The 114,171-nt window shown below is 50.4% G+C and overlaps 2 protein-coding genes across 5 annotated transcripts; both read right to left on the bottom strand.

The window, feature by feature from the left end:
- Positions 1 to 9,093: 9,093 nt before the first annotated feature.
- On the bottom strand, positions 9,094 to 90,977 carry GRAMD2A (GRAM domain containing 2A). Of its 4 annotated transcripts, XM_073363163.1 has the most exons (11): positions 90,898 to 90,977; positions 51,726 to 51,839; positions 50,455 to 50,512; positions 40,156 to 40,228; positions 39,457 to 39,560; positions 37,671 to 37,769; positions 33,201 to 33,272; positions 29,611 to 29,673; positions 22,845 to 23,001; positions 21,310 to 21,412; positions 19,116 to 19,227 (listed from the first exon to the last, which is right to left on the bottom strand). In XM_073363163.1, the coding sequence occupies exons 2-11, from the start codon at positions 51,788 to 51,790 to the stop codon at positions 19,116 to 19,118; spliced, it is 906 nt and encodes a 301-aa protein (XP_073219264.1). In that variant the 5' UTR covers positions 51,791 to 51,839; positions 90,898 to 90,977. The 4 variants fall into 4 exon arrangements, 1 of the variants encoding a protein (XP_073219264.1); XR_012161218.1 differs by lacking the exons at positions 50,455 to 50,512; positions 51,726 to 51,839; positions 90,898 to 90,977 and adding exons at positions 9,094 to 15,716; positions 15,825 to 16,572 and having other exon boundaries at positions 19,120 to 19,227; positions 39,457 to 40,223; XR_012161220.1 differs by lacking the exons at positions 19,116 to 19,227; positions 50,455 to 50,512; positions 51,726 to 51,839; positions 90,898 to 90,977 and adding exons at positions 9,094 to 15,716; positions 15,825 to 16,572 and having other exon boundaries at positions 39,457 to 40,223.
- LOC140918012 (uncharacterized) lies at positions 78,551 to 112,972 on the bottom strand. Its single transcript, XM_073361538.1, has 3 exons — positions 112,108 to 112,972; positions 111,090 to 111,520; positions 78,551 to 78,652 (listed from the first exon to the last, which is right to left on the bottom strand). Exons 1-3 carry the CDS (start codon positions 112,688 to 112,690, stop codon positions 78,551 to 78,553), a joined length of 1,116 nt encoding a protein of 371 aa, XP_073217639.1. The 5' UTR covers positions 112,691 to 112,972.
- Between the last annotated feature and the right edge of the window lie 1,199 nt (positions 112,973 to 114,171).

The following is a 114,171-nucleotide window of genomic DNA, read 5'->3' as shown; positions in this document are numbered from 1 at the left end:
GAGGTAGATTTAAACAGTAGGCTACATACCACAGTAGTGTCCACATGGCAGCTGAGTCCCTTACTGGCAGTCTCAGCAGACACCAATAACTGAATGGGCTACAAAGATAAAATCACTCCCACACCATAACAGGTGTCCAGTCATGAAATAGCTGAGGCACGATGGCAGGATGCAGTGTGTGAGGAAGTTTGCTTTACCTCTGCCCCTGCTGCACATTTCCTAAATAACTGGTTAATTGTCCTTTGTATGACAATCATAGTTAGGGCTCTACTAAATTCAGGGACCATTTTGGTCAATTTCACAGCTGCAGGATTTAAAAAATCGTAAATTTCATTATTTCAGATATTTAAATCTGAAATTTCATGATGGTGTAACTGTAGGGGTCCTGATCCAAAAAGGGGCTGGGTGGGGGTTGCAAGGTTATTTTAGGGGGGGTCACAGTATTGCTACCCTTACTTGTGTGCTGCCACCTTCAGAGCTGGGCCTCCGCTCTCTGGCCGCCCAGCTGTGAAGGCAGAGGTCCAGAAGTAAGGGTGGCATGGTAGGGTGCTGCCACCTTTACTTCTGTGCTGCTGCTGGTGGGGCACTGCCTTCAGAGCTGGGTGCCTGGCCAGCGGCTGCTGCTCTCCGGCCACCCAGCCCTGAAGGCAGCACAAACATAAGGGTGGCAATACTATGACCCCCTACAATAACCTTGCAATCCCCCCGACAGCCCCCTTTTAGGTCAGGACCCCCAGTTTGAGAAACGCTGGTCTCCCCCGTGAAATCTGGTCATTTGTGTACTTTTACCCTATACTATACAGATTTCACGGGGGAGACCAGATTTCACAGTCCTTGACATGTTTTTCATGGCTGTGAATTTGATAGGGCCCTAATCATAGTGTATGAGCACTTTGCAAATAATGAATTGACTCTTGCATCCAGAGAAATATTATCCCAGTTTTGTAGAATGAGAAACTGAGGCAAAGAGAAGCACAGCTCATAGAGTCGGTCAGGAACAGACCCCAGTTCTCTTGGGTCCCAAGCCAATGTTTTAACCACACACCCATCCCAGTACTGTTATTCTTTGCATCTCTGCACTAAATTAACACAAGAAAACCAATTAAAAAACAGTTTAGATAGATAAAAGAATCACCAGCAGGTCCATTTAGGGCAACTTGTTTTCTTTGAAGTCAACCTGTGGATTTTGTGTTCTTTACTGCCATCTAGTGTGTAAATCTCCTGTTTACATGACACTAAAGCCTCCTTACTTTTCAGGCTTTTGTCACTAGTGAACAAATAATCCAAGACACTGCAGAGAAACCTATAGTTTTATCAAGAACATTTCTCTTTTAAATCCATCCATTCATCTAGAAACTTATATGGCTCTTGTCACACTGGTAGCTGAGCACCTCCAAGCACATTCTTCTCTTCTCCCAAGTAGCAGGCCTGTGGGGGGAGGGTTGGTTGGTTGCTTTTAAATGACTGATGCTGCTATTGTGGGGAAGCCAGGGCTCTGACTCAGTGAGGTTAGCGGTTGTTAGCAATAACCAATCACTTGGAAGAACAGTTAACATGGGACCGTTGTACAAATCAGATTCAGACACGCTGGCCTGCCACAATGTATGCTGCCAGCTGTGCTAACGCTTTAATGTTAAAGGGCTGGACTTAGGGAACCGCCTGTGCCACCGCTCTCCATTTAATTTGGTGGTGAATGAGGCGTTAGTTCTTGCTGTTAGAAGAGGCTGAAGGCCTCGCAGCAGGAGCTGGATGTCCCAGCCTAGGAGGAGAGCCACACTCACTCAAACACTAACGCTGGGACCAGAGATGGGTCCAGGGTGCAAGCTCCAGGCCCTGACTGAAAGTTCCCCAAAGGGTGAATTGGACCTGAGGGTGCTTGGACCTGAGGGGTTTGATTCAGGCCCATCTCCACTCTGAACCACTAATAAAAGAAAGCACTGAAAGTGGTGGGCTTTTTATACATGGTCTCCTCTTTCAAGCAAGACCCAATGCAAACATCTCAGGGCTGTGGGGGGACCCAGTGAGTGTAGAGGGCAGGATCGTGAAAACACCCAAGGCCCAGCTATACCAGAGTCCACACAATTGCTACTGCCAGGGAACTAGGGAGAAATGACAGGGTCCTCTTTTTGCCAGTGTGGACAGAGCCTCTGTCCAGTGTCCCCCTTGCAATGAATGGCCCATTGGCTCAGCAAAGGTTGGGGCTGCTCAGCCCGGCTGCTGCAAAGCAGGCCAGGAGCATACCACATGGTGACCGCCAAGCAGGCATTTGACTTGCTGGAGCTGTTCTTCCCAGGCCTTCCAAAATCATGACTCAGGTGCAGTTACTTTCCCGAGTGGTTTGCTTTGCTAGGGACTGACCCTTTTTCCTTCTCCACAAAGGGTGGTGGGAGGATGTGATCTATGTTCCCCTGTGCACACCGCTCTGCAGCCAGGACACAGTGCCAGTGTCCTTGGTTTGTGCAGAGGGAAGAGGGGGAAGAGATGCTATGCTATGCCACTAAAATGTTCAGCAGCACATTAAAGAGACTTTTGAGTTGCGGGACTTAAGAACCTGAGGGGAAAAGGACACTGCCCAACTTACTTGCGGGGGGGGGGGTGTCTTTTGCTCATGGTTTATGTTTATGAACCCTAGTTGCGGTGTTTTCCCAAATTAATGCTGAGTTACTTCCCTCCTTTTATTAAAAGTTTTTGCTACACTCAGATGCTGTGCTTGCAAGAGGGGAAGTATTGCCTCTTAGAGGCTCCTAGAAGGTGGTGTGTAATTGTCTAGGTCACTGGGTGGGGGCTTGAGCCAGTTTTGTGTTGTGTTAGTGAAAAGGAACCCCTAGACACTGAACCTGGCCCTTGTTGCTGCTGGCTCCACCTGGCAGAAGGGTTATAGTTACACTCCGCAGAGTAAGGGCCCCATTGAGAGGAATGGGAGGGTGTTATCTGAGGTGGGGTAGGGCGATGGAAGCTCACAGTGAATGGGCAGGGCAGCGGGATAGGCGAGGAAGTGAGGGGAGCTACTGAGACTCGAGGGGAGCCAGCTCAAGGGGCATTCCTGGCTAGGCCTATTGCCACTCCTATGGCACATCATTGGTGGCTGGCGCCCTGTGAGCTGGCGCCCCTGCCTCACGTTGGTGGCTGGCACAAGTGCTCCTGCCCCTCCTGCAGGTGGGGGTCTCCTGGTGGCTGGAAGGCAGACCCAGCTCCCAATGAGTCACACGAACAGTATCCTGCCCTTGAATGTGCTACCCCTGTACCAGCCCTGCACACCAGCCCAGATGGCTGCAGCCAGCCATATGGCAGCTGCTCCAGCCCCTCCTCCAGGGCTAGGGTTACCACCTTTGACATTCAAAAAATAGGCAAAGCCCTAGAAGGCAAGCCTACCGCAACCCCAAAGCCCAACCACAAGGCAACCCTCCCCCCCCAATAGCCACTTATAGGATCTAGAGAGAGAACACCTATAGATAAGACTGATAAACCGCTGTTTGTCTTATCAGCACATTTTGCCAGCCAGTCTTCGGAGTTGGTTTCATGTAGCCAGTGGTTATTGAATGTGCAGTTTCTGATTGAGCTTTATTTTCGGAGGGTGTTGTAGGATCACTCGAACCATCGCCCTGATCGCCCATTAGTCACTGTGCCTCGCGCTGTACTCTCATGTGACTCACAACAGGTTTGATCGGTTATCACTTAAACTGTGAAAGTGGGAACACTGCAGCAGCCTCACCTCTGCTCCAGGGGCTCTTCCCTCCCCCCCCCCCCGGGTGCTGCAAGGGAGGAAGAAGAGGGGGCAGCTACTGGGCTCTTTAGCTCCCCCACCCGTCCTGGGAGAACGGCTTTGGATTGTTGAGGGAGGACGAGAAAGAGTGCAAGCTCTGGCTGGAGCAGCCCTGGTTAGTTGCACAGCCCCAGGAGGCAGGCAAGCGAGGTGGGCTGCCAAACAGAGGGAATCAAATTCGCTGTCACTGCCAGCCACGCTCCAGCCAAAACAGCACTGCCAGTTGCAGAGAAGAATCGCAAGACTTTGCCCTGGTCTACACTACGAGTTTAGGTCGAATTTAGCAGCATTAGATCAATTTAACCCTGCACCCATCCACATGACAAAGCCATTTCTGTCGACTCAAAGGGCTCTTAAAATCAATTTCTGTACTCCTCCCCGACGAGGAGGAGTCGGGGAATCGCTTGGTCGAATCTGGGGTAGTGTGGACGCAATTCGACAGTATTGGCCTCCGGGAGCTCCATTGTGACCGCTCTGGACAGCACTTTGAACTCCGATGCACTAGCCAGGTACACAGGAAAAGCCCCGGGAACTTTTGAATTTAATTTTCTGTTTGGCCAGCGTGGCAAACTCAGCAGCACAGGTGACCATGCAGTCCCCCCAGAATGTTTCTACGCTCCCCCTATCATCTCCATCCCTGAGGTTATCGCAGATTAGAAGGCGGAAAAAACGCACTCACGCTGACGTGTTTTCTGAGGTCATGCAGTCCTCCCGCACAGCTTAATGGATGGAGGCATTCAGTGGCAGAGGCCAGGAAAGAATTGCTGCGTTTGCTTAACAGCAAAAGTATCATGCCTTGCTAGCGATCCTGCCCGAGCCAGGTCGCTGTGTCATATGCACTCCGTGCTGTGTCAGCCTTGGGCGGGGGCATGACTGCTTTGTGAGCAGGAAGGCCATAGATATAGACATTGCATTAGGTAGCTTCTGTAGCTAGAGAAAACATTCCTGTGCATTCGGCAAAGTCGTGGCAAAAAAAGAGAAGCCCTGTGACACACCAAACTATTAATAATACATAACCACACATTACATAAAGTAGAATAGGGACCATGTGAGGGCTACATTCAAGCTGGGTTTCCATAGGGTAGTGATTATCACGTTCACCTAACACACAAAAAGTCCCCGGTTTGAAACTGGGCAGAAACAGGTCACTGTTCCCTTTTCTGACTCCCCTCCTGCATTTTTAGTCTTAGAACAGACCGCGTTGTGAAATTTTACTTTGAATTATATCAATTATGAGTTAAATAATATGGAAGCTCTCTCTAAGTTATAGGCCTGGGTTCCTTACCCTTTCAGCTGCTCTGATAAATTAACATTTTTGTTGGAGTGGGACCTGACGACATGTACCCAAAACCACCCGCGACAAAGTTTTTGCCCCATCAGGATTTGGGAGCTTAATTCCCAGAATTCCAATGGGCAGCGGAGACTGTGGGAACTGTAGGATAGTAACCCACAGTGCACCGCTCTGTAAGTCGATGCTAACCACAGTAGTGAGGACGCACTCCACCGACTTAATGCGCTTAATGTGGACATACGCAATTGACTGTATAAAATCAAATTCTAAAAATTGACTTCTATAAAATCGACCTAATTTCGTAGTGTAGACATGGGACCTGCACTCATGCCCTGAGCAGCGGCTCAGCCGAGCCAGCGGTCACACGGGGAAAGAGGTGCAGGGATCTGTCTCTGTAAAATTTCCTCTGGAGCCAAGGCTATGCCATGTTGTGTGCAGCCCTGCAGCTCCCCCGATTCCTTCAGTGCTCTCACACGGCCCTGAGTCAACCTGGGATTTTAAACTAGTCTTTTAATAAGCATGTCGGAGACAAATGTTTCGTTTTACTCTGCCTCCCCAGGCACTTGGCAGGGATGGGCATGGACTGTCTCTGCAGAGCAGTGAGTGAGAATCCAAGCAATAAACCAGCAAAAGTGACATTTTACTATAGCTACCCGTGCTTTGGCACTAATAAGATGGTCTTTAATGCAATCAAGACATGGAACAGACCTCCAGCCAGTTTATTTGTCTGGCTTATTAAGTGAGGGAAATGAAGCACCTTCAGGGCTCTGATGAGGACAAAAACACAATCCTGCAGCATCCAGCGTGCAAGGTCTGTCAGCAAGCAAAGAGGAGCAAATTTAGAGTTGTGCAGGGGCAGACATTTTAAAAAATTAAATGAAAAAGCACCTAAGAAATGCCTAATTTCCTGCCACTCCCCATGCAGGGCCTATCCTGAAAAAGACTGATGGGTAGGTTAGAAGGGATAAGTATCTAAGTAGGGTTGAAACGCAAGGCCTGCAGGCTGAGGCGTGTAAGATTTTAGCTTAGCCATACTAGGCCTTAGAGTTAAGAAATGCTTGACATAAGTAAGTGACCAAAGAATGACCCAAGATTACCATTCATTGGTACATCTTTTCCTGTATTGTGAAAAGTTAGCCCGTAAGATTAATTTTAGATCGCAAAATGCCCTAAAAGTACATTTTTTTCTAACACGGGCCTTAACTGCAGGACACAGGCTGTGCATCAGTGCTAATGAGAATATAAGGAACTAGGCACAAGTCAAAGAAAACGGAGTACCCCGATCTTCTTTGGGAGCACAATACAAATAAGAAAAAAGAGGGCTGACACTTTCACACACAGGCACAGGGTATGAGGTAGAGTCAGAATCACATTATAAAAGTGGTTTCAGAGTAACAGCCGTGTTAGTCTGTATTCGCAAAAAGAAAAGGAGTACTTGTGGCACCTTAGAGACTAACCAATTTATTTGAGCATGAGCACGAAAGCTCATGCTCAAATAAATTGGTTAGTCTCTAAGGTGCCACAAGTACTCCTTTTCTTATTATAAAAGTGGGTGCCCAGATTTGGAAAACTGAGTTCCCTATGGGAAAACCTCCACCAGGAACCATCCCTCTACTGATGATCATGCCAGAAGAGCCGCATCAGACTCTAAGACTATCTAGGAGCAGGGTGGGCAAACTATGGCTCACGGGCCGCATCTGGCCCACCAGCTGTTTTAATCCAGCCCTTGAGCTCCCACTGGGGAGCAGGGTCTGGAGCTTGCCCTGCCTGGTGCTCCAGCCGGGGAGCATGGTCGGGGGGGGAGGGAGGGGGAATGGCTGTTCCACACGGCTTCTGGAAGCAGAGGCATGTCCCCCTGGCTCCTACACATAGAAGCAGCCAGGGGGCTCCAGCCCACACGCTGCCCCAAGTGCCACCCCTGCAACTCTGATTGGCCAGGAACCATGGCCAATGGGAGCTGCAGGGATGGCACCTGCAGACAGGGCAGTGCGCAGCAGAGCCTCCTGGCCGCACCTCTGCGTAGGAGCCAGAGGGGGAACATGCTTCCGGGAGCTGCTTGAGGTAAGTGCTGCCCAGAACCTGCACCCCTGAGACACCACTCCATGCCCCTGATCCCCCTCCCACCCTCTGAACCCCTTGGTCTCAGCCTGGAGCACCCTCCTGCACCCCAAACCCCTCATCCTCAGCCACACCCAAAAGCCTGCACCCCCAGCCAGAGCCCTCACCCCCTCCTGCATCCCAACCCCAATTTCATGAGCATTCATGGCCCGCCATACAATTCTATACCCAGATGTGGCCCTCGGGCCAAAAAGTTTGTCCACCCCTGATCTAGGAGGATGAGAGTATTATGATTGCTATAATTATGTGTAGGATTTATCTATGCGTGGATAATCATAACTTTGTTGGTAACTTTAATAAACTTGATAAAGGATATTAGACATTGTTCTTGTGACTGTCTGGTCTTCATGTGATCATTGAGGCTCTAGATCTGGAACAAGTAGCAGAGGTGACTTTCACTCCACTGAGCTTGAGCCAGTAGCCACCAGAGCCGAACCCACTGTGGTGTAACACACCATTACGAAATACACTTGAACTAAAATAAAAGACTACACCCCACACTGTGGGAGTTCCCATCCTCACTGCCTGCAAACCTGCCTCTGCTCTCATCCCAGCTATTATTCAGCTACTGGTTTCAGAGTGATAGCCGTGTTAGTCTGTATCAGCAAAAACAATGAGAAGTCCTTGTGGCACCTTAGAGACTAAGAAATTTATTTGGGCATAAGCTTTCATGGGCTATTCAGTATCATGGCAACAGGGGAGAAGCCAATGGCTAACCAGCAAATCTCCCAGGCATTCGACAAACACTTCCTTTCTTGTCTGCATTACAAGAAATAAGCTAGTTTCCTTTCCTTATCAATGGGAGGGTGGTTCTGCGCTCAGAGCCTGGACGCTGCATTCCTTCCAATGAATGTTCCCTCACGCCTGTACCTCCTCCCATTAAGGGCGAGGATTTATAGAGCCAAAGCACCATAGCCATACCACCTCTCCGGCCCCGGCCTGGGGCTGTCTGGCCAACCGTGCTAAGAAGAAAACGTGCAGTTGATTATGACTATGTGTCCCTGAGCTGTGACCTGTTGTTGTTAACCAGAAGAATCAGGCCTGGCAGCCAGGAAGGGGATGCTGCCACCTCCACTGCAGCCCCAGGACGTGAGCCAGGAGCACTCCCAGCAGCTGCTTCTCTTCCCCGCTGCTGCTCAGCAGCTCCCCCGCAGCCACCAGCTGTAGTACAGGAGCTCTGCTCCTTTGCCTTCTTCCCTACTGGATGGTGGGAGCCCCGGTGATCTTCTGGCTCTGCCTGAGCCTGGGGAAGTCTCTGGCAAGGTTGGCTACCCTAGCTCACGTCCAGGCAGCCCAAAAGAGAGGGTAGCCTAGGGGGTAGAAGAAGCCAAGAATCAACCACCAGTTGCAGTTCCCAGGTGCTCCAGCCAAGCTCAGGATCGCAGTGGCAGCCACCCCCTCCTCCATCAGCCCAGGGGTGCAGTGAGGGAGATACAGTGGCCAGCTACACTGCCGGCTCTACGCCTACTGGACACACAGCACAGCACTGACTGAGCCAGGACTGGAACTCGTGTGTTCCGGGCCCCTGGCCCCAGCCGTGCTGCCTGCTACGCTGGGAGCTAATTGTTATTATCGGCATCACCGTAGCAGCTAGGATCCCAGGCACGACCCATGAGACATGAGCACTGCAGGGCTTCCAGTAATGAATGGCCAGGGCCTCCTGCAGCAGCCCAGCCGTGGTTCAGTACAGACCCAGAGCAAGAAGGGCCCTACTCACTGAGCCACCATCACCACTCCCTGCCATGTCGGCGTCTTCCTTGAGACTTCCCATCCATGCTTTGCCCATGCCCTGCTTGGTTTGTAACCTACAGGATGACAGTATGAGACAATAGGGCAGCGAAACTCAGATTTGCTTCTACGTATTTTCCCCTGCTTGGGTTCTCCATGTGCAGAAAGACAGTAACCACTTCTCAGACACTGGCACATTAGAAAATGTTGGTTTTTATTTAAAATATGTTCACAGGCTACAGCAAGACAGCATCTATGCCCCAGATGTCACCCGCTGGCCAACAGGTGTAGTTATACAACTGAGAGTGGGGGCAGAAAGGACATGAACCATTCATGGATCTATATAAAGACTTCTGGATTACAAAAGAGATAAAGATAGAAGCAGCAAGGCTGGGCTGTGCATGCACCGACTTCAGCTGCCTTCCCCAGTCATTGATGCATCAGTACTTAGAGTTCCCAGCTGTGGTGCTGCGTCAGCACACACTCCTCGGGCAGGCTGGAGTGAAGAGTAAGGGTAAAAATCGCACCGAGATTGCACGTGACTCACAAAAATACTGTACAAGTGACTGGCGCAGCAAGATGTGGCTCCAGACCAGGGACAGATCCCAGCTCCTCAAAAGGAGCTTCATGACTGCATCATTAGCTCCGCCCTGGCTCCTCCCCTTCCTTTGGCCACAAGGACCAAGAGTGGGTCCAGCCTTTGTCCCCAGCCTCCTAGGAGGGAGAATGGTGTGTCTGAATGGAATCCTCCCCCATGCTACAAGATTGTGACATCTACTGGGCCATTCCTACCCCAGGTCTTGTCACTTTCACTTCAGCCTGACCACGCTGGCAGTGCTAAAGGGCATTTCCTCCTTGGCTGAGGTTACAGCCCGTCTGACTGCCTGCTGCTGCACTCATTGACATTAATACTTCAGTGGGAGAGGGCCAGTCTCAGGTGGTGGAGGCAGGTAAAATGCCTGTTTGAGTGATTTCACTGTGATCTATCTGGGAGCTTACAGAAACCAGGCTGCTCTTATGTCTGCAATGCCTTGCAGCTGCTGGTTAGAGGACGCAACTCAGGGTAAGAAGTGCATCATGGCAGATCAGGGACACTCATTTCACTAGTGTGAAACATTTGCAAACATTCTCCTCCTCCCCAAAACAAAACACCCAAGACACAGAGGGCAACAGCAGGACCAAGAGCTTCCTTAGGGACACAGGATTAGATCAGAGTCCAGTATCCTGTCTCCACGAGCAGCCAAGATTCCTTGTGCGTCAGAGGATGGCAAACCCACCTACTATTGCACCTGGCCAATTTGCACGGGTCCTTCACTAACCAGAGTGTTTAACATCGGCAATGGGTAGACATCAAAACAGGATCAGGTTCAGCAAGTCTGAAAAGGGGCGAAGAACGGCTGCTTGGTGCAAAGCTAAAGCAAGTGGCAGAATCGGTTAGCCAGCGCACACACTGTGAACACCTCAGTGCCCACACCCTATTTATCCACTACAAAGCTATTGCTGCCCCACACAATGGCTGATCCGCCTGCTGAGCCTTTCAGGGTGTGTCCACACTGCCATTCGACACCTGCAGCTGACCTGTGCCTGCCAACTTGGGCTCCTGAGGCTCAGCTGCAGGCCTGTTTAATTGCCATGTAGACCTTCAGGCTCAGGGTGCAGCCCAGGCTCTTGGACCCTCAGGCTGCAGCATGAGCCTGGACATCTACACCACAATTAAACAGCCCCAAAGCCTGAGTCACAGGGCAGCTGTGGATTAATTGCAGTGTAGAGACACCCTCAGAGACTAGCTACTTGAGTGTGCAAGCCAGTCACTAGGAGATAGGGCGTGAACATGCAGCTATGAGGACTGTTCAAAGGGCCCCAGCAGAGCTCTCTCGTCTCCCAATCACATAGCTCATGGGATGGTCCCTATTCTCCTCCTTGCATCCCAGCTCAGGAAGATGAGGTCTTGGGAAGTTACTGGCTCATCACTGAGAGCTTTAATATTTGCTCATCTCTGGGTTATTGCCTTGGGATACATTTCCCGGCTCTTTAAAGATAATAAATACCGTTATAAAATTCTAAAGGATTGTGTGCTCACATCCCATCTCCCAGAGGATCTGAGCAAACTTGTGACTGGCAGCTAGCATGTGGCATTCAGAGGTATACTGGAGCGGGTTGCAGAAAGGGATGTAAAAAGAGGAAATAAAGTCCTGTTCTCCTGCTGGAATAGCTCTGGCATCCCAGCTTAGAGTTCTCCATTTTAGTGACAACAAGACTGGAGGGGAGAAGGACAAAAAATTGCACCTAGAAAAGTAAAATAAATGAATGCCAAAAGTAAAAAATGGAATGATTGGATGACAACTGAAGGCTAAATTGCAGCTAGAAAAGTCTCCAGTCTGAATTTAGTTCAGTCCCAGCCCAGTGTCAAACCTCCTGTTCCTGAGCTCGCAGAGAAGCTAGCAAAAGGCCAAATTACAAGATCGTCTAACTGAAGTTAACATTCTAGACCTTGCACAATGTGGATTCAGGCCAGGACACGGAAATGAAACTGGCCTAGTGGCACTGATGGGTGATCTCCTGCTGTCAGTGGGCAGAAAGCCATTCTCCTCCTCCTGGGCCTCTCTACAGTGTTCAACACAGATGACCATGAGATATGCTGTCTGGCCTGAAAGAGAGGACAGTAGTCCAGGGTAATGAGGTAAAATGGCCTGAGTCCTTCCTGTACAAACACACCCAAAAGAGCAGAAATGGGCAACTGCACCTCTATCACTAGACTCCTCACTTTGGGTTTTCACAAGGATCAATTCCCTCACTGGTCCCTTTTGGCATCTATATCCTACTGCTTGGATGACATGGACTCAAGTGCCAACAATATGCCAATGGCACACAGCTCTACCTATTGTTCAGTACATACGACCACACGCCTACCACCAAGATGACCCAATGCTTTGATGAAATCAGCTCATGGATGAAGAACAGCTGGTTGATGCTAAACCCAAGAAAAAGAGAGGTGATGCTGGAGGGTGGGGGAATGTATTTTGAAGAGTTTTCAGCCATGGTGGAGTCTCCTTTGGCTGAAGTTCACACCCACAATTGGTCAATTTCAGTCCATCGACTTAGGAGTACTCCTGGATTCCTCACTGGACAACAAGCTCGCATGTCACAATGGTTGTAACGCTTTCCACCACCTCCGGCTGGCTAGGACACACCATCCCATCAGTCCTGGCCTCAGTTATTCACCCCTTCGTCACCGCTCAGCTGGCCTGCAGCAATGCAATACACCTGGGCATGAAACCTGCAGTGCTTAGGGAACTCCGACAAGTACAGAACACTGCAGCACATCTCAGCACCACAGCTGCTGCGAGCACCTTTCCTCTCCTCTCTACCCTGGCTCCCCTAGCATTTCCACTCAAGTTCAAGGCTGAGTCCTTATCTTCAAAACATTCCACGGACTGTGCCAGGGTATCTAAAAGACCATTTAAGCTCTGGGATGAAGACCTTGGTTGACAACTTTGCTCCTCTGTCACAATGGAACCATAACAAGAGTAAAGGTCATCTTTGCAGTCTGAGCCTGTGCAATGAACTCCCCCAGCCAGGGACAAAGGGCTACCACAAACCTCGCCACTCTCTGCTCCAAGTGCAAGGTGCGTTTCTTTGATGTCCATTCTGCAATGGTGACTTTATTTAATAAAAATAAGATTAAAAACACCCCTACCAAAACAAGACACTCCCCTGCACGTGCCGCTCCCTCTGGGACGAGGATAGGAGAACAAACACGGGACAGATGCATAGTCACATTGCTTAATGCCCAACTGGAAGGTGCCCACAGACTATGGTGAGGAGTGGGGTATAAAAACCTATATCGGATACTACATTATCGGTGCTTTCAGTGGAAAACAGCTGCAATGGGAGGGGGATCAGGAGAGATCCCAAATCCTCAGTTACCTCCAAATGCTAGTGCTTGGAAACCTCTCTCTGCGCAGTGACGAGTGGAGTCCCAGCCCCACCCATCACGCTAGCCCCCAGCTAGCCGTGACAGGAACACATGATGGCACCCCTAGTTCTGCACTGCACTGCCCACCCCTAACAAAGGCCTTGGGACGAGCATGCTACTCAAACAGATCCCAAGTCTTCAATAAGCTCGTCATATGGTCCTACCCCTCCAGAGGGGAGTGTTCGAATCCTGCTGCGGGAGCCCTGCTTAGCCCTGGAGCTGATGGCAATGGAGCAGAAGCAGCTGCTGACCCTGCAGCAGTTGTGAGGTTAATGGCAGTTGAATGAGCTCAGCCCAGACACACAGAGGTTAGGCCATGGAGCATGTCGTTCTTTTTCTGCAAGTCCTGCCGCCGCCTGCAAAGCCCCCTTCACCGCTCTGCAAGCGCTGTGCTTTGAAGCAGGAGTCCGCATCACAGTTCTCCTCCCTCATGGCACCATGCAACACAGCAGACACGGCTACATCCACTGCAGCCCTGTCTCTCCCCCAGGCATCCTGCTGCTGTCAGGAAGCTGCCAGTACTATCGCCGCATTTCAAGAGCTGTGGCTAACATGGTCAATGTGCACCTCCGCCAGCTGCAGGGGTCCCGATGTCAGTGTTTATAGGGGATGGGGTGAAAGCCGGGAGCAGTCCTGAGCCAGGCAAATGTGCAAGAACAACTGTGATGGCCAATCCGCAGGCAAAAAGTTCCAGCGATGGAGGAGCAGAGTGCTATCTGCAAAGCGAGCCCACTCCCCACCGCTCGCTGGGACCTCATCCCCAGGAGCGTGGGTTAACGTCACTGGAGGTTTCTTTGTTAAACACTGAAAGAGATTCGTACTCCGAAAAGCTGAGTTGTCATTTGTGCAAGAGAGTGAGTCAGACCATACCCCCCAGAAATGATCCCGGGCATAAAGCAGCATTTCCTGGCACTTTGTTGCGCTCCGGCCAGTCCTCACGCCCTCCTTGCTAGCTGTGTTCCTCTCCTCTGTAAGATTGGCTGCCGGGGCAGGATGGGAAGTGGGGGGAGAGGGGAGGAGAGCGAAGGCAGGACACAGCTCCCTGCACAGCTCACAGGTGACGTGGCACTTTGTTTTAGCAGCGCTTTCAAACACAATCAACCCAAAGACCGGATGCCTGATGCACACACACACACCGGAGAAGAGGGGATTGGTGAGTATTGCCGGCAGCACGGCCACTCTCCAGCAGCCTACGCACAACTGCTGGGCACATCCCTTCTGGAACGACTCACTGAGGGAGTCCCGGGCACCCTGACGCCAGAGTTACACGAGCTGCTTGCTGGTGTGAGGGGAGTGCCGCATCCTGGTGCTGCTTGCACCGTATTGTGTCTGTCTCCCACCTTTCGCTCCATGTGATCCCAAAGCGCTTCACACACAGAGACAGCTTTATTTAGTGTGAGGGGAATGAGGGGCTGATCCAAAGCCTGCTGGACCCAATGCGAATCTTTCCACTGACTTTGGATCAGGGTCCTAAAGTGCACGGTTACAGTGGCTGTGTGAGAGGTGCTTCTAGAACGCTAAGCAGGCTGGACTCTTAATATGCATCAGCCCAGGCAGGCTTTTGAATATTCATGAGCTCAGCCTCTTCCAGCATTGCACTCATGACTCCCATCCCATCCCCCTCAGCTCCATTGTCCCCCATGCGCAGCAGGGTTTCTGCTCAGTCCCCACACTCCCCAGGGACGGCGCTGCGTCAGGCCAAAGAGCACTGGAAGTTTCATTTAGATATTGACGACACAGAGCTTCCAGGGGAACACAGACACAGCTATTCCTCCTGCTCCATCTAAGGTGTTCGCTGGCTCCTGATCGCAGCAGGGCTACATCCTACTACAGACCAGGCCCAGCTCTCAACTCTCCTTTGGGGGTGCTCCCATACAGCCTTCTCCTGTGGTTAGAAACTTGGGGTGCTGAGGAGCCCCGTGTGGAGAGCATAGTGTGCCTGGCACCGCCATCAGACAACTGTCACTCCAAGTTCGGATTCAGCACTGCTGGTTGCTGGCCAAATTCCGTATTGCCTGTAAAGTGCAGATGCCTTTCAAACAGCCCTCCTGAATCTTGCTCAAAACTTTTCCTCTGGCCTCCTCAAGGAGCCAAATGAGGGGGTCTTATTCTAGCCTGTTCATCTCCCCACTGCCGAACCCTACCCAGTGCAGGTCGGCCTTGCTTTGCATCCGCTTGCGGACAGGCGGGCTGCCCTTTCTCTGGATTGCCCAGCGCGGCAGAGTGCATTATTACAGCATGGCATGTACTCTGCACAGCGCTGGGTGGGGCTGGGCTTTGGGGTTAGGGAGCCACCTCATCCCTTTATTTTCACCTCTCTTCTGCCCTGAAGGAACGCTGGCACAGGGACCGGGGTACGTTTTGGAAGGGACATGGGGCAGTTAAACATGATCTATGCTGCGCACGCTAGCCTCACAGGGGATGAGAGTTGCACAAGAATCCCCGTGACTAACAGTCTGCTATTGCCACCTAAAGAACCTGACTTCAGCAGGTATCGGGCCAGGAGCACTAACTCCTGTCTGGCATTTCGCTGGAGCTGTAACTTTTACACTGAAAGTTGTTATGACAACTACTGTAACTGAACTATTGCCCGCGTATGAACACTGGCACCTAAGCAGAGATGCATTTCAGGACCCGGCTAGGCCAAGGCCCAGTGTGGAAGGGTAATGTGGAAACCCCAAAGGGCAAGAGGAAATCCGTCCTGAGGAGAACTAGCTGAGTGTGGGAGGTGTGTTCTGGGAGAACAGAACATGCCTCAGCTGTGTCCCCAATCCTGAGCTCCGTAGGGAGGGTCAGTCTCTGCTTCCGGGGCTTCTCACTTACTGAGATCCACGGTTGTCCTTGAAAAAGAAAACAAAGCAGAATTAGGAATAAAAATGATGGTAACTTGAACACTGAGTCATCATAGGAGTTGGCCCAGCGGTGTCCCACCAGAACAGCCCAGTCACCTGTAGTCTGGTGTGCCACCGTTCGATGGATGCGACGATGGCCCAATGCTGGTGTCATAGCGCTAGAGTCTCCTGCTACCGTGGGGACGCGGCTCTGGGGACCGTGCGTCTAGGCCAAAGCCAAGGCCCCTGGAAGAACATGTAGCTTCACTAGCACCGGGCTCTCGCCAAATGAAAAGAAGGGGAGTCCTGCTGGCAGCAGCTAGGGTTATACGGACAGTCTGTCCCTGCTTGAGCAGGAGTCTCTGCTGGTAGGAAAACAACAGTATTTGGTCCTAATTGTGCTGATCAAGGGCGCAGCACCTTCTATGCTCAACAGAGGCGATTCCTGGACCATCAAGCTACTAACTGTTCTTACTTGCTCAGAATCCGACTGCAGATGCAGCTCGAGCCGCTGTCCAATGAAGCTGCACCCAAGGCTCTGATAAACAGTCAAGGCTTGGGAGCGGGTTTGGTACAAACGGGTGGCTGTCGTTTGGAAGAAGTGACTGCATGGATGGCCTGCTGGGCTCCAGTCCAATCCCACAGCGCAACAGGCCAAGGGAGGGAGGGACATGGGGGTTTGCCATTGCAAAGGGAGGCGTTGCGAGCCAGAAATAACGCAGAATAAAAGACTGAGCAATCCTTGGCTCAGACTCTCTCGATATTGCAGCCACGCTCACCAGCAGGACTCCCTGGAGATCTGTACACAAAGTGCTATTTTCCTGTCAAGGTCCATTGTGAGCCACAGCTCCAGGGCGACAGTCACCTGCAAACAGACACACAGAGGAAGATGAAGGCAAGCAACCCCATACGGGGCCCTGCCTTCACTCCAGACCGCCCAAGGAACTTATTCCTGGCATTGTGCGAGGAAGGGGTGATGTGGGGCTGATCCTCTCTCTTAAAAGACCTATCACATCCTGTAGGGGGCAATCCACAGGTGCCATTTCCCTGCACTGCAGCAGGTCCCCGTCCAGCACTCCGCCACTGACTCTATGCTGCCAGGACGCTGATCTGGAGTCATGGAAACTACAGGTCAGGTCCTGCTCCCGCTGGAGTCACTGCAGGAAGATCAGACCGTAAGGTAGTCCTGACGGGTCCGCTGGAGCAAACAGCAGGGACGTGTTGTAACTGCACTAGAAATGTTCTCCCATAGCCAGGGAGATGCTGATCCACTAGTGTTGTGCTGGGGGACAAGAGAGGGCAGGCATGACACAGGCACTTGGAGCGATGCTATATCTGACCACAATCATGAGCGCTACAGGGGGAATGACCCATCTACTTCTCACCCATCCAGCATCTCCTGCCAGTGCAAGTCTGACTGCTCTTCAGTGCTTGGTCTCATGCTACCAGGGGAAGCAGCACCAGATACTACTCCTGGGGGAATTTTGCACCACTGCACTTGTGCAGAATTCATGTCCCCCACAGATTTCTTTGCTTCCCAGCAGAAAAATGACTTTCTGATGGAGAAGCAAAGGGAAGCTGCAAGAGCAGTCAAGTGCCACTCCCTAGCTGCACAGGTACATTGTTTCAGGCACCTGAAGCAGCCGCCAGAGAGGTACATCATTGCAGGGCTGGGGACACCGCAGCCAGTGGCTCCTACCCTAAGCTGGGATCAGCTGCTAATCCCAGCTGGGCTGGAGGCAGGAGAGGATGGGATTTCCTCTTCCCCTACAGGGAATGGCTAGGGCTATGTCAGACCCCACCCCCAGAAACCGCCCCCAGCTGCAGGAAACTCAGCATCCTCCCCTGTGTCCTGCCCCCATTGCGCCTCAGCTGCAGGGGGAGGGGTCACTGTACTGGGAGCTGCTCCTGCATCCAACCAACCCCCATGCATCCGGATCTCCCATACTTAGACACCACTGCCAAGCCTCACCCAGAAACCCCCTAGCCCTCCATACCTGAACCCCACCCCATTAAACCTCAACCCCTGCATCTGGAGCACCCTGCACCCAGACCCCCTGCCTCAGGACCTCCACCCAGACCATCCCCCACTGAGCTCCCTGGACTCAACCCCACACCCTGATAAGCCCCCACCCTCCTGCACCAACCTGAGCTACCACATCCAGATCCCCATGCCACTGACCCCCAACTAGCTGCACCCAGACCCTCACCCCACCAAGCCCCAAACCCCCAGCACCCAGACCTCCTTGCTGAGACCCCCACACTCAGACCCCTCCACTGAGCCCCAACCACTTTCACCCTGCAGTCTCATTGCCCCTGCACCTGGAACCCCCCCCCCCCAAATGAGTCTGTGTGCATCCAGATCCCCCCACATCTGGGACCCCCCCCCCCCACTGAGCTGCCTGCACACAGACTCACCCCACACCTGGATCCCACCCATACTGAGCCCCTTCACACTTGGATCCTGCCTGGATGAGCCTGCCTGCCTTACACCTGGTGTGCCTGGCGCAGAGGGGCAGGGCCCAAGAGTGTTTCTGGGGCAGGCCCAGGCCTTGTGCTGTGTCAGGGTTGGGTGCAGCCTCACCACTGACTCTGTGTCCCAGGGGTGGGGAGGCTGCAGGGTGATCTCCCACCTCTGTGCAGCCAGTGGCCTGTGCTCCCCACTGCCATGCTGGAGCTCTGCATTTGTTTATTGACAAATAAAACTTGCAGAATTTTAAAATATTGTGTGCAGAATTTATAACTTTTTGGCACAGAATGCCCTGAGGAGTAATTAGATATGCTGGATCTGGGTGAGAAGGTTGCTCACGTTTGTTTCCCTGCCAATGCTGGGAACAGCACCCAGCCCAGAGGTTGGTGCTAGCCTCAGGCCAATGGCAAGAATGCCTCTCACTGGCTCCCTTGGCTGGGAAGCAGCAGCCGCTGCTCCTCAGAACTGTCCCACTGCCAAAGAACCAGTCCCAGCGACAGCAATGGGACCTTCCCTGGGTCCCTTGAAATAAAATCCATTCTGCGGAGCTGAAGTCAGATGCCTCGCTGCACAAACCACAGGTGCACTTCCACATGGACGTGCAATGAATAAAGTGACCTCTGCACGGTGGGAAGGAGCCCAAGTGCATTACAGATGGTCCACAGAGAGCACTGCGGAAATGCCACCAGCTTCAGGTGGAAGGCAACTGTCACGCTGACGACGCACCAGAGAGGGAGGTTGTGGGCAGGGGGATATATGGGATGTGGGCAGGACACTGCATCTATTCTGTAATGCACAATAGGATCTTTACTGTCCACAGCCCATAAGCAGGGCCCTTGATTTTATTGTTTAGGCACTGCCCAAAAACAAAGTCTGTACAAAAATGGCCCTGTGGACCCCCTATTTGTAACCCAAGGGTCCCAGAGCTGAGCACTCCCCTACCTCCGGTGCCCGCGTGAGAGGTAGTCCCGATTCAGAGAGCAGAGTTGCTGCTCCAGACGGAAGATCCGGAATGCCAGATATGACGAAGACACAACCAGGAGGCAGATCCTGGGAGCAAAGACAGACAGGAGCTGCGGGTTAGGACTGAAAGCCTTGGAGGCTAAAGCTTTGCCTATAGCAGAGGCTGTGTTTTCCTGGCCAGAGGATGTGGCCCGAGAGAGGAGGAAGGGACTAAAACCAAGGGGGAGGTTTCTCTATTGGAGACACATTTCTTTATTTAGTTTGTGTCTTTACAGAGCGTCATTCCTTGAGACAGCATGAGATATACGGCACCTCTCTCTCTCTCCACGGGGCCGCCATATGCAGCACGTTACCCACCAGAGCTGGGAGTCTAAACTCCTGGGCTGCATGCTGGATATACAGTCAGTGCTCAGAAAGCCAGCACCTGGGGCTAGACAGGTGTTAGCAATTCCAGTGGGCACAAGGGACCGATTCTCAGTTGTACCAAGATCTCAAGGCCCCTTTCTGGCAGCAGCAATAGGCCTTAAAGTGGTCACAAAATCACTTCTACCAACCATAAGGCCCGTTTTACAGTGCCAAAGTGGTGTAAAGGAGCTTCAGTGTAAATGGGAATCAGGCCCATAAAGCAGCAGCTACGTAACGCAGCACCCAGCCGTTCAGACTCAGAATACAGCCAGGGATGTGATGGAGATTTCCCTTAAACGGCATCAGTGCAGGTGAAAAGGGGCTGGAAGCGGAGCCCCAAAGAACAGAAGTTCTCTAAAGCCACAGAACAGGCAGTAGCAGTGCAGGCTCTGCCCCCTTGCCGCTCTGCAGCAAGAGGCTGGAGGAGACTGGACTAATGGAAGCTAACAGAGCAATCCCCATGAAGTGCACAAATGGCTAACGGTCCAGTACCCCTGGGTGGGCACCTTCCAGCTGGGGAAGCATTAAGATCGGAGTTCCCAGGCCTGGGGCATGGGACAAGCTAGTAAGAGAGCTTCGTACAGATGGCTCAGCACTCGCGAGGGGAGCACAAACACCCTCCACAGTCCAAGTCGTTCCAGGGCAGAGCGTGGCTAACGCAAGCTGAGCAGCCCATGGATAAGAGGAGCGTTTTGGGGGCCTCTCACCTTCTACGGATCTAAATCATTTTCACAATGCAGCCACCTTGCCAACCCTGCTCTCGTAAGTTTCAGCCCAGTGTGATTGCAGAGTGGCTTAGATAATAAATCCTGAAACAGGCCATGCTAGCTCAGCTGTGAGGTATTCAACATCCCTGCTAGGCTCTGCAGCCACAGGGCTACTTCCAACCTTCTGCTGAATTCCTCTGACCACGTGCTTTCTCCTCTCCCCCGCCCCGCCTTTACTCCTCTCCTCTTTGCAATCAGCGGAGCTGGCTAACGCTGCCACTCCCATCCCGCACTGATGCTAGCCTGACCCTCCAGCGCAACACACTGGAGCTGTGCTGGGGGCAGCAGAGCTCCGCGGATGCAGCAAAGGCAGCAGCTTTGAGAATTCCTGCGAGGATCTGCATCCGAACCCAACCTGAGCTACAGAGCTTTTCAGTAGGGCATGATAGAGAGCAGCAAAGAACATGGATATGGTCGTGTGCAGTGTGGAACAGAATGCCTGCAATCAGAGGCAAACTAGGATTTTATGGGGCCCTGGGCCAGAGCAAGTGGGGGCCTCTCCCCACCCCTTCCACCTGCAGTCCCCCCTGCCCCTCCTGGCACTCCTGCCAGGGAGTGGGGTTGGGGCATGGGGACTTCCCTTGCTCCCTTGCAGGAGCGCCGGGCAGATGGGGGAAGTGGGTGTGCCCATTTTTCTGGGCCCCATTGGCTAATCCACCACTGCCTGCAATCCCTTTTTAACAGTGGAGGAAGCTTCCTCGCTGGTTTTCTCTCCCCCTCCACTGCCAACGTGGCTGTGTTGCCGAGAAGGTGGCTCAATCCCAGGCCTTCTCCGCTGCTGATGCCAACTGTGAGGTGGATCTTTGTCTAGGTACTCGACTGAGCCCACATGATCTCTCACAGACCACTACAGGACTGTCAGATGGTAACGACTTTCAGTTGCTATTAACTTGGGTGTGACTGGACCAGTGAGCCCTAGGGAAAAAGATTGCAGCCAGTGCACTTGGTTCCCCACTCTGGTCCCACGTAGCTATCTGTATGCTGACTGCATGCTTACAGTACAATGAAGATTTTCAAGAGCTGATAATCAGACGGTCTCAGCTCTGCTACATAGTTTGGTTCCTCCTCCAATTCCTCCTCTTCTGTGTTTATTGCACTTTCTGAAACAAAAGCAAAGACACGCCTAAACGAAACTGACAGATTGATGGTTAATCCAGCTTAAGGACCCTATTCAATTCTCTGAACCAGCCTTGAACAGCTACAAAACCCTGATATACCCTGCACTCCTGATCATTCACTACAGCTCTGTCCCTAGGGAAATGCATTTCTAATCCCCCACCCTTTAAATGAGTTTCTCTGCTTCAATTCCATTATACTAAGAACCTGTTCGATACTCACCACATCACCTGAGGGAGCTCAGTTGTGCTGGGCATATCTCCTTCGAGAGGAAAATGATACTTACAAAGTAAATGCCTTTAATCCTTTGCTACCCGGTTCAGGCACGAAGGTACCTTCCCAAAGGGCAAATCCTGCTAAGACTCATGGCAGCCATGCACATCAAGGAGAGAAACATCCCTTTCAAAAGCAAGGCTGTCTGGGCACCTTCTGTAGATTTCCTGACCCACATTTCAGGACGGACTGGCCAAACCCCTCTCACAGTCAAGGGGAACACGGCTTCCACAGCAAGGTCTTCAACAGGGCAATCCAACCAGAGCTAAGCTCTTAGACATGCTAATTACGCCCCAGGCTCAGCATTTCTCTTCTCTCATCAGAGCTGGATCTGAGGAGTCTGCAAAGAAATCTGCTGGCAGCTTTCTGTGCTCTTTCTGCCTCAGACACGTACAGGGCAAGAGTTGTATTCAAACAGGGATCTCCTCTCCCAAGGAGGCGGCTCTGTTGGACAGTCCACTTCAGCTGTGGTCTTGGCTAGGCCTCCTGATCTAGGGAGAGGTCATGGGGTCCTCTCCCTGAGTGCTCCACAGGGGATACAGCTGCAGAGTAATGCACAGCAGCCCCACATGCACCTTCGCCGTTGGTGAATGAGAGTTACGTTCCACAGAGCCCACGAAACCACTCTGACCTGAGCACACCCTTTGTATACACTCTCTCCAGAGCTCCAGTGGGAATATTCCTCCATCACATGGCCAGGATTCCCAAAGGGACATTTCTTCACACAAGAGGCAGCAGATACTACTTTCTCCTTCCTTGGAGGTCAGTGCTCCCATCTCCTGGACACTGTTTTCGTGTCCTCCACCCACAGACGGGCACCAGGGCTACACAGGAGCCAGAGGAATGCATTCTCAGTTATGCAGCACCTGGCAGAGGTTTGCTCTATTGGGCTGTGAGATCTAGGAATGCTGAGTTTTAATCCCAGCGCTGATCTGTATTCGTTGTGTCCTTAACCAAATGACGTCGCTCTTGTGCCTCTATTTCCCCATCTGTAAAATGTTTTCAGTGCAATAAGCCAAGCAAACAGTCAAAAGGAGCACAATGGCCAGAGAAACGTCCCCAAAGGCCAATCACAGCAGTGAACGTAAATACACTGCCGGAGGTGGTTACTAGCTCTAACCCTCTGTCCCCAGCATCCCTCACCTGATACCAGGGGCTCCTCGGAATTAAAAGAGCTCTCCTTGGTGCTGAGGCTGCTGATGGACGCTCGGTGGATGCACTGGTAGTCTGCATCTGGGAGAGATAGGGAGAGAGATGCTGGGGAAACCTTCCTCCACTTCACTTCTGGGACGATCACCTCCTGTGGAAGACACTGAACATTAGCACCACACACCGCCACCCCCACTGCCGGCAGGCATCCGAGAGAGCCTGGGCCTCCAGCACAGACCATCCAACACAGGAAGCAGTTTCTAGGAGAGGATCTAAGCCCAGGGTTCTCACTCTGTGAGGCTCGTATCTGCTGGGCAGCTGTCTCCAGCCTGTTCTGCACAGCTGCGAGGCCCCCTCAAGGGCCTGCCTGGGCTGCCACTACCAGTCACATTCTCATTGCTTGGATTAGCAGCCTCAGAGACACTAGAAGCACAATACAGATTCTTTATCAAGTGTTGGAGCTGGATTCGTGCCAGGATAGAAAAGCACCATGGTGGGGGGCAGGAGGGCGTCCTTCCCAGAGCAGGCAGGGCTCGGAGAGCAGGTCCATGGTGGAAATACTCGGTGAGATTTTCAGAGCAACCTCAGGGTTTAGACAGATCTCCATTAATCTTAATGGAAGGAAGGGACCATTCTGATCAGCGGGTCTGACCTGCTGCACAACACAGGCCAGAGAACCTGACCCAGGATACCTTGTTGCACTCTCCATCCTGGCTAGCAGCACTTCTGACCCCCCTCGACTCTCTCCCAGGACACCCCTGCAGTCTCAAGCCTTGTGCCTGCACCTCCCTGGGGTGGACTCCCACTCGTTTCCCGCTCTCAGCCTGGGTCTTGGACTGCAGCGCCCTGTTCCCCAGCCTTGAGTGCTCAGCAGGTCTGACTGGGCGTGGCACCTGCATGTCGCCCTGTGACGGGGTGAATGCAGGGACCAGAGAGTTCTCTTCGAGCATTGTTCCATCTTAACAGCAGGGACACAGCAATGCATAAGAGAAACAGGGTTTTAAAACAACAGTGCGAAGAAGAGCTCTGCGTAGCTCAAAGCCGCTCTGTCTCTCTCACCAAGAGACGCTGGTCCAGTAAAAGATCTTGCCCCACCCGCCCTGTCTCTCGACTATTCGGGGACGAGGTGGCTAGGCCACTACCGGGACCATTCCAATAGCCCAGGTAGCGCTGCAGTTCCTAGCGCAATAACCAGGTCAGATACAAGAGGCACAAACCCTCACAGCTCAGCCCCACGGCCGCCACGCTCTAGCTCGGCTGCAAGTTACTGGGCTTATCTTTCAGGCACACGGCCAATCTTGCTTTAAAAGACTCCCAAGTGACGGAGAATCTGCCATATCCCTGGTAAAGTTGCCCAACAGTTAATTACCCTCAGCATTAAAAATCTCCCCTACAGCCTCCACGAAGCATAAACAAAAGAGTGAATTTAAAAATCTTTCAGCATGTACAATTTGTAGCACTGCTACCACCCCCTCCTATGCGATTTCAAACCTAGCTACGCTACAGCAGCCCTGGGCAGATGCAGTTGTTTTATAAATATTTTGACAGATAAATTATATATTGCACAACTTATTTCTGGAGCTCACTATAAAACTCTTCCTAGTCAAACAATGCTAGAGCCTGAGCCAGATTTCTTGCTGGGGTTTAAACGCTTTGTCCCTTTCAGATGTTACCCCAGCCTTGCACTACCAAGGTGCAAGCAATCAAATCAGCGCACACCCCCTTTTTCACAACTGCAAACTCTACACTCTGCATCTTGCCTGCCAGTCGCCTGCAGTGAGTGTGCGCCTTTGAATCCTTCCTTGGCAGATGCACGGCCTTATGCTGGAGCCTATGGAGGCCTCTCTGGGGAGCTGAGGTACCGAGACGTCAGGCTGAGTGTACAGCGTTGAATGGTGAGCAAGAACCAGAAGTACTGCAGAGGGTCAGCGATCAAACCAATGTGTCGTGTTTTTCTTTGGCTAAGTGGCTGCGCTGCTGATCTGTACCTTCTGCTTGGTTTGCTTACATTAATTCTACAGCTGCAGTAGCCTATCAGCATCTGGAGAGGTGGGCCTCCCTTCACCCCACGCAGATTTCTGCTATTTGGGGGCTATGGAGGGGACCTGACTAAAACACTTCCCAGTTCTCATGCTCACTAGCCAACTTAAAAATACTGCTTTTACTTCCTTAATTCTGGAAGTAGAAATTTAAAAGGAGATTCAAATCTCACACTGCTGGAAAACAAGAGAAACTATGCTGGTCTTGCGTTGTTTCCAGTTGGTAGCTCTCAGATGTGGAGGGCAGCCCTTCCTCCTTGGGAAGTCTGCTCTCCACCCCCTTTGGGTTTGAGGAGCCCCATGCAGTGGCTGGGAGAGGCAAAGAGCCATCTCTGTGCTGAACCACGTAGGGGCCCCAGTGGGTGGGTGGTGGGTGAAGCACTGGCAGGATTGGGCCCTTGCAGTGCCTGGTGTGTGCTGGCTGGGAGATGGGGAGTTCACACAGCCGCTCCTTGCTAGGAATAAACTGGCCCCTGTCCAGTCCTGACGTGGAGCGGTTGACAGCCACTCCGAGGTGCCACACAATGGGGTTTGGACACGAGGCTGTTCTGCTCCGCTCTCCCCATCCTGGTCATCAGCTCCCGCGAGTGTTTGTGGGGAGGGGCGAGTGTCTAGGCCTCACTGCGGATGTGTGCTGAGCCACAGCAAGCTGCGCTGAGCATAAATCCGACTGCCCTGGGCACCTGGAGGGTAGAGGCAGGGTCCTGGTGTGTGCCCTGTGTCAGCCCAGCTACCCCCGTGCCTCACCCCAGCAGCCAACTGGAAACACCACAAGCCCTGCTCCCTTGTTTTCCAGCCCCTCTCGGCTCCCCTTTCTGTGCCGAGACTGGAGAATACAGAGCTCACGCAGCTGTGTGGGTGAAGTCAGCCCAGGCTAGGGTTTTACAAATGCTTCTTCCATGTGCCAGAGATCCAGAGGTGAGAGGGACGCTCAGAGCCCTGCCAACAGCTCCTCAGACAAGAGGTCTGCTGCATTCCCCTTGACACAGTAGTGAGGAGGGGGAGTAGCAACTGCACCAAGCAGTTAGAGCTATAGACTGATCCGCAGGGAGAGGGACTCATGGGATAGCTTGTCCTTTCCTCCACCTCCTCCTGAACTGGTCAGGTCACTGGTCAGCTTCCAATAAGCCAACCAACCCCTGCACTGGTGTGTGTTCTAGGAGGATGAATCAAATCATTGTCTTCAAACGAGGGGTCTTCTCTGGAGACTCCTCTTCCTACCCCACCGATTCATCGTCCTCTGCCTCCGGGCTTCTCTCTGCCCTGGAGATTGGATGTGCTCCCTGCAGAGTCCAGCACGGCTCCTGTTAGTCCTTCCTTCCTGCCCCATGGCAGGAGGCGGCTGTTCCGTTAGGCCAGGGAGCAAAAGCCCCACTCGAAGGATCTACACGAGAGGCATCTTGGTGCAAAGCACTCACACATGAGCACTGAGTGATTCCCAGAAACCATGTCCACAATGGGTTGCGGAGAAAGCTGTCAGGATGGATTCCTCACGCTCAGCAGCACTACACGACCTGAACTTCCGGCCAGCTGCCAACAATACATATGCTGTCCCTAAATATGCTGTCCCTAAAGCATAACATAGAATATGGTCTCAGGTAAGATGCTGCCAGCTTCTTCAAGTTGGCGCCTTAACCCCCAGCCTCCCTGGAAGCTCTGCTGGATGTGCTGCTCTACTTCAAATCCCAGGCTAGAAAACAAGGTGGGATTTGTGCTCTGGGAATTCCAGCCTGGGGAGCAAAGCATCTCTGTGGCACACAAGAAGGTGCATTGCAAATACTAAGCGTGCAATTGGTCTTACAGATCCTTGTTGGAGGCAGGTAGCTTCACTCGGGCTGTTAAGGGCTTCAGCTACAATAGGACCTTTTAACCAGCAGTTCCTATGTTATTACCCATAATCTTGCCTTGTTCACACTCACCATTAACGTTATCTATAGGCCAGAGCAGCTGTCCCTCATGGGAGGCCTGACTCCTGGAAACTCTGAGCACTTTATGGTGCATTAGGGAAATGGTTAACAGATAATAACCAGTTACTTGGCAAAGTAGAAAATAACTGGCCGTGATAAAAGATGATTATCAACACAGTTGTAAAACCAATACAAGAGCTGCAAAAGGATTATTAATCACTGAAAGGGCCTCTGCAGCGTGGCATGAGACCACATGACAGGCCATGTAACATAAGGAGAGGTGAGCAGAAACAGGGCAATGTCTGCTCACATGAACAGAGACACTGGCTAGATCACCTCAGTGAGCTGCCTCCCTGAGATCCAGGTGAGAAAACCTACCCCAATGCTGGAACAGCTTTCAGAATGGATTTTGAGCCACTGACAACCGCGCCAGGGCTTCCCTGACACTGTCACAGCCAGCAACGAGAGTGCACGTCCCCTTTGCTACATCTACAGGGGCAGGCATGGAAAGGAAACGTACGTGGATCCTGCTCTGAGTGGATGAAGCAGACACAGCTGAGCCAGCTTGGGCCCACGAATCACAGTAGCCAAGGCTCTAGGTTTTCTCATTCAGGGCACAGAGCCCTCACTGTGGGACAAGGCTTTTTAAAAAAAGGCCCCAGGAGAGAAAAGTCATCCCATTGTTACAACAGGATCCCATTAAGGTGGGGACCCCAGGGGCTAGAGCACTCAGCTGGCCATAGACAGACATTTACTCTCCCGGTCACTAGAGAGACTTTGCAGCAGGATGGGGAGCTGAAGGGCTTTGGAAGGCGCCAGCCTGGGCTGAGCAGATGGGATACTTTCCCCTTTAGCAGTCTGCAGAGATTATCTGACTGCTCCCTTCCACGGGGCAGCCATTCCCCCGCAGTGCACACAGAGAGACAGGTCTCCATTTCATGAAGGCTGTGAGAGCTTTACTTCGGAAGCTGCTGTTTCTGAAAGTGACGCAGCCTTGTGTGACAGCAGCTGCAGAAAACGAGGATTTCTGAGAGACCGGTGCATCTCAGTGCTCCTTGCACAACACAGAGAAGCAGAAACACAGCTTCTCTGGGGCACACAGCTACCGTGCGGTCACGAGCTTCAGAATCAGGCCATTACAAGAGAAGTCCAGTGGTCAAAAAAATCCAACACTTAAAAGCTGTTGTCCTAGCCCCAGTTAACCCCTGCTGGAGACTCATTTCCTCTGCAGTGACTTGCATACCAACAGCATTGTTCGTGTATGTCAGTCTCTCTCTGATTAAAACAAACACCTGTACAACCACCAAGTGGTACACACACCTTATCGGAGTAACTTGTGCTTGTACTGCTGTAGCCCTCAGCTCGCTGAGCCCCAGGTCCTTCCAGCAGTTAATCAACATCACGCGAATGTAACACAGATCGGAAGCCCTTTGGTCTTCCTAGAACACTACTGGGTGTTCTACCACCATTCTCCGACTTTCCTCACCACGGCTCAGGAGGTGTCTGTATCGAAAACTTGATACATCTCAGTGAAAACGTGTCTTGACCAGACTGATTTATTTCAAAACTCGGGACACATCTTTGACAATTTCCTACAAGACACTTGCTGTTCAACCAGCAACAACTGGGACGTTCCAACAGTGCTTGTAAGGTCTCAAGCCGTGCAGCTGCCATAGGGATTTCACTCTGGGAGCAGCACAGTTACCTGCCCTAAAGGCAGAGCTGGTCGGGAATTTTTTAACACCATGTTTTTTCCATTGGAAAATTCCAATTAGTGGAAAGGAAATGTCACAGAAAAAGATCAGTTGCAACTAAACTTTCTTTGGGAAGGTTTTTCAGGTCCAGGTGAAAGAGAGAGACCCACCACCCCAGAATAGTCAATAGCATCCTGGGCAGAGCACTGACATCCCAGGGGAGTGCCCTTGCCACTAGGCTATGGGGTATTATGGGGTGGCTCTCATTTGCTCGCTCTCTCTCTCGCTCATTATTTCCATGAAAAATCTGAAAAGCTCCAGTTTTTGTTCCAATGCAGAATGAAGTCAAATTTTGAAGCCACAAAATTTGTCACAAAATGGAATTCTTATTTTCCAGCCAGCCCTACTGCTGCCAACATCTTTGTGCTTTCTGGTGTGCTGGGATTTTCATGTAGAGTTATTTTCCCTGCAAATACAAATAATAAAAATAAAAGCTGATCTTTGAGTCTGATCCGTTGGTGAAATGGTTGAACAGAAAGTTTAAGAAGAGAAGAAGTTTTTAATCTATTGGGATTTTTGCTCATTTAATCATGTTCCCCGCACGTTATGAGTATTTAGGACTCAGGCCGCTTTATTCAATTTGAAGATCTCCACTCTAACCAGCAACGAAGAAGCTGTTTGAATGTCAAGCAGATTTTATGTCTATTAACCTGGACTAGACACTTGAACATGAGCCTTCAATTCAGGCATCAACACAAGGTTTTCCAAATGATCCCCTTCACACCATTAATATCCATTTCTGTCAAGTCACGCTGGATTCTGTCAAAAGATCCTGCAGGCCATGCTAAAAAATGGAGCATAACCATGACCTTCCCTAACAACCAACGTTAAACATGATTTTGGCTGTGGGAGGAAGCAGGCAGAGGAGCTGGTGTTCACCACACTCCAGTGCTGCTTTTGGCAGGTTCAAAGTGCATGGGGATTTTATTAAACTTCAAACAGATGCTTCACAGCCTGCAGCATTAGTGCCCGTATGGTCACTGCAGAGGCATTTTACCAGGGGCATTCTGTGATATTCTATTGTTGTTATTGATTCCTTGTTTGCAAATATGGCTCTTACCAGGGATACAGAATCAGGTTCGTCTGTGAATTCTTTCAAACTCAAACTCTTCTTACTTGAAACCTGGAAGAGAGGGAGGAGCAGATGTTACCGACTCATCACCAGGGGATCTCCACTTCTCTGCTGGAAGGCACTGAATGGAGCATCCTGACTAGGACACTCCGCTGCCCCTCTCTCCCCCAGCAGAAAGTTATAGTAACTCTGGGTTCCAAAGCTGCTGGCGAGCCTGTTAAGAACACTGCCTGCAGACAAACTTGCCATGTGCAAACCCTTAGGGGTTGCCGCTCCTGTACATGTGACTTCTGGAGAAGGGTTTCTGGCAATGGGTTATTCCAATGGAGACAGAGTGCTCAGGCTAGACTGGGCTGGAGAAGAGATGAATGAGGAGTCAGCAGCATGCAAGTGTTTGTTCTCATTTCCAAGACTGAACAAAACCAACATAATGTAAAGACACTTTGGCAACAGTCTGGGCTTGGAGAGGATGTCAGGAGCTCCCAGCTTTGAGTCCCAGCGAGCCAGACCCATGACCAGGCTTTGGGTAAGTCATTTCCCCTCTCTGTGCCTCAGTTTCTCCTCCCTGTAAAACAGGTAACACTGTCTGGGGGGGGAAGCAAAAACTCCTGAGGCAGAGTTATTGGGTTCCATCGAATTTGGCCGTCAGGATGAATCAGCAGAAGAACTCTGCAAGTCCATGGACGATCCTAGCTCCTTACAGCCTGTTACATGCCAGAGGCACTTTTCTGGATTAAGTGTATGTCTGAATTAGACTACACACCCAGATGGCTCAGAATAAAGACATCAAAAATAAGGTGGTTCTTTGGAGGCTGTTTATCCTCACCACCAGCTTAAGGACTGATGGATTTCTTCCCCTCAGACTTTTTTTTTTAAATTTCCCCTAGGATCTAATTTGTACCAGGGTTTTTATTCCAATATTTAAAAGCCCTGTAAAGAGAGTGTAAGAACACAAATCCTGGCAGAGCCAGTGTTCTTATGCTGAGGTTATAAATAATGCACATGCACACCATTAGAGCAAAGAAATTCCCTTGGATTCAGCCTAATTTATCAGTGACCCAGAAACTGCTGTAACTGGCGGCAGCAGAAATTCAGGCTCTCTTGTGATGCGACATGTGAATTATGTATCACGGGCCAGATTCTGCTCCCGGAGAAGACAATGGAAATAGGATCAATCCCAATGTTATGACATTAGCCGCCAAGTGGATTTTCCACAATGTGAGCTGCCACTTGACAAAGACCATCTTCACCTCCAGGTGTAAACTGAATTAGGGACGGTGAAGGCAAGGTTAGAGGATGGCTCGGACAGCTCAAGCAAATGCAGCATCCATAATGTTCATCCAGGTGGGGTTTGAACCTATCCCCCCCACCCCTGCAAAAGAAGAATAAAAAAAAATTAAAACCCAACCCCAGAAGTGAGTATGTTTTAAAGTTAAGAAAGGCAAATGGGTGCTTTATAAAATGCAGTGTATGACATGAGAGAGACACAAGGTGGGTGTACTGGACCAACTGCTGTTGGTGAGAGAGACAAGCTTTCGAGCTCTTCCTCCGGTCTACTCCAAAGGCTGCGTCTCTCAGCATGATAGCAATAAAAGGTATCACCTTGTCTGTCTAATATGCTGGGACCAACATGGCTACACCACCACTGTATAGAACCATGGGCAGTTTAACAGCACAAGTTAGGATATGTGATTTAACTCCCACTGAGAAGTCCAGTAGCAACACTGCACTACTGTGTGTGTGTGCAGGTAGGAGGCAAATTACCCGGACACATGTATTTCCTTATATTAAGCATACAAAACTTTCCATCTTCAAAGCACTTTAACAAATTCTCACTCCCGCCCCATGCATGATCCCTATTTTACAGACGGTGAACCGGGCACAGAGAAGTGCAAGCTCATGTCAGTGTTAGATCCAAGGAGGGTGGTCTTGTTGCTGAAGTGCAGGACTGACTGCCTGATGCTTTTATTCCCAGCTGCCACAGATTCCCATATGACCCCAAGTCTCTTAGGCTTGCCACACCTCAGCTTCCTCCTCCGTACGATATTGCTGACCGACCCCACAGACGTGCCGAGGCCGAGTTAAGTCACGTTTCCTGTATTCGTTTATTTGAGGGCGACAGATGGAAAAGCCTTATTGGAACATCCTGCCCACGGCTATGATCTGGCTCAGACATCATCCCACTCTCCAGCGGAATCACTTCAGTGACTGCCCAAGAATGAAACATTTGGTGAGCTCTGCACTGCGGCAGAACGCACAGCACTCAGACAGAGGTTTACGCAGCAGCCATCTATGTAGGCACTGGCTTAATAGGAGAGGGGATTTGTCTGTGTTAAGGGCAAGAACAGCTCAGCCGTTCTGCTCCCCGAACTGTGAACGAGAATCTGAACAGCAGGTTTATCCCCAATGGCCTGGACTCATTTATTATGAATGGAAACATTGAGGTACTAGCATTCCCTGCATGGGGCCTATCTAAATTAAGGTAGCTGGGGAGGGCTGGTTGATCTAACGGAAGATTCCACCTAGAGGAAACTAACCTCAGCAGCCAGGAACATGCTCTCTCACCCTAGGCCGTATCTAGGCATAGTCGGAGCCACACGAGCATTCTGGAGAACTTTGGGGAGGTTCGAGGAGCTGACTGATAGCTAGGGCATAGACCCAGCTTGATACGATCATTTGCTCCAAGGCACGGTTGCAGAAAAGGGGTGCTGCCAGCTCCCCCCCCTATTCAGGGAGGGCAGTGCCTGCCTGGCACTGGGGCCTGTGCCGTGGGACCGATGTCCTGGAAGCCTTTCCAGGTGGAGATAATCTCATGGATTTATTATGGCCCTGATTTCTGAATGCCTGTCTTTGGCAGTACTGCCATTTGCCAGCAGAGGGCAGTAGATCAGCCTCCCGCATGTCCCTCCCTTAGGGCCTGTCCCTGGGGAGTCTCTCAGCCACAGATGCTGGCCCATGATGCTCCCCAATGGGGACCATGGCATCCCCTCTGCTCCCGCTGTCCAGCATTTGAGACAGCTCCTCCAGCACTATCAACGCATCTAAGCCCTACGGCTCTGTTGGGGGCATCCGTTGGTTCCTATCATGCAGGGACAGCCCAATGCTCCTCTCTCATCGCTAATCCAGGAACCATTAGTAACAGGCATTTGAAGCTGGGTCGCACAAAGTCACAGGGGAAGATGCTCTTGCTCCCGTGCCCGTTCGAGCTGCTCCTCCATCACCGGCGGTGGTTGTCCAGATCACCCTGCCTGCATCTGCGCCACTGGGCGGGGGAGTCGCAGACCGGTGAACAAACAAAGCCATGCAACTTTGAGACATGAGGCTGCAATGTTTGATCCGTCAGGCAAACCCTCCAGAGTCCGCTCTGCAGCAGCGTCCAGGACAGCGGTTCCCAGGGGACACACAGGGAAAATGCAGAACCTTCCACCATCCCAGAGAGGGGACACGTCACACAATGCATGTGAGCAACGGAAACAGTGCTGCCACCGTCCAAGCACAGTGCTCTCAGGGCACACACCTCAGCCTCCCTCCAACCAGCTGGCAGGAGCTACTGGGTTTGTGATGAACTAGAAGGGTACCTGTAGGTGCGTGCAGACTCTCCTCAGCACATCGTACACGCTGTCTCGGGAGATCAAGGACACAAAGATGTACTGAAAACAAACAGAGAGAGAGGCAGCAGTGAGAGGCGATCCCCGTTCAACACACGACATCGGCCCGGAGACACAGGCTCCTCTCCCCGCTGGGATGCTCAGTTAGAGCCAAGAGCACACTGGAGTTCTGGTTCCGGTTTCACAGTGTGAGCATTTAAATGCTCACCACCACGCTAAGCGCTCTGTTGAGATGCACAGGGGCAGGTTACAAGGAGCTGGTGCTGCAGCCTGTCGTGTGGCACACTCAGTTTAGCGTCATGCTGATGGACATGGCAACAGCTCGTTTTGCGAACAGAAAAGCCACCCGCAATGGCATTATGGTTCCGTGCAGAACACCAGGACCAGCGACATTCCACTCCCAGAGGGGAGACAAAACTCTCCTCCCACTCCCACCAGAGGCAGTTTTGTCACCGACTTCAGTGGGAGCAATTAGGCCAACAGTGGGTACCTTGAAAAACCCACCTTTCAGGTCACTAACAAAGCAAATGTAAGGTTTAAGACCCATAGGACTTTGCTTCTATGTACTGTAGAGTGGCTTTCAGCAAGTGCTCAACTCTAATGGGTTCTAGAGAGCGTGTCTTCAACCAGCACTAAAATGCAGCCACCTCTGGGGTGGTATATTGGATTATCAGTACTAGTACTCACTAATCATAGAATTTGAACTGGAAGGGACCTCGAGAGGTCTTTTAATCCAGTCCCCTGCACTCATGGCAGGACTACGTATTATCTAGACCATCCATGACAGGTGTTTGTCTAACCTGCTCTTAAAAATCGTCAATGATGGAGATTCCACAACTTCCCTAAGCAATTTATTCCAGGGCTTAACCACCCTGACAGGGAGTTTTTCCTTGCTGTGATTTAAGCCCATTGCTTCTTGTCCTATCCTCAGAGGTTAAGAAGAACAATTTTTCTCCGTCATCTTGTAACAACCTTTTATGTGCTTGAAAACTGTTAGTGTGTCCCCCTCAGTCTTCTCTTTTCCAGACTAAACAAACCCAATTTTTTCAATCTTCTCTCATAGGTCATGTTTTCTAGACCTTTAATCATTTTTGTTTCTCTTCTCTGGACTGTCTCCAATTTATCCACATCTTTCCTGAAATGTGGTGCCCAGAACTGGACACAATAGTCCAGTTGAGGCCTGATCAGTGCAAAGTAGAAGAATTACTTCTTGTGTCTTGTTTACAACACTCCTAACACATCCCAGAGTGATGTTTGCTTTTTTTGCACCAGTGTTACACTGTTGACTCATATTTAGCTTGTGAGCCGCTATTTCTTCCAGATTCCTTTCTGCAGTACTCCTTCCTAGGCAGTCATTTCCCATTTTGTATGTGTGCAAATGATTGTTCCTTCCTAAGTGAAGTACTTTGCATTTGTCTTTATTGCACTGAATATAATGTAGGAAAGGAAATGAAGAATGACTATTTCACTTGCAACTAGGGAGGACATTAGACAGGTAAGAGCTGGGACTCCAGCCAGGACGCTGGGGCTGGTCTCTAACTCAAGGAGAAAAGTGAGATAATTAATTAGTTGGAACCACAAGTGCGGGCTTCTAATTTTCCCTGTAGGTGCTCAACCCCCACTCAGCCCCAGACCCCACCCCCCACCCCACCCCACCCCTTCTCCCAAACTCCCACTCTTGCCTCGCTTCTTCCCGTCCCTGCTCTACCCCCATCCCCGACCCCATCCACCTCTTTCCCAGGCCCTTCCTCTGCTCCGCCTCTTCCCACCCTCACTCCACCCTCGCCCTGTTCTGCCCTTTTCATTGAGCGCGCCTCATCCCCACTCCTCCCCCTCCTTCCCAGCGCCTCCTGCATGCCGCTGAACAGCTGTTCTGTGGTGTACAGGAGGCATCGGGAGGGAGGGGGAGGAGTTGATCAGCGGGGGCTGCAGGTGGGTGGGAATGGGGAGTAAGGGGGGGAGCTGGCTGCCGGTGGGTGCTATGCACCTGCTAATTTTTTTCCGTGGGTGCTCCAGCCCTGGAGCACCCACAGAGTTGGCGCCTATGGTCAGAACAGTCAGAGTTTTGGTGTTAAATTTTTCCCCAAAGGCAGAGGCTCCAGCATCGCAAGGCCCCAGCGTTGTGTGGGCCATTAGCAGTACTGCAGCCTGCATAGGAAGAGTTCCATCTACTTCACTATTTCCTACCATCAACAGCAGGACACATCGCTGGCCACCCGCTTGTATTCTGCATGGTTACCCTCCAAGTGAGGAGCCCTGTTCCTGTGAGAGAGCAGCGCACGGAAATTTACACGACCCTTTTAGAAAGCAGGGTTCTTGCGAAGTTTGCTCGACTGCACAGCAGAACAGAGCATGGATGGGGAAAAGTGTCTGGTGCGTGCACATAATCAGTGGGAAAATAAGTAAGTGACAATACCATTTTCCCCCAGAGAGCCCAGCTTAAAGTCTTTTATCTCCCACTGTTAAAGATGTCACTGCCAAGCTGGGATTTCCCAACAAGGGGCTGTTTTCCATGCTGCTTAGCTTTGCTCTCACATTTTAGTGTTAGGAGGAGGGGTGTACAGAAGGCTGGCTGTCTCCAGAAGTTCCTTCAAGCTGATGAGTTTTGCTACAGATGAAGCTAACACTCACTTCAAAGTGTCTGTTCTATTATAGATGTGTCCTCCTCTGCACTCCGCATCCCTTGCACAAACAGCGACTTGTTTGCTGATTAAGTGGGGATTTCATTTTTTGAAGCACATTAACATTCCAAACCAGGTTTTTAAGTCTCAGCCTCCCATTCTCTTCCAGCTGCCATTCCCTATGGGATACCGTGTCCAGGACAAGAGCATCTGCAGGCTATATCTGATCGGTCATTCAGAAGAGAAGTGGCTGGATTTAAGCAGAAGCATTAGAGAATTCTGCTCACAAGTTCAGATGAACTGGCTGAGCATGCGGGCAGGTCACATGCCTCTTGATGTTATTATTTCAGGATGCCGAGTTCAGAGGACTAATACACAGAGACTTGACAGTGTGAAAGGACTCACAACCAGAGGGGCTGGCACACAGCGTTCTTTTTAAATGTTCAGATTCAACCGTTCTGCAGAAGAATCCCCCTGGTTCAATGGCTCTCCACCATCCTTTCCAGACCCCCACCCCAAAATCAAATTTAAAAACATCGTAAGGTTTCAATTTTTCAATTCAAAACAATTGCTTGGTTTGAATTTTACTTCAGTTTGATTTTGAAAAGGATAAACTTGAAAGCAAAATGTTCTGTTCAACCCCCAGCATTGTTAACTGTTTCGATTCAGCCACCGGACTGAAAGGTCAATCATTTGCACAACTCTGCTCTCAAGTTGTGCTGGTTTGGGCCTTTGGAAGCCGTGGGGAAGAGCTGGCTAAAGCAGTGCTGGGGCATAGGACATGGTGCTTGTCCCTTCAGTTCAGCAGTGTTTCAAAATCCCAGCATGGGGCCACGGCTGCCAAGGGGCCAGCTGAGAGGAGACATCGTACCAAGGGCCTCATCATCTGCGCTCTTTAATATTCCATGGGATCCTTTGCAGAAGGAGCATTAGCTAGATCTGAACAAAACTCACATAACACAAGACGCTGGGGACAAACCTGGATAAGTCTCCCCGTTTCTCTTGGGTGTTGGGCTAATGGGGTTGCCTGGAAGCCAAGAGGAAGGTAACCAGGTTCAGCTGGGTTTCACTTTGTGTTCGTCACAACAACAAAACATAGTTCACGGGCAGGGGAGAGGGGGTGAACTGAAAGCAAAGATTCTCCCAGCTGTAGTGTCTGCCCTCAGGCCCTAGCCAAATTCCACTATGCGAATGACATTCTGCCTCCGCACACATCCCCTGTGGTTCCAGTCGGGGATGCGAATCTTCTCTTCATTTCCTGGCCTAAATTGTGCAGTGTTACTGTAAGCAGTTATGGTGCCAAGTATCAGAGAGGTAACTCCGTTAGTCTGTATCCACAAAAACAACAAGGAGTCCGATGGCACCTTAAAGGCTAACAGATTTATTCGGGCATAAACCTCCTCGTTGTTTTTGTAAGCAGTTAAACATCTGCCATGCTCCACCACAGAAGTGGCTGCACCAATTAAGGCCCATCCTTCATACCTTACTCACACCAATGCTCATTGCCTTTAATGGGTGTTTTCCCTTAAGTATGAAGTGCACGATTGGGCCCATGTTTGCTAAGCATTTGGGGATGGACTGGAATGAGAGAGGCTATGTACACTTGGGGTTAGAATACTAGACGAGTTGCCAGTCATCTCAGCAACGTGACACAGAGCAGCTACCCCGAGGCTGAGTGGGGCAGAGCATGCATGCTCCGTCACATCACAATGGTAGCTGTGAGATGCAGGGGAGCACCTAGGGGCCTCCTGTTGGATTAGACTCACACATGAGACCACAGCACAGCAGCTGAGTAGAAATAAGACCTCCAATCAGTTACCTTTCTGCTGGCATTGGTGGTGATAGCCAGCCCATTGGGCAGCAGCCGGGCCGTTTTGTGCTTTTTTATCAATTGAACTGAGACCACCGGGATAACCACCTGAAATGTAAAACAAACACCAGGTAAACGCACACGTACTATAGATGGGGATCCAACAGGGAGGAGCGAGCGCCACAGAAAAGCCCACGAGGGAGCTGGCAGTTCTGTGTTCCATGCAGGAACTGGAGACTATGCAGTCAGTAAGGCATGGGGTCATGCAGGGTATATTTATGCTGCAATAAAAGATCTGCAAGGGGAGCAGGGTGTCAGAGCTGAGGCTCCAGCCTGAACATCTACACTACAATTTTACGGCCCTGCAGCCCACAAGCCCGAGTCAGCTGAAACAGGCTCTGAAACTCAGTGCTGTGGGTATTTCTCCACCCCCTCAGTGTAGACTGCCAATACCCACACTGGCCAATGAGAATTAAACATAATACGAAACAGCTGCCTGTTAACGGAGCTCTGTGCACCCAGTGCACTGAATGATATGGGTGCTGTGGGAAAACAACAGTGTGTGATGGAAAACCTTAGTTCTCGCATTTCCTAACTTCTGAATGCTTGACTTTGCAACCTTAGTGATGGGTTTTTAACATAGTTCTGTGTGGAATTTCTTTAGAAATACGGTGATCCAATCTCCATTACACAGATGTCTAATTGCATCCTGTACATGATAGTAACCTGGGTAGCAATCATTGGCTGGGGACATCTTTATATTTACCGAGCAGGATCACCATACTCTGTGTATTAACCTTGGTTTGAAAAGGTTTTTAGTTTATACATTTTCAATATAATGAACACAAAAAGAGGCCAATGTCCAATACCTACAGAGCAGATCTTTGTCTAGGGACCTAGATAAGAGTCCTTGCACTCAAGGGCACAGTTAAAAATAAACCAGGATGTGGTTTCATAGCAGAATAACTTCACTGAAACATGCTCAACTTTGGGAGCTGACTAGCATTCTTTCTATCAGAGATCTGTTTAAATAGGACTATCCGCTGGTATAAATAATTCAGCGGTTCAGCACTGGTTTTAAAGGAAGTCAGTTCTTAAAAAAACAGAACATAAACCCTACACACGAAAAAGCTACCCGTCAGCTACAGCATTAATAGGAAAATGTCAAATTACAACTCAAGCAGAGAGTTGAAAGGAAGATTCAGATCTGTTTCAGAATCCTCTAGGAGCCTTTGATCTTGAGGCACTGACAGTTTGAGCCTCTACAAATAATTGCAGTGTGGAATTAAAAAAGCAACACAAATAAACAATATTTCTATTAAGACGACTCGGAGGTTACCAGATACGTAGATGGCTCCCCCAGCAGTGCATGAAAATCCCCCCCCCGCTTATGGAGGGCTGATTTTGGCCCTACAGCATTATTTAACGGCTTAGGGCTGAAGGGAAAATGCATCACTTAGGAGAACATCCGTCAAAGTAACCCTTCACTGGGCGCTAGGAGTCGCATTGCATCCTGCTAAGATAGAACCTGGGCCAGGGGGAAAGGAATGGTGCAGGGGCTCCTGTCTAAGAGCAATAAATCCTAAGAACAATAAAATCTCTCTCTGAGTCAGCGCTGCTGGCGTATGTGACAGAATGAGATAAGGGTTCATTAGGCCCACATGGGACAGAGGTCAGTGCTAGGCAGTGACGGGGAAGGGAGATCACCGCTGTATGCTGGCGCTGGTGTTTTGGGATCAGACGTCAGGCCTCTTCCCAAAGCGAAGTGTGGTGGAGAGCAACTGTGCTGTGTTACCTTGATGTCCTTCCCGAAGAGTTTTGCATAGAAGCAGAGCCAGTTGGGGGAGATGTAGAGCCGCCCCTGGATGAGGATGTCTCTCTGGAGCGCACAGGAGCAGACTGTAAAACACACACACACACACACACACACACACAGAGGTAGCATGGGGAGGGGAGAGGAACCCACAGACCTCGGATCCAGCCCCACAGCAAAACCCACAGAGCCCTGTGCTGATGCCGTGCCTGGGGACTCCAGCACGTTGCCAGTCACCTGCCCTGAGATGCTGCTAGTTACAGTGGCCTGGGCATCCAGACAGAGATTTTCTCTTTCCAGGGACATCTGATGTTCATAAAAGTAAGGAACCAATCCCACTGTGCTAAGCACTGTCCCTCACAATTAAAGTGCGTGGCACGAGGTTGACAAACTCCCAACAGAGCCTAGGTTACGACGATCAAACTCCTTGGCTCCTGACCTCCAGCCGGGACTCAAAGACTGTGGTCTCCAGCATGCAAAAGCTTGTGTGTTAATCCACTATAGTATATGGGAACCCCGTTGGGTTCTGCATTTGTCGCCTTCCTCAGCCTCTGGTCTCAGCCGCTGTCTGGTCATTGGTGGAACGGGGAGGGCCGCTGGTCTGACACCAGTGCAGCACCGAGGTTCTGTACAGAGGCCTGGGTGTCTCTTTACTCCCTCAAGACTGTCTCCACCACTCACCTTTCAAGACACTCTCCTCTGTGGGGATGTCCTTGAACAGCTTGTGGTACTGCGAGTTGTATTTATTTGGTGTCTAGAAATTAAAAAGACAGTCAGGTGGTCAGAAAAGCTACCTGGTGACCTGACAGATACACAGACATCAAGAAACATCCTGTAAACAGAGATTCAGCTTCCCTGTCTACCCCTGAATGGGACCCACCCAGATCCTCCTGCTCCAGAAGCCTGGGGCCCTGCCACTAGAGCTAAAGAAGAATTGCGGTGAGAGGTACAGGGTCTATGACACAGTGGGGCAGTTCCAATTTCAGCCAGTAGAGAGCAATGGTGCACACTTACACTAGCAAGTTCCCCATAATATTTAGTTCATCTAGAAGAGGACTGTCTGAACATTCGTGTGTTGAAACAATTTAGACACCAAGCCAACCAGGAAGCAAATGTTTGGCCCAACACTTTATCTTCCTCCATTATTAATGAATAGTATTTATTATTTATATTTCCATAGTGCGTAGGAGACACAGACCAGAACCCCATCGTGCTGGGCGCTGTGCAAACACAGAACAAAAAGACGGGCCCTGCCTTAAAGAACTGACAGTTGTAAGCTTGGTCTACACTGCAAGCTTATGTTGTTATAGCTACATTGTAAATTCCTCAGGGCAGAGCAATCTAAGCAGTGTCTTCACTAAGCGCTACAGTGGCTATGTGTAGACAAGCCCATACTAGAGATGAGAGCTGGCTACAGAGACACGGGGAAGTACAAGGATGCAGTGAGACAATATTGGTCAACGTGATGGGCAATTAATCAAGAAAATTAAACTCTTCAGGACATACACTGAGCAATATATTTTTGGTGGCTTTTTAAGCACTATGTGACAATTGAAGCAGAATTGAAGAGCAGCAGCAAAGGTGGAAAGGTGCTGGCCATGTCTCTGGATCACACAGCTGGGCCCATTAGCACCCTGGCACCATATTTATGCAATTCCAAAGTTTAAAATGGAACTATGTGCAAGTAGCTCACTGCTCTCTTAGTGAATCTGGTGCAGAGAAAACCTCCTGAGGCTGTACAACAAAAAAGATTTTACTCCTTAGATTAAATCCCTTGAAGACCTGAGAAGCAGGCTCTCAGTTTTGTCTGGGCTGCATCTTACCCATGTGCCAATGTCTGTCAACCGAGCAGATTGCTCCCCTGCACTGACAGGGTCAAACCTGACAGAAATACAGAGCTGGGTGCAGCAAGATACCGGGACACAATAACCCACACACAAGAGGAGTGACATCAGGACACTACTTAGACAGTCAATTCCGCAGGGCAGGGGCTGTCTTTTGTGTTGGGTTTGTACTGAGCCAAGCACAACAGGGCCATAGTCTATGACTGGGATCCCTAGGCACCACCACAACATACAGAAACTGGGAAACCACGTGGTAACCCATGGGAACTCCCTCAAAGCAGATGAGCCATTTGCACAATGCCACCCTCTAGGATTTATTAAGAAGAAATAAACTGAGCCACTCACAAGCAACTCCACCTGCCTGGCTAGGGTCTATAGTTGGCCAATGCCACTTCCTGGTCAATGGGCTCAAAGGCAGCAGAGAGAACCAAGAATCTGCAGAAATACCTGCCCTTCATCCACTGCTAGGAGAACACACCCACCACCACCATCCCATACCGGGCCCTGGCCTACAGCCACACGGACTGGCAGCAGTAGTGGAAGGAATCCAGCTTTTGTAGGAGCCGCTGCAACCTGCCAGAATGATCTACCCCTGAACATTAGACATGAGACGTGGCAAGACCCAGACGCACTGTTTGCATCAAGATATGGTGTCTTCAGCAAGGGTCCAAGCAAGGGTTAAAGTGACAGGATGAGGGGAGCTCCCCCTTCTTTCCCTGGATTGGTGAACAGAATTGCTCCCCCATGGGCTCTTTGGCAATGTAATGAAACAGCTCCCCCTCACTTCCTGTTTCATTCCACACTGGGACTGATATTCGCTTGTCAAGGCGCAGGGAGAGTGCTGAAGGAATTGGCGGCTGTGATTGCAGAGCCACTGGCCATTATCTTTGAAAACTCGTGGCGAACCGGGGAAGTCCCGGATGACTGGAAAAAGGCTAATGTAGTGCCAATCTTTAAAAAAGGGAAGAAGGAAGATCCTGGGAACTACAGGCCAGTCAGCCTCACCTCAGTCCCTGGAAAAATCATGGAGCAGGTCCTCAAAGAATCAATCCTGAAGCACTTGCATGAGAGGAAAGTGATCAGGAACAGCCAGCATGGATTCACCAAGGGAAGGTCATGCCTGACTAATCTAATCGCCTTTTATGATGAGATTACTGGTTCTGTGGATGAAGGGAAAGCAGTGGATGTATTGTTTCTTGACTTTAGCAAAGCTTTTGACACGGTCTCCCATAGTATTCTTGTCAGCAAGTTAAAGAAGTATGGGCTGGATGAATGCACTATAAGGTGGGTAGAAAGCTGGCTAGATTGTCGGGCTCAACGGGTAGTGATCAATGGCTCCATGTCTAGTTGGCAGCCGGTATCAAGTGGAGTGCCCCAAGGGTCGGTCCTGGGGCTGGTTTTATTCAATATCTTCATAAATGATCTGGAGGATGGTGTGGATTGCACTCTCAGCAAATTTGCGGATGATACTAAACTGGGAGGAGTGGTAGATACGCTGGAGGGGAGGGATAGGATACAGAAGGACCTAGACCAATTGGAAGATTGGGCCAAAAGGAATCTGATGAGGTTCAATAAGGATAAGTGCAGGGTCCTGCACTTAGGACGGAAGAACCCAATGCACAGCTACAGACTAGGGACCGAATGGCTAGGCAGCAGTTCTGCGGAAAAGGACCTAGGGGTGACAGTGGACGAGAAGCTGGATATGAGTCAGCAGTGTGCCCTTGTTGCCAAGAAGGCCAATGGCATTTTGGGATGTATAAGTAGGGGCATAGCGAGCAGATCGAGGGACGTGATCGTCCCCCTCTACTCGACATTGGTGAGGCCTCATCTGGAGTACTGTGTCCAGTTTTGGGCCCCACACTTCAAGAAGGATGTGGATAAATTGGAGAGAGTCCAGCGAAGGGCAACAAAAATGATTAGGGGACTGGAACACATGAGTTATGAGGAGAGGCTGAGGGAGCTGGGATTGTTTAGCCTGCAGAAGAGAAGAATGAGGGGGGATTTGATAGCTGCTTTCAACTACCTGAAAGGGGGTTCCAAAGAGGATGGCTCTAGACTGTTCTCAATGGTAGCAGATGACAGAACGAGGAGTAATGGTCTCAAGTTGCAGTGGGGGAGGTTTAGATTGGATATTAGGAAAAACTTTTTCACTAAGAGGGTGGTGAAACACTGGAATGCGTTACCTAGGGAGGTGGTAGAATCTCCTTCCTTAGAGGTTTTTAAGGTCAGGCTTGACAAAGCCCTGGCTGGGATGATTTAACTGGGAATTGGTCCTGCTTCGAGCAGGGGGTTGGACTAGATGACCTTCTGGGGTCCCTTCCAACCCCGATATTCTATGATTCTATGATTCTATGATATTCACTTGTCAAGGCGCAGGGGGAACCCTGCCCTCCCTCAGGCAGCCATGGGCCATCTCCTCCACCAACAGCCCTTGCTAATCTGCACTCAGCCAACGAATGCCTGGATCGAAGCGGCAGGCTGTAGCACCAGCTGGAATTCCAGCAGAGAAGACGCCCTCTGACAGAGCCTGCCACCACGGAGACAGGTAGAGGAGTCTGAACCAGAGCCACCCGACCTGGGAACCACTCACAAGGAGCCCTTGCAAGGAGCTCTACATGCCCTGGGTTTGGCATACGACCACAGCAACCTTAACCCCAGGCACCAGACACAAGGTAAGCTGGCCCTTTCAGAGAGCTGGGGCTCAGCATCGCCTGTGCCAAGGTTAGCTCACCTCTCCAGGTGAAGGAAATGACACCAGGACAGGAGCATGTGACTAGACATCAGGCCTGCTGGAGAATATGAGGTCAGCCTGAGTTCACTCAGAGAGGTGCTGCTGGGACAAGGGCTGGCGACAACTCTCCACAGCTTCCAGACAGGCAGCCTGTGAGAGACACCTGTTAGGAGCAGGAAGCTCCAGCTAGAGGGCAGAGAACCTGGAGAGGGGGCTATCAGCAACTGGAAAGACTTTTGAGCTAGAGGGAGGACTACATGGCTGCTGAAGGGCTTGCTGGGCCTGGGGAAGGGGGTTCTGCCTGGTATTCTTTAGTAATTAACCACATCCAGAAGGGGAGCAGTATTTTGATGTGGTGGCTGGTTTAAAGTGTGATTGGAAGGTAAACTGAGGCAGCACCAGGGCCCTAAGTCAGACTAAGCAAGTCCTGGCTACACATCCCCAGTGTAGAACTACTTGTAATTAAGGATAGATTCTGTCTGTTTTTTCCCCCACAAAAGGCATGGTAGGTCCATCACAGAAACAGGAAAACCACAGTCCCTGCCCCAGAGAGCTACCATGCCAAGCAAACTGCTTGCTTATTACTGTCATCTTATTATTTTCCTGTATGGTTCCACCTCAACGGGTGGGAGGTTCCAACGGCATGCCTTCCCTGCCCCTTGCCTGTAACCCTTCTAGACACCGATGCATACTCTGAATGCTCTTCAGCTTATTTTTATAAATATTTCTGTCTCCACAAGCCAGCCCAGCTGCATCAGGTCTGCAGAGGTCACATTGCTCAGGGGTCTAGGATCATGTAATGAAAACCTCCCGCAATCAAGGCCCTTCTTCTGCTGTTTGTATTTTGTTTAAAATTTCCAAGGAATGTATCTGTGTTTATTGCAAACATTTGAAAAAATGGTGAAAATTGGTGCCAAAAATTAAGTTCCTAGATTTCTGGGCAAATATCAGGGTTAATACTTGGGATGAGAGGACAAAATAAAAAGCAACCGCGCGTGAGAAGTGGGCCCAGAAATGAGAGAGGTGGAAGGAGCAAAGGCACCAGCTCCTTGTGCTGCCTCCTCCATCTCTTCCGCTCCCGGGCCTACTCTAGAGGGAGAGATGGCAGCTAGGTTCCCTGTCCCGGCCAGGTCAATGAGCGCAAGCTCTCCTTCCAGAGCCGGGAGCCACGTCCAGGCAGTTCTGGCACTTTTCTGTAAGGACGCAAGCACAGATGTACAGGTCCGTGCGGGTGTATCTTTCATTACATTTTGACAGGTTTCAGAGTAACAGCCGTGTTAGTCTGTATTCGCAAAAAGAAAAGGAGTACTAGTGGCACCTTAGAGACTAACCAATTTATTTGAGCATAAGCTTTCGTGAGCTACAGCTCACTTCAGCTCACGAAAGCTCATGCTCAAATAAACTGGTTAGTCTCTAAGGTGCCACAAGTACTCCTTTTCTTTTTTCATTACATTGCCTTACTCTAGCAGACAGCCTCGCATTTACACTCAGTCTAATTTATTGTTTACATAAAACACCTCTACCTTAAGTAACACACTGGATTTTATTAATATAATCAGTATTTCCATGGACTTGAGTGGTCCAGAGAACAAAAAAACCGGGAAAAAGTCAAACAGTAGCTAGAATTTCAATAAAAAAGAAAACCGAGCGCAGATGCACATGGGAACAGAGGCAAAGCTCTCTCAGCAAACTGCTGAATTCCATTCACTCGTTCTCAGCTGCTGTTGAGATAGTTGTTGGGACTGTTCTATAGTTACTGGAAAGCAGAAGCAGCAAGAAAACCTGTGTGCTTACCAAGGGCTGAGCAAACCCAGGTACGCCGTCACGCTCAGCCAAACACAGAGCGGCATTTGAGTGGGAAAGCCCATTCAAACCAGGACACGTCCTGAGGGAGGCCAAAGGAGTTAATTTTTAACAAGACCAGATTTATTTCAGAATGAGGAATCACCCGTAATTCCTCTTTCTAAAGAGGGATTAAAGTGCAGTGGCACCAGGGAGGGTCACTCTTCAGGCAGGCTCCACCCCGGCAGACAGGTGGGTCCCCATAGAGTCAGCTGGTGCAATGCCGCCGACTTCAACCACCTGAGACCTGCCCACACCAGCGCTGAACTTAGCCTGGAGGAGAGGCCCCTCCTTCCATCAGATGAGGGGCTTCCTTTCTCTTCTCTCTTCCTTGTCATGTCCTGGGACATGCCTTCCACCACAGGACTCCTTCCCTCTGCCTGCCCTGTCCAGCATTCATCTGCCTTTACAAAAGCGAACAAGAAAAGCCACAGCAGTAACTCATGGCCAAGCCTGAAGTGCCATTGAGCACCCAATGTGGACACGACACACACAAACACTCCCATCTTCCTGAAGAAAGCTCCTTTTCACATACAGTCCCAGAGGTCAATCACTGCGGCATGTAAGACAACCTGCCGGAAGGAGGCATCACCTGTCCCTCACGTGGTCTTGTGAGCATTCAGCTGCGCACTACCTCTGACAAATAAGGATGCCCAGATCACAGACCATGCTGTACCTGATCTAGATGAGAAAGTGGAGAGCAATTATTTGATTCATACTGTGTTAAAATGGCAATACAGGCTCACCTCAACCAGAAAAGCTTTTGGCCAGAGAATTCAGAGAATAAACACCACCGGTGGTTATGAAGCTTGAACAATATGGAAAAAAGTCCTAAAATGACACTTCAGTATAAGACTGAACGAAAAGGGGAGAGAAAATGGTGCGATTAAGGGCTGTGCGTGCCATGCTCCCTGCTCTGTTGGCACAAGGCTGAGATGTGCAGTTTATTAACAAACACATTTGGAATCAGTCAGCCAACGTTGGTAACACATTTACTGAGCAATGTGGCACTCCAAGGACCTCACTTGTCATGTATTATTTAGCAGCACTAAGGAATAGCTGTCAACAAACACTATTCCAACACCAGCAGTTACAAGGCATGTTCCCACATCAATGGAAAGACAGCAGCATTAACCTGCACACGTATGGCCCAACATTCATCTGCCTTCTCCATAAGAAAGGTAGCTGCCCTGCAGCAGACAAAAGGCAGCTCTCAGCCAGAGGATCACTACTGTCAGGCCACACTGCCAGATATCCAGGGTGATGAGGAAAGCGCCATCAAGGAGTTAACATACTACAACATTCCAATGCTACTTTAAGGCACAGTTACATCAGCACTGTCTGCATTTCAGCAGCCTCACTAATGAACGCTAACCATTCTTCACAACGCCCAAGTCTGCTATTAGATAGAGCCTATATAGTGCTGAGCGTGTGTGCCAGGAGAGTTCCCAGCTCAGCCTCTGGCTGCCTCTAAATGTAGTTATCACAAGGTTCCTTCTGCCATGTGGTCTGGCAACATCTCATGCCATGAAGATTCTGACTTGCAGTACGCTTGCCATGAGCTTCCTTCGACTGGGACTGAGGCAAACTGCTAACTAGGGGATCTCTATTTTGGACTAGAGAGGCCACAATGCATCGCTGGAGGGGACCTGACCCATTTCTGGCTACAACTCCTGTTCAAAAGCTCTGCTTATATAAAGAATCCTTTACCTTTAGAGATGCTGGAGAAAGCTTACATCCCATAGAACCTTGGCTTCACGAATCTCCTACCACATTACACTCTTAAGAACGACTCAGTACTATTAACTGCTGACACCTTTCCCTCCACCTTCCTTCTTATCCCTTTACTTCTCCTCTCCAATCTACAGGAGAGGCGAACTGCAGAGATCACCCTCACATGCTTTCGTTACCTGCAGTGACTTAACACCCCTGCTTGTTCTCTCACAACTCCACATGCAAGCCTGTTAGCTAACTCAGCTATTCGTATCACAGCATTGTATCAGCTGGTATCTCTCCTCTATCAAGCAACATCTTGGTGTCAGTTACATTCACTATACATTGTGGGTTCAGACTAATGAGCAGCTTTTTTAAACTATTCCCTTTAGTATTGAGGAGGATAAGTTCAGCAATGAGGTCAGCAAGTTATGAGGGATAGGTGGGGAGCCACGAGGCCCATGGTGTTTGACCCCACAGTGCTGTGGGGTGAGCTAGAGCAGGAACCTAGGTTAGCTTGATCCAACAACTCTGCCTTGGAAGACGTGGCTCAAAGTTTATCCACACACTGTGCCAGCGACACACCATCATGTATGTTTTCTAATGGGACAGACTAGACTGTTCACAGAGGCGGGATATAACCTACCAAGCAGCCGTCTGAGATGGACTCTCGCCAGGTCTCATTGCCCTTTGAGCCAATACAATTATCTCAGATTTAGTGCAATTTTATCACCACTTTATTTAATCAACGGATACTATACCGGCTTAAAACGGAGCACTGGGGAGAGAGGAGTTAACACTTACAATGTGTCTACGTTGCAGTAAAAGACCAGCGGCATGGCTGGCTCGGGTCAACTGACTGTGGCTTGTGTGGCTCCAGCCATTGGGCTAAAAATCACAGTGGAGACGTTCAGCCTTGGGCTGGAGTCTGGGCTCTAAAGCCCCTCAAGCGGGGGAGGGTCTCAGAGCCCAGGCTCCAGCCCACGCTCAAACGTTTACACTGCTCTTTTTAGCAGCTGACCTGGGCTCAGAGTTGGTGCAGTGGGTTTTTTATTGCAGTGTAGACATACACCCAGCCATTTACCCACCACAGACCGGGCCTGGAAGAAGATTAAAAGACATAAGGAGGAGCTGTGACCGACACACTGCCTTAAAACACTTCCTGCTCCCACTGGGATTTCCCTACATATGAGTGTATTGCTTCCTCTTCTTGAGTATGCAGAAATAACCTGCTTTGAGTGGCTAAAATGTGGCTGAGGAGAGGCCAAAGGTGAACCACCTGTGGTCTCCGAGGCAATATATACAATGCCTCAATGATATCAAAGCATCATGGTCTCTTACGAACGTCCACCTTGCTCAACAGGAGTTCCAAGTGCTGTCCAAATGCTGTGGATGTAAATAACTCACGTTCTGGAGCTATGCTTTATGGAGCGGATTCCCCACCTTGAGCCACGGTTCAGGTATAGGGCCATTTGTGCGCATGGAGATGAAGTGCTACTGCAGGTCTTTAGACTCATTAAGCTACAGCAGAGTAGCTCAGGGCATTGGTAGGGATTTGTTTCCCCGTCCTACACAGGCAACAGAATTTCTCAAATGGCTCTGTATGTACACGTACACCCCCCCCCATACAGGGTAAACTTATAAATCACAAACTAAATATACTGTGACTCCATGCTAACAAGTGAGCATCATGTCAAAAAGCAGACATCACTGAGAAAGGCAGACAGCTGTATGCGAGCAGGAGACCCGCTAATTACAGGGCAGGGGCTACACACAGACCCTCTGTCCAGAGGCTTTTCCCCTCAGGAGCCAGTCACACTGCTGTTTTGATAGGGGTTAGACCCCTGTGTTACAGTGTGACACATATTCCATAGCTAAGAGATGGACAGCCAAGTGATGATGCTTTCCATAGTATATTCTCATTCAGGCAGAAATGCGTCTCTGACTTTCCAGCTCTCGTGCTCTGTAACACTGCCAATGTTAGACTGTGCTGCAATGAAACTGAACTGGGTGTCCAGCCGACTGGAGGCAGCTCCCGCACTCTTGGAGAGAGGTCACGTTACTGACAGGGGCTGCAGAGGAAGGTCCACCAGCTCCAGGCCCAGAGATGGCTGTGGTCTCTCGGAAGTGGGCTATGGTGCACTGGGCTATCACGGGCACAACGAGGGCTCTGTGATAGACAAGGCTGCCAGTGCACACAGACTAGCTCACAGTCTTATCGTCAGACAGTATTCTGCATGCCCTAGCGGAGCAGCCACTTGAATGACTTTTAGGCCTCTAATCCTCATTCTCTCTTCTCCCCATGTGCAGAAATTGGTAGTGGCAGGAAAAGGGACTGGCAGTGTAAATACATAGCCTCCTGGATTTGTAAAGGCGGAAGATACAAGCAGGCATGGGGGAGAAGAAGAGCACATACACCTGATCCTGCTCATGCCAAGGGAAAGGACGCGGCAGGTGCAGCAAAAGAAGTTGTGGAAGGATGAGAGTCCCAACTGGGGCTGAGACCATGGAATCCAGGAAGTGCAGCAGATGGCAGGGTTGGGCCTCAGGGGAGCAGCAAAACCTCTAAAGACAGCATCCCCATGCGTAGCAGGATTGGCCCTAGACCCTGCTCCCTGTATGGCACTCACAGGGCAGGAGTTCCTGTTCAGCGGTCAACACCCAGCTATAGGCACTGCAGAGCCTCTTGGTCAGTCACACAAAGGTGCCTTTGCCCAACACTGACCCAGACTGGCAACAAGACAGTAAACACTTATCTTCACATGGCCACCCATCGCATGGCAGCCATCACCTGGGAGGCTGAAGTAATGGTTCAAATGCACCACGGGCAGTGTTTCGCCCCCGACTCACCGCTTCTCTGAGACATTTCTTTATTTCTTCATCCTTCAGAGCTTCATTCAGATGCAAACTGCAAGAGAGAGAGAGAGAGAGAGAGAGAGAGATCCTAGTTAAGTGAAAAGCCATCCATTGGACACCCCCACTCCTCTCCCCAGAGCAGATACAACAGAGGTATACAACATAATGAATGGTGCTGAGAACTCAGCCTGGGGCAGTTAATAAGAGAGCCCTTGAAATTAAAAGTGAGGAAATACCCGTGCGATAGGAGCTTCCTACCCCCCCCCCGCCCCAGGCCCCTGGTCCCTTGTGCACACAGTATAATTAACCTGTGAAACTAGCTGCTGCAGGAGACAAACAAGTAGCTCAGGGGAATAGAATTGGACATATATATGAGTCATCTGCAGTGACGCTAGCCAGGGTAAAAGATATAATGGGTGTAAATTCTTGCATTTCAGGATATAAGCTGAACGCTAGCTGGAGTCAGGTAGGAATCTTCCTCTCATGGTTAAGTAGTGGACAATTTAAGGTGTTATGCCAGGTAGCAGGTATGAACCATCCAGCACTGGCCACCGCCAGACAGGACACTGGAGTAGATGGACCCTCTGTGCGATGGGATACAAATCTTTATATTCACCCCACTTCGGGGACTGAAAACTACGAGTGGCCTTGGGACCCTACTCTAGATCACAGCAAGGGACCCAGCAACAGGTCAAGCGAATTACTTGGTATGTTTAGCATCCAACCCTTAACTGCTAATGTGGGATTCTCCTGTGAAAGGCTGGCAAGAGCTTCCTACCTGCTGGGTTTCATTTCACATGCCAGGGCCAGCTACGGTTGTTGATAGAACTTGGCACACAAGGAGAAGGGCAAATGTTTGGCAGGAAACGCCAGGCCCGGCCTAGTTTAATAGGATTTCTCAGCCCTTCACTGATCTCCCACAGAGCACACTGGAGTCATGCAAAAAGTGTATTTAGAAGGCCCTACTCCAGTTATGAATGTCAGGAGAAAGCTCCTTCACTGACCCTGCTGCTGCTGTAACATGCAGGAACGTGGCTGCATCCCTGGGAGAGGAAGAGATCAGAAGAGGTTATGTGGTCACACCCTGGGAGGTATGCTGCACTGAGAGGGCCAGCACATCTCAGGGGAAGCTGTTCACAACCAGTACTTAAAATAAAACCCCACCCTGTGCGTGTCAGAGAACTAATTAGCTGATCACAACCAACATGGTTTCAGACTTTAATCTGTCATCAGACCCTACAAATCCAAACCATTTCAGAGCTCACCTGCCATCCAGGGCATCCAAGCTCTTCTCCTTATGAGGCGCCTCCAGTTTCTCCTGGCTGTGCATGAGCTCAGAGCTCTTCAGGGAAGCTGCTTTTTCATGCACCGGCTTTGTGCTGCAGACATACAATAAAACAGGAAGTCTGTTAGTTCACCAGCGAGGGGGGTTGGGGGGGCAGCGGCATTAGCTATGGCAGACAGGCCTCTAATTCCATGGCTTTGAAATCCTCAGCATTTCGAACCACTTCCATTGGCAGCCGAAGTATTTTGCTCTGCTGCATGCAGCTGCTGATGGAATTATAGGCAGAAGAATTAAGGCTGCTGACAGACCCAAGCCATGGACTTTCTATACATTTTCAGCAGGCCTGTGAAATCTCTTACCCTGAGCTGTAGCTCACGAAAGCTTATGCTCAAATAAATTTGTTAGTCTCTAAGGTGCCACAAGTACTCCTTTTCTTCCTGCTGGCTTGCTAAAACAAATAGCAGGAGAGGGAAAAGGGCTGGAGGAAGCGAGCTGGCTGTTAGGAGAGTGTTTGAACTTGTAGAAAAGCTTATGTAGAGATGGTCTTTAAAACTACAATATGAAACAACAGCTCAGGGCGACAGAGACCGCACCAGGCACCTTGCTTTGGAGCTCAGTGGAGACTTAACATTTGGCTCTTATTGGAGGGAAATGACATTTGAGAGAAATGCTATGGGCCAGCTCCCCAGGTGTCAATAAGCAAGCATTGTTCAACAGGAGTCACTGAAGCTACGCTGGCTCACGCCAGCTGAGGATCTAGCCTGTTTCACAGATAGCTGGGTCACTTTTACAGCTCTTTCCAGTCAGCCCAACTGCTATCCAAGCGGTCAATTCACTTGGTAGCAGAGGAAAGGCTGAGATTTACCCCTCCTCCCACTGCCTATTTTTAAGGTTTTTTGCATTTTATTGACACGACAGAGGTGGAGGAAGCACGTCTGTTTGACCAGAGAACTGAGGGACACTCTGATGCAATAAGGAGTGGCTGTGATGCACACATTTCTGCTTGAATGCAAGGTTTCCTTTGGGGATGAGTTTGTCATCCAGGTGTGAGCTCCTATAAATCACCCAAACCACTAGCGATATCAGCCCCACCTACTGTTCCATGACTCCGGCCTCAGGCCGAACATAAAGTAAAACAGACACCATTTCCCAGACACCCTTTCCAACACCACCCACCCTCTGCCGGAAGCAGCAGCTGCCTCCCATTCAAGTTTCTTATCTGCTACAACCAGGCTTATCAGGCAGAAGTGCCGCAGCATGAAGCAGTTACCAAACCAAAAGCAAACACGATCCCAGGGCTGCCCGCAGAGGGTTATCACCTGAGGCCATAGAAATGACACTTCCTCTTTGTACGGCTGGATACTACAGTGGAGTCTGGGTTCCTAGCTGCGACAAGGAAATCAACCAGACAGAGGCTAAAAGGGACCACACACACAACAGGGGAACAGAAGGAAGCAGCACGGAAGTGAATGACTAATTAAAGACACCGAGATTGGGACGAGGACTAACAAAGTGGAGCTGGGGAGACAGCGGTTCGGTTCGGGGCAATGCTGAGGAAGGACGCTGTCAGGCAATTTAGGTGTGTGTCTGCACCACAAAATCCAGTTGTGATCATAGGCAGTGGGTAGAATAGGCCAGGGAAGACTTAGCACTGCTGCCCACCCGCCACAAGACACCTGGGCTGCAGTAGCCCCACCCCTTCACCGAGGCCTCCACTGCCTGCACCTCCTCCACTCCACCCCCACCTCCGGAGGTCCCCACTGCTCTTGTCATGTCCCTCCTCCTCCTCAGGGCGGGGGGAGTGAGGAGGGACGCGGAGAGCCAGTGGTTTGGCCGGGGGCCCAGTGGCTTGGGGTGGGGGCTGGCGGCTTGGGCCGGCGCTGGGTGGGGGGGGCTGGCCTGGCACTTGGGGGGTTGGTGGCTCAGGCCAGTGCTGGTGGGGGGGGCCGGTGGCTCAGCTGTGTGGGTCGTCAGGGGTATGGGGGCTGGTGGCTCGGTGTGGTGCTGAGGCCGGCCTGGCACTTGGGGGGGCTGGCAGATCAGCCCGGCGGCCTGGTAGTAGTATGTTGGGGGGGCCGGTGGCTTGGACCCATGTGGCTGGGCCAGGGCTCCTCTGGTTGTGGGGGGGCCCCTCAGGGCTTCTCCTGTTAGGGAGGTAGGATTTCAGGGCTCTGGCATGTGGGGCGGGGGCCCTTGGGGAAAGGGGCGGGGCCGGCAGGCTAGCCTCCACAAAACAGGGGTTCACCACTGCCCACGGTTGTGATCATTAGGTCCCCACAGAGTTTAACGATGACTGGCTGACTTGACGGCAGACTAAACTTGCCCTCATTTTCACTGATGTGGTTGGCATCGCAGCAGCTAAGCCAGCCAATAATTAGGGCCCTACCAAATTCATGGCCAGGAAAAACACGTCACGGACTGTAAAATCTGGTCTCCCTCTGTGAAATCTGGTTATGTGTGTGCTTTTCCCCTACACTACACAAATTTCACAGGGGACACAAGCGTTTCTCAAATTGGGGGTCCTGACCACAGTTGTCAACTTTCATGCAGTAAATAAGCACCCGGACTTTCACAATAAGCCAAAATTCAAGCTAATCCCATTTCAAAACAAGGCCAAAACAAGCCAATCCCTAAGAACCTCAACACTCTATGGGACTAGATCCCCCCAGTGTGCAGTTGGACTGTGGTGGGCCTGCTGTGCACCCGACTCTCTCCCCTGCTTGCCCCTTGCTCCTGCTTGCCCCCCTTGTCCCCCCTTGCCGGGAGCTGATCAAAATAAAAGCAGCAACAAGCTACAACAAGCCAAAAACTAGCCAACAAGCAACTCACAAGCCAATTAAGCCAAAAACAAGCCCAATTTCTGTGTTTTTTCCGCGGGGTTGGCATGTCTGGTCCTGACCGAAAAGGGGATTGCAGGGGAGTCACAAGGTTATTTGAGGGGGAGGTTGCGGTATTGCCACCCTTACTTCTGCTCTGCCTCCAGAGCTGGGCAGCTGCTGACTGAGGGCCCAGCTCTGCAGGCAGCAGGGCAGAAGGAAGGGTGGCAATACCACACCATGCCATCCTTCCTTCTGTGCTGCCTTCAAAGCTGGGCTCCTGGCCAGCAGCCACCGTTCTCCAGCTGCCAGGCTCGGAGGCAGTGCCGCCAGCAGCAACAGCGCAGACCCCCCACCCCACACAATAACCTTGTGACCCCTTGTGAGCCTGGAGGGAGTGCCAGGATGGCCCTTGCCTTGCTCCCTGTCCCCACTTCCGCACCCTGCCCTGCCCTGCGGTTCCTGGCTACTGATTCTAGCCCAACCCTGGGCTCTGGACTGCGGCTACCAATTCCGGCTTAATTCCTCAGGCCTGACTGCCTCTAGCTCTAACCACTGAACCCAACTGCCTACACCCTGCCCCACAGAGCTTGCACTCTCCAGTCAAGAGGCAGAGAGAGGCAGGCACGTGGGGAGGAGTTCTAAGGAAAAGGCAATTCGCAGCAGGGTGCAGATGAAGCTTGTGAGTGGCCAATATCCACGTTAAGTCTGAATCGGAGACCAGACTGGGCAGAAGCAGCGAGCACTGGAGAAGAAAGGTGGGGTGTGGCAGAGAAGCACTCCATTGTGTAGTCTGCAGAAGGCTGGAATACTGTGGTCTCATTCGGATTACTTGGCTTGGTGTGTGGGTGCAGGTTGGTGTTGGTGCCTGTGATATACAGGAGATCAGGTGGTCCCTTGTGCCCTTGAACTCTAGGACTACAAGGAGGGGACGTCAGTCACCCAGGCTCCCAGGGAGCAGGAGGCAAAGGCAGAAGCATGAGAGAGATGAGCCAATGGGAACAGCCCTGTGGGGAGGACTGGTAAAGCAGGCAGAAACCAGGGGCAAGGCAGTGCAGTCCTGCGGGAAGGACGGCAAGGAGTTTGCAGATAAAGCCAGCGAAGGGATTACAGGAGGGGGACGGGACATGGCCAGAGCAGCAGGAGGGAGGAGATCATTTTAGCAGCTGACAGTGGGATAAGATGAAAAGCTGAGCGTCAGAGAGGCTGGATAGGAGGTGGTTAGAGTGGCTCTAAAGCCCCCCCCCCCCCCCCCACACACACACAAAGCTAGTGGAGTGGTTTCTTTGGAAAGAAGAGAACTCACCCCAAAGGGCTAAGGATCTTAGCAGCAGAGAACTGGGAAACTCAGTAACATGTAAGCAGTGAGCAAAAGGAAACACTGCTTGCAGGTTGCCGAGGGAAGCTCTGAACAATTCAGCTTACAGCTCTGAGAACACGGCAGCAGATTAAAGCCTGGGACTGGAAGCTGATCCAGACCTTGGTCTGCTGCGAGAGTGCTGGGCAGGAGAGAGAGGGGGAAGATGGATGCATTAAACATCAGCTTCTGGGTGGGGCAGCAGCCCTTATTAGGGGCCATTACCATGACTGATTCCCAGTCTTTCCCCTCTGATGCAACACAGCACTGAACACGCTGCAGGATTATACACTGCAGAGCCTGGATTCTTCCTTGTTTTTTGTCAAGTGGACCCTGGCCATTAGGTCATTAGGTCATTAGGCCATTAGGTCCCTAAGCTGGTCTCAGAGGATAAATAACCTTCTCATTCACCACCTCGCTCTTCCAAACCCTGAGTTAGTGGGAGCCAGGGCAAGGTTACAATTGTCTGCATGATGCAGTTACCTGAGTTCCTGCACTGTCACAAAGAGTCCTGAGTGAGGTCTCCTCTCCGAGCAGGGATAGCCCTGTTCTGGAGAGACTGGCTGCGCCTCAGACAGTGCTGAGACCCCACCTACCCACTGGTCACCCAGCTGGGCAGCATTGAACTCGCTCAGCAGACCTTCTCACACTAGGGCACAAGAGTGGCTTGTTCATTCAATAACATCTGTTCCTAATCTTTTCTGGGAATGTATGTGACAGGCAACCCAGCTATCACACACAGATGACAGAGGGATTTTTCCCCTTTCTGGATAATGAGGAATTAGTCTCTTTACAGTTCAACATTTCGAAAATGGCCGATTTTTATTCCACATTGCTCAATTTCTCCTTTTTGTTCGTTTGTTTTTGTTTTGTTGCTTTAACTGCATCGAGAAGTGGGAAAAAACCCACCCGCTTCAGGTCACATGTCAGCAGGACCCTGCCCGGAAAGGCCAGATGAGTTCCGGAGGGGGCGGTCAGGGGACAAGGAGCAGGGGGGGTTGGATGGGTCGGGAATTCTGAGGGGGGCAGTCAGGGGGCGGGGAGCCAGCCTTACCCAGCTCCACTGTGAGAACCCCCACTCCTGGGCTGTTCACGCACAGCCTCTAGCACACGGGTGAGCAAACTTTTTGGCCTGAGGGCCACATCAGGGTTGCAAAACTATATGGAGGGCCGGGTAGGGAAGGCTGTGCCTCCCCAAACAGCCTGGCCCCTGCTCCCTATCTGCCCCCTGCCACTTTCCACCCCCTGACTGCCCCCCCTCAGAATCCTTGACCCATCCAACCCCCCCCACTCCTTGTCCCCTAACCGCCCTCTGGGACCCCACCCCCTATCCAATGCCCCCTTCTCCCTGTCCCCTGACTGCCCCAACCCCTATCCACACCCCTGACAGGCCCCCTGGGGCTCCCACGTTCTATCCAACCCCCCGTTACCCATCCCCTGACCGCCCCCTGTCTCCTGACTGTCGCCCTGGGACACCCCTGCTCCCAACCCCCTTACCATGCTGGAGCTAGTTATGCTGCTGCACGGCACGCTCAGGCTGCAGGGGAGGGGGGATAGTGGGGGAGGGGCCAGGGGCGAGCCTCCCCGGATGGAGCTCAAGGGCTGGGCAGGACAGTCCTGTGGGTGGGGTGGGAGGGGGCGGATAGGGGGAAGGGGCTAGGCTGTTTGGGGAGGCACAGCCTTCCCTACCGGGCCCTCCATACAGTTTCACAACCCCGATGTGGCCCTTGGGCCAAAAAGTTTGCCCACCCCAGTTATAGGTTGTAATTTAATTTATATAGTTATGAGGCTGAAAATGTGTCCTCATGGCTTAAACAAGCCCAGGCAAAACTCTCCAGGAACAGAGGGGCAGTTCACACCTCATCAGGGCATGTATGGGACAAACCCAGCCCAGCCCCACAGGAACAAAGGACGCTGGCCTAGGCAGCAACAAAGGATCTGTTGGACTCTCAAGTAAGTCACCCCCCTTCTCTTGGTCATTTTGGGACTGCGATGAGGTAATGCTCACCTGACCCTGAAGGGGGGGGCAAAGCCAAGAGGGAAGAAAGAACATGATAAAAGGGAGAGACATTTGCCATGCTCTTCCTCTCCTCTCCTCCACCTCCATCTACAGACACCACCACCAAGCGACTGAAGCTCTGATCAAAGGGGAGAGCCTGGCTGAAGGGCAACCAGCCAGCCTGTGGTGAAAAACAACTAAGTCTGTAAGGGCATTGAAAGTGTTAAGATCAGTTTAGAATGCATTTTGCTTTTATTTCATTTGACCAAATCTGACTTCTTGTGCTTTGACTTATAATCACTTAAAATCTATCTTTTGTAGTTAATAAACGTGTTTGTTTATTCTACCTGAAGATGTGCATTTGGTTTGAAGCCTGTCAGAGACTGCCCTTGGGGTGACAAGCCTGGTACATATCAATTTGTTAAACTGACAAACTCATAGAATCATAGAATATCAAGGTTGGAAGGGACCTCAGGAGGTCATCTAGTCCAACCCCCTCCTCAAAGCAAGACCAATCCCCAATTTTTGGCCCAGATCCCTAAACGGCCCCCTCAAGGATTGAACTCACAACCCTGGGTTTAGCAGGCCAATGCTCAAACCACTGAGCTATCCCTTCCCACAAGGTTGTCCAGCAGGCATAAGTGGACACTGCAAGATGGAGGTTCCTAGGGTTGTGTCTGGGACCAGAGATGTTAGCTAGTGTCATTCGGTTACACAGTCAAAGCAGCAGCTGGCCAAAAGTTCTCACTCATGTTCTGTGAGCAGCTTACATGCTAGAGCAGATGTGGGCAAACTACAGCCCACAGGACCGTCCTGCCCAGCCCTTGAGCTCCATCCGGGGAGGCTCGCCCCTGACCCCTCCCCCACTATCCCCCCTCCCCTGCAGCCTGAGCGTGCCGTGCAGCAGCATAACTAGCTCCAGCATGGTAAGGGGGTTGGGAGCAGGGGTGTCCCAGGGCGACAGTCAGGAGACAGGGGGCGGTCAGGGGATGGGTAACGGGGGGGTTGGATAGAACGTGGGAGCCCCAGGGGGCCTGTCAGGGGTGTGGATAGGGGTTGGGGCAGTCAGGGGACAGGGAGAAGGGGGCATTGGATAGGGGGTGGGGTCCCAGAGGGCGGTTAGGGGATAAGGAGTGGGGGGGGTTGGATGGGTCAAGGATTCTGAGGGGGGGCAGTCAGGGGGTGGAAAGTGGCAGGGGGCAGATAGGGAGCAGGGGCCAGGCTGTTTGGGGAGGCACAGCCTTCCCTACCCGGCCCTCCATATAGTTTTGCAACCCTGATGTGGCCCTCAGGCCAAAAAGTTTGCTCACCCGTGTGCTAGAGGCTGTGCGTGAACAGCCCAGGAGTGGGGGTTCTCACAGTGGAGCTGGGTAAGGCTGGCTCCCAGAGTCAAGGACTGGAGTGACTTAGCAGATCACCTGTCCACATAACACCAGGGGAATGTCATACTTACTCTCACAGCAAAGGAAAACAACCAGAGAACCTCAGAGGAGCCACTGCCACAGACTGGAAACTTTTACTGCCCGGGGAGTCATAGAATCATAGAATATCAGGGTTGGAAGGGACCTCAGGAGGTCATCTAGTCCAACCCCCCCGCTCAAAGCAGGACCAATCCCCAGTTTTTGCCCCGATCCCTAAATGGATCCCTCAAGGACTGAGCTCACAACCCTGGGTTTAGCAGGCCAATGCTCAAACCACTGAGCTATCCCTCCCCCCTTCATGCCACTTCTCTTTGACATGGAGACAACGGGTAACCCCACACAGATCCTTAATGTATAACTGCAAATGACAAGGCATTAGCCAGCTGGATGGCATGCAGGCACTCTGAGTTAACAAGGTATACAATAGCCTGAGCAGTTCTGCTGGAGGCTCTATAGAAGGCGGCCAGCTGAGATCACATAGCTCTGCTAGCAAACAAAGGATGGAAACAGAATAAAAGGTCTACAGAAAACAAACAGTTCAAGCCTGTAATGAATGCAAACAGCTTTCGCCACATACAGTCAACAGCACTTTGGGATGCCTCCTACCAAACAGCTGCCCACATTGCAACTGGCACTAATTGGCTGCTAGGACTGCCACAAGACTGAATTTCTCGGTCCCTCCTCCACGTGGTCCCTCTAGAGCAGGGGTGTGTCGTGTCGCTGGAGGAACATGGCTGTGACACGCCGCTCTGGGCACATGCGGCCACCTCCAATCTGCAGGGCCCTTAATCAGCACTATATTCACCCACACATTGTAACTGAAAGGAAGTAACTGGCGTGGGTCGAGCGCATAAGGAAATGGCTGAGCTCGGGCTCCATACCACGGTCAGCCTCAAAATAACTACATCCTGCCAACTCGGGGAAGGGAAAGAGTTTCCAGAGAGTTGGCTGAAAGAATCCAGCCCCTAGGGATTTTAAATAAGGAAAGTCACAGGAGCTGAGTTCAGAAGAAAACGGATTCAGAGTGATTACTCACAGTCACAAGAGCCTGAGATCAGTAGGGTCTTAGGGTAGGTCTTACCCCGCAGAGTTAGCCAGGGTCTTATACCCAACCACCCTCCTGTCCACCCATGAAACGCTCTCACCTGAGGTTAGTGATGCTTTTGTAATGCCGACAGACCCCGATCGTTGGCAGGTGGGATCGAACCTGGGGCCTCTGGAGCTCAGTGCATGAGCCTCTACCCCATGAGCTAAAAGCCAACTGGTTGTTAAAATGAGTCTGCTCTACAGCCTTAGCTCTCTCTCTCTCTAAGTGGTCTCGGTGCCACTAGATGGCACAGAACACCACACCCACTTTCACCCTGGGCTATCTGGCCTGGCTGGTGGTGGGTTAGAGAGCAGGTGCTGCTTTAACTTGGGCTGGTAACCCACCCACTTTGCTGTGAGGATGCAGGCTAAACTACCCAAGTGCTGACAGTCCTCCAATGCCTCCAAAAATCCCCCCTCCTGCACATGTCCATCCTTCTGGGTAAGTTCTCCCACAATTCATTGGGAAAGAACCACAGAGCCGTTCAGTTCGCTGCAGCACAAAGAACCATGGGCTATGCCCCCAGAAGTCCACAGGCAAGCACAGCACGGCGAGGACACAGTCACTTGGGCAAGGCTCTGCAGAGGCTGGGCTAGGTTAACCTGAGTGCCGATCAGCCAAGCTGTCCCTGCTCTGAAGACTGACCCTAAGATTATTGCCTCCTCTGGCTCGCAGCACAAACTCCCTCCCCCGACACCCATCCGGAGCTTTACGGGAAGCCTTCAGCCTCCCAGGAGAGGGTAACTCAGAGCAGTGCACAGACGCAGACAGCAGTGCCAAAGCTCTCTCATTCCATGCAAGTCTAGTAGCTGCTATCCAGGGAAACCGAGCTGTCACGCAGCTTGGCGAAATCTGCCCCGAGTGGGATCGAAACCAAAGGGACTTTATGCAGCACGGAGCAGTGCTTGGGCATGCAGGCCTCCAAGCCTTTTCAAGGTTTAGCAAGTCCTGTCCACCTAGCACAGTTCAAGGGGTCACACGAGAATAGGGACTAGTGCTAGAAAGGAGAGTCTTTGGCTGGGCCCACGGGCAGGTGGGGCACATGTACCCAGGAGGAGGGAGCTGGGGAGTAGGATGAATTGATTTAAGGCGATGGGCTAGGCCCGGAGAACCCCACATTTTCAGCCTTTCCAGGCCTGTGGCTGCAGCAGTAGGGAACTGCATGTTCTGCAGCACCACAGCGACCCTGGCCATGTTTTTTTAAAAACGCTTAAACATTAAAGATGGCTGCACCTCACAGGGGAAGGGCCAACCATGTTTGCAGGGCAGAGGGGTCCACACAGCTCCTGCAAGGCAGGCAGAGATAGGCTGGGGGCCATTTGGCACACTCTACCCGCAATCTCTGTGTTCCCATGCAAATATCCCATTTATCATCTGAGCTGATCAGGCCTGTGTTCTCCTTCGGCTGCCAAGCCTACACTTAGCTGCAGGTCAAGGGAGCACAGCTGGATTTTCCAGCAGTTCCAGCCATCTGTATGGCAGATTCGCATTCCCCAGGTGAGGTCTCAGGGTGACTTTAATGTGTGTGGCAGAGGAGTCTGATCAATGTGTGTGATAGATGAGGGAGGGGATGGGTACATACACACACACTTTTACTCTCCCATTCAATACATAAAAGGAACCAGCAACCATGTCTAGCACAAATCAGATGGCTCCCGTTCTTAGAACAAGCTCCTTGAACCCCTGGGTAACGAGCATCTAAGATTCTCTCTCTAGGGAACAGAGTTCTCACACAGTAAGAATCAGAACTTCCCTGTTTTTGCTTTCTGGATGCTCGGATAAAAACAAATCCCAAGAATGTTTCTCATTTCCATGCAGAGGTTTTCAAATTGCTAACATTACCTTTAAAAGAAGGCCACTTACCTCTAAGGTCAGTATTATTTGCTGGCAGGAAAAGAAAAGGAATTAATCTTCAAAAAGAATTAAATCAATACACTCGTTTAAGGACTTTACACAAGGCTACAAAAACTGGACAGCACAAGCTCCACAGCAGGAATTCAGACAGAGAAGAGTTGCATGAAAGCTTCTTCTGCTTCACTTAGAAGCCTCTCACTTTGCCTGCAAACTCCTACAAAACGTTTTGCTGCAGACCCTCAGGAGACCTCAGCCTCTTGCCACAAAGCAAAGCAGCGCAGCTCTGTGCTAGGTGAGAAATCAAGGCAGCCAGCTGACTGGCGTTTCAGGAAGCAAACTGGAACAGAAAAAATAAACCACTTGCTAATCCTAGACAACAGAAAAACAAACACTTTTAACTACATTCCACCAACACGTGGTTTGGGATGGGTTAGAAGTCCGCACACCTCCTCAGAAAATGCCTCCTGCCCTGCAAAAACTCAGTAGCAAGAACGGCCAGTGAAGCCAGTAAATGCAATGGCCTGTCATTGCAGCAAACGTGCCCCATGAGACTGGCAAGCAGAGGCTGACTGAAACCCAGAATCGAACAGCTCAGCGAGATGTGCAGTATGAAAGGAGTTACAAAGCCCCTCAGGGTTACAGTTAACTTCTGAGCTTGCAATCAATGTAGAGTGATTTAACAATGTGCTCGGCTAAACTCAGCTCAAGATGGAAGGAGGTTTTCGGACCTAGGTCTCTCCAGCTGGCCTGGTCCACAGTCTGGGGGACACGGAAGACGGTGATTCAAAGGGGGTGGGTGTGTGGCTGAGCAGCTCTATCTACACTTCCATGGTTTGCAGCTTGTACGAAATCCCATTGCCGGGGAACCCCCAATTTGGCCAAAGTAATAACATTGGTGTCACCGGTTGGCAAGATTCTCTCAGTCCCTGTGCATAGGATCAGGACTAAGACAGGCACTCACCAGACCCGGGGCAATAACCCAGTGACTGGCTGGGTAAGAGGAGGTAAGAGGTAAGAGGAGCTCAAGACAACAAGCCTACAAGCTGCAGAATCCTTGAGCAGCATGGATTCCTGGTGGTTAGAACAGTCAGACGTCTCAGCGAGAAACAGGCCTTCCAACCCCAAGAGAAGCTGAAGCAGAGACAAGCTAATGGCTTGTACCACCACTGGCCCTGAATGGTTAAGGTGCCATGGATGCGCCTGACTTCCTCCCACCATCACATGACCCTTTAAGCGCTGAAGCCACTGTGCTGCTTCCTCTGGCAGGGCGGATTTTGCAGAGATACAGGGTTGCTCCCAAGAGGCGATTCGTAGAAGTAGTCTGGGGTTAGTTTCTGATCAGATGTACCAGGAAAGCTGGTGTACGGGTTTGTTCCCGATGCTGCTACAGAGAGACATGCACACAAGCAGTAACAGGGACGAGCCGCCTACAGTAGGATCTCCAGCTAGACCTGCTCAGAGTGGGGGAAACTTACACCACTGACTCAGGGACACTGCCAAGTCTGAGGCACCCAGAAGTTACCTGAAATGAACAGATTGCTCCCGCCGCCATCTCTCTTTTCTTGAGCAGGGAGAGGGAAGCTGATTCTTCAGAAATCCAGGGAGCAATCTCTGCCCCTTCTCTGGATAACCCCTTACCTAGACCAGTCTCCTCCAGTCCCTCAGCTCTGATCACATGAACAGCCCCAGAGTCTGCAAGAATCCTGCTTGGGCACAGGGCCCTGTCTGCCCCAGAACAGAGCAGAAGAGGACAAGGGAAAGTGCTACATGCCTGGTTTCAGAGTAACAGCCGTGTTAGTCTGTATTCGCAAAAAGAAAAAGGAGTACTTGTGGCACCTTAGAGACTAACAAATTTATTTGAGCATGAGCTTTCGTGAGCTACAGCTCACTTCATCGGATGCACCATTGACCAAGCCACCGGCAGCTGCTGCCCAGAAGATTTAATGTTAAGCCAATCGCCCACGCACAGTCCCCAGAGCTCATCCTCCAGCCCCTCTGGCATTCACTCAGGAACAGGCTCATTCTTGCTTCCTCCCCTCCTCCACTCCCCTCCAACTCGAAGCCCTAATCCTTTCTGCAATGTCATCACAATACAGTGAAATTGCGTCTTTTCTTTGTTCTGCCCAGTTATTTCAGATCGCTCGGTGGCTTTTTCTCTTCTGATGTATTATCTACACTCGTCCGAGCCATCTCGCGTGTCCAGACAGGCACCTCTTCCTCAATGAGCCTGATTCATTACAAATCAGGGGAGACACAAGGATCTCACGGACTGCCACCAGGATGCTGCTAAAGGTGGGAAGCAGCAGAAGCAGGCCAAAGATCCAGGAACTAGGAGAGACACCCTTACTAAGGCATAAGCAGCCTGGGTTCATCTTTCTTCCACAAAATCTATTAGCTTCTTTTTGAGTCTCTGTGGTGTTGGCTGCCCCTTACTTCAAGGCCCTGCAAACCGACTCCCTGCTACGTCTCTTCACGTTCCGATCCCACAAGCCACAGCACTCGATGGCCTGGTGCACCCTGCTCTCGCTCTGCTGCTGGCTGCCTTCCACAGAGCTGTGCAGAGTTTTGGGGGGCCTGGGGCAAAATCTGAAACGGAGGCCCCCCCATGCTTCCAAGAATTTTACCCCGAGGGGAGGCTAGCAAGGGGAGTGGGGGAGGACTGGAGAGTGACCCTGCATCGCACTCACCCCGCAGTGGCGGCTCCTGTCCCATGGGGCTGGGCCCAGCTCCCCACTCCAGACATGACTACCTGGTGCATGGGGTAACAGTGCTACTCAGGTTTGGTCCAGCCGCCCGCAGTCATGACAGAGCAGCAGTTAGGCCAAATCTGCATGGCACTGTGTACTCATGCACCAGGTTGCAACGCCATTCAGTTTGGGAGCCCTCTGAAACAAGGGGCCTTGAGCAAAATTGTCCCTTCCTGCCCTTCCCCAGCAGCCTTGGCCTTCCACACAGCCCCCATGCCTGGAATCCTCTTGCAGACTTCTTCCAGAAACCCTATTAGCTGCAACCACCTGCTCAGAGAAGCGTTAACATGTTCTAGTTTGTTCTTGTGGTTCTCAGGCTCCCTGAGGAAAGACATCCCCAACGGGGGAGCAGAGAGAACAATGCAGATCATTAAAGGATCTGCAAACCCACACATATCTGGGCCTGACTTGGCCAGAAGAGGGGCACTATCAGAAAACAGAACACTCTGAAATGAGTCCAAAAAAGTCAAGACCCTTTTAAACTACACCCTGCATGCACACCCAAAGCCGGCATCCTGGATCAAGCCTTTTACAGGTGCATGAGCGACAATCTCCCATGCGCTGGGCATCTGCATTTTCCCCAACAGCGTCAGAAGTCTCGCTAACTAAAGTTGATCTCCCCGATCCAGTTGTAATAGTGCTTTGAGCCATACTGATGAAAAGCACTAGAGAAAAGCTAGGAACGATTATGACAGCATAGACAGGACCGAAATAAAGCTAGGATACATTTTTCAAATTTTCAAGATTGACAAAAAGTGTCATGAAAGAAGTCATCGGTTTTCGACCAGCGATAGATCAAACCATGTTTTAGTGGTGTCCCTAAACGTTGGTCCTGTCTTAGACATGCCCAAGGCTTTGCCTGGTCACAGAATATCAGTAAGGTCTCATCTACACTACAAAATGCAACTGTGTTGTAGCCAGGCCAGAGACAGCCACATTGTAACAGAGCCCCTTGGCACAGCTGTAATCCTAAGGCAGATGAGGCTTTTAGTATCCAAGTACCTCACCTATTGGAGCTGCTGCACTAAAAAGTTGTCTGACCCCCACCCCAGTTTTGCTAGTCTTAATGCACATTCATTTGACACTTGACATGTACAAAACTGAACAGCAAAGAAGTAGCTGGAGTTTGGTGGCCCTGCCATGGAAGTTGGTCTTTCAGGAGAACTAAAAAAGAGGCACATTTGAGCCTGCTTGCACCAACCCTCCTGGAAAGGGGCAACACTGGAAAGTCCAGAGTCAAGTAATCGTAGAAATGTGGGGCGGGAAGGCACCTTGGGAGGTCATCTAGTCCAGCCCCCTGGACTGAGGCAGGACCAAGTAAAGCTAGACCAGCCCTGACAGGTGTTTGCCCAACCTGGTCTTAAAAAGTTACTGTGAAGCCAGCTCCTAGCCACCTATAGCTCTAGTTTAACCAACAAGAGGTTTGCTTTATTGTTTAAACACTAACCACTCAAGTTCTTCTTGGAGATCTCCAAGCCAACACTGCAACAGAACAGAAGCCGGCTTACAATCCTACAGCAGCTGGGTGGACAACCTCACCCCCTCTTAGCTCTATGGAGGCTCCTTATGAATTGATCATTTCAATTACATGCCCTATCAGGACAGCTCAGTGAGAAAATCTCCCTGTACAGGATACTGCTGCGAGGGCACCCGGGGGGGACGGGTAAGGGGGGCAGCTTCTTGGTCAGACAGAGAACATTTCAGGTCGACTGGTTGCCATATTAAACCACTACAATTATTCTCCAAATTCTCAGCCAGGACTGCTAGTTAAAACCGCTTTTCTCTGCATCAGAAATATACAGCATTTTAAAAGTATCTTGATTCCTTGTGAGGCAAGACTGGTAATGACACAAAAGCCATAAAGCTACTGAAACAAAGACCACAATGGGAATCAACAGGCGAGGTTAAGAGGTTCAATGGCTCACTGTTTAAGGGAGAACAGCTGATGGGAGTAAGCTTCAGCACTTGTGCTTAAGAGGGAAGTTAGCTGAATTCTAAAAGGACTCCCTTTGTGATGGGGAGCAGCTGGACGGAGGTTGGCAGCCCACATGCCCAGCACTAGATGACATTCAGGATGGGATTCTTCCTGGCCTTGCACCCTGTATAGTCACTTACGTCACCATTCTACTCCGTTATTCGTGCAAATGACGGCACAAGTTGCAGGGCTGCGGAGAATCAGGCCCACCAAGTGGAGTGACATGCACCACCGGCTTGGAGTTCGACCAACAGTCCAGACACACATTGTTACAGAAGGGATGTGTGTGCGCACACACACACACACACACACACACACACACACTTTATTACAGCTGAGATCTTGGACACAGAGCGAGTGTTTGTAGATCTGACCGTGGTAGCTGTGTAGTTACTTTTAGGGACCTCACTCGAAGCAACAGCAGGATTTAGAAAGGATATGCTGAATCCATGGCACCTCATTTCTCCATCACCGAGGAAATCACTCGTTTCTAGAGTCCAAAACCTTTGTGAGACCGGAGATTATTTAAGCCAAGCTCCAGAGCGCACACAGCCTATCTAGAAAGGATTTAGTAAAACTCACACAAGTTCTCTGTGAGCCACACAATGGCATCCCTCTGGGCTGGGTACAGCCTACACACAGAAAGCAGATCATGCCCTCTCATAGCACAAGAACAAGGGGACACTGAACGAAATGGAAAGAGGCCAAATTCAAAACTGAACAGGAAAGGCTTTTTACATTATGCATGATTAGCATGTGGAACTCAATGCCACAAGATGATGCTGAAGCCAAGCGTTTAGTAGGCTTCAGAAAGGGATTAGATATTTATATGCGTAACAAGAATGTCCAGAGTTATTCTAGTTTATCTACCCAGCTTTGGAAGGGACAAACCTTCCTGCTTCAGGGCTTAAGCCAGCTTCTATCTATAGGGGTCAGGAGGAAATTTCCCTGGTGCAGGTTATCCCATAAATGTCTCCCTGTGGGGTTTCTTGCATCTTCTTCCTTTGGTCACTGTAGGTGGCAAAGCACCTGTCTGAGCCAGCGTGGCAATTCCTAGGTTCCATGAAGGGGAGCATGTGGCTAAGTTTGCAAGTGACTGCTCAGCAGAACAAAAAGAGTACTTAGTTCTCACACTTCAGGGCAAACAGCAGCGAAGGCTGGCCAGACTCAACACCTATTCCATGGGATGAAGAGCACTGCTGTATCCCCCAAGCAGAACCAGAACCACCATGGACCCGAACCCCAAGAGCCGCAGCTATTACTCATTTCAGAGTAGCAGCCGTGTTAGTCTGTATTCGCAAAAAGAAAAGGAGGACTTGTGGCACCTTAGAGACTAACCAATTTATTTGAGCATGAGCTTTCGTGAGCTACAGCTCACTTCATCGGATGCATACCGTGGAAACTGCAGCAGACGTTCTATACACACAGAGAATATGAAACAATACCTCCTCCCACCCCACTGTCCTGCTGGTAATAGCTTATCTAAAGTGATCATCAGGTTGGGCCATTTCCAGCACAAATCCAGGTTCTCTCACCCTCCACCCCCACACACACACACAAATTCACTCTCCTGCTGGTGATAGCCCATCCAAAGTGACAACTCTTTACACAATTACTCAGATCCCCTTCCCCATCTGTCCACTCTGGCAGTGCCTTCTGGCCTTAAGCTCTCTGACTCCTGTGATCTATTCCCAGCACCTCTCCCTGCCCCAAGTTCCCCATCTGTAAAAGCAGGGTGAGCATTAACCTCCACCTTGGAAGGGGAATGAGAGGGTTCATGTTTGCAAAACACTCTGATGTCCTGGGATGGAGGAAGGGTCCTTTTATTACCATTATTTTCTGCTTGCAAAGTCTTTTCAACTTTGTATTTATTGTTGGAAAATAATTAGGCATTTTTAGAGCACAGCAAGAGGCAAGGACTGTTTAAGGAAACGATTACACTCTGGGCGTCATCGCTGGGACAGGAACATGTACCAAAAAAAGGGTTTAAAAACGCAGACGGTTTCACACACGCATGAAGCAGAAGGAAAATGCGTCTCCAGCTCAGAACCCCCTTAATGATCTGGAGGATGGGATGGATTGCACCCTCAGCAAATTTGCAGATGACACTAAGCTGGGGGCAGAGGTAGATACTCTGGAGAGTAGGGATAGGGTCCAGAGTGACCTAGACAAATTGGAGGATTGGGCCAAAAGAAATCTGATGAGGATAAAAAAGGACAAGTGCAGAGTTCTGCACTTAGGATGGAAGAATCCCATGCACCGCTACAGGCTGGGGACCGACTGGCTAAGCAGCAGTTCTGCAGAAAAGGACCTGGGGATTACAGTGGATGAGAAGCTGGATATGAGTCAGCAGTGTGCCCTCGTTGCCAAGAAGGCCAATGGCATGTTGGGCTGCATTAGGGGGAGCGTTGCCAACAGATCGAGGGAAGTGATTATTCCCTCTATTCAGCACTGGTGAGGCCACACCTGGAGTATTGCATCCAGGGGTTTTGGTCTCCCTACTACAGAAGGGATGTGGACAAATGGGAGAGAGTCCAGCAGAGGGCAACAAAAATTATCAGGGGGCTGGGGCACATGATGTACGAAGGAAGGCTGAGGGAACTGAGCTTGTTTAGTCCCCAGAAGAGAAGAGTGAGGGGGGATTTGATAGCAGCCTTTAACTACCTGAAGGAGGGTTCCAAAGAGGATGGAGCTCAGCTGTTCTCAGTGGTGACAGAGGACAGAACAAGAAGCAATGGTCTCAAGTTGCAATGGGGGAGGTCTAGGTTGGATATTAGGAAATACTGTTTCACTAGGAGGGTGGCGAAGCACTGAAATGGGTTACCTAGGGAGGAATCTCCATCCTTAGAGGTTTTTAAGGCCCAGCTTGACAAAGCCCTGGCTGGGAGGGATGATTTAGTTGGGGTTGGTCCTGCTTTGAGCAGGGGGTTGGACTAGATGACCTCCTGAGGTCTCTTCCAACCCTAATATTCTATGATTCTATGAACACACGGGACCCTATTGCAATAGATTTAGGTAGGACACAAAGAAGCTTGCCCTACAAGAGAAATCAATAGCCATTACAAAGGATGCACCATTTTGTGTGTCTGGAATTATTGGTTGTGTTACAGTAGGATCCAAGGTTCCCATTAGGATCGGGCCCCATTGCGCAGCTGGGCATCATATGCAAAAGCCTCCACCGCGACACTGCAGCAGCTGCACTTAGACACCCTGCCCTGAACTCCCGGTGAGGGAAGAGTGGGAGAAGACTGAGCAGCCATCTGTCCTAACATACCCCTCAATGGCAGGCAGGCAGGGTCGCTGGAAGGGAAGGACGAAGCCTGGGATCTAAATGCCAAGCACTGGCACGGAGAAGAGTCTGACGTCTGCTCTATGCTATGGGCAATCCTTCCCTGGAACAGCAGCTCCCTGATACGATTGTTTCACAGCCGCCTTCATGATCTCCCAGGGCCAGTGGCTCCAGCCTGCCTTTCTGGCACTCTCCAACTGCACCAGCGATGCAGGGTGTTTGCTCCGTGCAACTCCCCCTCCAACCACTGACTGTCTGCATGGTTACCAGGCAGACACTGGCCTACAGATGGCATGGACCATAAACCCAGTCCAGCCGTAATTCCCCACAGCTCAACACACCACCGCAGCCGACTGAGCCAAATCCAGCCTCGCCTCCTCACAGCCTGACGTATTCGACCCCCGCAGCACTGGGCTTATTCCTCCAGGCAGCCTGACCCAGCCCCAAGTCCCGTGGCTCTGGCGAGCCGGACATAGGAGCTCAGTGTGATCCTGCATGGCACTGACTCTGCAGGGCCCAACACAAAGGCAAAGGGGGCACGAGGGGCCCAGAGTAGTGAAATCTGGTCAGGTCCTGCCCCTTACAGCATTTTGGCTATATTTTTGTGTTAAAGAAATCCAGGAACGGGTGGCCTGACTTACACCTGCAGCTGCTCTGCTTTCAGTGGGAGTCGGGGTTGTTCAGCACCTCTGAAAAACAATCAAGCCCTTAGTCTGGAAGCTAGTTATTAGTGCTGGTTGGATGCTACCAAACAATCCCCATGCCTGGTGAGCAGCAGCAGGAGATGGGATCTTTTAAGAGGATTTCTCCCTCCCTCAGACAAGGCAAACTTGGGTTTAGCACATTTTAAGCTGGGATGTCTCAAAAGGGGATAAAAAAGGAAGATTTTCTTATCCAGCCAGACGATGCATTTCACAGCAGTCATTTGTGGGACTCCTGCAGGGAATAGGTTTGCAACTGAACGCGAGGTGCAGTAACAGCTCAGTGCTACACCCAGTGGGTGCTCCCCACTCCCTCATTCAGGGTACACAACTTGCACTTGTGTCATTTCTATCACTCCAGCATCTAACAAACACGACCTTCTACACGCATGCAGGAGAAGACACGACAGTGTGAGCACCCTGGGGTGGACTTTGCATCTGTACCTGCTTTTAGAGCAGGGGTGGGCAAACTATGGGCCGGGGGCCGCATCTGGCCCTTCAGATGTTTTAATCCAGCCCTCAAGCTCCTGCCGGGGAGTGGGGTCTGAGGCTTGCACTGTTCCAGCGCTCCAGCCAGGGAGGGGGATGGGGGCTTGCCCTGCTTTGCATGTGCCATAGCTCTGCGTGGCTCCCAAAAGCAGCAGCATGTCCCCCCTCTGGCTCCTACGCGCAGAGACAGCCAAGGGCAGGGATTTCCCTAGACCCCACCCTGAATTTCCCCAACACTCTCCCCAGTTTTGTGAACTAGTTACATGCAGTGTTGCCAATTTAGTGATTGGAAATTTGAATTGAAATTGAAACATTAATACACACTTTAAAAGCATATACATGAAATAAAATACATGTATCTGAAAAAGTATAATAGATTTGAAAAGTATGAACATAGACTAGCTTCCTTGTACAGCTGTTGTTTTTTAAGAAAATGTCAGTGCCTTCATTTCAGTGATGTTGGCCAACCTAATAATTTCAAATTATGATTCATAAGCAAACTCTAAATGAGCTCTCCCTGACAGCCAATGATGAGCTGGGGGGAAAGGCTTCAGGACCAGATTGTATTTACACTCACACCTAATATACATAGGTATCCAGCAAACAGAGTTGCGTTGCCCAAGTGATAGATTTTGCCTGGGGCTGGGTTACAAATCACTTGAATGAGGGGGGTAATGAAATGTTGCTTTTCTTATTGTATGAGTAAAGGGCAGTAGAACCATACTTAGTCTGTGCTGATTGAGGGCATCAAGAGAGAGGGTGGGGACAGGTGTTTTGCTTAATGGTCTGCACTGCCCCTCTCCACTGTTTAAAGACAGAGCTGATTAGGCTCCACAGTCTTTTGTTTTGTTAAGTGACCACTAGAGCTGAAATCATGGATAATCAGGTCTAAGTGCTTAGACCTGCTGTGGGACAGTGTTTCTGTGGAAAAGACAGCCCAGCCTACACTAGCAGCAAGGTTCCCCCACTGAAATCTCAGCTGAAAATCACTGAGAGCTGGGTGGAACCTCAAGAGAGCAACTCACAGAGGTCACAGTGGCAGCAGCAGGTGATGGTGCAGGGTCATTGGCAACAGAGCGATGGAGTGAATGGTGGCACAACGAACAACAGTGGCCAGAGCGAACAGTGAGCAGCTGGAGGAACGAGCAAGGTGCCTTCTTGTCCCCCACCTGGGAGGTGAACTCATGTGAAGGCACCTCTGAACTCTAAGACTGCACTGACCAAGGACAACACCAGTGAAGTGGGGTGCGGTGGAGGGAAAAGTGATGGGCATGTTAAATAAACATTTGTTTGTTGGACTATATTTTAGTGACTTTGCTCCAGAATGCTAGATTTGTGACTGGGAATGGAAACCGATGAAGTGAGCTGTAGCTCACGAAAGCTTATGCTCAAATAAATTGGTTAGTCTCTAAGGTGCCACAAGTACTCCTTTTCTTTTTGCGAATACAGACTAACACGGCTGTTACTCTGAAACCTTATATAAATATGTTTCCTAGTAGTCCAAGAGTTTTAAAACGCATTATTTGCCAAGGTTGTTATCTCACATCATTGTTATCTTGAGAGGTCATTATGTTGGGGGAGTTTCTGTACTAAACATTTTTATTATAATTAATTTTTTTGTAAGAGTGGCCATACTGGGTCAGACCAATGGTCCATATAGCCCAGTATCCTGTCTTTCGACAGTGGTCAAGGCAAGGTGCTTCAGAGGGAATGAACACAACAGGTGATCCATCCCCTGTTGCCCATTCCCGGCTTCTGGCAAACAGGCTAGGGACACTCAGAGCATGGTGTTGCATCCCTCCCCATCCTGGCTAATAGCCACTGATGGACCTATTCTCCAGGAATGTATTTAGTTCTTTTATTCCTGTTATAGTTTTGGTCTTCACAGCATCCCCTGGCAAAGAGTTCCATGTTGTGTGAAGAAGTACTTCCTTTTGGTTTTTTTTTTAAACCTGCTGTCTATTAATTTCATTGGGTGACTGCTAGTTCTTGTGTTATGTGAAGGATTAAATAATCTTTCCTTATTCACTTTCTTCACACCAGTCAAGATTTTATAGACCTCTATCATATCCCCTTAGTCGCCTCTTTCCTAAGCTGAAAATTCCCAGTCATTTTAATCTCTCCTCCTGTTTCATACCCCTAAGCATTTTAGTTGCCCATCTCTGTACCTTTTCCAAGTCCAATATACCTTTTTTGAGATGGGGCGACCACATCTGCACGCGGTATTCAAGATGTGAGCGTACCATGGATTTATATAGAAGCAATATGATATTTTCTGTCTTATCTATCCCTTTCTTAATGATTCCCAACATTCTGTTTGCTTTTTTGGCTGCCGCTGCACATTGTGGATGGTTCCCTGAAAATATCCACTCAATGACTCCAACTTCTCTTTCTTGAGTGTTAACAGCTAAATTTAGACCCCATCATTTTATATGAATAGTTGAGATTGTTTTCCAATGTACACTACTTTGCATTTATCAACATTGAATTTCATCTGCCATTTTGTTGCCCAGTCACCCAGTTTTGTGAGATCCCTTTGCAACTCTTCACAGTCTGCATTGGACTTAACTATCTTGAATAGTTTTGTATCATCTGCAAATCTTGCCACCTCACTGTTTACCCATTTTTCCAGATCATTCATGAATATGCTGAACATTAATGGTCCCAGTACCGACCCCTCAGGGATACCACTATTTATCTCTCTCCAATCTGAAGACTGATAATTTATTCCTACCCTTTGTTTCCCATCTTTTAACCAGTCACTAATCCAGGAGAGAACCTTTCCTCTTATCCCATGATGGCTTACTTTTCAAAAGTAAATTTAAATTAAATAAAAAATTTTTAAAAAATTATATTTCTTTTAGAAATCTAGAACGCGTTATGTGTTTTGGTGTAATTTGCATTATCCTTATGTTAAATTTGCATTATCCTAACAAAACATTTAATTTATTCATATCCCTTTTATACGTTGCAGGTCAAAGTGAAAATGAAAAGACAAAAAACAATGCAACAATTTTTCCACTCAAAGGCCTCAAAAACCAACCAAGTTGAAGAACACGTCAAAATCCAAGAATATATCAACATGTCATCTGAAGGTTCAAGTGGTGCATCTACATCCAACCAGCCCGAAGCACAAATATAGCTACTTACTGAAGAAACAGTGTCTCCAAAACCTAAAGGCAGTTCCCAATATTTGTTGGTCAAAGTGTTCCCATTTATTGAAGTTATAAAAGATGGCTACTGGTGTACCTCTTGAAAAAAAGCTTTCCAATGCTATAACTGGTAAAAGCGGAGGAGCTTGGTTTGTCAGACCAATCAGCAAAGCCAATACTGACAAACTATGGGAAAGGCTGCAAAACACCACACCTCTGGACTGCGTCAGCATGCAGAAAGCCTTATAAGCCCACTTTCAAAGCCAATTTTAGAAGTACTTAATGAGGCTGTTAAGAATGCTGGAGACACAACACAGTTCATGCAAACAAACATGGCTGTGGCATCGTACTTTCTATTTAAGCAAGAGATACCACACACTACAGACTGGAGGTCAATGTTAAGTGCATTGTCACTTGTTCATGCTGAAGTTGAACACTGGTTCTGAACAAGACCAGCAAATGCTCACTACCTTTCTGACTGGCTAGATGTATGTGGTGCAACAAAAAGACTCACCAGCTGAAAAAGTGAAGAACTCTCACCACATTCAAAAAAATTTGCATACACGGCTGATGAATGCATCAATGCAAATGGGCATCAAGTATTAAGTCATTGTGTACATTATCTTGATGTCAGTGGTAGGCCAGTAGATGCATTTCTAGATGTTCAAATTATAGAAGACACATTGGCTGCATTTCTGACAACCCACATCTTAGAAGAGTTAAATGCTTTTCAGTTGGACCCCAGACAGACGGCTGCTTGTGCATTTGATGAAGCTGCAAACTTCTCTGGAAGACATGGTGGAGTACAAGCTTTGTTCAGAGAAAAGTATAACCCTAATATCTCTCCTATACACACTGCAGAGGCCATCTACTCCAACTAGCACTAGTACAAGTTGAAGACGCTTTAAAAAACATTTTAAAAAGCTGTAAATTTAATGTCTTCATTATATTTTTTCAGCAAGAGTCCAAAAAGACTGAATATCTTGGAAAATACAGAAGACACACTGGAACTGAAGTTCAAATTAGTCCAACCTGGGAAAACCTGCTCACACTCTCATGAGCAATCCTTGGCTGTTGTCTTAAAATTACTCCAGCCATTATTACTGGCTTTTGAAAGTATCTACTAAGATGGGATGGATCTAAGTAGTGAGGCTGGTAGATTACTTTTGCTACTACTTCAGAGAAAATTATTGCTATTCTCTCTCTCGTAAGTCTACCATTGAAACCACTTGGGTTATTAAACAATGTCATCCAGGCATCCGCTACAACAGTAGTAGATCTTTGTCTAGCAATAGAAGCTACATTTGGATCAGTCAGAGAGCTATCCATTGAAAAAGTACTGGAAGAAGCAAAAACTTCAGTCCAGAAGTTGACTAATGAAGGATTCAATATAAATGCCTTAAGTGAAGAGGACAAGAAGTGTTTGTTAAGGCAACTGAAAAAATACACAGACTTGATTCTTAAAAATCTACAACAGTGACTTCTAGATTCTACTCAGCCTCTGTGTAGCTTTTACAGATCCCTGTCCTATAAAACACCAACAGCTGAGCGGAGTGAGACACTACCAGCAATGGGGCTGCCATGGGATCAGGACAGAATAGAAAATTCGAACACAGAGCGGAATATCCTACGACGAATGAATGAAGATTTCACTACTACTTTTTTTTATTGTCACTAGTGGCTCGACCTGATCTTTGTGCTATGTTTCCTGGACTGAAAGAAGTAGGAATTCATCTCTTGCTACTCCCAGTCACAACAGCTACAGTTGAGCGTTCTTTTTCCTCATTGAACAGAATTTTGTGTTCTGAAAGAAGTCGCCTTCTGCCTGATCATGTGAATGAACTAATGAGCATATCAATTGAAGGAATGGAAGCACTGGACACATGAGAAGCCATCAAAGATGAATTCATTGCATTCAAGAAGTTCATTAACAGAGTTGTGCAAAATTATAACAAGAAACCAAGAAGGATGTAGATGCAGTGCTTCATAGAAGGCTTGAGTAGCCAACTTTAATTTAAAAAGAAGAGGAGAACTTGTGGCACCTTAGAGACTAACAAATTTATTTGAGCATAAGCTTTTGTGAGCTACAGCTCACTTCATCGGATGCATGCAGTGGAAAATACAGTGGGGAGATTTTATATACACAGAGAACATGAAACAATGGGTGTTTCCATACACACTGTACCGAGAGTGATCAGGGAAGGTGAACTATTACGAGCAGGAGAGAAAAAAACCTTTTGTAGTGATAATCAAGGTGGGCCGTTTCCAGCAGTTGACAAGAACGTGTGAGGAACAGTGGGGGGGGGGGAGAGGGAAGGGGGAATAAACATGGGGAAATAGTTTTACTTTGTGTAATGACACATCCACTCCCAGACTTTATTCAAGCCTAAGTTAGTTTTACTTTGTGTAAAGTTAGGCTTGAATAAAAAGACTGTGTATATAAAATCTTCCCACTGTATTTTCAACTGAATGCATCTGATGAAGTGAGCTGTAGCTCATGAAAGCTTATGCTCAAATAAATGTGTTAGTCTCTAAGGTGCCACAAGTACTCCTTTTCTTTTTACAAATACAGACTAACACGGCTGCTACTCTGAAACCAAATTTAATTTGTGTGATGATTTTAAAACATGAATTCAATCTAACAGAATGGTCATGAAACATTTTTCAGTTTTTACTATGGTGCCAAACAGCCCACTCTCACCCCTCATCGGTCCTGACCCCCCTTCCCCCCCATTTCAACTCCTGAGGAAAACACTGGCCAAGGAGCTCCGCATGATGCCCCCACCCAAGTGCCACCCCCGCATCTCCTATTAGCCAGGAACCATGGCCAATGGGAGCTGCAGGGGCAGTGCCTGCAGACGGGGCAGTGCACAGAGCCGCCTGGCCGCACCTCTGCGTAGGAGCCAGAGGTGGGGACATGCTGCTGCTTCCAGGAGCTCCTTGAGGTAAGCACCGCCCAGAGCCTGCACCCCTGATCCCTTTCCGCACCCCAACCCCCTGTCCCAGCCCTGATCCCCCTCCCACCCTCCAAACCTCTTGGTCCCAGTCCTCCTGCACCTCCAACCCCTTATCCTCAGCCCCACCCCAAAGCCCTCACCCCCAGCTGGAGCCCTCACACACACACCCCTGTACTCTAACCCCCAATTCCATGAGCATTCATGGCCCACTATACAATTTCCATATCCAGATGTGGCCCTCAGGCCAAAAACTTTGCCCACCCATTTTAGAGGCTACCTAGAATCTTGATCCTATGTCCCGTCTCTCACCAACTCCAATAAAAATATAACCGGAGAAGCACCTTGCAGCCAGTGCTGCATTTTCAGCAACACACTGGGCTTGTTTTTAAATAATTTTTGTTACTACGGACACTTAACACCCTCTTACTACCATCTCTGCAGCAGCCACTCTAGTTGCTGAGCCCCTCAGCATCTCACACACTACAGACAAGCTTACAAGTGCCACAGATTGATGGTTCTTGTCTAGTTGCCCCATACAGCCATGTTCTTTTGGAGTATCTCTTACAGGGGGGTAAGATGAGTCGCATGCCACTGCCAATGACGTGCCCTGGTTCTCCAGAGTTTAAACTCACTGGTTTTTCTCTAGCCCAAAAGTTTCAGATGGCAGCAGAGCCAGTTACAAAAGAACCATTCTTGGAATCAGGATGCTGGGGATTGGAAGCGGAGTGTTCCTTGTAGACCAGTGTCTACTGCCTAGTAACCTTGGCCGGCTCTCTCTAAACGGCTCACATTCTCTTGCACTCTCGCAAGAAAGGAAGTTGATTTTTTTTAATCTTACTTGTCTCTCCCACGGGCTAGAGCGCTCCATGTACTTCCCTCTCCTGGCTTTAAGGAGCTCGGCTGCTACCTCCACAGACCACAACCAGCCTTCCATGGACTGGCTGCAGCTGGAGCAGACACGCTAGAATTGAAACGTTTTCTTTAAGCCAGCCTGATAGACCGAATTCTGTAGGTGGGTGCTGCTGCTGAATGCCTCCTCCCGGGACCGGAGCACAATCAGCTGCTGAGATGAAGCGCAAGGCGAAAACGTCTTAAATAGACAGAGCCTTAAAGGCTTTCCAGCTCAAAGCCAACACCTGGAATTGCAGCCTGGGCAGAGTCTATGGCACAGACCACATGACCGCCACGAGCAGAGTAAGTTCCAATAGCCTGGAGCCCGGTGGTGAGCAGAGCCCTCCAGACAGCAAGAGGGGAAGGAAGCATCTATGGCTACTGCCGAGAACCAAGGAGCAGCTGGATAGTCACAGTGTCCCCATCTCAACCTGCAGACGTCGCTAACAATCAATGGATGTGCCCTCGACAGAGGGAGCAGGTCTCACTATCGCCAGCAGGGGGCAGCCATCGGCCTGCTTGATACAGCTCAGTACTACATCGGTCCCTTCTGCAGACCGAGGAAGCCCAAGTCTTAACTCTCTCCCATGTGGCAGCCCCCACCCTTCCCCTAGGTGCCTCATTGTCACTTCCCTTCTCCAGCCAGGAAACACCCCTTCCCCTGCCACGGATGCAGCTCACGGACACAGTCAGCGGCCAGTAAGTGCCACGAGAGATGGGGATGGAGGGCCGGGTCGGGGGGGGGGGGGGGGGAAACGGACGGACACAGAGCCCCGATTCCTGAATGCCAGGAAGCACATCTCTGAAGGCAGCGAGAGGAAGGAAGCCGCACACTGCAAAGGACGAAATGCTGAGAGAGGACTGATTGCAAACTCCTTGGAGCAGGGCCCTTTCCCAGCACAGTGGGGTCCCAATCCTGACCAGGGCTCTGGGCCCTGCTCTAATACAGGCCATCCTCAACTAGTAACGTGTCCTGCAAGCCCCTAATCTCCGTCTGGTGGGAGAGCGCAGCCTGAGTTAACCTTTGCACACCTCAGCCCAGTCACTCAAAGCAAGGCCGGGCCAGGCGGTTTCAGGAAGTTATCCCAGTCCAGGGGAACTGGGGCTACAGAGTGGGCATATCCACAGGTAGAGCCTTCAATCTGGAGGAGCTCTGCCATCGGGCATGGCGGGTTTCATACAAGGCAGGTAACCGATTCCCAGGCAGTCAGTGATGTGCGGGGGGAGCAGGCAGAGAAGCAGTTGCTCTCGCTGCCAGACTGGGTCTTGCATGCCAGCAACAGGATCCCATGCTCGACTCTTTCACTGATGAGGCCCTTTTAGCTCCTGGACAAGTTCAAGAGTCATTTGAGAGTCCCAGGGGCCAGTAACTAGGGTGCTGACCCCCAGGAGATCAGCAGCCCCCTCCAGCAGCAACTTGTGCTGCCTTTGCCTAGAGCGATCACCACTGGGCTCGTGAACAAAGCTCGGTTAGAAGCATGAGGTGGCCCTCGCCAAGAGGCAATGACCGGGATTCAGCCAGGAAGGAGTGACCAAGCATGTTACATGCAACTTGTCCCCCACCCCAGGAGCCCACCCAGCAATAGGGCACTACCATCTCTCTCCATTCGGACAATGGGGCCATCATTGGGCACCTCCCAGAAGAATCAGCCATGAACCCGCAAGAGGACAGGGGTCAGAATTTCACTTCCCACTTTCCTCAGGGCCATTAAGGCTTTAAACAAAAAGTTCCCTGCTCCTCAGCTTTCCTGTTGTGGCTGTGGAGCGCCAGGCCGAAGAGGTGATGGAGTTCAGAAGAGGGGCCAGGTTTGCGGTCCCTTAGCTTCTTGGGTGCTAAACGCCAAGTTCCAAGGCCTTGGCCCTGGAGCCAGGAATGCCCATCTCTGGCTCTCACTAGCTTCTGGCTTTGAAATTTGAAAAAAGGAATGTCAGGGGAGGGTCGCCCCGCTCCCTCTGAGGAACCTCGGCCCAATTCTACAGGGGGTTTTGGAGACCATCCTCCACAACATACCAGTAAGGAAATCAAGACACACAATCAGGAGGGGACGTCTCCAAGGCCACACAGCCAGTCCGTGATGGAGCAAAGGAAGAGAGTGAGACTCCCAGTTCCTGCTCTAACTGCTCAGCCACACCTTGCAATAAGGTGGGAGAATCCTACATGGGGGTGGGGGAGCAGGGGAGGGATGGACACCCCAAGCACTGCACAGGGGCAGCAACTGAGTTAACCAGCTTCCCAGAATTTCCACGGTCTGCCAGGAGGCAAAGAGCTGATGAATTGCCGAGTCACTTATGCCTTCGGGGGCAGGGTTGCAAATTTCCAAAGATCTGTTTCAGCACTTCTGCAGCAGCTAAGAATTCATTATGGCCCCAGGCCACCTCTGTAACTAATTGTCATTTCCAGGTGATTACTGCATCCATCCTGCCAGGACAGTAACATGCCTGGAGATACAGCACTAAAGCTATGGGGCCTCTGGGCCAGGAATCGATCAACGCGCCCCCTAGCTTATGCTCCACATGTCTTTGCCACGGCAGTAAAGTAAGGCAATGAGAGGGGCAGCCAACACTTTACTGGGGCAGGAGGACTTCTCCGTTCACATGAGTTCAGAGACCACAACCCCACCCAGCCTCCATAGTCCTTCAGGAAGAGGAATGGAAGCAAGAGGGGGGGGGGTCCCTTGCCACCTGTCTGACAGCCAAGGGGGCAGTATCAAAGGGAGAACCTGCATCCTGGTGTTAAAAGCACAGCGAGCCTCCAGAGCTGCTCTCAGGCACCCCTACGCTCTGCCTCCCTCTGTGCACTGGTCCCTCTCCGGCTGCCGCTGAGCGCAGCCTGGCGTGTTTGTCTCGTTAGGAGACCAGACTGGCTCTGGGTTTACTATTTGTAATTCTGCAAACAAGAGTCTAACAAAGCAGCTGCCACGTTCACAGCAAGCAGCAGCTGAGCCAACTATTCCCCTGACATTTTGCCAGCAACGGAGCTTTCCTCTTAGATCTTAGTGCGTATGTTCAAGGGGCATCACGATCCAGAGAGAGGGCACTGCTCAGCAGCCATGTCCTCTAGTCCCAGCTCTGCTTCTGACCTGCTGCGTGGCACTGGGCAAGTCCCCGCCCCATACTGTGCTTCAGTTTCCCCTCCCACCCTTTGCCTGCCTTGGCTTTTTCGATTGCAAGCTCTCCGGGGCAGAGACAGTCTCTTGCAATGTGACCACAGTGGAGCCCTGTTCTCACTTAGGCCCTCTGGGTGCTACTGTAACACATGACTGGCCCAGCCCTCAGCTTTGAGCCCCCTCCTCCCTGTCACACGTGACAGTCGATTTGGCAGGAAGATCTGGCCAACGGGGGTAACAAGCACCAAACACATGGGTAGAGAGGCGCAGACTGCCTTCAGCCGAGCGCCACGTGCCTGGGTAGCAGGAGCACCCAGAGGGCCCGGTGGCAGCTGTCCTCACCCACGGCTCTCTCCTCCCTCAGCACAACCAGTGGCAGCAGCCAGGAATTTGCTTTAATCCTGAATACACCCAGCCACATGCCCACGTGGTGTAAGGCCTTGCTGGCCCCACTGGAGTTACACCACTAACTCAGCTGGCCCATCCTCTGCAGCATTCCCCCCTCTTCAGGATCCAGGGTACCACAGCCACCGGAAACACAGTGTCAGGGAAACCTACAAGGGACCCTTTGCTCCCAAACACTCACGTCCAGGGCGGCAGGAAAAAACCCTTACAGCTGGGGTTCCACTCGAATATGACAACATGTAAAAGGCAGGACCTCAGATCCCTTCTCCTCCCACCTCCCTTTATACAGGCACCGTTTCCAATAAGGCTGGGCCTGAGTTGGCTGTTTGCAGGGGAAAACTCAGCCAGGGACTCCAGGCATTGCTGGAAAGAGGCGCTCCACTTCTGTATACAACACCTGCCAAGCCACTCTAGATCCCACGTGGTAGCTGACATGGAGCAAGACGAGGCCATGCCACAGAAGGGTCACGGTCCCTCCTCAGCTGGGCAGGATTCGTGCCTGGGCTTGGAGATGCCTCCAAGGCAGGACAAGTGGAATACATTGGAGTAGGACAGTTGCATTAAGGCTCTGTCTTCTCCCTGTCCCCATTCAGAAGCACATTACCCCCAAGAGAGGAGGCACAGATCTCCAAACCAATTGCATGTAGCTATTCACTGCTTGGACAAGCCAGGTCACTGCGGGGGGCACTCCACTCGGAGGATATACTTACAATATGAAGAAAGACAAGGGGGGTGAGGGAATATCTTGAGCTCTGCATGGCTCAAAAGCTTGTCTCTCTACCGCAACAGATGTTGCTCCAACAAAAGATATTCTCTTACCCCCCTTGTCTTCCTCCATATCCTGGACTGACATGGCTACATCAACACTGCATACAAAGATATGCAGGAAGGCTTTCCCAACCTGAGAATTAAGCATACCACCATCTGATGTCATCAGTCCCCAAGTCCAGTCAGAACTGAGTGCCATGTATTCCTAGAACACTGAAGAGGGAAGGATGAGGCTTAAACTAAGCCCCACATTTCCCAAGAACTGAAATATCATCCAGATTAGTAGGGCAACAGCTGTTCGCCTCGTACTTCGGAACCCATCAGCATGTCGCTCTCACGGTCAACAGAGCCCAGCAGCCCGCGAAGCAGAGCACCATCACTGCCCCAAGTCTGCTCAGCCAATTCTACCCCGAGGCTCTTGACTGACCAAGACCAGGCAAGTAGCCAGGGAATTTATGTCAGTCGGCTCTCACTCAAATTCCAGTTCTGCTGTCAAGTTCCTGCTTGCATAGGGGGCTCCTACCATCCCAGGGCAGGGATGTGGCCACCTCAGCAGAAGTAGTATCTTACACAAAGATACTTCTCCTCTCTTCCGCACCCACGCCCATGTTCAGTCCAGGGCTAGTCACACTGTTAACTAGGCTTGGAAGGATTCGATTTTTTAATCGGTAAGTGTCAATTTCACCATACACACACAAACCAATAGGAAAATATTTGCATCAATAATCAAAATGTACAGCTAGGAAAAGAAAGAAAAACGCTGTTTGAGAAGCTGTTAATGTTTGACTGAAGGCTCTTTACTTTGTGTATTTTGACATGGGATGTTGACAATTTGTGTGTTAACCAGGAGAACACTTCAAATGTCATTACATCGTTATCGCCTCACCGCCCCTTCGTTTCCTGCAACTGTGAAAATTTAAAATTAATAAAAATAGGAAAAATGCCTAAAGCCCAGAATTTTGTGCAACTGTGTAAATTTAAAATCGATAAACAAACAGTCTCTGGATATCGAAGTATGAAAAGATCAAAATCCTATTCTGCCACGCATAGTATTAACAGTGAATATAATGAATACCTGAGATCTACCTCTGTATTAGTCATACTCCAGATTAGTGATCGTGACAGAATTTCGCTCATCCCCTCTAGGTACAATTGAGAACTATACTTTGAGTATAGTCTTTCAACCAGTTGTGCATCCACCTTATAGAAATTTTATTTAGACTACATACATTTCCCTAGTTTGCTTAGGAGAATGTCGTGCAGAACTGAGTCAAAAGCCTTACCAAAAATCAAGGTATATCACATCTACTTCTTCCCCGCTACCCAGCAGGTCAGCAATCCTATCAAAGGAGGAAATTCAGTTACTTTGGCATGATTTGTTCTTGACAAATCCATGCTGACTATTCCTTATAACCCTATTATCCTCCAGGTGCTCACAAACTGATTGTTTGATAAGTTGCTCTAGTATCTTTCCAGGAACTGAAGTTAGTACCTATCTTTAAAAAGTCAGCATATGTTTTCTCTTCTCCAGGCTTCTGGGAGCTCTCCCATCCTCCAGTAGTTCTCAAAGATAATTGCTAAGGACTGCAAGGTTGCTTCAGCTAGTTCCTCATGACTAGAGAGAAACATGCCATAAAAACACGCTGCAGCCAGGGCAGAACACACACAGCGTGAGGAGTAACCCAAGGGCGGGCCTATCACAACGCACAACCTGCTGGCTGCAGGGACCCCAGTGCCGCTGACAGCACGCAACAGGAAGCCCTTATCAGGCTCATTAGCATGAGGTGGGAATGCATGGGGAGGATGGAAAACTCACAGCTACGTGAACTCTTGCACCACTGGCCACACACTCTGCCCTGAGAGCCAACCCACATTAAGCCAGAGGCCAGGCAGGAGTTGCCTGCCATGCTCACCCAGCCCAGGCAACAGTAACACAAACGCTCATGAAAGTAGGGCTCAGCAAAGGCGGTTTAGGGGGGTATTTATCCCCACTGCTGTTCAGGAGGCTCAACTCCTAGCTCTCCTGGGGCACATCCTGATCAAAGACCCATCCTGCCACTAAACACCCCACACTGATGGAGACAAGGCATCACAGTGGCGATTGCACCATGCATCCTTCAACAGACATGTCGTGCTCTAGACCTGCAGGGGGACTGGCAATCCTGAGGCTCACACACGATGGGAGCATCAGGGCAGCCAGACAGGTACAGAGGATGCCAGGAGCCAGTGCAGGTAGAAAGCCAGATTCCTGCCATTTGGAGGAAGTGGCCATCCCAGGTGGGAAGCCCACGGACTGAGCAGAAGAAAATCAAGAGTGAGCACTGGGAAAGAGCATGGCCCATTGTGAAGCTGGGACATTTGTCTCAGGCTGTTTGCAGCCACCACAGATACTAGATCTCTGGACCCCATGAAAGCCCTAGCACCAGGAGACGGGTCAAAAGCGGGGCTCCCTTCTCCCACTGCCCAAATGGAGATTTTATTATGTGTGTTAAACACACTGGCATGCGGCTCTGAGGCAGAAGCATCCTGGGGACAGTTTGGGAGGCAGTTTCCTCATGGCTTGTCCCACAAAAACAGCAGAGCCAGTGTCCCCGGGTCATCCATGTACCACTGGAGGTCAGAAAGCTCCTAGCTCTCCTGAAGCACTGGGACAGTGCATCAGCCTTTGCTCCAGCCAGTCTCACAGTCACTGCACTGTGGCGCCTGCCAGGAGCCAGCGTTCCTGTGGAAAGCCACGCACACACTGCCCACTCCTCACACCAGTACACCTGGTCACATAGCCTCCCCAGCCCAAGGACAGGCTGATTCTGGGTGATCACCATGCAGAAGATAAGGTGTATTCCAGTACAGAGGGTTTGCACAAAGTAAAGGCTGCCCATTTATCCTCTGGGGAGAGGGGAAGGCTATGGGTGAGGACGCTGGAGAGGAATTGCCACAGCTTCTGCACTGCCCCCAAGTGGGCCACTGAAGGGTGGTACTACAAGGTTTGGGATTGGGCTGAGCTGCTGACCCTCAAACTCTGTGTAAGCACCCCACAGGCAGCAGCTGTGGCTGGATTCCCAGTGAAGGCCAGGTGAACTCAGGCTCATGAAAGCAGAGCAAGTTTCACCCAGCGCGATTTCCATGCTCAGTTTGTCATTTGCCACCAGCTCTTCCCACACCTCATGTCGTGTCCTGCGCAGGCGCTGTTCTAAATTCTCCACCTCGTTGCTCTGCTCAAATGGACCCCCCCCCAATCCGATTTCCACACCATAAAAACCCAGCCAAAGGGGGCTACAGCATCCAAAACACAGCTCCCCCACACACACACACACACCAGGGCAAGAGTAAATCAATCAAATGCAGTTCCCCACTGTAACCTCTGCCCTGATTGCCTGAAACAGCACTAGGTGCTCAGAAAACTAGGTTACAGGACCAGGTTGCATGGTGCTCAGATGCGCCAGGCCTTCAGTCTAACCAGCTGACAAAGGCGCAGTGCCAAAGAGGAGCATAATTAGGAGTGCAGTGTCCGTGTTTCTCTTCCAAGAAACAACAGCGGAGCATGCTGACCTGGAGTCAGGAAAGCAAAACCTCAATTCTGAAATCAGGTCCTTTCCCTTTGGCAAAGGGTCTCAAGTCCCCTGTCTGGTCCCCATGCAGTGTCCTCACTCACCAGCCAAACAAAACGCCAACCCTACTTTCTCCCCCTTTACTTAACAAGTGTCCCCAGGCATCCATATAACAGCCTAGAAATAGGAAACAAAACGTAAATGTCTAAGCTCCGTCACATGCTCATTGCGCCACGTCTAGCCAGATTGCTGCTACAATCACCAGGGAGTGGGGACGTGAGAATCACCAACAGTAAGGGTTAGACATTTCTATGACAATCACCAAGATGTGAACACTCAGCTTGGGGCTGGGTTAAGGAAGTTACATTTCAGGAAGGGAGATCCCAAAAACAAGAGAATGCTCAGGAGTTGTTCAGCCCAGTGTTTCAGAGATAGCTCTCTGGTTATGGGCTGAGCCCACTGCCCTGTTTCTTTAAATCACAAGAATCCAGCAGACGCCCTGGATTAGGGACTGGTTGAGTCAGGCAGCTCTAGCTGGTTGGCCACAGTCTCAAGAAGGTCAGTAACAATCACAAGTAATTATCATCTGCTGGCTGTTTGGTAGCCTGCATGCTGTGGGTCCGGTTCCTAGTGGCCACGTGTCCATACTGGCAATCTAAGCAGCAAGACCAAGGACACACAAACAATACAGAATGAAGCCGTCTCTTCCCTGTGTTCCCTGTGAACAGGGTGAGGCACAGTGGGCTCTCATCTTCCCTGCTAGCCATGTTCTAAGTGTCAGGCAGTAGGATTAAAGGCACTGAAAAAGGTGAAGTCTAGATAGCTAGGAAAGATGCCACGTGTTTGGAAGAAGTGAAGCCAGGCAGTCAGAGCGCATCTCAGAAATCCAAGCCCAATGCAGCAGCACCAGCATCCCTATACATACATACATATATACACATATATATATATATATATATATATATATATATATATATATATATATATATATATATATATATATATATATACACGTACATATATATATACGTACATATATATATACACGTACATATATATATACGTACATATATATATACACATATATATCTACCAACGCAAATAAACATTCCCAATCCAAGAGACTGCTCAGCCTGCTGAAAGAATTAACATGCACCAGGGCGGGGGGAGGGCGTTATTCAGATGCTCATACTAAAAAACAAAGAATGAAATGTAATAAAGCAAAACAAACAGTGCAGATCCTGTTAGTGCTGAGATTCAAAGGCAGGCCTGGCCTTGCTTTACTGGAAACACCAACTCCGTTTCCCAACAAGAAACAGTACGGAGCTTCATTAGTTCATTAGCATATGGAGAAAGCGCCAGCAGCCTGGCGAACGATGCAGTAGCATGGCTGATGAGAGGCAATAAAATGGAGAAAAGAGAAAGTGTGGGGAAAACTTTTTGCCCCAGCTAAATAAAAGCCTGCTTTTCCCTCTGCTTTCCCAGCGTATAACCCTATGCTCCGCAACCCAGTTTACAAAGGGACCTACGAAGCTCATCAAAAACAGAGTTTCTAACACCTGCCTGGAAACATTCGCACACAAAAAGCCTGAACGTGTCAGCAGCAGAATACTGCCTGCTAATCTGCCAACGTGTCCAGCCCTGTTTAGAGTTGCAGAGCTGCGAACATGGCAGAGACAGGCTTCCGCAGTCCTGCTCTCCAGGACTAAGGCTCAACTGCTGCTCACAAAGCAAGAACTGTGTAGGGAGAAGTTAGAAGAAACCACAAGTTCTCACTGACTGCCCTCCTCCTCCTTCCCAGTAATTCATTTCTGTCTGATGCAAGCTTTGGTGCTGGCACCAAGACCTGTGTGGAATTGCTCGTGGCCATCTGCACTGGCAAGGGAAAACTCCTCATTCCCTCTCTTGCTCTCTGGATTTACAGAACCAGCTGCACCAAAACCCAGTGCTATGCAGCCCTTTCTAAGACCTGCCTGGGTTTTGTGCCCACTCTGTTATTCAAGGGGGCACCTGCATTAAAGCGGCTGGAAATCTTGAAAATAAAAGCAACAGATGGTGGACTCTCTCCACCCTATCAAGGAGTCGCAGCCATTGCCCCCACTTCAAACCTACCTATACCCACACTAATCTCCCCCGTTTGAAAAACTGGCAAAAAAGACCAGTCTTGCAGCATACCCAGAGTGTGCCACTGAACCAAGAGGGAAGTGAATTCCAAAGTCAAAGGGCCCAACCTTACTGTAAATATTCTACTCACAATTAAACTACAGGAAACCAAGCCTGAAGTAGCCCTTAGGGCATAGGAGCAATTGCCCAGTAATCTCTGGGGTCCCTCAGTAAGAAAGGAGCAGAATCACTCAGTGACTTCATCTGCCCCCTATTAGAGTCACCATACATAGGGAAGGTAGCTAATCACTCTAAAGGAAGGGATCACCAGGAGGGGAATCACTCCTAAATACCAATCACTGCCATCTCCGAACCCCAGACTGACTGGAGTCCAGGAGACCTGAGGATCCAGGTCCTGACAGAGCTGCCTTGCCACCACTTAATTAATAACAGGGAACTCAGGACACAGCAATAGTTAGAGAGCTGGGCACCATCAAAAGGGTTCAGTGAGGAAGGATCTTTAAGAGAAGCAGGCATCTCTTCCTCCTGAAAAGAGGTGTTGACAATGAGCTCCAATAATGGTCCCAACGCTTTCCAAGTGATTTTCACCAGCCAGAAGGGACATTGACCTAGGACTTGTGGTTTACATCCCAGTTCCACAGGGCCTCCAGAACCTCAGCAAGCAACCCCTGGCTGAAACTCAAGCAGAAAAATTCATTGTTTGGCCCTCAGCCAGAGACACAACTCTGCTCTCAGACAGATAGACAACTCTGTCCTCCTCAAGCAGTCTTCATGGCAAAGCATTTGGAGAACTCCTAGCTGCAGGCAACCTTTATCTCTATTACAGCTGCAAAGAGCCTAGATTAACCAGCTTGTGAAGCCCAGAGCAGTTCTAGAGATCGGAAATCTCCAGAGGCTGTAGCAGAGGAACCCCCCTCTTCACCTCCTGTACAGCTCCGGGCTGGAACTGCAAAAGCCCTGTGTTCAGTCAGGCTTGGAGAGACACTTCTGCAACTAGCACAAGAGCCTCTTCCCTCCTGCTTCATCTGTCAGAGGTCAGCACCACCTCACTCTGGGTGAACAGGGTATTTAGCCGCTACTGTATGGATAGCAGCAGGTAAGAGAGGAAGATATGGTCCTAGCAGGCTGCGTACCGGCTTCCTCAGACTCGTTCCATTAATTTCAGAGAGCAAACCAAGAAAACAGGCCCTTCGCCTCAGCCTCAAATCAAACAGCAACAGCAAGTCAGTGGCAGGGTGTGACCTCACTTCCCTGCCCCAGCACAGCAATAACTAGGTGACACATGTGCCATGAGAGCTACAGATCCTGAGTTAACCTCACAGTATCCTCGTGCGTGTGGACAGAGCGATCAGCCTTGGAGATTCCAACCTAGGAGGATCGGGGACACTCAACTACAGACTCTGCCGTAGAAGGGAGCAAACTCATACCGAGCAGGCACACTGCTAGGTATGGCAGAGTCCGTCCGCACTACAGATCAGCTACAACCGACACCACCTCACCATCCAACGGCCCCCCCCCCATAAGCCAGCAGATGCCATCTGGGCTGAAGGCCCCCTACACAGTAACAAGATCCATCTCTGTCACTGCTGTAAAAGGAGCATAAATGGAAGAGTGGGTCCCTGCCAGCAAACCCCCCGGGACATGTGCCAGGAAGTCCAAGTGGAGTCTGACAGTACAAAGGGAGCATTCCTGGCATTGCCTGGAGGAAACTTCCCTTCAGTCCCCTGGCACACAACACAGCAGCCCAAATATGCTGCTCCCTGAGGCCTGGCTATACTATCTCCCCACTTCCCTCTTATCACACCCAGCCTGCGCCCTTGCCTGATCCACCCCCTCTGCTCCCCAGGGCCCACCCTAAGCCCCCTGCCGGACCCAGCCACCAGCCTGCGCCCCTGCCCGATCCACCCCCTCTGCTCCCCAGGGCCCACCCTGGGCTCCCTGCCGGACCCAGCCACCCAGCCTGCGCCCCTGCCCGATCCACCCCCTCTGCTCCCCAGGGCCCACCCTGGGCTCCCTGCCGGACTCAGCCACCCAGCCTGCGCCCCTGCCCGATCCACCCCCTCTGCTCCCCAGGGCCCACCCTGGGCTCCCTGCCGGACCCAGCCACCCAGCCTGCGCCCCTGCCCGATCCACCCCCTCTGCTCCCCAGGGCCCACCCTGGGCTCCCTGCCGGACCCAGCCACCCAGCCTGCGCCCCTGCCCGATCCACCCCCTCTGCTCCCCAGGGCCCACCCTGGGCTCCCTGCCGGACCCAGCCACCCAGCCTGCGCCCCTGCCCGATCCACCCCCTCTGCTCCCCAGGGCCCACCCTGGGCTCCCTGCCGGACCCAGCCACCAGCCTGCGCCCCTGCCCCATCTACCCCCTCTGCTCCCCAGTCTGTACCGCCTGCCTGGCCCCCCCACCATCCTCCTGCACAGCCTGATCCCTCCGCCCCCCAGTCCCGCCCCCTGCCCGGCCCCGGTACCTGGGCGGCGGCAGCCCCGCGCTCTGCCCCCGGCTCGGCGCCGTCACCCAGCGACTCGCTCCAGTTCCAGCGCCGGCCGCCCGCTCTCAGTTCCCACCCAGCGACCTCCCATTGGCTGCCGGGAGCCCCGCCCCTAGAGCGCTCAACTTCCTCCGGATTCGCTCATTGGCTGCTTCAGGCCTCGTCCCCAGAGCACCGCCCCGTGCTCAGGTGAGGGGCGGGGCCTGGCGGGGACATCTGACCCCCCGGTGATAGCCCTGCTCCTCTTGCCCAGACCCCCGCCCCGGGCATTTCCCGCCCCAGACACAGGCATCTTCCCCCTCCTCCTTCCTAGCCCCTCCCAGCACCTCCCCCCCTGCCTCGCGCATCTCCCCCACCCCTTGCCCAGCCCCCCTCAAGGGCATCTCTCACCCCGCCCCTCATAGCCCCCCCAGTCATCTCCCCCCTCACCTCATAGCCCCCCCTGCATCTCCCTCTCGCATCTCCCCTCTCCCCTTGCCCAGCCCCATGCATCTTCCCCCTCCCCTGCCCTGGGCATTTCCCACCCTTCCTCTCATAGCCCTCCCCCTCCCCACAGATATCTTCCTCCTTCCCTTGCCCAGCTCCCCCTCCCCTCATAGCCCCCTCCCCTTTTCATGAGGTGTTGGCTGGCTGATCCAAGCCTGACATGGGGCCAGCCAAGAGCAGAATAAGTCCCTGCACGAAGGGGTGTGTGCTGCCCCACACTCTCTAACCTGAGCCCAGCAGGGCTGATTAGATTAATGAAGATTGGGTCTCTCCTTTCCACCAGGATGGCAGCACTGGTATCATGAGAGCAGGGTCAGATTCACTAGTCCCGATTCCTCACTGCCTTACTCTGTGTGTAGTCATTTTCACTGTGGGTGTCAAACAATACCAACTGGACTGGGCCCTGTTTGACACCCTCTGAGTTCAGGAACACAAGACACAGGGTGGAGGCTCTGGCCCGCTTTTCCAATATGTCATTAAGGTATTTATTTTGATTAATAAAGCATAAACAAGTGCCCATCCTATGCTCTGGGCACCCTTTGCATCAGTGAATTCTGCCCACAGCATCCCATGGTAGGATGTACACTTAGCTCTGATGCTATCTACCTGGGTGTGCACTGGCCCAGGGGATCCAGTAACCCCCCTCCACCATAATGAAACCGCTGCACCCCTCAACCAGCTGCCTCCCGACAGGCCTGGCAGAAAAGATCAGCCTTGCACTTAGCATGCCAACATCCAGGCTGATTGTGAAACACCCTCATGCAAGCTATTTATAGGATGCCAGTCAGCACAGGGCCCAGGCGCTAAATTACATGCTGTAGCACAACTTTTCATAAAGCCAGAGAACCAGCATCACTTTCATTTTCTTACTTATTCCATGGATCTTGCAGTGCCCTCCACAGATTTGTACCGAGTGCCAGGATCCCCCTGAGAGGAGACATCTGGCTTGTGGTGGGGGTCGAGACAACCGGCCAGTGTGTCTCAGCAATAGCTCAGCCTGGCTGCCTCTCTCTTTAATTTAGCTCTTTCTTCCCCAGCCCAGTGGTGGGCTCTTTGTGTGTTGGGGGGGGGGGTGCATCCGATGAAGGGAGCTGTAGCTCACGAAAGCTTATGCGCAAATAAATTGGTTAGTCTCTAAGGTGCCACAAGTCCTCCTTTTCTTTCTGTTTACTTGCAAACCTTCCTGGGTATGTGCGGACCAGCCCTGGAAGAATGTCACATGATACTGGAATCCATCTTAAACCGGGTGCTTTTCCATTTAGAAGGAGGAGTATGGACCCAGAGACACACAAGATTCCTGCCTTATGCCAAAGATATATAAGGGGGTGGAACAGAACAAAAGGGGCCAGTCATGAGAAATCCCCCAGTAACTACCTGAGCTGGAACTAACAAGAACTGTACCAGGGGAAAGGATTGGGCCCAGACTAGGAAGGAGTCTAGTCTGTGAAAGAAGCTTATTGGAACATCTCTGAGGGTGAGATTTACCTGTATTCAGTTTCTTAATGTATTAGGCTTAGACTTGCATGTTTTGTTTTATTTTGCTCAGTAACTTACTTTGTTCTGTCTGTTATTACTTGAAACCACTTAAATCCTACTTTTTATACTAAATAAAATCACTTTTGTTTATTAATTAACCTGGAGTAAGTGATTAATACCTGGGGGAGCAAACAGCTGTGCATATTTCTCTATCAGTGTTATAGAGGGTGGAGAATATATGAGTTTACCCTGTATAAGCTTTATACAGAGTAAAACGGATTTATTTGGGGTTTGGATCCCAGTGGGAGCTGGGTGTCTGGGTGCTGGAGACAGGAGTACTTGCTGAGCTGTTTTCAGTTAAATCTGCAGCTTTGGGGGCGTGGTTCAAACCCTGGGTCTGTGTTGCAGTAGGCGAGCATGTCTGGCTCAACAAGACAGGGCTCTGGACTCCCAAGCCATCAGAGAAAACGGGCTCAGAGGTAGTGTCAGCACATCAGGTGACAGTCCCAAGGGGGTGTCTGTGACCAAACCTGTCACATGGGGAGCTCAGATTCCAACACTGCAAGCAAAAGCCCAGGTTCTGGGCCCTTTGCCTGTAGCAGGGCTGAAAAGCAGCCACTCCTTCAGAAAATACCCAGCATAGGTGGTATTATAGGAGAGACCACCCCCCATCCGTGGCTCTTATCTAATGCTTTTCATCAGCCAATTTCAGAGCTCTAGAACATAAGAATGGCCATATTGGGTCAGATCAAAGGTCCATCCAACCCAGTATCCTGTCTGCTGACAGTGGCCAATGCCAGGTGCCCCAGAGGGAGTGAACCTAACAGGTAATGATCAAGTGATCTCTCTCCTGCCATCCATCTCCACCCTCTGACAAACAGAGGCTAGGGTCACCATTCCTTACCCATCCAGGCTAATAGCCATGAATGGAATTAACTGCCGTGAATTTATCTAGTTCTCTTTTAAACCCTGTTATAGTCCTAGCCTTCACAACCTCCTGAGGCAAGGAGTTCCACAGGTTGACTCTCCACAAAGGAGGGCAGTACAATTATCCCCATTTTTACAGGTGGGGAAACTGAGGGACAGAGCAAGAACATGATTTGCCCTTGGTCACTCAGCCAGCCAGTAGTAGAGCTGGGATTAGAACCTAGGACTCCTAAATCCCTGCCTAGTGCACTAGCCACTAGGCCACACTGCCTACCACACCTATCAAGGTAATGGAGGAGCCATGTGAGGCACTTCACAGGTAGAGGCAATAAACTTCTGTGTTTTTTCCTGAGGTGATATCATGGCCCAAGCCAGTGCCTGGAGTAACATACAATACTGCACCAGAACCAAACAGTGGAGCTGTCCATGCCATGAATGCTTTCCCCATCCCTCATTTTGCAGCACAAAGTCCTTTCTAAGCTACAAGAGGCAGCTGCCTTTGTGAGAGCCTGGCAGTATTGCAGGAAATAGCAAAGCAGACACCTGAATCATTAAAAGATCCCTTGGCACTCTTTGCAAGAGTAGGTGCTGTCCCTACGGCCCTGGCCAACTTCTAACATGCCTAATTATGTTGTACCAACCTGGAAACACTCTGCCAGTCGACGTTCCCTAGAGTTTCAAATCAGGAAGTTAATAATCCCGTCTCTTCCTAAGAAAGGGAACAAAAATACTCTGCTGCAAAAATTACTTGTTACTGTGTGCTGTTCAATAGGTGCCACGTTCCACCTCAGAAATGGCTGCAGCATTTTGCCCAAGTGGGGACTGCAGGCTGTAGCCCTGAGGTTTTGTACAGGAGTTCTTTGGGAGCCTTCAGGCTGACAACGGATGGTGGCTTTGCGGAAAAAGGCGCTGAGACAATGCGTTCTGGCTGCACCGCTGCAGCAAATTCATGGCTCCTGAGCTGTAGCAATGCACTCAAAACTGAAGAGCAAGAAAATCTTCCCATGCTTTGATCACTGTAGCTAGCACTGGCAGTTGCACTAGGGGAAAAGAATCTGCACCACTCCTCTTCTGGTGTGAATCAGTGTGTGGCACTCAGTGATTGCCCACATCCTCAAAGGTATTTCTATTCCTAATTTTCCCTGAAATCAATGGGAGTTTGGTGCCTAAATACCCTGGAGGATCCAGGCCCTGCTTTATGCTAAGTCAGTTCCAGCTTCCAACTGGCTGGGCATAACCACAACCAGAGCTGGGAAGCTCAGCCCTTAAAGGCACAGTCCCCAACACCATACAGTGTAGCTCCATTGACTACCCTGGAGCTACACTGAATTATTTCCGCTGAGGAGCCAGTCCCTCATGCAGGGTGAAATCCTGGCCACTCTGGGGTTTCTGCAGTGGGGGCAGAATTCACCCATATAGCCTCCATCAGGGAGGGGCTGATTTCCTGAAGTTTGATACTGGCTAATGAGCATGCCCATCTCACCCGTTCAGGGTCCAGCACACTCTCTTAGGTGTATATCCCCGCCATCCAAGGGAATCAGGTACCTGCTGGCACTTAACCACCAGGGATATCCTAGGGAAAATAGTGAGCCGCCTGGTGGCTGGCATAGAGCTAGCTGCAGCAAGCCTGGCAGCCACCAAGGGCAGTAAACCATTCAGGCCAAAGTTTTCCAAAGTGATCACCGAGTCTGAATGCCTCCATTTTTGGGCACTCGATTTTGAGATGCCTCAGGTCTGATCTTCAGAAGAACTGAGCACCCCAAACTGTGCCTGACCTCAGGCACGTCACTTCCTTGCCCCGTGCCTCAGTTTCCCCATCTCTAAAATGAGGTTAATGATACTGCCGTCCTTTGTGAAGTGCTTTGAGATCAACTGAGGAAAGATGCGCACTAAGAACTAGGGATTATTATCACTACCTTGTCTTGTCTGCCAGCTCTTCTGGGCAGGGACTGTCTCTCACGAGGTGTTTGTACAGCACCCAGCACAATGAGACCCCAGTCTCAGTTGGGGAATGTAGGTACCATCATAATACAAATCTGTAATAATTAGCATGATGACTAATAGTACATTTGGGAAGGTCCACAGCTCAATAAAGTGCCTTTGTGGCATTGCCCCTGCCCCTTTGCACACGTGGCAGACTGTGGCATGGGCACACACTGTCGCTAAGAGTGTGAAATACGCACAAAGACCAGGGCAGGCGCTCAGAGATCAGGTTCATTTGCCTGGACAGTTCTGTTTCAACCACGTCACTACTCTTGGCCCTCTGTGCTAATCGTAGCACATAACGAAGGCTGGGATTTTTCAAGGAGCCAAAAGCAACAAGGTGCCCAACTCCCATGGACTGTCACTGGAGTCTCTGGTTACTTAACTCCTGTAGGTTCCCTTGTCAATCCCAAAGGATTCAGGCTCTAAGGGGAGAATTGGTACTTATTCAGCAGCCAGTCAAACCTCAGCCTCTCGCAAGTGGCACTGTGCTCCATGCTGTCATTGCCTCTGTCCTGTGCCGAATGCCCCCCCGCCCCGGTCCCTCCCTCCAAGCGATGAGGCCCCTGGGCCAGTCCCACCCCTAGGGGAAGTTGGTGGAGTTAGTCTGGGGGTGGTTTTGTCCCTTTTGCTTTCCAAGCCCAGCCCTCAAACAGTTCCACCACACCCGCCTCCACATGACATCAATGGAAAGTCTGAGCCAGCCGCCACACAGAACTTTCAAACCCTCTGAAAGCAGGAAAGTCTCCCGTTTGCCTTTCCGCACCTTGTGGTGCACGCAGTGTGTTGGCGTCTCATCCGATCACAGGGCTGGCGTGTGGTTACCCTCCCAGCACGCAGGCTGGGCACTAAGCAAATGCCTCAGCTTCACTGTGGGGCTCAGCCACCTGCTAGAACCATTCATTCCCTCTGTCAGGAACGTAAGCCTGTGTGCTGCCAAACTCCTCCTGAGAAGGGCAGAGAGTCGCTCCTGGGGACTCAGCACTGTGCAGGATCCAGCCCTGCATGTACTAGTCAGGCAGAAAGAAAAGGAGTACTTGTGGCACTTTAGAGACTAACCAGTCTACAGCTGTAGCTCACGAAAGCTTATGCTCAAATAAATTGGTTAGTCTCTAAGGTGCCACAAGTACTCCTTTTCTTTTTGCGAATACAGACTAACACGGCTGTTACTCTGAAACTAGTCAGGCAGAGAAAAGCTCTTCTCTGGGCATGGCTGGGTCTTGCTGGCTGCTCTGAGCCAGCTCTGTGATCTGCCTATGCAGCAATCAGAAATCAAGGGTGCAGACCAGAAGGGGGCCATGCTGGGGAGAGAAGAGCTTGCAGGATATTTCAGCCCAGAGCAGAGTCTCCCAGGCCAGCGCTGAGGCCTTGAAAATACCTACCCATAACAGAAGTACTGTTAGCCACTGACCTGTGCTGCTCGCCTCAGACCGAGGGCTGGGAGAGCAGACAGGCCTGTGGTTCCCTGCTTGTGCAAACTAGCGGGGATGGGACAGCACTCTCCAATTTACACTCCTCCTTTGAGTGAATAAATACTCCTGTGGCCCTGTGTGCGGACACAAGTGCTGGACACGGCTCAGGACTTGCCAGACAAGGCAAGGTGAATGTTGTGCTGATTGTATGAACATTAGTGACTCCGGCCAGAGATTAGACTGTTTACATAGCTCTGTAAACTGATTAAAAATCTTGGTTCGCACACATTTACCTTGCCTTTGCTGATTAATCAGCTCCAAAATCATGGTTCAATTACCAGTTTACAACTACCAGGGCCCAACTCTCCTTTCTCTCTTACACCGGGGCCAGTAAGGAGTCAATCAGCCTGATTCTGACCTGGTCACACTGTTCTCACACTGTTCTAATTCTATTGGGCCTGATTCCAGTCTCACTTAGTGTAAATCCAGAGTGTCTCCTAAGGCCAAAGTGGAGTAACACAGGGGTGAAGCCGATACAACTGAGAGCAAGGCCCGCTGTGCAAACTGTTAGGATATAGATATTCAGGCCTGTCTGTAAAGGCCTATACGCTAAGAATGTAGGTGTATTCTTATCACTTAGCTAGTTAAAGAGGTATGAAAGAAAGAATCAAAATCACTGTCTGCCGGTGTAAGGGCCTTCTCTCACTGTGACAGTTTGAGGCTCTGTTCTTAGGCTAAGGCCTTTGGCTAAGCAGCAGAGGCAGCCATAAACTGGGAAGCGACCGGTCACATCCTCACATTCCAAACCAGTCACATTGAAATAAGGCTGTTAGGAATACAATCCTGTCCTGATAATGCCTATCACCTCCAGAGAAAGGGAACTGCCTAGAAAATATAAAAGGAAACTTAGTCTGATAGCATCCTGTCTGGCAAGAACTCACTTACCAATAGCTGGGATGTGAAATCCTCATTTGTGTTGTTCTATCATTGTAGTCCCCATTTCCCTATTGTTTGTCTGTATAATCTCTGTCTGGTTCTGTGATTGTTTCTGTCTGCTGTATAATTAATTTTGCTGGGTGTAAACTAATTAAGGTGGTGGGATATAATTGGTTAAATAATCATGTTACAATATGTTAGGATTGGTTAGTTAAATTTCAGTAAAATGATTGGTTCAGGTATACTTAAGCGGAACTCAAGTTTTACTATATAGTCTGCAGTCAATCATGAAGTAAGGGAGGGGAATGGGAATGGGAAAGGGAAATTGGAATCATGTTTTGCTAAGTGGGGGAAAATGGGACACAGGTAAGGCTCTGTGGTGTCACAGCTGGGAAGGGGGACACTAAGGAAGGAAACTGGAATCATGTTTGCTGGAAATTCACCCCAAAAAACATTGAATTGTTTGCACCTTTGGACTTTGGGTATTGTTGCTCTCTGTTCATGTGGGAAGGACCAGGGAAGTAAGTGGGTGAAGGAATAAGCCCCCTAACATCTTGGTGCCCTGACTTGGATGCATCGCATTGGATAGGTGAGTGGCAGCCTCTAAGTCCCCCTCCCCAACAGTCTGTGCAGCTGCTTGGAGGGGGTATAGCGAACTCTCTTGATGGTGCTCCACTAAGCTTCATGTGGATCATGGTCCCTAGGGGCTAGTCCAAGCAGGTGGAAGTTACAGCAGCCCTCAGCACCCAGGAGCTCTTTGATCCCAGGCTGGTGGCAGGACTGGGCGAGGCTAAGAGCCCCCTTTTCCTCCCCTCATTCAGCCATGCCAGACTCTGCTGCAGTGCAGCTGAGGACAGTGCCCCAAGGCTGCATCCGGGGCCTCTCACTCTGAACCCAAGATGCATCTGCTTTACTCCACCCCTCCAGCTTAAGACTCTCATTGGGGTAGTGGGAGTTGTGAGTGCTCAGCACCACTCAGCAGGAGGTTCATTCCCACAGGCTCCTCTGGAGCGCCCCAGCTGCTTATGCGTGTCCCTTATGGAAGTTGGGCCCAGTCAGCTGGGCAGACTGTGAGAAGAATCCGCTGCCCCTAGGGCATGGGGGCGGGATGAAGCACTAAAGGCAGGCAGCTCAGATGAGCCCCAGCCAGTCTCACTCCCGCACTGCCCAAGGAGTGTCCAGTCCAGCCGTAGATCTCAGGAATACTTCTTGTTAGCTAAACCCTGGCCAAGGCCGCTCTTCGGGGCGGGCTGAACTGCTTCCTCACAAATTCGCCTCTTCCCTTTCTCTCGCCAAGCCATGAGCCCTGAGGTCCCAGTTCCATTACTGAACCATAGAGTCACAGCCTCAGCATCGCAGCCAGTCACTCTTCACAGCATGGCTAGCGAGATAGCTGCATAAGGGCTGTTCACAGATCTGGGCAGGAAGCCAGGACTCCCTCCAGAGAAGCAAAGACTCCTAGATCTATAGACGTTAAGGTCAAAAGGATCATCTCGCCTGAGCCTCCGCTGAACACAGGGTATAGAACCCACCCAGGGAGTCCTGCACAAGCCCATGCCTTGTGGTTGAGCTAGAGCAGATCTTGTCACTTAGTAGAATTATTCTCCACTTCATTAATGCTGCAGCTCACTTGCTGTGATTATGCAGGCAGGATCTCCACCTGAGGGAGCACTTTGCAAATGACAGGGGTAGTTTCCATGTCTGTATGTTGTCCTGGTGCTTGCTCTGCCTCCAGGAGCACTTCCAGCTTCAAGAGACTAAAAATCACGAGTCAGACCCCAAACATCAGGAGAGGTGTGTACAGAGTTTGCACTGGGTTTTTGGTCTGTCTTTAGGTGGTTGAGCTCCCCCTGCCCCTCCACAGGGTGTGGGTGACGATTCATGTTGCCAATGCTCCCAAATGTATGGGGTGAGGTGACATTGGCCGCCACTGCTGGAAGTCTCACCCCACGTCTGCCCAACACCTGCTCAGCAGTTAATCAGTTCTGTCTGCCCTCCCCCCCCGCCGCGCTCCCTTCACCCAAGTTCAGCCCTCCAACCTCACTTCTGCTTCCCCTGGGGCTCTTCATCCCCCTCTCCCAGGCTGGTGGGTCCTGCAGCAGGCTCCACAGACTAGGTCCTGCTCATGGGGGAAAGTTTTACTGTCCCAGTGTGTCATAGCTATCTCAGGAGATTGTGATCATGGCAGAAGAGACAATGCTGCAGGTACCCATAGAGCTAACCACAAGGGGCCTTGGAGTACTAGGACAGAGACCTTGAATTGGACTCTGTTGAGTGGGAGCCAATGCAGGAAGCAGGGCACCAGGGTGATGCGTTCACAGTGACCTGTATTCAGCAGAAGAGCTGCTGCATTTTGTACTAGCTGGACTGGAGCTAGGGGGGGAATGGAATTTCTACCCTAGGGCATATTCTGCTATTTCAATGTTTGTTTTCATCCTCAATACAGACAAAATAATTAAACAGCAACATTTTCCATGGAATTAAATATCTCAAAAACGTTGAACATTTGGAAACGACAAAACAAACTATTTATCTGAACCAAAATACTTGGTTTCAAAATTGTGATTTCAAAATGAAACATTTCTGGTGATAATTTGTGTGTGTGTGTGTGTGAGTGAGAGGGTGTGGCATGTGTGATCAGAACTGACATTTCCCATGGAATAATTCAACGTTGACAAAACCACATTCTCTGACAAAAATGGTTTCTCAGAAGATTTTTGACCAGCTTGTGTTGCAGCTTCTTCAGGCTGTTTGGCTTCGTCCCTAGTTGTAAATCTCAATGATCCAGTGAAGTGGTCCCAAATGCCTGGCTCACCCTGGCCTGCTGGGCTAGGCTGCCAGCTGGGTGTGAGTGGCACAACAGTTTCAGTTTCACTGAGGTGGCATTTAGTGGGTGCGCATAACCAGGGCTAGACTAACTCTCCTTTGGGCCCAGGGCTATTAAATTTTGTGGGACCCCTGTGGGTTTGAAGTGGGCTCAGGGATGGGGCAGGTGATTGGGGTGCAGGAGGGGGTGCAGCTTCATCGTGGGGGGTGGGCTCTGGGGTGGGGCCTGGGATGGGAGAGAGGGTTGGGGTGCAGCAGGCAGTTCGGGATGCAGGTTCTGGGTGGGAGTTTGCGTGCAGCAGGGGGCTCAGGGCTGGGACAGGGGGTTGGGGTGCAGGTCGGAGTGCAGAGTCTGGGAGGGAATTTGGGTGCAGGAGGGGGCGAGGGGTGCTGGTTCCAGCCAGGAGGCACTTACCTCAGGTGGCTCCTGGTCAGCGGCGCAGCAGGGCTAAGGCAGGATCCCTTCCTGCCCTGGCTCCGCACTGCTCTGCTCCCCAAGGGGGCTGTCATGTCGGGCCCCTAGGCAGAGGAGCCGGGCAGCTCTGCGCGGTGTACATAGCTGCAGGGGTGGCGTCTGTGGGCACAGGCAACCATTGGCCAAGATACCTGGCCAATGAGAGCTGCAGAGCTGGTGCTGGGGGCAGGGGCAGTGCACAGAGATTCCCTGAATGCCTCTTGCCTAGGGGCTGCTGGAGCACATTGGCGAGCCAGCACTCACAGCTCCAGTGCTGGGGTGGTGCTGAGGCTCGGGGACCAGTGTCTGGCCCATGGGCTGGATGAAAAGAAGCAGTGGGCTACATCCGATACATGGGCCTAAAGGGTTCCCCTTGACCTGTGGGCCTGGGCTGCAGCCCCTAAAGCCCCTGTATTAATTCAGCCCTGTCAAGGTTCCTTCCCCCCTTTGAACTCTGGGGTACAGATGTGGGGACCCGCATGAAAGACCCCCTTAGCTTATTCTTACCAGCTTAGGTTAAAAGCTTCCCCAAGGTACAAACTTTTGCCTTGTCCTTGAACCATATGCTGCCACCACCAAGTGTTTTAAACAAAGAACAGGGGAAGAGCCCACTTGGAGACATCTTCCCCCAAAATATCCCCCCCAAGCCCTACACCCCCTTTCCTGGGGAAGGCTTGATAAGAATCCTCACCAATTGGCATAGGTGAACACAGACCCAAACCCTTGGATCTTAAGAACAATGAAAAATCAATCAGGTTCTTAAAAGAAGAATTTTAATTAAAGAAAAGATAAAAAAAATCACCTCTGTAAAATCAGGATGGTAAATACCTTACAGGGTAATCAGATTCAAAACATAGAGAATCCCTCTAGGAAAAACCTTAAGTTACAAAAAGACACAAAAACAGGAATATACATTCCATCCAGGACAGCTTATTTTACCAGCCATTAAACAAAAGGAAATTTAACGCATTTCTAGCTAGATTACTTATTAACTTAACAGGAGTTGGAAGGCTGCATTCCTGATCTGTTCCCGGCAAAAGCATCACACAGACAGATGAACCCTTTGTTCCCCCCCTCCAGCTTTGACAGTATCTTGTCCCCTCATTGGTCATTTTGGGTCAGGTGCCAGCGAGGTTATCTTAGCTTCTTAACCCTTTACAGGTGAAAGGTTTTGCCTCTGGCCAAGAGGGATTTTATAGCACTGTATACAGAAAGGTGGATACCCTTCCCTTTATATTTATGACACGCCCCCCCAAATCACAGATAGGGTGGAACACTGGCTGTGATTTCTTCCTGGAGCTCTAGGAGAAAACACAGTTAATAAGACACATACATCTCTAAATATACTACTAACTGTATAAAGACTAACAATATTTTCCACATCTCAAGGACGATTTTAACCAGTTGATTATGGGAAACTTTCATGGGAGAGTGCATCAGCCACTTTGTTAGAAGCTCCTGAGATGTGTTGGATGTTGAAATCAAAGTCTTAGAGAGCTAAACTCCACCGAATAAGTCTTTTGTTATTTCCCGTGGTGGTATGAAGCCACTGTAGCACAGCATGGTAGGTTTGCAGGTGGAAACGCCGTCCCCAAACTTATGGGCGTAGCTTTTCCAGAGCATAGACAATGGCGTAACATTCCTTTTCACTGATTGACCAGTGGCTTTCCCTCTCATACAGCTTCTTGCTGAGAAACACAACAGGATGAAACTCTTGATTCGGTCTTTCCTGCATTAAGACTGCTCCCACACCACGCTCGGACGCATCTGTGGTCACTAGATTCATCATACTGTCACTCCCATACATCATACATAGTCACCCATTTGTGGATTGTTGGGGAAGGATTGTTAGGGTTATTCGGTGTATTCTACTGAGCCTTTGCCTTCTCCATCTCCAAAGCATGCTTCCTCTCTTTCTCCTTCTCCTCCATTTCTTTAGCCTTTGCCTCCTCAGCATGCTTCCTCTCTTTTTCCTTTGCCTCCATTTCTCTCCTGTGGGCAGCCTCCCTTTCTTTTTCTGTGGCTGCCATTTCTTTTTCTTTTGCCTCCATTTCCATCTGTCTGAGTTCTACCCGTCTTTCATTTTCCTTTTGTTTTTCCTCAGCCTGAAAACTGGCTAATTCCAGCTTCTGTTGAACAGTGCAGTCTGTCATCCTAACCTCTCTGTTTTTAACTAACTTTACACCCGAGAGTTAGAAAGAAAAACAAACAAACAAAAAAAACTGGCTTGTAAAATTTTGCTGTGCTATAACCTGATACCTCTTTTTCTGATAGCTGTTCTCATCCTACAGAAAAATCCTTTTGTTATGCCTGCTGCTCTGTCCCCCAGGCAGAGAGACAGAATCTACAGCTGCAATCACCTTTTCAAAACCTTTTAAAATCCTGCTGTGCTTCTGGTTCAAAATAATCTCTGGTTCAAAATGATCCCACCGCTCTGCCACCATGTCAAGGTTCCTTCCCCACTCTGAACTCTAGGGTACAGATGTGGGGACCCGCATGAAAGACCCCCTAAGCTTATTCTTACCAGCTTAGGTTAAAAACTTCCCCAAGGTACAAACTTTTCCTTGTCCTTGAACTGTATGCTGCTACCACCAGGCATTTTAAACAAAGAACAGGGAAAGAGCCCACTTAGAGACGTCTTCCCCCAAGCCCTACACCCCCTTTCCTGGGGAAGGCTTGATAAGAATCCTCACCAATTTATACAGGTGAACACAGACCCAAACCCTTGGATCTTAAGAACAATGAAAAAATCAATCAGGTTCTTAAAAGAATAATTTTAATTAAAGAAAAGATAAACGAATCACCTCTGTAAAATCAGGATGGTAAATACCTTACTGGGTAATCAGATTCAAAACATAGAGAATCTCTCTAGGAAAAACCTTAAGTTACAAAAAGACACAAACAGGAATATACATTCCATCCAGGACAGCTTATTTTACCAGCTATTAAACAAAAGGAAATCTAATGCATTTCCAGCTAGATTACTTACTACCTTAATAGGAGTTGGAAGGCTGCGTTCCTGATCTGTTCCCAGCAAAAGCATCACAGACAGATGATCCCTTTGTTCCCCCCTCTCCAGATTTGAAAGTATCTTGTCCCCTCATTGGTCATTTTGGGTCAGGTGCCAGCGAGGTTATCTTAGCTTCTTAACCCTTTACAGGTGTCATAAATATAAAAGGAAGGGTAAACACCTTTAAATCCTCCTGGCCAGAGGAAAAACCCTTTCACCTGTAAAGGTTAAGAAGCTAAGATAACCTCGCTGGCACCTGACCAAAATGACCAATGAGGAGACAAGATACTTTCAAAGCTGGAGTGGGGGGAAACAAAGGTTCTCTCTGTCTGTGTGATGCTTTTGCCAGGACCAGAGCAGGAATGCAGGTCAGAACTCCTGTAAAGAGTTAGGTTTCAGAGTAGCAGCCATGTTAGTCTGTATTTGCAAAAAGAAAAGGAGTACTTGTGGCACCTTAGAGACTAACACATTTATTTGAGCATAAGCTTTCGTGAGCTACAGCTCACTTCATCCGATGCATTCAGTGGAAAATACAGTGGGAGATTTATATACATAGAGAACATGAAACAATGGGTGTTACCATACATCACTCTCACAGATCTTGGGAGACAGGCCAGTCCTTGCTTACAGACAGCCCCCTAACCTGAAGCAAATACTCACCAGCAACCACAAACCACACAACAGAACCACTAACCCAGGAACCTATCCTTGCAACAAAGCCCGTTGCCAACTGTGTCCACATATCTATTCAGGGGACACCATCATAGGGCCTAATCATATCAGCCACACTATCAGAGGCTTGTTCACCTGCACATCTACCAATGTCATATATGCCATCATGTGCCATATATGCCATCATGTGCCCCTCTGCCATGTACATTGGTCAAACTGGACAGTCTCTACGTAAAAGAATAAATGGACACAAATCAGATGTCAAGAATTATAACATTCAAAAACCAGTCGGAGAACATTTCGATCTCTTTGGTCACTCGATTACAGACCTAAAGGTTGCAATTCTTCAACAAAAAAACTTCAAAAACAGACTCCAGTGAGAGACTGCTGAATTGGAATTAATTTGCAAACTGGATACAATTAACTTAGGCTTGAATAGAGACTGGGAGTGGATGGGTCATTACACAAAGTAAAACTGTTTCCCTTGTTTATTCCCCCCCACCGTTCCTCAGACGTTCTTGTCAACTGCTGGAAATGGCCCACCTTGATTATCACTACAAAAGGTCCCCCCCACCCCAGCTCTCCTGCTGGTAATAGCTCACCTTAAGTGATCGCTCTCATTACAGTGTGTATGGTAACACTCATTGTTTCATGTTCTCTATGTATATAAACCTCCCCACTTGTATTTTCCACTGAATGCATCCGATGAAGTGAGCTGTAGCTCGCGAAAGCTTATGCTCAAATAAATTTGTTAGTCTCTAAGGTGCCACAAGTACTCCTTTTCCTTTTGTAAAGAGTTAGTAAGCAATCTAGTTAGATATGCGTTAGATTCTGTTTTGTTTAAATGGCTGATAAAATAAGTTGTGCTGAATGGAATGTATATTCCTGTTTTTGTATCTTTTTGTAATTTAAGGTTTTGCCTACAGGGATTGTCTATGTTTTGAATCGGATTACCCTGTAAGGTATTTACCATCCTGATTTTACAGAGGTGATTCTTTTACTGTTCTTTAATAAAATTCTTCTTTTAAGAACCTGATTGCTTTACTTTGTTCTTAAGATCCAAGGGTTTGGGTCTGTGTTCACGTATGCAAATTGGTGAGGATTTTTATCAAGCCTTCCCCAGGAAAGGGGGTGTAGGGCTTGGGGGGATATTTTGGGGGGGAGACGTTTCCAAGTGGGCACTTCCCCTGTTCTTTGTGTAACACTTTAGTGGTGGCAGTGTTTAACCTAAGCTGGTAAGAATAAGCTTAGGGGGTCTTTCATGCAGGTCCCCATGTCTGTACCCTAGAGTTCAGAGTGGGGAAGGAACCTTGACAACAGGTGAAAGGGTTTTGCCTCTGGCCAGGAGAGATTTTATAGCACTGTATATGGAAAGGTGGTTACCCTTCCCTTTATTTTTACGACAGGCCCTGTGCATAGTGAGTGCTATTTACATGTTTGGGGGTGCAGGAGGCAAAGGGTGGTGATGGGAAAGCAACTTACAGTAATGTGTAAGGAAGTGGGCAGCACCCCCTGAATCTCTCCTGTTAGCTGCTTTTCCTGCTACTCAGCCTCCATTTCACCCCTCAGTGTGTAGGTTACACCCAGTCTGCACACCCGCCAAACCCAAATGGGTGCATGTTATACTATAGACTCACACCCACTCCTTCACACCTACCCACTCTGTGTGGCTGATACCCCCATTTATGTTCCTGGTGAATATGGCCCAGAGAACTCCACAGGAGGTGCAGCTGCTTCCCCCAAGCCTGAGCTGGGCCCCAGTATGCCGAGTGCTGCCGACCAGACTGCCTGGCCTGTCAGCACTGTGGGGTTGGTCTCTGGTCTCCTTGAGCCAGGGGGTTACAGAGGTGTAAGTGCCGTCAGACACCCAGCCCCCCACAGCTTGAGGTTACACAACAGCTCAATCCACTCCATCTCTTTTGTTTTCACAGTCTGAGTCTGGCTCACAGATTTCCAACCTGCTGCCAGTCTGATCAGCAGCCACATTCGCTGCCTGTGGGCCCCTCCCAGGACAAGGTGCAACCTGCTGGGTTAGCCAGGAGAAGGCAATGAAGGAAGAGGAAGTGGGGAGGTAGGGGCAGAAATCCAATCAGAGGCTTCCCATGTGAAGTGTTGGCTACCAAAGCCGCCCCTGCTGTCAGACAGGGGAACTGCTCCTTTATCTCAGCCTCTTAAATCACTTAGGGTATGTCTACACTACGAAATTAGGTCGAATTTATAGAAGTCGGTTTTTTAGAAATCGGTTTTATATATTCGAGTGTGTGTGTCCCCACAGAAAATGCTCTAAGTGCATTAAGTGCATTAACTCGGCGGAGCGCTTCCACAGTACCGAGGCAAGCGTCGACTTCCGGAGCGTTGCACTGTGGGTAGCTATCCCACAGTTCCCGCAGTCTCCGCTGCCCATTGGAATTCTGGGTTGAGATCCCAATGCCTGATGGGGCTAAAACATTGTCGCGGGTGGTTCTGGGTACATATCGTCAGGCCCCCGTTCCCTCCCTCCCTCCGTGAAAGCAAGGGCAGACAATCATTTCGCGCCTTTTTTCCTGAGTTACCTGTGCAGACGCCATACCACGGCAAGCATGGAGCCCGCTCAGGTAACCGTCACCCTATGTCTCCTGGGTGCTGGCAGATGCGGTACGGCATTGCTACACAGTAGCAGCAACCCCTTGCCTTGTGGCAGCAGACGGTACAGTACGACTGGTAGCCGTCATCGTCATGTCTGAGGTGCTCCTGGTCGCCTCTGTGAGGTCGATCAGGAGCGCCTGGGCAGACATGGGCGCAGGGACTAAATTTGGAGTGACTTGAGCAGGTCATTCTCTTTAGTCCTGCAGTCAGTCCTATTGAACCATCTTATGGTGAGCGGGCAGGCGATACGGACTGCTAGCAGTCGTACTGTACCATCTTCTGCCGAGCAGCCATGAGATGTGGATGGCATGCAGTCCTTCTGCACCGTCTGCTGCCAGCCAAAGATGTAAAAGATAGATGGAGTGGATCAAAACAAGAAATAGACCAGATTTGTTTTGTACTCATTTGCTTCCCCCCCTCCCCTGTCTAGGGGACTCATTCTTCTAGATCACACTGCAGTCACTTACAGAGAAGGTGCAGCGAGGTAAATCTAGCCATGTATCAATCAGAGGCCAGGCTAACCTACTTGTTCCAATAAGGACAATAACTTAGGTGCACCATTTCTTATTGGAACCCTCCGTGAAGTCCTGCCTGAAATACTCCTTGATGTAAAGCCACCCCCTTTGCTGATTTTAGCTCCCTGAAGCCAACCCTGTAAGCACCCCTCCCAGCGTCAGAGCAATGGCAAACAATCGGGCATCTGAGAGTGCTGTCCAGAGCACTCACAATGGAGCACTCTGATGGGGCTAAAACATTGTCGCGGGTGGTTCTGGGTACATATCGTCAGGCCCCCGTTCCCTCCCTCCCTCCGTGAAAGCAAGGGCAGACAATCATTTCGCACCTTTTTTCATGAGTTACCTGTGCAGACGCCATACCACGGCAAGCATGGAGCCAGCTCAGGTAACCGTCACCCTATGTCTCCTGGGTGCTGGCAGACGCGGTACGGCTTTGCTGCACAGTAGCAGCAACCCATTGCCTTCTGGTAGCAGATGGTGCAATACGATTGGTAGTCATCCTCGTCGTGTCCGAGGTGCTCCTGGCCACGTCGGCTGGGAGCGCCTGGGCAGACATGGGCGCAGGGACTAAATTTGGAGTGACCTGACCAGGTCATTTTCTTCAGTCCTGCAGTCAGTCCTATTGAACCGTCTTATGGTGAGCGGGCAGGCGATACGGACTGCTAGCAGTCGTACTGTACCATCTTCTGCCAGGCAGGCAAGAGATGAGGATTGCTAGCAGTCATATTGTACCATCTTCTGCCGAGCAGCCATGAGATGTGGATGGCATGCAGTCCTTCTGCACCGTCTGCTGCCAGCCAAAGATGTAAAAGATAGATGGAGTGGGTCAGAACAAGAAATAGACCAGATTTGTTTTGTACTCATTTGCCTCCTCCCCTGTCTAGATCACACTGCAGTCACTCACAGAGAAGGTGCAGCGAGGTAAATCTAGCCATGTATCAATCAGAGGCCAGGCTAACCTCCTTGTTCCAATAACAACGATAACTTAGGTGCACCATTTCTTATTGGAACCCTCCGTGCAGTCCTGCCTGAAATACTCCTTGATGTACAGGCACAGCCTTTGTTGATTTTAGCTCCCTGAAGCCAACCCTGTAAGCCGTGTCGTCAGTCGCCCCTCCCTCCGTCAGAGCAACGGCAGACAATCGTTCCGCGCCTTTTTTCTGTGCGGACGCCATACCAAGGCAAGCATGGAGGCCGCTGAGCTCATTTTGGCAATTAGGAGCACATTAACCACCACACACATTATCCAGCAGTATATGCAGCACCAGAACATGGCAACGCGATACCGGGCGAGGAGGCGACGTCAGCGCGGTCCCGTGAGTGATCAGGACATGGACACAGATTTCTCTGAAAGCATGGGCCCTGACAATGCATGCATCATGGTGCTAATGGGGCAGGTTCATGCTGTGGAACGCCGATTCTGGGCTCGGGAAACAAGCACAGACTGGTGGGACCGTATAGTGTTGCAGGTCTGGGACGATTCCCAGTGGCTGCGAAACTTTCGCATGCGTAGGGGCACTTTCATGGAACTTTGTGACTTGCTTTCCCCTGCCCTGAAGCACATGAATACCAAGATGAGAGCAGCCCTCACAGTTGAGAAGCGAGTGGCGATAGCCCTGTGGAAGCTTGCAACGCCAGACAGCTATCGGTCAGTTGGGAATCAATTTGGAGTGGGCAAATCTACTGTGGGGGCTGCTGTGATGCAAGTAGCTCACGCAATCAAAGATCTGCTGATATCAAGGGTAGTGACCCTGGGAAATGTGCAGGTCATAGTGGATGGCTTTGCTGCAATGGGATTCCCTAACTGTGGTGGGGCTATAGACCGAACCCATATCCCTATCTTGGCACCGGAGCACCAAGCCCCGAGTACATAAACCGCAAGGGGTACTTTTCGATAGTGCTGCAAGCTCTGGTGGATCACAAGGGACGTTTCACCAACATCAACGTGGGATGGCCGGGAAAGGTGCATGATGCTCGCATCTTCAGGAACTCTGGTCTGTTTCAAAAGCTGCAGGAAGGGACTTTATTCCCAGACCAGAAAATAACTGTTGGGGATGTTGAAATGCCTATATGTATCCTTGGGGACCCAGCCTACCCCTTAATGCCATGGCTCATGAAGCCGTACACAGGCAGCCTGGATAGTAGTCAGGAGCTGTTCAACTACAGGCTGAGCAAGTGCAGAATGGTGGTAGAATGTGCATTTGGACGTTTAAAGGCGCGCTGGCGCAGTTTACTGACTCGCTTAGACCTCAGCGAAACCAATATTCCCACTGTTATTACTGCTTGCTGTGTGCTCCACAATATCTGTGAGAGTAAGGGGGAGACGTTTATGGCGGGGTGGGAGGCTGAGGCAAATCGCCTAGCTGCTGGTTACGCGCAGCCAGACACCAGGGCAGTTAGAAGAGCACAGGAGGGCGCGGTACGCATCAGAGAAGCTTTGAAAACCAGTTTCATGACTGGCCAGGCTACGGTGTGAAAGTTCTGTTTGTTTCTCCTTGATGAAACCCCCCGCCCCTTGGTTCACTCTACTTCCCTGTAAGCTAACCACCCTCCCCTCCTCCCTTTAATCATTGCTTGCAGAGGCAATAAAGTCATTGCTGCTTCACAGTCCTGCATTCGTTATTCATTCATCACACAAATAGGGAGATGACTACCAAGGTATCCCAGGAGGGGTGGTGGAGGAGGGAAGGAAAATGCCACACAGCACTTTAAGCACAGCACTTTAAAAGTTTACAACTTTAAAATTTATTGAATGCCAGCCTTCTTTTTTTTGGGCAATCCTCTGTGGTGGAGTGGCTGGTTGGCCGGAGGCCCCCCCACTGCGTTCTTGGGCGTCTGGGTGTGGAGACTATGGAACTTGGGGAGGAGGGCGGTTGGTTACAGAGGGGCAGCAGTGGCAGTCTGTGCTCCAGCTGCCTTTGCTGCAGCTCAACCATACACTGGAGCATACTGGTTTGGTCCTGCAGCAGCCTCAGCATTGAATCCTGCCTCCTCTCATCACGCTGCCGCCACATTTGAGCTTCAGCCCTGTCTTCAGCCCGCCACTTACTCTCTTCAGCCCGCCACTTACTCTCTTCAGCCCTCCACCTCTCCTCCCGGTCATTTTGTGCTTTCCTGCACTCTGACATTATTTGCCTCCACGCATTCGTCTGTGCTCTGTCAGTGTGGGAGGACAGCATGAGCTCGGAGAACATTTCATCGCGAGTGCGTTTTTTTTTCTTTCTAAGCTTCACTAGCCTCTGGAAAGGAGAAGATCCTGTGATCATTGAAACACATGCAGCTGGTGGAGAAAAAAAAGGGACAGCGGTATTTAAAAAGACACATTTTATAAAACAGTGGCTACACTCTTTCAGGGTAAACCTTGCTGTTAACATTACATACATAGCACATGTGCTTTCGTTACAAGGTCACATTTTGCCTCCTCCCACCGCGTGACTACCCCCTCAACCTTCCCCCCTCCCTGTGGCTAACAGCGGGGAACATTTCTGTTTAGCCACAGGCAAACAGCCCAGCAGGAATGGGCTCCTCTGAGTGTCCCCTGAAGAAAAGCACTCTATTTCAACCAGGTGACCATGAATTATATCTCACTCTCCTGAGGATAACACAGAGAGATAAAGAACGGATTTTGGTTGAATGCCAGCAAACATACACTGCAATGCTTTGTTCTACAGTGATTCCCGAGTACGTGTTACTGGCCTGGAGTGGTAAAGTGTCCTACCATGAAGGACGAAATAAGGCTGCCCTCCCCAGAAACCTTTTGCAAAGGCTTTAGGACTACATCTAGGAGAACCGCAAATGTCAGGGCAAAGTAATCCTTTCACATGCTTGCTTTTAAACCATGTATAGCATTTTAAAAGGTACACTCACCAGAGGTCCCTTCTCCGCCTGCTGGGTCCAGGAGGCAGCCTTGGGTGGGTTCGGGGGGTACTGGCTCCAGGTCTAGGGTGAGAAACAGTTCCTGGCTGTCGGGAAAACCGGTTTCTCCGCTTGCTTGCTGTGAGCTATCTACAACCTCCTCCTCATCATCATCTTCTTCGTCCCCAAAACCTACTTCCGTATTGCCTCCATCTCCATTGAAGGAGTCAAACAACACGGCTGGGGTAGTGGTGGCTGAACCCCCTAAAATGGCATGCAGCTCATCATAGAAGCAGCATGTTTGGGGCTCTGACCCAGAGTGACTGTTTGCCTCTCTGGTTTTCTGGTAGGCTTGCCTCAGCTCCTTCAGTTTCACGCGGCACTGCTTCGGGTCCCTGTTATGGCCTCTGTCCTTCATGCCCTGGGAGATTTTGACAAAGGTTTTGGCATTTCGAAAACTGGAACGGAGTTCTGATAGCACGGATTCCTCTCCCCAAACAGCGATCAGATCCCGTACCTCCCGTTCGGTCCATGCTGGAGCTCTTTTGCGATTCTGGGACTCCATCATGGTCACCTGTGCTGATGAGCTCTGCATGGTCACCTGCAGCTTGCCACGCTGGACAAACAGGAAATGAGATTCAAAAGTTCGCGGTTCTTTTCCTGTCTACCTGGCCAGTGCATCTGAGTTGAGAGTGCTGTCCAGAGCGGTCAGAATGGAGCACTCTGGGATAGCTCCCGGAGGCCAATACCATCGAATTGTGTCCACAGTACCCCAAATTCGAGCCGGCAACGTCGATTTAAGTGCTAATCCACTTGTCAGGGGTGGAGTAAGGAAATCGATTTTAAGAGCCCTTTAAGTCGAAATAAAGGGCTTCATTGTGTGGACGGGTGCAGGTTTAAATCGATTTAACGCTGCTAAATTCGACCTAAAGTCCTAGTGTAGACCAGGGCTTAGAGTCCGCAGCCAATCCCAGGTACCTGTCCTGGGCCCCAGGTGAAATGGAGGACAGGGAACCAGGAGCCCTGGGCTCTATTCCACCCTCTGTCACTGACATTCAGGGCAGCGCGCCAACAGTACTGTATTACAAGGATTAAATAAGAAATTGCTTGTTCTGTACTCAATCCATATGCCTTTTCCCCACATTTCTACCGGGGTGTAGTGCTGCTGGCACCCGAAATCCGGGATGGAGTAGCGCTCCAGCACTTCCCTTTGCAAAATGCTGCTGGTTGACAACTGGACCCAGAGCGCGGGATCACAACACTCAAATTTTGCCTGGCCAGTCCACCCCTCTGTTCCTGGATCCCCACTGAACAGTGCCCCTCCCTGCTCCACGATGCCCAGCAGTGGAGCAGACAGACACCAGCAACTTCAGCCTCCAGCTCAGCTCTCAGCGCCTGCACAGAACCTGCACAGGAGCTGCTGCAGCTGCCCGGTTCAGCACCTAAGGCCCTGGGTTCCCTGCAGCACCCAGAGCTGGAGAAAGAGATCCTCTGAACATTAAGCCTGTAATTATTCCCTGCCTCAATTTCCCCACAGTCCCTGCTCATGTGCTGATGCTGAACCCCCTTTGCAAAGCACCCGCAGATCTGTGGATGAGAAGTCTGAGTAAGTTCAGGCTGGAAATGCAAAGAAGGTTCTAACACCAGATGAGGGAAGTTTTGGAACAGCCTCCCAATAGGAGCAATTGGAGCAAGACACCTACCTGGTTTTAAGATGGAGGTGATGAGTTTATGAATGGGATCATGTGACAGGGCTGCTTGCAATAGCCAGGGACTGGAGTCTCTGGTCCAGGAGGGCCCTTCCACTTCTATGTTCTTAAGCTCAACATACACATGCTCAGCAGGATTATTATAGTAACACGAATGTTCAGGAGAGAAAGGGGGGGTGGGCTTCTCAGCTCAGCATTCTAGCACAGTGAAAAAGCAACAGTGACTTTCACCTCCGTGGAGGTGCTCAGGGAAGCTAGAGCTGCTTCTGTGGAATCAGGTAGAGGTCCCGGCAGCTACATCCCCTCTCTCTCCGTGTCTTACTTGGATTCCTTTGTAAAGGTCTTTATGTGTCCTCCCAGCTAAGGC

The sequence above is a fragment of the Lepidochelys kempii genome, chromosome 10 (genome assembly GCF_965140265.1).
Source record: "Lepidochelys kempii isolate rLepKem1 chromosome 10, rLepKem1.hap2, whole genome shotgun sequence".
NCBI classification, from domain to species: Eukaryota; Metazoa; Chordata; order Testudines; family Cheloniidae; genus Lepidochelys; species Lepidochelys kempii.
This window is presented reverse-complemented; position numbering and strand designations above follow the sequence as displayed.

Bases quoted from the DNA above. Each gene is read 5' to 3' on its own strand.
- GRAMD2A (XM_073363163.1), bottom strand. From the start codon at position 51,790: ATGCACAGCCAGGAGAAACTGGAGGCGCCTCATAAGGAGAAGAGCTTG. The intron at 40,229-50,454 runs GTGAGTCGGGGG...TTTAATTTCTAG, and splicing joins AGAAATGTCTCAGAGAAGCG to ACACCAAATAAATACAACTC. The intron at 19,228-21,309 runs GTAAGCATGCAG...CTTTGCTCCCAG, and splicing joins TTGAAAATCTTCATTGTACT to GATCTGCCTCCTGGTTGTGT.
- LOC140918012 (XM_073361538.1), bottom strand. From the start codon at position 112,690: ATGCAGAGCTCATCAGCACAGGTGACCATGATGGAGTCCCAGAATCGC. The intron at 111,521-112,107 runs GTGAGTGTACCT...TTTCTCCACCAG, and splicing joins AGGCGGAGAAGGGACCTCTG to CTGCATGTGTTTCAATGATC. The intron at 78,653-111,089 runs GTCTCCACACCC...GCTTCATCTCAG, and splicing joins CCTCCTCCCCAAGTTCCATA to CAGCTGATTGTGCTCCGGTC.